Source organism: Macrobrachium nipponense, chromosome 28 (assembly GCF_015104395.2).
Source record: "Macrobrachium nipponense isolate FS-2020 chromosome 28, ASM1510439v2, whole genome shotgun sequence".
In the NCBI taxonomy this organism is placed as follows: Eukaryota; Metazoa; Arthropoda; class Malacostraca; order Decapoda; family Palaemonidae; genus Macrobrachium; species Macrobrachium nipponense.
The window spans coordinates 17387516-17518776 of record NC_087217.1 but is presented as its reverse complement, the minus strand read 5'-3'; the positions used below and the strand labels follow the sequence as shown (position 1 = coordinate 17518776).

General features: G+C 36.3%; 9 protein-coding genes and 1 pseudogene across 13 annotated transcripts in view; 3 read left to right on the top strand and 7 right to left on the bottom strand.

Annotated features, from left to right (window-relative positions):
• Nucleotides 1-2879: 2879 nt before the first annotated feature.
• Nucleotides 2880-5735, top strand: LOC135201522 (actin, muscle-like; annotated as a pseudogene).
• A 23483-nt stretch (nucleotides 5736-29218) lies between these two features.
• Nucleotides 29219-51509, top strand: LOC135201521 (actin-2, muscle-specific-like). The gene is made up of 2 exons (XM_064230513.1): nucleotides 29219-29366; nucleotides 49817-51509. The coding sequence occupies exon 2, from the start codon at nucleotides 49831-49833 to the stop codon at nucleotides 50959-50961; it is 1131 nt and encodes a 376-aa protein (XP_064086583.1). The 5' UTR covers nucleotides 29219-29366; nucleotides 49817-49830; the 3' UTR covers nucleotides 50962-51509.
• LOC135201520 (actin, larval muscle-like) lies at nucleotides 39405-44457 on the top strand. 2 transcript variants are annotated; one of them, XM_064230511.1, is made up of 2 exons: nucleotides 39405-39561; nucleotides 42776-44457. In XM_064230511.1, the coding sequence occupies exon 2, from the start codon at nucleotides 42790-42792 to the stop codon at nucleotides 43918-43920; it is 1131 nt and encodes a 376-aa protein (XP_064086581.1). In that variant the 5' UTR covers nucleotides 39405-39561; nucleotides 42776-42789; the 3' UTR covers nucleotides 43921-44457. The 2 variants fall into 2 exon arrangements, with proteins under 2 accessions (XP_064086581.1, XP_064086582.1); XM_064230512.1 differs by having other exon boundaries at nucleotides 39531-39678.
• A 22845-nt stretch (nucleotides 51510-74354) lies between the features above and the next one.
• Nucleotides 74355-77120, bottom strand: LOC135201519 (actin, muscle-like). The gene is made up of 2 exons (XM_064230510.1): nucleotides 76978-77120; nucleotides 74355-75537 (listed from the first exon to the last, which is right to left on the bottom strand). Exon 2 carries the CDS (start codon nucleotides 75522-75524, stop codon nucleotides 74394-74396), a length of 1131 nt encoding a protein of 376 aa, XP_064086580.1. The 5' UTR covers nucleotides 75525-75537; nucleotides 76978-77120; the 3' UTR covers nucleotides 74355-74393.
• An 11322-nt stretch (nucleotides 77121-88442) lies between these two features.
• Nucleotides 88443-90904, bottom strand: LOC135201518 (actin, muscle-like). The gene is made up of 2 exons (XM_064230509.1): nucleotides 90788-90904; nucleotides 88443-89630 (listed from the first exon to the last, which is right to left on the bottom strand). Exon 2 carries the CDS (start codon nucleotides 89615-89617, stop codon nucleotides 88487-88489), a length of 1131 nt encoding a protein of 376 aa, XP_064086579.1. The 5' UTR covers nucleotides 89618-89630; nucleotides 90788-90904; the 3' UTR covers nucleotides 88443-88486.
• A 5526-nt stretch (nucleotides 90905-96430) lies between these two features.
• LOC135201517 (actin, muscle-type A2-like) lies at nucleotides 96431-100235 on the bottom strand. Its single transcript, XM_064230508.1, has 2 exons — nucleotides 100087-100235; nucleotides 96431-97636 (listed from the first exon to the last, which is right to left on the bottom strand). Exon 2 carries the CDS (start codon nucleotides 97611-97613, stop codon nucleotides 96483-96485), a length of 1131 nt encoding a protein of 376 aa, XP_064086578.1. The 5' UTR covers nucleotides 97614-97636; nucleotides 100087-100235; the 3' UTR covers nucleotides 96431-96482.
• A 6799-nt stretch (nucleotides 100236-107034) lies between these two features.
• LOC135201515 (actin-like) lies at nucleotides 107035-109355 on the bottom strand. 2 transcript variants are annotated; one of them, XM_064230506.1, is made up of 2 exons: nucleotides 109275-109355; nucleotides 107035-108231 (listed from the first exon to the last, which is right to left on the bottom strand). In XM_064230506.1, the coding sequence occupies exon 2, from the start codon at nucleotides 108212-108214 to the stop codon at nucleotides 107081-107083; it is 1134 nt and encodes a 377-aa protein (XP_064086576.1). In that variant the 5' UTR covers nucleotides 108215-108231; nucleotides 109275-109355; the 3' UTR covers nucleotides 107035-107080. The 2 variants fall into 2 exon arrangements, with proteins under 2 accessions (XP_064086576.1, XP_064086577.1); XM_064230507.1 differs by having other exon boundaries at nucleotides 109269-109348.
• A 6363-nt stretch (nucleotides 109356-115718) lies between these two features.
• Nucleotides 115719-118883, bottom strand: LOC135201514 (actin-like). Of its 2 annotated transcripts, none has more exons than XM_064230504.1 (2): nucleotides 118849-118883; nucleotides 115719-116985 (listed from the first exon to the last, which is right to left on the bottom strand). In XM_064230504.1, the coding sequence occupies exon 2, from the start codon at nucleotides 116949-116951 to the stop codon at nucleotides 115818-115820; it is 1134 nt and encodes a 377-aa protein (XP_064086574.1). In that variant the 5' UTR covers nucleotides 116952-116985; nucleotides 118849-118883; the 3' UTR covers nucleotides 115719-115817. The 2 variants fall into 2 exon arrangements, with proteins under 2 accessions (XP_064086574.1, XP_064086575.1); XM_064230505.1 differs by lacking the exon at nucleotides 118849-118883 and adding an exon at nucleotides 118657-118796.
• A 5634-nt stretch (nucleotides 118884-124517) lies between these two features.
• Nucleotides 124518-127569, bottom strand: LOC135201513 (actin-like). The gene is made up of 2 exons (XM_064230503.1): nucleotides 127489-127569; nucleotides 124518-125899 (listed from the first exon to the last, which is right to left on the bottom strand). The coding sequence occupies exon 2, from the start codon at nucleotides 125859-125861 to the stop codon at nucleotides 124728-124730; it is 1134 nt and encodes a 377-aa protein (XP_064086573.1). The 5' UTR covers nucleotides 125862-125899; nucleotides 127489-127569; the 3' UTR covers nucleotides 124518-124727.
• A 2599-nt stretch (nucleotides 127570-130168) lies between these two features.
• LOC135201511 (actin-like) overlaps nucleotides 130169-131261 on the bottom strand; it is a 3267-nt gene continuing 2174 nt past the window's right edge. For both annotated transcript variants that reach the window (XM_064230500.1, XM_064230501.1), the window contains exon 2: nucleotides 130169-131261. This exon is cut by the window's right edge and continues 442 nt beyond it. In XM_064230500.1, coding sequence (XP_064086570.1) covers nucleotides 130538-131261 — 724 coding nt within the window. In that variant the 3' untranslated portion in view covers nucleotides 130169-130537.

Sequence of the window (131261 nt, the reverse complement as noted above, 5' to 3'; positions counted from 1 at the left end):
TTATCAATCTGATTAGGGCCTTTTAATTAGTGCAAGGAATATACTTATAGCATCCACGAAATTAACTCGTAAACCATAAAAATAACATGAACAGAATTTATTAAATATCTTGAAAAGGTACAATTAAGGGTCTAACTTGATTAATAGAACGTATGAACAATGGGAGACTAAAGGGAGAGTAGTATGATACCATTTGTATACCAGCAACACTTTACTTAGTGAAAATGACAGAACGAATGCGTGGATTTCCTTTCACATAATGTGTCTTTTCCGCCAGGTTACTTTGGAAATTCGTTGTCCTATATTCACACATCTATATTTTAACGAGGTTAACTAAACATATACAAAGTTCGCTAAAAGCAATTTCTTATAGTTAATGTAAAGCGATATATCGGTGCAGAGTAATATGCATTATGCGTATTACAGGGATTCGTTTCAAGTCAACTGCTTTCCCCAACTAAACGGAAAATATAAAGACGTGAAAGAACTGTGATTCTTGGGATATATATTTTCCTTTAAAACTGGCGTGAGAGCGACTTGGGTCGCATTAATCATTGTAACAAGAGTCATGTTTCCCTCAAACTTAGATAAATCTTCTTAGGAAAGGATCATTAGGTAGCACGGGTCAAGTAATATTTTCTTTTTCTCGCCTTTTCACACCTGGCTCCCTCTTTCTCTAAAGACTGGAATAAACTTTAAATGATTCCCTTTCTGTTAGTGATGTTTTTCTCCATGACTATTTTGCTATAATAGCTACAGTGACCTATTAAGTTTTTTTATTTCACATTTTTTTGGGTAGGTACGTTAATCGCTACTAAGGCTTAAGCCCGAAGTAAAGATGAAATTAAGAAACTAATATCTGCACGTTGAGTTAGAGTACAGGTTCATTTAAAGTATTCGGCAACGAAGAAGGATGTAAGTTTGATCTTGCTTAGGTTTTGTATAATAGCTACATGTCTGTCGAATTCAGATGCATTTGCTAGAGCTGGAATTTACCCATTTTAGCATAGTGTTTTACTTTATTTCGTTTTATTGGCTGATACACACACACACACACACACACACACACACACACACATATATATATATTAATATATATAATTATATATATATATTAATATAGAGTACACGACACACAGTTATGGTATTATATATTGCATTTATAATATTATATATATACTATATGTGTATGTATATATATGTACGTGTGCGTGTATATATATATATATATATATATATATATATATATATATATATATATATATATATATATATATAGATATATATATATAGTGAAGAGAGAGAGAGAGAGAGATGTATGATAATATGCTCATCGGGCCCTAAATCACTTGATGGCCGATTGGTTGTCATTATCATTCCTGATCAAGCGCTTCAGCGGCGTGGTTGATATGGTATTAGCGTTCCACCTCGGTGGTCGCGGTTTCGATTCTCGGCCATTCCATTGTGGAGTGAGAGATTTGTATTTCTGGTGATAGAAGTTCACTCTCTATGTGGTTCGGAAGTCACGTAAAGCCGTTGGTCCCGTTGCTGAATAACCACTGGTTCCATGCAACGTAAAAGCACCATACAAACAAACAACATTCCTGATCAAACATACATGACTTGGGCTCGAAATTTGAAAGCCAGGGTAGGTGCGCTCATCATAAATGCAGTAATTCCTTTTAGGTGAAAGTCATTCCTAGGTAGCGCATTTTAAAATCATATGTGAATTACTGCTAAAACTATAATAGATTCCAATTTGTTTCAAGCGCATCACTTACCTACCACGGAGATGGGTTAGTTTAAATTTTAAGCACAAAAAAAGTAAATCTGCAAGAATAAGTATAGCAGAGTCGAACTCACTAACTTATATATAGTATATATATTACACATACATACATAAATCTTGATGGCCGAAAAATTAAATCATTGTCACTTCTGTATCAACCCAAAGGCATACGAGCGAATCCTGGCTATGTCAGATGCAAAGTGAAATCGAAATTAAATGGTATTCATTGCTTTATAAGTGAACGTATATATACTAACGAGTTACGTGTGAATTATGTACAACCTTTCACAACAAAAGCCTTAGGTTTGTATCTGGAAAAGGTTAAATTAAATTGAGTTATCAAATATTACATTTTGGCGTAGTTCCTGATATAAAGTGAATTCGCTAATAAGCAGCATTTGTGGCTTAGTATACTGTACAAATGCGTGAGTTGGTGACATAAGTATAAAAAAGTAGCCTCTTGGTACAAATTCAACACCTAGCAATAATGTTCTAAGAACAGAACGTTGTGAGTTTTATTTTAAGGCATCTTCTCTGAATTTATACCTTTTGAATACTAGTTAACAGACAAAGAAATAAGGCACGGATTAGATAGTTGAGTTTTCTACCTAAGTCCCTTCTCGTCATTAATTAACCCTCGATATTTATAACCCGTACACCTTGAGGCTAAATATTGCAGGAGACTCATGAATTACAGTTAATGACACGCAATAAATGGTTATTAATAAACATGGATACACATTCCTGCTCATGCTCTTAGAAAAATGCTAAATGACATGATGATCTAAAGACATCCACTTAGTTTCATCCCTTTATAACAGGTTTCATTAGCCACCCCCACACCCCCCCACCCCCGCACACCACCCCCAACTCCCCACGCCCTGCATCCCACACCACTTTTAACACAGATGGCAGTACGTTATGCGAGGAACCCCCCAACTTCTTTTAAGGAGTGACTAAAATGAAGAGGGTGACCTCCTCTTGCCCTGCCCCTCTGTCGGTTCCCCACTCTTAAAAAAAAAAGAAGAAGATTGGAGTGTGTCATAGGGAAACGGTATAAAAGATGTTGAGGTTCGAGGGTTACATTCAGTTGCCACCAAGGACCCTTAGAAGTGAGTACTCGAAAAAAGGAATAAGCTCTTGTGATTATGCTTAGGGTGTACGTATATACTATGTGAGAGAGAGAGAGAGAGAGAGAGAGAGAGAGAGAGAGAATCATTTCCGCTTCCTTAGTTTATGTTTGTTCCGTGAACTGAGGTGAAAGACCACAGTTTTCCCTGTAGCCTATGCATAAAGTAATCTACATGGATAGGTGCTGTAGTTTGCACCTGTGTATGTATGCATGAGCGATATTGTCTGAGTGTAAATAATACGGAATATTGACAGGCATCCATCTTTCCGGACAGTACACTTTTTGGTGTTTTAGTAGGGCAAACGAAGCTAGCAAGCATATAGTAATTGGCCATAGGAAAGTAAAGTGGAGTGTCTGTTTTAGCAAAGTAAGTGACAATACTTATCGCTGATGCTGTTTAGTTTGACAGTTTCATGTGAAAATCATGGTTTTACCGATCAGTACATTGGAGCCATTAAAAACAATTCGTTAAATGGTTTTACATTAACCTGAACAGTAACTTAGGTACTCTAACATATCCGTGAATTTAGATTAGTTTGAGTTGAAACATAACTTTTTATATATCTATACAACCAATATATTTAAGATTCCAAGTACAGTTTTCTATTGAGGCTACAGCACCTCGAGAAAATTTAATCTTGTTTTAGAACTGCTGAATGCTTGCCGTCTCATCTCCAAATATGGAAAAAATGTTCCCGCTCCCCTTTTACAAACAGCAACTACAACAAGTAATTACATCACCCTCTCCACCTCATCTTGGCTCCGCCCACATTTCCCCTCACGAGAAACCAAGCTGTATCTTATTTCTACACCTTCCCCCTTTGTTGGGTCTATTTGTGTCGCTTCTCAACTTGTGTATCTGTGTGGCTGTTATGTTTTCAGCTCGCTTCTCATATGTAGGCTGTGCATAGGAGGTGTTTTAATATTTATTCAATACATGCAACACAGCTATACTAAGAAATATAACTAGGTAAGAACTTTACAAAGAATGTTTTATTCTTAATGTTTATTATAAGATTGTTTAGTTACACCATTCGAATAGGCTTATGTCATTAACTCTTCCACATTCTTCGTTATCCAGCGCTTCCGAATTTGTTCTCTCTCTCTCTCTCTCTCTCTCTCTCTCTCTCTATAGCAGTATATTCTTGTAGCATGTCATATCTACATTCCGCATAGTCCGCTGAATATGAGAATAGACTCGGTTGACAGCAGTATCTTTTGTTTGTTTGTGTGACTGAGTTTGTTCAGTTGAATATTTTAGCGTGTATGTAGGTCCATATGAGCATAATACTCTAATCATTAACGCTGGGGACTTGATGGATGAAATCAGAATGACAAATAATTTTGTTGTAAGTCACGAGTATTACTCAATGGACATGCGAAGTGATATTTCGATAGATATCTATGACTTGACGAGTAGTCCAGAGCTGTTGGCTCCTCAACAGTTACTATTAGTAGTTTAAAGGTAAATATTAATTAAAAATTCATGTGCCGGTCTAACACCGCAGCCAATTAACGTTTATGATGATCTTTGCAGCTGATAACTACTGACCCCCCTCGACACAGAAAATGTGTGACGACGACGCTTGCGCATTGGTCATTGACAATGGGTCAGGTATGGTCAAAGCTGGCTTTGCAGGTGATGATGCCCCTCGAGCTGTCTTTCCCTCCATCGTTGGTCGACCGCGTCACCAGGGTGTGATGGTCGGTATGGGTCAGAAGGACGCTTATGTTGGTGACGAGGCCCAAAGTAAGAGAGGTATACTTACGCTCAAATACCCCATCGAGCACGGTATTATCACCAACTGGGATGACATGGAAAAGATCTGGCACCATTCTTTCTACAATGAACTCCGTGTTGCACCCGAGGAGTCCCCAGTTCTACTTACGGAGGCCCCTCTTAACCCAAAGGCCAATCGTGAGAAGATGACCCAGATTATGTTCGAAACCTTCTGCGCCCCAGCCATGTATGTTGCTATCCAGGCAGTGCTGTCTCTTTATGCCTCAGGACGTACTACAGGCATTGTGTTGGATTCTGGTGATGGCGTCTCCCACACAGTTCCCATCTATGAAGGTTATGCTCTTCCTCACGCCATCCTACGTCTTGATCTTGCTGGGCGTGACCTAACAGCTTACTTGATGAAGATCATGACAGAGAGGGGCTACTCATTTACCACCACAGCTGAACGAGAAATTGTTCGTGACATCAAGGAAAAGCTCTGCTACGTTGCCCTTGATTTTGAAAGTGAAATGAGCGTTGCATCTGCCTCTTCCTCTTTAGAGAAATCATATGAACTCCCTGATGGTCAAGTTATTACCATTGGCAATGAAAGATTCCGAGCTCCTGAATCTTTGTTTCAACCTTCTTTCTTGGGTATGGAATCTGTTGGTATCCACGAGACGGTCTATAACTCCATTATGAGGTGTGACATTGATATCAGAAAAGATCTTTTCGCAAATAATGTCATGTCTGGGGGCACCACAATGTATCCTGGTATTGCTGACAGGATGCAGAAAGAAATCACTACATTGGCTCCATCTACCATCAAGATCAAGATCATCGCTCCCCCTGAGAGGAAGTACTCCGTCTGGATCGGTGGTTCAATTCTTTCATCGTTATCTACTTTCCAGGCGATGTGGATCACCAAAGGAGGAATACGATGAGTCTGGCCCTGGTATTGTCCATCGTAAGTGCTTCTAAAGAAACACTTCCATGTTACGCATCCCTGGTCCCAAAACGATTTTATGTATTTTTTACTTTTCACTTCTGTTGTAAACATAAAAAAAAGAAGAAAAATATAATTCACTTTTATAGGTGTAGCTTTTATATCCTCACACGTCTATCCATTATATTTTCTTTCATATTGAACTATATGTTAGCTAATGAAAAAATAATTTTATGGATGATGCCAATGTGCTATACATTTCAGCCATACCCTCGTAACGGAGTCGGATTCTGCTTTTTGGAAAATACAGTAATTTACTGATTGCAATGTAACTTTGGTTCCGAAACTTTAAAGTTTGTCATGTTATCACAACGCAAAGAGCACCGAAATGCATTTTTTTCCATATGTGGAAAAATCTGAATGCATGCATTACAATATGGCTTTTCACCACATTTAAATAGGGTGAGATTTGTGATGAATTTAAAAAATGGAATGTTTAATGTTCACGATTTGTATTTTTTAGAAATTTTGTATATAAATCTCCTTAAGGGCAAGAGAGAGAGAGAGAGAGTGGCCCAGATTTGAATCGCCTATGAAATTGTTAATATAGGGAAGTTCGCATTTAGACATATATAATATGATTAAGAAAAGTAAGTATTTATATAATGTCATTTTAAATTTTTTTGATAATCAACAAGTATTTTTTACATACTATTGCAAATACTTATCTTTCTCAATCAAAATATAAGGGTCCCAATGCTAACTTTCATCTATTAAAGATTTTCTGGCCAAATTCGGCCCCAATCATTTCTTACCGAGCGAAAACAGACAAGTGGCCCAAGGAGCGGTGGTGATTGCGTCAAACTACGGTACTCTATGGACGGTGCTACCTCGAAATTGCTGTGTAGTAAGTTGCCATGAATTGTCACAGTAGTAAGCGTTACTAAGTGGACATTGCTGTCACAAGAAGTGTTAGCGGCAGGTGATCTTATACACAGTGCCTCAAGGTAGATGAGCGTCTTATTTAACGTTTGGGAATACTAGGTGGAAGGAAATGACCCTTAATGACATATAAGCAACTAAATCCAAGGCCAACTGAAACCACAGTTATAAGTCATTTTATTTAACTGTTGTTGCTGGGATAATAAGAAGTGCTACCGTATCGTTGTCACCCTAGAAAGCGCCAATGGTTTAGCATACTCAAGTAGTGTTCCAAGCAGAAATTAACATTTGGGACAACAGTGGACTTACTGATGGGAGAAAATAAGTCCTCAATGAATCATGAACCTTTTTCGTTAATCAGCGGTATCACAGTTTTGCCCCTGTAGGGAGCTGAATCATACAATTACAGCTTTCTCATCACTGTATGACGTGGAAATCACCGATTGACTGAAGGCATGAGATTTGTAGCTCACTACCCTGTGGCCATAATGCAAAATGTAATAATACATTAGACACTGAAGCCTGATTCAGAATTAATTTTTTCTTAATCTGGGTTTCTGTTTGCATTAGGTTGTCCTTTCTTCATTGTCAAGGGTGCTAGTAAGGATTTTTACATAAGAATAGATAAAGTTTCTTGAATCCTGTGCCAGTTAATAATGTTTGATACCTAATAGATGACAATTTTGCTGTCATCCATTGTATTCAACTTTACTTCTTATATGAGCAACTGGCATTGGTTGAAATAAACAAACGAAACAATGATTATTTAGATACGACAATTTCATTGTAAATATATTGATTGATGGGTCTCATGAGAGGTAAATAGCTAATCTGGACATTGTTAGCAACCAAAGAATGCACATTCTTTCAACAACGATATTTACAGCTCAATATTATTATCGCTCAGATGAAATATTTTACCCAGATTGTATGTGATACATGATCCCTTGTTTGCATAAACGCCGCAAAATCCTCATATTTTTTAAACGTACTATATACCCCTTACTGTGACCTAAAAGCCACAAACATTCAAGCAATGCAAGGAATCCACCGTGGGCCTTTACCAGCTCTTAAAGAATAACTTGGTTTCTGGCTCAACATGGGAGGACCTTAACTTCCATTTTCTATGGTGATACAGTATATTAATATTTGAGATGAACGATGCGGCATAACTTTCGAAGAGGGAGGACTCAAGTATTCTTAAGGCCTTCCAGTTTTGGACTGAATTCATTCTAGTTTATATTGAAATGGAGTATTGATGGAAATATTTACAATTCTAATTTTAGCTAAATTTAAATATTATCTATGTACAGTGAATTCCGCTGTTGAACAGTTTAGCTTCGACATCAGAGCGTTTCTTACCATAGGCAAAGAACAACGAATGATTTATTAATTAGCTTTGTACTTCGATTTATCACTTAGGGATTAGCTAAATGTACTTTCGCAAAAATACTCAAGACATATGGAGTAGAAATTTAATGATGTTCTGAAAATTATTATATGGCGGCTCTGGCATCTGTCAAGAATGCCCGTATTAGTTGACATTTTCATCAGAAATAATACTACTAATTTTTGTTTTAAAGTATACTACATGAAACAAACAAATAATTTGTCATATATTTATTTTTATTCAAACCATGCTAAACAAATTAAGATATAAACATTTACTAGTATGTATCTTAGAGCACTTAGGATTTGTAGACTTGGATTCCTTGACGATTGAGTTTAAACTTAAAGACAGAATAGGAGATTCATTATGTTAAACTTTATATTTTTTGGAATTGTGTAAGAATAAGGCAGGGAAGATGTATTACAATGCAACCAGAGTTAATGCAGAACTTAAGAATACTCTCTGCTTAGGTACCTTTTCACCGGAATTTCATTGATATTGATATTATTTTAGTATTTAAATATTACAATACTTTAAGAAATATGTTAATTAAGAATAGTCTTTCCAGTTAAAACAATATTGTATACATTATCCCTTGTAAAGATTTGTAATAATATCTATATTGGCCAGATATCAAAAGGATTAAAAAAACAGATGTTCCCAACACAAATATGCTCTTTCAAAAGACCTAACTAACAATGGCATTTCAGATCATTGGCTTAAGACAACCCATCCCATTAATTTGGATAAGTCATATATAAAATGCAAGGCCAACGACTATCAGAAAGAAATCTGCACCAGGAATTTTAACCTCTGGTCTGGATTATCTCTTGATCCTCTTTCGCTGTCCTTTCTGTTTGGAGAACATGTTGCCCGAATGAAGAAACTGTAATCCGCCCACCATTACTTATTCTTGTATATAAAGCTCTGTAAACTATGTTTTTACTTAGTGTGAACTTGAAAATGTAGAATATACTACGAAAGTACTTGTTCCAAGTCCCGTTTATCACTTAATTTCTTACGTGGATTTTATATTCTCAAGCACGTTGACTTTCGTGCTACATTGAAAAAATATATATGTAAATATATATAAATGCATACACACACACACACACACACACACACATATATATATATATATATATATATATATACTATATATATATATATATATATACTATATATATATATATATATATATATATATATATATATATATATATATATATATATATATATGTGTGTGTGTGTATATATATATACTATATATATATATATATATATATATATATATATATATATATATATATATATATATAGAATGTGTTCATAATAACAGGCATTTTAAAAAATTGGCGGCAACGTATCATTTGTACAAAAGTTCGCATAATCCTTCATTTAGTGTATGGGGATCATGGCGTTTTTATATATTTTGAAATCAATAACATTAAAAAAATGTATATATTAGTTTTCTGTCCATCTTGTCTTTTTCATGAATTAATTTTAGAAATGATATAAAAAACGAGATCTAAAGGTACAGCAACATAGCAATAATAAAATAATAGATTGTGTTTCCTATCTCTGTGTCCCTCTTTATCCTTTTTGGAGTTTTGTATAATATTGTATGCACATGTAGGTTGGTGGTTGGTATATATATATATATATATACATACATATACATACATACATACATACATACATACATACATACACACACACACAAATATATGTACCTATTGATTAAATTGTGTCTATGCCCATTGTTAGATGGAATAATTATTTTGATTATGCTACATATAGGATAAATACTTCTGGATATTTCTCATAATTAATCTGATGCAATTCTTAGTCCCTGTTAGCTAGGAGCAAATGTACTGTTTCCATTTCAGGTTTTGCACCGGTTTTTATTAGCCACTGCAGAAGATTGATATATGCGACGACCATCAAATACTTATCATCGAAATTATTAGAAATTCTCTACTAAATGTTTTTTCGCATTTGATATTTTCGCATATAACTTTTTGTGTATCTACCTCTATCTATCTGTCTACTTATCTATCTATCTATCTATCTATCTAATCTATCTATCTATCTATAATATATAAGATATATATATATATATATTTATATATATATATATATATATATATATATATATATATATATATATATATATATATATCTACATCCACACACGCACAAACATTAGATTCATGTTTAGCTAACCTGTCATGTTTTATGAGAGTAAAATTTAACGATATTTATGATAGGGGATCTGTTTTCTCATGTTGTAAATACCGGTTCCTCTTTATCCACTGTGAAATTATTTGATAAAAAAATCCTGTTGCTGCTTACCAACCATATTTCCCTTACCAAGGAATAAACAAAATCGACAAGAAATATAAACTCCCAAAGTGCTCCACTTTTTCTATCTTGTTTTTCTTGTTAGTATGTTTGCTATGTTTCTTTAATGAGACTAATCATCTATGATGAAATTCCCTATGAAAACATGAGATCTGTTTCGCATTACTTCAGTTTTTTTTCACTTTCTCTCTGTTTTTACAAGCTAATGACTTCTTTTTAATCGTCATGGTTTTTTTTCTTCATCCTTCATTTCCTAGAGGCAAATGAACCAAAAGTAAGTTACTTCCTTTTGCGCTGTGTTCAGTGAGAGTTGCCCTTCTTCTTGTAAAGGCTTATCGCTATTATCAGAAAATGTATTTTCCTAACCTAGGAATGATAAGAGAAAAAGGTCAAAGAGTACACGATAATGTTAACCAAAAGGATTTTTTATTTAGTCGATAATAATTTCGTCCTCTCGTGGATTCGAACTAGCGCATAGAGGAGAAATCGGGATTTCAGTGACGTCTTCATCGACTCTGCCAACAAGTGTTGTTGGCCACTGAAGTCCTGATTTCTCCTCTGTGCGCTGGCTCGAATCCACGAAAGGGTGATTTTATTATTAACAAAAAAAAATTCCCCTTCGGTTAACATATATGTAAATATATTAATTCCGAGGTAAAAAGAATTGGATATTAAAGGACATTTGTAGCTTAATGCATATATATGAATCATGGTAATATGATAAAAATTCATATATAGTGTATTGTATAATAATAGCTATAGGCCATATTGAAAATGTCTTAAAATAATAATGAATCACAATGTGAATAAATACTAAACATGACCTCATAAATAAGAAAATAATTATCATAACTAAGAGGAAGAATATGAATGTTATATTGTGAAAGTAATTAATGTGACATCGTAAACAACGAAGTAACTTAAACCGGGAATGTTGACACCGGCAGTGAGCATTTACCTTCAGTTCTTCACCTGTCTCTTTATGAAACCGAAAAGTAGCTAGTATTCATTCACTATCATAATTAACATTATTGTTATAATTAAAATTCTCTTTTCTCTTTATATGACCGGCACTGTTTGTGAGGTTCTGGTGTTGTCTGAATGGTGGTAAATGTTGATCTGTTTAGATGTCATGTTTGAAACTTTGTAAGATATGTGTTAGGTAAGTTTGTAGTGACTTCTTAATTGCTGCAAAGTTTGACATTATAATTTTACTGTGCTTCGTATTACCACCGTGAAAATTTATGCTTATCTCGAAGATGTCTGTTTTCATCTTGTGAATACCCCCTACGCACTCTCTCTCTCTCTCTCTCTCTCTCTCTCTCTCTCTCTCTCTCTCTCTCTCTCTCTCTCTCTCTTTTCTAACGGACATTTATATATAGATATATCTATGTTTGTGCGTATGCACCCACATAGATGTATAGTATACGCAGATATGTGTGTCTTTTATAAAAGAGAGAGACAGACACTGAGAGTGATAGTAGGGTACAAAAGCGTTGATATATTTGTGGGCAATAATACCCTAATTTGCTGCGACTCATTCACTTGTGTTGTGAACTTGCCAGGTGCATTGTTCATTTTCTTCTAACTCAAGGTCTCAGGACTGTCGACCATGGCACTTTCAACAAGGAAGGGTATTAAATTTTGTTCAGAGGGAAACTCCGCTTTTAATTTGTGATATTAATGAGTGTTTATGACTTTTCCGATTAAAATAAATGATACTAAAGATTTTGTCTTCTTTCAAGTTCAAGCCAAACGTTTGCTGACTACAGATAGGTTGTTTTATGTTTGCGTGGTTGCTCTAATGCTGTCCAAGGCGAAACGCTGTAAACATCGGATATTAAATTCGTTATATCGAAAAGTTGCTGATTTCTCACTTCCACTGAATATAAAAAAATTCTAAATATTACACAATTACCAGGGGAAGATATTCTATGCATATTGCTTCTTATGTATTTAAGTGCGCACATCACTTTTATGCGTGCTTATGTGCATATTTTGTTATTTATGCGATGCATATATATAAATATATATATATATATATATGTATATATATATATTATGTATATAACTATATATATATATATATATATAATAATAATAATAATAATGTGGATAAGGAGGCCATATTTGGAGCTTAACTCTTAGTTAATATACTGTAAAATAAGGGCGTATGTCAAAACGTTCACGAAACCATTTGTCTTTTCGGTTTAATGAAAGTTTGTTAATCGTAAGTGTCATTGCCGACCTCAGGGAAATTTGGCCCACTATTTTAGTGTGGAATCAAAGTTGACAGCAGAACACTGAGATTTAAGGACACCATCTGGAGTAGCGATGTCAAAAGTGCCAACTCTTGGTATCACAAGAGGTGCTTTAATATTACGAGTCACGTCAAAAAAAAAAAAAAATGTGAAAATGATGTCTTCTCGCCGCTTCTACATATTTTATTCTGATTATTCTGATGTTATAACAGATTTGCTTGCCAATAAATCGTTATTTCGGAAATTATTTTGTTCTAAGACTCAAACATGTTTATGCGTTAAGGAGTGGTGTCAGTTTGCAGCATGTGCGGGACGTGCTGCGTAAGACATCAACTTTCTGATGCAATTTATCATTATCTGCACGTTGGCTTACTTGTTATCCAAAGCCTTGTTATAAGTGAAGAGATGGATCAGCTTGTTATGAGGAAATTTAGTCAGGGAAATGGACGAAAAGGATGTATATTTCGGAAAATGAAAGAGGGAGAGGAGGTTAGGAAGCTTGTGAAAGGGCTGGATAGGTTGTGTTGGAAAAATGTTGAATCAGGAGGGCACTAACATCCATGAATCATTGAAATATGTGAAAGATGCAGTAAGTAATGCACTGGGAGAAGGAATAGAACGATGTTTTTATTTATGAACTATTTGTTTTTGATTTATATTATACTTAGGCCAGGGGTACTTCGTGAGCTACTCTGTGGCAGGGATGTGGCTTTCCATAGGTATCCATAGATTATAAGCTATGTTGAGCACTAGAGCGTTTGTGGCAAGCGACTATGGCGAGCTATCGCTGATCCCCGCCACACACCGACGCCACTCGGTGGCGCCACAGAGTGGCTCGTGTACTCCTGGCCTAATGCTTCTTTGATGAATAAATTATATATATATATATATATATATATATATATATATATATATATATATTATATATATATATATATATATATATATATATATATATATATATATATATATATATATACATACATACATACATACATACATACATACATACACACACGCATACATACACACATACACTTTCGTTGAGTCGGGAGTGATGGACATGTGGATTCTGTAGCTCTGTTAATGCTTCGAAATTTCCATTACTTCTTATTTTCAAGGCTGTCTTGAAAGGATAAACAGAATCTGTTACTATGTTGCACCGTTTATTCATTTATAAGCCGACAGCTGTTTCAGCCATAAATCCTAGGCATTCATGGCTCCACTTGACCCGCAGTGAATCTACTCATATATATATATATATATATATATATATATATATATATATATATATATATATATATATATATATATATATATATATATAAATGAGGGTACAGCCAAAAATGTATCGGAAAACGAAGAATCCAGGATGAACATTCAACACAAATCTCCCAAATCATAAAATAACGAAATTCCCTGGACAAAATGATTGTCCATGAATCCTCCTGCTCCAGAGATGGTCTCACAAACACTCAGTCACTCTGTGTCCAATACAGTTTATAGTGAGAGGCTTTCACGCCTCCATATTAAAGACCAAAAAACCACACTGATACCTGTAATGAGGAGAATTTTTCTACTTGGGAGATCCAAAGTTTTGGAGTCCAGCGTTGTTTGAAAATTTAGATTCCGAGGTGTGAAAGATTTCAAGTCTGACGTGCGAGTTTCTCAATATTAACTATGATGGAGGCAGAGTGGCTGCGATTTGCTGGGACTCCCACTGGACCCAGAGATTCATGTAGAAGCAGCCTGGTCTGAAATACGTTGAACTTTATTTTTCTGAACAGTGAGATTTGTGTTAATTTGGCGTCTTGCCTTAATCAATTTTCTGGCTGTTCTTTCCTATATAGGATTGTAAAACCATTATAGCTCTAGTGTACCCATGAAGAAGGCCATGGGTTAATGCATGAAAAAGCTGTCGGCCTGGGAATGAATAAACAGATACTCAGCAGCAGTATTTTTCATCCCTTAAAAACGTCAGCCTTGAACATAAAAATATTTGAATCTTGAGAGCGTTGCCAAAGAAATATAAATTGTACAAAAAAGAAGTATATATATATATATATATATATATATATATATGTATATATATATGTATATATATACACATATATATACATATATATACATATATATATATATACATATATATATATATATATAGATATATATATAATGTAATATATTTTAACGGCTTTGTCAGTCCGTACGCACTTTTTTTCTGTCCGCACTTTTTCTGTTCGCCCTCAGAGCTTAAAAACTACTCAGGCTAGAGGGCTGCTAATAGGTATGTTGATCATCCACCCTCCAATCATCAAAACATACTAAATTGTAGCCCTCTAGCCTCAGTAGGTTTAATCTTGTTTAAGGTTTAAGTTAGTCATAATCGTGCGTCTGGCAACGATATAGGCCAGGCCTATACAGCATACAGAAAGTGTATATAGAAGTTTTCAGAAGTACTTTAGACAACAAACCAAGATACCAAATTAAAACACTGGCCAGGGGATTTTAGTAACTCATACTTAGTGTCCCTTTGATATAGGATTAGTGGTTGCAGAACGAGAGCAAAAGTACATAATGTATTGCATTCGTGTTTATCAGCTTTACAAATGCATTCAAAATCATATGTAACTTTAAAAAAAAAGTGGAAGTTTGTAGTATTTATTTTTTTGTGCAACTTGTATTTGTGGAGGACGCTTGTGCATACAAATGTATTTTACATTCACACACCCTCTGTATGAACATGTTTGCTCTGAGTGCGTACGTATAAAAAGAAATTAGTAAAACTAGAAAAAATAATCCAGCTATCTGTGCCTATTAAAAGAACATGAGGCGCGCAAGAAACTACCTTCATTAGGCTTATGACGTTAAAAACACCAACACTCACATTATCCTCCTTATCACGAGTGTAAACAGGAAGGAAAGATGACTCCTGATCGACAAGCACAGCCCCTCCCCCTCCTTATTTTTTTTTTCTTCTGCAGAAGGAGGTTAATAATCCTCGAGCGTGGTGGAAGTCAAGAGTTACAAGGAGAGAGTATATTAAGTGGGAGTAACTCGAACGTCAACATGGCGAGGCACCTGTACCGAATCCTTCAAATGCAACCCAAGACTTTTCTCCGCCTCAGGAAAGACTTAATTGCTGCCAGACTGTTTTAACTTGCCTAGCTCAAATAAGACCTTTTTCTTATTCCCCCCTTTTTATTGGCGCGGTAGAATGAGGCCTGTCTTATAAATATCTTTTTTTCGTATAGTTGTTCTCATTGAGGGCAGGATTTTCTTGGTATTTTTAGCATCTTATCATGTGGCATTATCATCATCTTCATCATCATTACCATCATTTTTGTTGGAACAGACTTGCCGCGATACCAAATTACTTGCAGCAAAAAATAAATAAATAAATAAATAAACAAATAGATAAAAATGAAATGAAAAAATAAATAATAGATTGCACCCCATTTTCATTTGCAGTCTCCCAGTCCCTCCTTGCCCATTACACCCTCCATTTATCCACTGTATTTACTAACATTTACATTTTAATGTTGCAAAATGTGTCTTACTGTTTTTTCTACGTTTATGACGGTTTACGGCTTCGTTTTTGGTTAAATTTAAATGTATCTTTTTTTTATTTATTCCCTCACTTGCCATACCTTCGTTGTTTCCTTATTATTTTCCTTACTTGTTTTTTCTCAGGTGTAGAAACTTGTCATTTTTCCTTAAAGTTTACATTCCTTTTTATGAGTATAATGTTCGGAATGATCTTGGCAGTAATGTTATATATATGGATTTCCTCTTGCGCAAACTTGTTCTACTTAATTTATACTTATGATTACGGGATTGTTAGTCTGTTTATTATGTTTTATTGGTATTATTAAAAACCCAATAACAACAGTAACTAGGTAAATATTTTGATTGTGGTTGTAATTGTCATCATTATTACATGTCAAAATGCTAGGTTTGCCATTATGATAACAATCATCATCTTTCTTTTGATCATCTGCCTGTCAGAGAATGACTGGATTTACAGCAAAAAAAAATTATTTAAGTTTTTTTTTTTTTTTATGTTGCTAATTTTCCCAGCAACCATAGTAACTTGGCTCTTAAACTGGCTGGACGCTATCTGCATCTCATGTCTGTTGGGTGCTTGAGGAGAGAAGACTATCACAATTTTCATAATTTATTAGATTTCGGGTAGGGCTTTGTTTATTCCTCTAGGTTTTAAACATGGGTAATGGAGGATTTCGAACCTGTCCTGTATATATCGTCTGTATTTGGAGAGAGGACCCATAAAGTAGTTTTGATAGAATATAAATATTTATAAATTTTTTTTCTATGACATAATGTGTAAATAGTGTTTCCAATATTTAAGAAACAGAGGAAATGAGAAATATCGGTATGAGAAACAAATTGTCTTAGCAAATATAGATAATTAACGATCCGTTATATCTATGTATATATATCTCTCTCTCCCTCTATAATAACTATATATATATATTATATATATATATATATATATATATATATACAATATATCTATATATATATATATATATATATATATATATATATATCATATATATATATATCAGATAAAAGAACCGTAACTTTTATTTTAAGGGGTCCACAATAAAAAAAAAAAATTTAAAGTTCGTGTATAATTTTTAAAAACTTTATAAAAGCTTTCGAACTTCTCTGGGCTGAAGATGAACCCAGAGAAGGGTTCGGAAGCTCTCATAAAGTGTTTATAAATTATGCATTTTTATTATTGTTGACCCCTTAGAACAATGTATAAACTCTCGTGATAGAGAGTCTTTCCCAACCGTACTCTTGCTGTTGGTGAACCCAATCCTACCCGTCTTATTTCTTAAATCTCTTGGGGTCCACTGAGCTCGTTTCTCGATGGACATAGCATCCAAAGCTAAGCATACTTCAGGGTGCTGTAAATTAGATTTAATGCGTACTGGATCTTATCCCGTGAAATTTTAAGCGCCGAGCGAAGATGTAGGGATTAGGAAGCTAGTGACTTCTCTCACATACGCATGCCATCTTATTAGGCACCTGACATTATTAGGTGTCACTGTTAAACGTACATATTTGTGTGATGTTTTAGTTTTCTACCGTATGGGTGCGTACATAAATAACACCGGGGAAAGAGAGAATTTGCTGTATAATTGCTCTTAGTTTGTTGAACTGATATTTAGCATGACCTTTAGCAGTTCACTACGTTTTTGATACTCGAAAATATAACTCTGCTTGAATAACACTTAAGTATTAGATATATTTTTTGGTAAATTACATCCCCCTTGTAGGTTGAATTGCCATAATGTTTAGAAAAGGTAAGTAAATAAATCTTTACACGTTGCGAGAAACGACTTTGGGCAGGATTTACAGGGCATACTGCCCTTCGGAAATGAAGGGAGGAGGCTAAATTTGCTTTCATTGAAATGGAATTTACGATGTTGGTCTAACGCCGTGATTGTAAGATTAACTTCTTTTGGGCTGATAAAGGCGATCTGTCAGATACATCCCTTTCACAAGCAGCTGGGAAATTATTACGGCTCGAATTGCTTTCTGGCACGGAAATGCGTCGAATATTTATGAAGGATTCTGCTTTTGGCATGGCTGATATAGGAAAGAGGAATGTGACAGCGTGAACCGAAGGAGTTTTACGAGAGGTTGGAATGTTGGATATTCAGAAGCCTTAAGTGACAGGAATTCGCCTAATGAAGTGGTGCCTGGTGGAAGGTGAAATATGCGCAGGTATTTATTTATTTGGTGTTTGGTATATATAGCTACAGTTATTCGTGGTGAAAATAGAATTATACAAGATTATTAATGACACGAACCAGCATCACAAGAACAACGTCATCGACACAGAAAGTGTACATATCGAATTATAGTATTTTTACAGAGCTAAGCCTATTTGGAATTGAATTTCAATAATTCAGGCGGCCTACATTTACGTATTTCCATTCAAAATACTTAAGTCTAGTTCGTAAAAGCTGGCAAGCTTCCAGTTGATATCGAAGGATATAAGATGGCATAAAGAATAAAGTGAAAATTGGCATTAAGAATAAAGTTACTTTCAATAAGCAATCATTTTGGATATTGTAAGAAAGAATAAATATGTCTTCTAGCAAACACTAGAACGTGTGAGTTGAGAAAGTAAGCTCAACAATTCTTGTCGTGACGGATGTAAGAAGTAAAGGACAGAAAGGTTAGAACAAAGTCATACAATATTTATTGTTTCTACATAATATGAATGAGGTAAATATGCGTATTCCATTGTTATTATACTGCATAAGAAGTTATTTATATGGAACGCTTGAACAAAAGTTATCATCTTGTTAAGAAATCGTCTCAAAATGCGCGGTGCCCAAATGTAAAAATGAGAAATATTGTGACGAGAAAAGAAGATAAGTAGAGAAAAATACAAATAAAGACTGCTGAAAAATTGTGATCGTATTAATTGGCAGATGTATATATACGTTATTTCATATATAAACATTACTTAATAAGCAGCTTTAAAGTTAAGGCATCAATGCATGGCGCTTAGAAATTGTGGCAATGATATTTCGCTGCCAGAGATTATTGTCCCATAGTCGTGCTATAAAAGGAAAAAAATAACCTTCGATACCAGCCTCGGGACGTCTGATGATCTCAAGGCTTGGAGCAAAGCTCCTTATGGTAATAATCTGAGCTGAAAGCATGATAAAGGTGGATGTGAATAAAATATTTAGAAGTATGACTCAACTCGTTATCGTGCAAAGAGAGCTCAGCGCCCTGATAAGACATATAATTTTAATCTCATTAACACTTTCTTAATAAATAACGAATTAAAATTATTATGGGCATGTCGTACATCTGACTAAGTGTCACTGATATTTAGATCCGTGTATAACTGTCTATGTTCGTCTGGATAAATATACATATACAGTATGTAGTATACAGGCACATTTACTTTGAAACTCTATCTGCACATGTACCTGGCATTTATATGAATTAATACTGCGTGCTAATATTAAGAGCGTATGTTTGTTTGAATAGTATTTCAAATAAGGTTTTAATGTACGCTTGGGCACTGAATTTGCCCCATGAAAATTCTCTTCTTTAAAACTAAACAGGGACCGTTAATAATTATCTGACGAATCTGTGATTGATCTTGGTGAAAGTTTGACCTTTTGTAAGTGAAATGTAATTCGCTTGTAGTCTTCACCTTCATCTGTTTCTAAGTCAGTCTTATCCGCAGCGGGGGGTTGCTGCTTGCAGTGTACCTTGCATTGCACACTAGACGACACTAAAAGCTCTTTGGAGCAAGCCTTCAGCCACACCTGCATTGCTCTGTGCCATGCAGTTTTTCATGCTTTCATTTTTGTCTCTTTTCATTTGTCTTATACGTATTTTCAATTCTCATTTGCAAACAAATTTCCCCAACCGAGCATGCTTGCCTGTCAGTGTGAGCGGGCTCCTTTAAATTGATTGATAATACTAATATTTTTTGTGTGGATATTTAAGATTGTTGTCTTGTGATTTTAATTTTTTTCGTCTGTGTTTCATCTGTTATTGATGTATATGGAATCTGTTGAACTGTGTCGGTTCAAAGGTTGAGTTACTGTAAAATGTACTGCTGAAAACGGGAACACCTTACTTTGAGGTCTTTGAAAATGTTTATTATTTAATATAACTTCTGTCATTTTTCCTTATTTCTCCAGTAAATTTTTTTCTTACTTTCATAATAAAAAAGGTCAGATTACCGAAAGACAATAAATATAGGAGTATCCGTAACATACTGGGTGCTTTACGTACACTGATATTTAGTAATATCTGCATTATCAGACCTTACAGACCTTACAGACCTTACATCTTGTTCGGGTTGCCCCAGGTCCCTCAGTGTGAGGCACCTCTAATGTCTACCAGAGAGTTGCTAGTACATCTTCCGGTATATTTTGCATCTTCCAATCTTGGATGGTCTGGGATGCAGTTTAGATATTTGTCGAGCTTATTCTTAAACACATCTACGCTCACTCCTGATATATTCCTCAGATGAGCTGGCAACGCATTGAATAGACGCTGCATTATCGATGCTGGTGCGTAGTGGATTAATGTCCTGTGTGCTTTCCTTATTTTTCCTGGTATAGTTTTGGGCACTATTAATCTACCTCTGCTTGCTCTTTCTGATATTTTTAGTTCCATGATATTTTCTGCTATTCCTTCTATCTGTTTCCATGCCTGAATTATCATGTAGCGTTCTCTTCTCCTTTCTAGACTATATAATTTTAAGAATTGTAGTCTTTCCCAGTAGTCAAGGTCTTTAACTTCTTCTATTCTAGCTGTAAAGGACCTTTGTACACTCTCTATTTGTGCAATATCCTTTTGATAGTGTGGGTACCATATCATATTGCAATATTCAAGTGGACTACGAACATATGTTTTATAAAGCATAATCATGTGTTCAGCTTTTCTTGTTTTGAAGTGCCGTAACAACATTCCCATTTTTGCTTTACATTTTGCCAACAGAGTTGCTATTTGATCATTGCATAACATGTTCCTATTCATTATCACACCAAGGTCTTTAACTGCTTCCTTATTTGTGATTGTCCTCATTATTAGGTCCCTTATATGCATATAGCTTTCTTTCTCTGTCTCCATAATTTATTGATTCAAATTTATCAGAGTTAAATACCATCCTATTTACCTCTGCCCAATCATATACTTTGTTAAGGTCTCTTTGTAGAGCGTTCCTATCTTCATCACAAGTAATTTCTCTACTTATTCTTGTGTCATCTGCGAAACTACTCACTACCGAATCCTTAACATTATTGTCTATGTCTTCAATCATAATAACAAACAGTATTGCAGCTAACACCGTACCTTGCGGCACACCGGATATTACCTTGGCTTCATCGATTTCTCGTCGTTTGCAATAACTATCTGTTTTCTGTTGTGTAAAAGAAAATACTTTTAACCATCTTCCTACTTTAGCCACGATAATTGTGTTTTCTAATTTTCTTCGCTAATATATTATGGTCTACTTTATCAAAAGCTTTTGCAAAGTCTAAATAAACCACATCTGTTTCATTTCCGCTTTTCATATTTTTGAATATGTTCTCACGGTGGACTAACAGTTGGGTTTGTGTACTTTTTCCGGGTACGAAACCATGTTTGTCCTTTATTAAACAAATTATTTTTTATTAAATGTTTCATAATATTTTTCTTCATTACCCTTCATACACTTTCATAATATGTGATGTTAGACTCACAGGGCCTTATAAGTTACTTGCCTCTAGTCTTGATCCACTTTTGAAAGTAGGGGTAATATATGCTAATTTGTGCTCATCATAAATCTTGCCTGCGAGAGAGAGAGAGAGAGAGAGAGAGAGAGAGAGAGAGAGAGAGAGAGAGAGAGAGAGAGAGAGAAAGCAAGCATGTGTGGGTGAGGTGATTAATACACACAGATGCCTTGCCAACGTTAAAGTTGTCCTCAAAAGATAACATCTTTGCGAATGTTTGAAGAAGGTCATTTGATTTAGGTTACACGTGTCTGGTCGACAATAATAGGATTTGAAGTTTTACATCATTAATTTTTGCAAGACACTTTTATTAAACAGGATAGGCATTGACTTCCCATAACAATGTTTTCACATTCCATGAGCTGTAATGGAATATTGTAATTTATGAAAGATGAAAGAGTGTATTATGTTCATTGAAGGTACCTTGCTATGTTTTTCATTTCTCTGTTTATATATATACTGACCTAACGATTTTTCTTATGTTTTTCCAATCTAGTGCCTGAACGACTGTTTGCTTGCGTCATAGTTCTGCCAGCCATGTCATTTTAGCTTATTACCCAAAGAACCAACGAAACCAAACGTGCGCGCTTATTTCTTTTAGTGTTGAAGAATTAAAGTTTTCGTTGAGTATCAGCTCCAGAGACCCTAACCTACTGATAAATAAGATATGTTTTGCCATCATTAGAATCGAAACACCTTTCAAATTAATGACTTGATAACCTCATTACTGAAGATGGTCAGTCTATGAGGAGACTGGCCATGGCCAGGAGCTTGTTTGTGTTCGTGGATATCCTTGATTTACTAGTAAACCCAAGCTAAGTTAAAATAAATTCAGCGGACATTGTTTTGTTCTGATTAGTTTTAGAGTGGGGGGATGCACGAAATCGTTTACCATGGGTATATGGGCCAATTCAAGTGCAATAAATGATAAGTGGTTTTTAGTACTAACGTAGTTGTGAGTAATGCAAAATGTAAGCATGACTCTATGTAATACCTATGTTGATAAGAAGATTTAACGATGTTGTAATATGTTTATACATCAACCTACTTTATTTCATGTCATATATCACTAGTTATTATGGATTTAACGATGTTGCAATATGTTTATATATCAACCTACTTTATTTCATGTCATATATCACTAGTTATTATGAATTAATCTTTAATTTAAATCCAGTAGTGTTTCATTTTCCAAATACCAATTTTCTGTCGTCAGAGTCAAAAGTATAGAAATAAATAAGTAAAATAAGTTGAAATACCTTATGTAGGTAGGTATATCAGGTTCATTTCCCTTTGTCTCTTCCACAACAATTATACACGGTAGCCACGTCAGTCAATTCGTTTACTTGTGAAGTTCCATTATGGTTTTGTCTCCAGTAAAAGGAATGACAGGCTGTGCGAAAATAGTTGCGAATGTTGATGATATGCCAAGACAGAGTAAATGTTCTGGTGTTTAAATTCACATTTGTCACAAATTGTATTTTACTCATTTGTTTCAAGAGCTACATTTCAGACATTATCTAGACAGTCACTACTTCTTGAGTTAAATTCATCTGTCTTAAAGGTCTTAAAGGTCAAATCCTTGTACGGAGCTAGTTTTTCTGCTTGCTTAGATAGTGGGAGTTGCCATTTTGAAATTGTCGGTTAATTATCATTGTGGGCAGAATACTGAATTATCGCAAGCTCATAAGGTTATCATATCCCTTTAATCGTTAGTTGTAACCACATCAACGTTTCAGAAAATTGCTGCCTTTGTACATTACATGTTTTTGCAATCTTTGAACTCGTAATATTCCTAATTTTGTTTTCGGTTTGCCTCCAGGTTTTTACAAAATATTTTCATTGAAATATCTCTGGAAATGGGGAATTAACTTGAATGTGTTATAATAAGAAAAAGTCATACTAAGGTAGAAGAAATGTAAAACTGAACAAAACAAACAATTCCAGTTATTCTGTTCACATGTAGTTGACTGACCGTCATGTGGATTTTGTAGATTCGCAATAGTATTTAATGTTTTTCATCAGTTAGCTGTAGTCTATGCATGCAGGAGATTGATTGCTTTGAATTCAGTTTTATGTAACGTGAAAAATCGAAAGTGATATATGAATTATAGTTTTTTTTTTTTTTTAATAAACGCCGCAATGTAACACTCAACTTACTAAGTTGGGTATGGTTGGCCAGAGTTGCCAGTTATTTATTATATGCTAACAAAATGCTTTGCATTATGAAAACATTGTGTATCGCAGTTTTTTATTTCAAGACCTAATTTTCTGTAATCAGCTGTGATGGTACACTCGAAAATTTTAAAGATTGTGAACATGTAAACTATGTCTCCTAAGAATTGTAACCACTTATTTATAAGCAACTGAGTAATTTTGCTTGACTGAAAAAAAATAATATCCGGTTGAAGGTCATAAATCATCAAATGTTTTATCAATATTTGCAATGTGAGTTGGTTTTTTTTAAGAATAACAAGTGTTCATTTTGTAAGTAGGGGATGTGGTTACTTTGCTGAAAATTACTTTGAACATTTATTGTTAAAGCTTCATTTTAGCTGGCATGTTTTGCGATTAATATGTTACCATATCACATTACCTTCCCAAACTATGTAGGAAATAATTATAAGTATAGCCCAGTCTATAATCTGCATCTTGCATTTGTTGCATAATATAAAGTCGGTGGTAAAACTACTAATGGACCATGGAAAATTGAATAAATTCTGTGTGCATAGGGTCTGAGAATTAAAAATAGGCAAATCAATTGTAAAACTTCGTATGTGGCAGTTGCCATCATTCTGTCTTCACATGACGAAGTTGAAGCTTCTTGAAATGTTTTCATTTGATTCTCTCTCTCTCTCTCTCTCTCTCTCTCTCTCTCTCTCTCTCTCTCTCTCTCTCAGGGTCGGCTGGTTCTGAATTGTTAGCCAAAATACCACCCCACCTGCATAAGTGTATTTTGCCAACCAGTAACTGTATTCACGTATCATTTGCAACGCACTTGTTCATCTCTCTCTCTCTCTCTCTCTCTCTCTCGTACTCAAATTAACCTGAGTGCGTGACTGCATACGTACAATAGAACACTTTCTTTAACCAGCTCAGAGGTGATCTGTGTATTTGCAGTGGGAGACACTCTCTCTCTCTCTCTCTCTCTCTCTCTCTCTCTCTCTCTCTCTTCAAAGAAAACCTTATTTTTTGGTGCCGTGAAACAATGTAATGTCAATATTTTCAGTATATTTGTATACAAAGGTTTCGATGCTCAGCACAATTTCAAGACAGTCGTTTTCCTTGTGATGTCACATTTGTTCGGTTTTGTTTTATTATGTTTCTAATCATTAGTTAAATTTATGTCAAAAGTGTAATTAATCCTCGTTTCAAATGTATTCCTATCCGTTTAATCTAATCAATCTGTTGCTTGTGCAATAATTTTTTTCGCAGTTGGCGGATGGCGCAGAACAGCAATTCTTTGCAAAAGTTTGCTTCAGAAACTATCCACTTTGTTTCTGCCTTTTTACTCATTTTAAATTGCCCATGTTTATTTTATTTTATAGGCGTTTGAAATAAAGACTTATTATACTAATACCGCTTTCATTATCTTGAGGCACGGACTAAAATGATCGTCGCTGACTTTGGAAATAACTCGTAAAATTTTAAAAGCTAAAGTTATAAACAGGGAGTGGTTTTTGTAAGAAGATAAACAGGCCAAGTAAACAAATGAATCATCGTACCTATGGAGTAACCTCATTTCAAACTTAAGTATATTCCTAGGCCAGGGTATGAGGAGTCGGTGTCCCTGTACGTCAGAAAACAAAACGAACAAAATTTGTGCGTGATTTGCATGGCACTGATTTTCAGGTATTTTTTTCGTTTATGATTTCCTAGAAATCCTTATCTTTATAACTTTTGACAGTTTTGGTGACATAATTAAACCGTAACTCTTCACCATGTGATGATTTTCTACCAAAATCTTAGTCGAATGGTCTGAAAGTGTGTATGAGATCAGCAGCATCCTTTTAGCTAAATCAAGTGGTGGAGTTTTCAGTGAAGCCTTAAACAAACTTTCAGATCTTTGTCAAAAAAACTCTCTTATATCAGATGTCTTATCAGCTATGCTAATTTCTTCATAAGTGCAGATGAATTGGACAAGTGAATAATTATAATAAAATAAATACCATAAATTGAAGAAGTGGGGATATGTTCGACACTCATGGTGTTGGTCTTTTGCTTTAATATCGCATTTTTCCTTCCTGCATGACTGGGGCGTTCATTCATTTTTTCTCCTTGAAAACTTCAGAAGATCTTGCTAACCGGTACGTTCTTCGACGTACATGTGTAACCTTTTATATTTATCCTAGGCAGGGAAGAATTTTTAAGTGTTTGCATTGTTCATTTCATATAAGATATGGTATATCTTTCAATAATGGCTTTCGGAAATGTGTGATAGATTGTGTTATATGCTTTGTCGTATACATTTCCTAATAATCTGGCCTGTGCTTTGGCCTAACGTACCATCCATCCATCTATTTTATGACTTTTAAAAACGTAATTTTCTGATGGTAAAGAAGTTTCGATCTTTTCCTAATCTGCCCCGAAGAAGGAGTAAACTTGCTCCTGTGAAATATTTGTCAGAATGGAATGTATAGCAGATTTTTCGTTTTTTTTTTATGTCGATTGTCAAACTGATTTAATGATTTTTTTTATGTGCACCTCGGAATTTAGGGCGTTGACGTACTTCCTTTTCATGGCTTGTTTTAAGAAACTCTGTACCTGGTTGACTTCGCTTCTTTCAAGATTTTGTCAATTTGCACATTCTAAACACTACTAATCAGTAGTGATTTATCTGCTGAATAGTATATATACATGTATGTATGTATACACACACACACACATATATATATATACATATACATATGTATATGTGTGTATATATATATATACATATGTATATGGTGTAATAATATTAAATAGTATATTATATATATATATATATATATATATATATATATATTATATATATATATATATATAGGTGAGTGCCCTTCTGCACCCAAAGGCGTAGACATAGGTATCTCCTACCATACGCCTTATTATCCTTTTAGATTGGGTTGGCCCCAGGAGGGTGTAGTCTTTTGGTTTATAAGAATCTCTTTAGGCGCAAGGTTGATAGCCTCGTGCTCTTTTTCTTGACCTTGGCAGATGCTGGTACCCATTCACAGCTGATTAGACCTGTAAATGTTAGGCTGGGATAAACTCTGTCCTAGCGATCGTGAGCGTAATGGGCGTTACTACTCATTTAAGGTCTGTGCTATCTCTATGTTTTAGCTCATACAGAGGTAAGACCATATCCCAATGGAACCTACCAAACCGGAGTGGGATGTACTCTTTTTTTACCAATCTCTCTCTCTCTCTCTCTCTCTCTCTCTCTCTCTCTCTCTCTCTCTCAAATCTCATAATATATATATATATATATATATATATATATATATATATATATATATATATATATATATATATATATATATATATATATATATATATATATATATTATAATAATAATAATAATGATTAGCTAAATGAAACATTAACTATGGTTCCTGTCTAATTGCAAGTCTTTCGTACATGTGTACATTCATATGTGCAAATGTTTTGTGTACGTTACACCTGGTGCTTTTCACAAACAAAACGGGAACATGACCACGGTTGTTAAGTTGTCATTTTGTAAATTTAAATCAGTCTATCAAAACTGACAAAAGATTATCTTTTTTATACCTAATGCAAGACTTGCCAAGACCAGCTGCAGAAAATTATAACTATATGATTGAGTAGTTTACCAAGTCTGGCGTGGCAATGGCTGGTAAAATTGTACCTAAGGTGTATAAGTAACTAGATCAAAATGATCAAAAGGAAATTATTGAGAAATGATTTTATTTCTCCTTGGGATCATAGTAATGTAAGAAAACCCAGTTAAAAGACAATTTTATCTAATCTTTGCACTAATGGACCACTGTGATAGTTGTAAGGAGACAACCCACAAGGATCGCACTAATTTCTAACGAGTCTGCCTTCTAACGAAAGGGATGCTTTTACATATTACCCAGAAAGGAGTGAAACATGATCCCTTGTATCTTTTTAGATGACGTTTGTACAATTTCTGGTAGCGTAACATCATTCCTTGTCAAGTCTTGTGTTTTTTTTTTTTTTTTTTTTGCGCTTGGTTAAGGGTCTGACAGATATTCTTAAGCCGCACAAATAATTGGATAAATCACTCTCTCTCTCTCTCTCTCTCTCTCTCTCTCTCTCTCTCCCTTTAGAAGCTTGCAACGGATAATTGCGCCGAGAGGAAAAATTCAGAAAAGTGTAATGCGTCTGTTGTTGAGTGAGAGGTTATGAATTAATTAAGACAGGGAACTAGCAAAATAAGATAACATTTATAGAGAAGAAAACAGAATTAGTCAGAATATATGAGAAAATGCTTATTTTTCACATGAGTTTCAGTACAAATTTGAGACAAAGCATAAACGTTAAGAAGGCTTTTTCCCATATTTTCCATCACAAGAGAGCTTGTACGAGAGCTTCGTAGCTCAGCGTTGAAAGGATCTGTCAGAAGACCTCGAATAAAAATGATCTGGCGAGGTGCACAGCATCGAAGGGGAACGTCATCTTTGCCTGGTAAAGGGAGATAATTTTTTATCGAATCTTACATAAATTCCTTTAGCCAGGTGCTAATGCCATTTTCATGTGGGTGGAGAAAGGGAAGAGCAGGAGGAGGGGAGGAGGAGGAAGGGGTGATGAAGATGGTAGTGGGGCGCTCCAAGAAGCTACAAGGTCACTTAAGTATGTGTTCATACATTTGCAGGTGCGATGCTACCAGTGAAATTGTAATAGTCTTAGCACACTATTTGAAAGAGCCTATTTCGATATTCTATGCTCTAGTATTGCGCAGATTTTTATCATGTAGGAAACTTATTTTCAATAAATTTTTTGTCTGCATAATAGCTTGGTTGGACCTCTCTCTCTCTCTCTCTCTCTCTCTCTCTCTCTCTCTCTCTCTCTCTCTCTCTCTCTCTCTCTCTCTCTCTCTCTTCGGCTGCGTTTAGAAATATGTTATATCTGCAATCTATCGTTAAATTAAAAACTGTAGGCGAACATTGCAGAGAGCTTGGTCCTTAAATGGTGTTAAATAAATCAGGTTACGTCCAATCGCAACCTACTGTAGATCAAAACGGTATTCGAGTAAAAAAAAAATCTCGTTACTCACACCTTGCTACATATCTATTTTAAGGATTTTTTATTCCACTTTTAAAAGTCGATCGCCATCGACGCCCCTCATCCATCAGGCAACCTAATAGATGACGCATGCCGCAGCAACTCCGAAGAAAACATACTTTACTACGTTGGCGTTTTAGAGGATTTTGGGCATCAGGGCCAGAGAGTCTTAAGGGGCCTCAGACTACGGCGGTTTCGTGAGCTATCAGTGAGAGCTCGGGTGTTGCGGAGTGAGACAGAGAGAGAAAGAAAGGCTTGCTTTTGAACGGTGAGTTGAGGGGAAGTGGAAACTTCTTCACGCTACTACGTGTGGTGGATAACGTGTTCGCTCCGAATTTCGGGAATTTTGCTCAGGTGAAATGATTTCCAACTCTTGTCGTTCACGCGCGTGATCTGCTTTTGAATTTCGGTCATCGGAAAAAGTTTTTCCTATAGGCGTTATTCCTGTTTTTTTTTTTTCTATTTATTTCTGGGAGATTTAGCCTGTCTTTGTCAATTTTTCATTAGTTTTAGTGTTGTGTTGATATAAGATAGATTTGGCATCTTTGAATATCCTTCGTGTTACATCGACGAATGTGTAGTGACAGATGTTTCTCTGTGATTTTAATAGTGGGCTATATTAAGTGTGACGTCATCTATAATGATACCAAAAGTTCATCTCGCTCTTTCTCTTTTAATGATTTGCTTTTGAATCTCGATCATCGGAAAAGGTTTTCTCTTATGGAATTTCTTGTTTTCTTCGAAATTAAATTTATGGCAGATTTAGGCTATTTTTGGTTCCATTAGCTTTTTGCCGTGTTTTAGTGATGATATACGGTATTCTTGCACTTCTCTTCTGAATTTCTTTCATGTTTCGTTGGTGAGTCTGCAGTGATTTTAACAGTCGAATAAATTGAATGTGATCCATTAATTATGTTTCCAAATTTTGCTCTCTCTCTCTCTCTCTCTCTCTCTCTCTCTCTCTCTCTCTCTCTCTCTCTCTCTCTCTCTCTCTCTCTCTCTCTCATCATTATTTTTTACCTCAAATCCGTATTAAATTTCTTTTAAAGTTGTCTAATCATAAGAATAAAAGCTATCTTGATTTAATCTGACTTTCTTTCTTTGAGCTTGGACGTACAAACCCAGTTCCGTACATCATTCCCTCTACCTTGAACTCTTGTGATTTGCGGGCACACAGCTTAGTGACAATGAAAACATAGCGATACCAGTTTCTACTCGGGTGAAGTTGGCACAGTGGCGTGAAGAGGAATTAGGAGTGGCACTAGCAAGATTTTCGGCACTTGTGTCTATTTTTCTATAGTCACCACGAGGAAACAGTTCTTGGTAGGACGATACCCAGATGTGTGTGTGTGGATGAGGGATATCTTCTAGATCTACGCGTTGCAACCTACCGCGGCTTTTATTATTGTAATTGTTTTAGGGTGGTTGAAGAGCAGCGCTCTCTCCTTTGAATGTATGTTTCATTAGGTATACTGTCACCTTTGCGCTGCATTCTTATTTTTTCTTGAGGCGAGGGGGCGAAAGAGAAGTTCTGATTTCATTTGGGGAGCTCCATGATTGGTACAATGGTCGCTGTCGCTAAACTGAAATGTTGAGTGAAAAGAGTTTAATTCTTCAGTTACATCAGCGGTGCTCTCTCTCTCTCTCTCTCTCTCTCTCTCTCTCTCTCTCTCTCTCTCTCTCTCTCTCTCTCATTAAACTCCAGTTAATGTTGTGAGTATAATATATATAAATTTATAAGATACATATATACACATATATATATATATATATATATATATATATATATATGTTATGTATATATATATATATATATATGTATATATATATATATATATATATATATATATATATATATATATATATATATATATAAACATACATACCTTTGAGAACTAGGTCCTTCAGAACTGCAAGTGGCCAAGACACAGGAGTCCTCGCCAGAAGAACGTTCTAGAACGTAGCATCGCCATGTATTCTCTAAATTTACCGCTATATTACATTTAATGGTGAAATAGTAATATCTTTAGCAACAAACTAAAGGCGTAGAAAACTTTCACATCCCAGAGCGTTTGTGCAGAATAACCTGTACTACGAAATAGAGATACTTGTCAAGGTAGCTGCGTTGGGCAAAAGGAAGAAATAGAGAAGACGAAGGTCAGAGTGAAGGTGGCGACATTGGTTGTGGCGAATACCTGGTGCTGAGCCACAGGTTGTTTGATCTTGCTAAGAGCGCAGGTAGTGGACCGTGATACCTCCACATCCCTGTTGTTCAGAGCCAACTTCACTTTTCTTCTATGTTTCGCTGTGCATAAACGATGTTTCATTACTTATCTGGTTGAATGACTTTATGATTTTGAAGTACTTGTGCTTGTATATCCTACATATGTCTTTAACTTCATTATCTGTTATTCTGGCATGAATTTTTTTTATTTATTTATTAAGTTTAAATTAGTTTTCCTTTTCATATGTAATTTCTAATCGGATTGTTAATTTACTCGTGTATTTTACTAATTATAATTGTCAACGTGCTTACTAGTTCATTGTTTTTTCAGTCGTCTGCACACATATTATTTTGTTAATATTTCTGTGGTCGTGGTAAGGTCGTTACCAAATTTTCTGTTATAGTTGTATATAGCATATACAGAGAAGGTTGGATGCTTTTGAGATGAAGCTGCTGGGGAAGATACTTGGCATTAAATGGGACGATTTTGTTAGAAATGAAGACATCAGGATGAGATTGGAGCAAATACCAGTCAGTATCAGGCTGAAGAGGGGAAGACTGAAATGGTTTGGACATGTTGAGAGGATGGATGGGAATAGAGACCCCAGGAGAGCACTGAGAGCGGTACAAATAGGAAGAACACCGCTGGGTAGGCCAAGAACGAGGTGGACAGACATAATTGTCAGAGATCTTGAAGATGAAATCCAGAACCTAGAGGAAGCGAGGGAAATGGCTCGGGATAGAGACAGATGGAGAGGAACTGTATCAGCATTATGCCACTGGCCAATGGCGGGAAGATAAAGTAAAGTAAAGTATAGCATATACAACCATTCTTGAAGTTATTTGATTAATAGTATAACAAACAACCCCTGACGTCAGTTATGTCGTCTGTAAGGAGTTACAAAGGAGCAAGCAGCAACGAGTTTTTCCACAGAAAATGTTTCTAGTATTGTCTTCTAAAGTTACTGGTAGCAACCAAAATCTATCCTAATAAGACATGTAGACTAATTGCATGGGTGTATCCACTTATGCAGACATATATACTAATTTGTTCTTGTAGTTAGTTATGTCTGTCAAATCGCTGGCTTTTTATATTCCTTGTGAATGTAAAACATAACAAAGATGTTTATTTCAAACTTTCCAGATATGCATTATTTACTGTTTTCTTGATTGCTTCGAAATTATTAATGCAAAGACGATTACAATGGCTCGTTTTGTTTATCTAATCTCTAAACGAGTTTAAATGAGTAGTTTTACTTTTATCTATCTTAACTCTAAGTAATATTATTGCGATATTCACATGTAATTTTCTACTTCACCATTGGTGCTCCACTGGGTGAAACTCTGAGTCATGTACCAAGTTTTGGCAAAGCTGTTTGTGTACTGTGTGCGTGTACTGTATGCACTATTCTCTATTAGCAAACACATTGATCCATCCTGTTACCAATGCTAACCTCTATCACTTCAGTTTACCTCCGTATTTCTCACCCTTGCAACTCACTTCTGCTCTGAGCCTACCATTATCATTTTTTATTACTTTCAAATACCTTATATTAATCAGTTATCCCCATTCTTCTGTAACCTAACTTGCTCTCATTTACTCCTACGTTTCTTCTTTTGCAAATACTTTCAAGCTCTTTTCACCTACTCTTGCAATTTTTTAAAACTATCCCCAATCAGTATTGGTCACCTGCAAATGTGAACAATTCCGCACTCCATTTATGACTCCTTTCCTTTTACCTTAGCTTTGCATCTACGTACTAGCCTGACACATATGAACCTTAAACCATCTACCTACATTTTCTAAAATACTTTGCTGAGATCACAAAGATTTTTGACCGTTCCCCACTGCTTTTCTATATCATACATCCTTACTACTCTCCATAATGCCATTTGCTACAGCACTTGATCTAAAAGCCCTGTTCCTTGATTAAATCAACACAGGTCTACAGGCATTGTGTTTCATACTCTCAATTGAGATCCTCAGATCCTTTAAAACGTCTTTCTTGGTATACTAAGTTATTGCAAGTCTAATTGTTTCAGTGGCCCATATCATATTTACCTTTATACAGTGGAACAATTATTCTTTGACAAATTCTGGTTAGCCACTCAAACTTACTGTCACCGCTGTACTCCAGCATTACATGTAGTCTGACCGACTCCTGGTGTCTTCATTCTTCAACCTCAGGCCTTTGGCAACCGCTTCCATAAGCATTCTCACTTACTCTATTCCCGTTTCCTCTTGCGTCATTCAAGCCTTGCCTCTCTCCATATGCTTCTCTATAGAACAACTTATTCTGCCTTAAATGTTATAAATACTACTAGTCTTTTTTTTTTCTCCCACTTTCTTGAAGACCCTATTTCTCCTCCCGTGTCCTATTAGTTATTGCTCAACAATTGCCTCTTTTTATTACTTGCCGTTTATCTTTTACTTTCTAATTACCCTGTATATCTTCCAGTATACCAGTAACTACATAGTCTTACAATCTTTTATGCAGTTGCACCTCTATTTTCTTTTTTCCTTTACTAAAATCCTATTTCCTCATCCCATCAGTTATTATTTTCATTCCTTCCTAACCACCTCCACACACAAACAAACACATATATATATATATATATATATATATATATATATATATATATATATGTATGTATATACATATGTATGTATGTAGATATGTATGTAGTATGTATGTATGTATGTATATAATCTCCCGTACATATTACCACTTCGACAGGGAGGCTCTAGATGATGTTAAGCCGTCTATTTTCGACAAGGTTTTTTTAAGATAAGCACCCAAGCACCTTTACGTATCTACCAACTTGAGACCTACTAATATCTATTAATTACCAGGCAGCTACTTCTATCAACTTTAGATAGGCGAATGTTCTTACTAAATCATATATACACACACACACACACACACACACGCACACACACACACACACATATATATATATATATATATATCAATATACAGAGAGAGATAGAGAGAGAGAGAGAGAAGAGACGAGAGAGAGAGAGAGAGAGAGAGAGAGAGAGAGACCCAATGCTACTCGTCATGCATGATAATCCCTACATGTGCGTATATGCTTTAATGTGTACATGATTTTATATTCCCTCAGAACATATTTAGCCTTTTTTATCTATAGTTGTTTTTACATTATTTATAACATCTACGCCAGGTCTCAGCTGTCGCTCGTGCGTCTTTACGAGTTGCTTCTCTGTCACCACTTTCATGGTTGTTAACTTTTCCTATTTTTGTGCAGATGGTTTGGTAAATATGCTTTATTCACAGCTTTGATTGCTTGTTTGTGTTTTTTGTCTCAAGACAAATATACCGTTGAATGTTGAGGAGAAAATTTCATGCTACGTTTTATTTGTTGATGGTCCCTGAGGCATGTTAATCTTCTGTATATTTCAATGTTTTTGTGCTGATATTTGCGCCTGAGTGGCATTCTCTTTTATACATAACAGGTGAGGGGCCATTTCCCAGGATACATTTTACGTCAAATCCAAAATAAAAAATGACTTAGTGTAGCCTTTAGCCAGAGTGTAACACTGAACAATGACTATTTCAGTTTTATTGATTATTTCATCATTCATCTCGTTCATTTTGAGCAACATTCTCATTTAGATTTGACCTGTCTCTTGAGCTTTTATTCCTCTAACCGTAACACATTAAAGATTTAAGGCTACAAGAAATAATTCTCCTATTGAGGGAGTGGGAAAGAAAGATCATTAAGATACCCATATTTTTATTTGTGAGGTGTGTCAAGAAATAGCATTCAGATATTAATCTTTAATTTTCTTAAGAGATTCAAGTCGCCTTCTCAGTGACTGATAGGGGCATGTGTATGCTCAGCGATGTTTAGCCCTTTGTATATAATGTATACTTTTTTATTTTGCTTTATCTGATGTACTACGTCTGATACATTTCTTGTTGCTTTACTGCATCTTACTCAATGTTGTTTCTGTTTTATTATTGTTGTGTTTGTTGTTTATTCAGTCATTGCTTTCGAATTTGTTGGCTATTTGCTACCGTGACCCAGTTGTGTGTGTTTATGTGTGTTTTTTTAATCCATGGTTATATGTGAGAGCGAATGGGAAAAGTATTTGAAGCCTTCTGCATCCTGTGACGTTATTTGTTTCTTTTTGGAGGCTGTTGTTAAACCAGATGTCTAGTATTTTTTATGAAACTTCTCAATGGGGATTTAAAGTCAATTATGTGGTTTTTTTGTCTTAAAAGAAATATTTACCTTGCAGTTTCACTGATGGGTGTCATGAGATATTAATGTTTCTTACATGGAAGTGTTTTATGTGAATAACGTTGTTTTGTATTTACGTGTAAACGTTAAGGGAATAAGTTTTCGGGGATGCTTTATATCGATAATGGATACTGGTCACTGCGTTACTCCATGTATCAAATCAACTATTCATGTATCTGTAGAAATGTATCATTTTTAATGCAGTAGTAGATTAATATACATGTATCCATAGACACACGCACGTTCATTTATAGGTGTATAAATACATATATATATTATACACACATATATATATATATATATATATATATATATATATATATATATATATATATATATATATATATATATATATATATATATATATATATATATATATATATATATATATATAGGTATATATATAATGTGTGTGCGAACTTCAGCCGTTTCCCTTATCATGGATGGTTCCAGTAGAAAAAAGCAGCACACAAGTTACTGCCACATTTCTATTTTTACCTTTGAATCATGAATGAACCGTAGTGCAGAAAACCGTTAGCTGAATATTAACTAATACAGACGGCTCAGCAGAAGTGCATCGAACCCACCATCACACTCGCACACACACACACAAACTTATATACTGCCCCAGTCATCTCTTATTTTGCTTATAATCAGGAGTTTCATGGATTTTGAGGCTTTTGCTTTTGAATACTTCTTTCACTGATCTCTTCAGAGGTTTGAAGGTTTTCCTCTGTTCTACCCTGTCAGCACTGTATTATACACTTTTCAACGTCATTCAGTCTTTCTGCATTCTTGGACCATTCAAAAAAATTCACCTACGTAAACATTTTTTTTACCGCGTCAACCTCAGTCTGCATTTGTCACTCTGTCAGTTCTTATTACGCTACATATACTAGACAAAGATTTCACCTCAACAGCTGCAGTGTTTTTCTTTTGTGCTCATTCAGCTTCCGTTGCTCACTACCATAATGAAGGGTGTATCATCTGTCCTCGCATATAGTATTCTCAGATCCATTCCCTGTCTTTTACCCCTCAGTGCTACCTTACTTGCTTCAGCTATTCTGTGGGTTACCTCTTCTCACATCTTCCCATCATCTGTTATAATGAACCGCTGCGATTTTCCGAAATTGCATGTTAACATTCAATGCTATGCGCCTTAGTGGCGTGGTCGGTTTGGGTTTGGCCTGCCACCTCGGTGGCCGCGAGTTCAGTTCTCGAGCATTCCACTGAAGGGTTAGAGATGTATATTTCTGGTGATAGAAGTTCACTCTCGACGTGGTTCGGAAGTCACGTAAAGCCGTTGGTCCCGTTGCTGAATATCCACTGGTTCCATGCAACGTAAAAACACCAAACAAACAAGCATTCCCTGCTCTATAAACTGGGTTTCTATTTATTCTCATAACATTACTCTTGTGTATTTTTTATTTTTTAGTTTTGCAAATGCCTTCACAATTTTCCACTTTTCTATAGTTATCTTCACTTTCATGTATGTGTGCATGTGTGTGTTTGCATGTCTCACGAATATTTATATATTTCTATCTTCGTTTGCTTCAGCTGTATGTATGAGAATACTGTGTACTCATCTGGTATACCCAACTGCCCTATTTATTAATGTGTTTATACCTTCGCCAGAATAACTTTGATGCTTCTATTTTCAAATCAGTTTCCTTCGTGCATACTGAGTCACCGTCTAGAGGTAGTGAAAGACTGAATGCGAATGATTTTATGCGAGATAAAAAAGAACATCTCTAAAAACTCCCGGTATAGTTTAATAGCCTCCTTTGTTCCGAGCAGAAGATATACAGAACAGAAAACATTGTTATTTTGAAATTATATACTGCAGCCCCTTATATGAAGACTTGATCCCAAAAATAGTGATGTGTATAAAGACAAAAAGGTTGCTTTTTAAGCGGCATAAAAGTTGTAAACAGCAATAAGACCATTCAAAACAGAAAAAAACGAGTTGCTCATAATACCTTTGAAGTAATAAGTAGTATACCTCAACCGTGATGCTCTCTGTATATTACCCCCAATGTGTTGGTTACAAAAGAAAAGCCTTTTCTCGCTGAGCCGTTTCTCACGTCAAGAACAGAATCCTTGCCAGTTTTTTGGTGGCCTTATCTACTATCCATCGGCTGGCGAGCAGCATATTTGGAGATGCTGTAATGCTTCCTTTTTTTCTTTTTTTTCCTGTGTCGGTGACTTTTTCTTGCCTTTGTCTGAGTTTTATTGAGCGAGTGAAAATTTTATGTTCGCTTGCTTGTTGGGTAGTTTTTTGCTGTGATCGGAAAGCTACTTAAGTGATGCAATGTATGAACTTTGAAGCATTTATTTGTCATATATATATATATATATATATATATATATATATATATATATATACAAAATCTGGTCACTCTTTATCGGATGCGTATGTAATTGTAATAACCACATGACCCTGTTAACATCTCGAATTCTTCAAGTGTGTTTATTACACACACACACATACACACACACACACACACACACATATATATATATATAGATAAGATATAGATATATATATATATATATATATAATATATATAATATATCATATATCTATACTATATATCTATATCTATCTCTCTATATATATATATATATATATATATATATATATATATATATATATATATATATATATATATATATATATATATGAGATCTAAGGTATGACCAGTAACATTCCACCATAGCAAGCGAGAAGGCCTAGGTTAGACTACTGGGCGAGAGCGGGCGGATTAATGCTCTGTTTAGACAATTGTGCCTCATGAACACGTGCAATGAATTAGGTACTTGGTAGTTACAGAACTGTGGCTGTCACATCCTGGCGCCACCCATTCAAAGGAAAGAAAGCGTATGTTGTGTAAAAGAGGGAAAGAGTGGGAGCCTTCTCTTTTGAAGTAGGTATTGTTTTACATTATTCCCGTTACTTGAGTTTCAGCGTAAAATCAGTTTCCCTGAACGTTCAACTCCTACCAGACAGGATCGTTTTCCGTTGGAGTTTTGTAACGCTGTAGAAAAGGTTGAGGAAAGTAAAGTTAGGCAGTGCCTGAGGGGAAAAAATGAAGAAGTATTATTTGAATACTGCTGTGGAGTAAAGGATTGTTCACTTTTTATGTGCTACTGATTTTTGATTATTATGGTTCTGATGAAGATTTAACTGCATTATACAGTTATACAGTTCTCTGTAATCTACGGCTATCGTAGTCTAAGCCTCTTTTATGTATTTACTTAATGTTCCTGTGCTTGTTCAAACGAAACCCAGCAAAGCAGGTGAAAATCATGCAGAGATGATGGGTCCATGAACGTCTCCAGATCGTTCACTCTTTGCCTCTTATTTTGATTCATGGTCAATATCCGAGTGCCAGTGCCAACAAACGACCTTGCGGAGGTGGTCGTAACTATTTGGTGAAGGTGGCGGAATGCTGCTGTGGGAAGACGAAACGTACCTGAGATTCAAGGTACCTCTTGCGGTACCACGGAGGTTCTCGGCTCGTGTTATTTTCAACATAATGAAGGCGATTTGGACGGTGTTAGGTTACCGGAGTCCGGGATCCCCTTTACTATCAAATTGCACTTTTGGTTAATCGTTTCCGGTTGGTTTCTTGTCGATTTCTGCTTGCGAATATTTATTGCTTCAGGATTTTTTGTAATGATTTGTAATTTTTGTATTTCCCTCGCCATGAGGTCTACGACCGACCTTGGGCCAAGGTGCTATAAATTTCCTTAGGTATGCTTCCTTACGGACAGCCGAAATCTCCCCGTGATTTGAGGCGGAACCAATTTTTACCTACAATCTTCATGGGCGTCGTGGCACTGCGGTCCCTGTGTGGGGTTGCCTTGGGAGAGGGTATAAAAGAAGCCAAAGCCGTGAGAAGCCCCTAGTCTGGTACAGGCTCAGGTTGCTATATCTCGGTGGCTGCAGGTATCCGCCGTCGCGCAGGTTAGTTTGTGTGGGGGTGTAGTTCGTAGTGCCAGTTTAGTGTGATTCAAGGTGCCAGAGGGCGTAGGTGGTGCCCGTCCCATTTCGATATCGATTTTTTGAAACGTTGAAAACCAGGTACGTACGTAACGGCACGGTGATATTCCCGGCGCAGTTTCCTTGAATGGAATTTCAACAACATGCCTGTTTTTGACATGTTAACGCGGTCGTGACGTGACTCCGTTTTTTTTTTTTTAAGTTTGTTTTTATTTTACTTTTCTTTAGTCTTTAGATGTAGTGATGATCTTTGAACAAATATTTTCAATGATAATCTGGCGTATCAAGCATTTGTTTTGCATTGTAGTGGATAACTTCTTGACTTCTTTATAAAGTGAATTATGTTCTCGTTCATAGTCTTTAGTGGAACAGCAGCGTTTTGAAATCTTTGGCGAAATATTGGCTCTTTTCGGAAATGTCAGTAAGCTTTGCAAATTTATGCTCATACACAGCTCTGCTTCTAAAACGTTAGGTTGGTGTTGGTTTTCTTTTCAGTTATTTCTCGCGTCTGAGACTTCTGAGATGGATTGCACTGTTATACCTTAATTTTTTCAAGCATAGTGCATATCCCCATCTACCATATTCAACTCGGACATAGTATATGGGTACATAATCCCATGCTTCTATTACAGGTTCCAAGTTTTAAGTCTTTATGAATGTCAGATTGGTTCTCCTTCGTGAATGTCTTCATTATAAGGACGTCTTGCTTCGACAATTTTATGAGCTTGCATTTTTTTACTCATTTACAGGATAATGGGTGTGTACATATGCTGCGAATTTTGAAGGATGAAAGATAATTATTTTATTCATGGATATATTTTATTATTTACGGTCAAAGGTCGGCAGGTATGCAAGGAAACAATAATAAACTATAGAATGTGAGCAGTCATTGGTTCATAGACGTATCTGATGCCTGTCTGTATTTTCACCTACTTTATGGTTAAAAAGCACACATTTACCAACTGAAACACGTAACCAAAAAGGTAGCAGCAGTCCACAGGTCTGTCTCTTTTTCCTAGTATAAATGTGTTGCATTTTCATCCAGCAGTGATTTTAGATAGCTGTAGTCATATATGAACGAATAGGAGTCATGTAAATGCATCGTTATTGATTTATTATATATTGATCTGTCTGGAATCTAGCTATCACTTATATTTCATCATTTCCCATTTTCGTTTACCTATTAAAACATGCAACACGCTCAAATTCTGTACCCAAATATTTCTAGGAAGCGTTTATGCTAGAAAAGCATAATGTACAATATATATATACATATATATATATATATACACACGTATATTATATATAGAGATAGAATAGCTATAATATAATTAATATATATATATATAATAATATATGTGTGTGTGTGCGTGTGTGTGTATATATATATATATATATATATATATATATATATATAATATATATATATATAAATTATATATATTTTTTCTTTTTCTTTTACAAGTATAAACACTTCCCAGATATATTTGGATACATGATTTGTGAGTCTATTGCGTGTTGTAATAGGTAAACGAAAATAAGACTTTATAGATATATAGAGCAATAAGGAAGGAGTGACATGACTAAAGAAAGTATTACAATTTTATTCATATATGACAGGTGTGTCTATATGTGTATTTGAGTATGTGTGCTTGTGAATATGCATTGTGTTTGTATCCGTAATTCTGATATAGTTTTTATGATTTGATGCGTACGTATGCTTCTAAATGCAGTCGTATTACATTTCATACATTCTGCCTCATTTCTTATAAATAATTACAGTACTTCAAAGTGTCCGTTAATATTTGTTAGGTGTCAAAAAATAAAATACAAAGGATTTATTACATTTACGAATGCAACACATATCAATATATATATATATGTATATATATATATATATATATATATATATATATATATATTATATATATATACATATATATATATATATGTATATATACTATATATAATATATATAATGATATGTGTGTTGCATTCGTAAATGTAATAAGTCCTTTGTATTTTATTTCTTGACACCTAACAAATATTAACGGACACTTTGTAGTACTGTAATTATTTACAAAAAATGAGGCAGAATGTATGAAATGTAATAAGGCTGCATTTAGAAGCATACGTACGCATCAAATCATAAAAAATATATCATGCACATTCGCTCTTGAACCTATACGACGAACCCACGCCCATCAAAAGCAATATGTGCACCAACAAACATGCCAACACACACACACACTCACACTATATATTATATGTATATATAGATATAGATTTATATTTGTGTATATAAATGTTAGATATAGTATGCTATATATGTGCATGTGCATAGATGTTAGTTTGGGTGATACCCAATTGTTAGTGGTTTATCCGTATAGGTATTTGGTAATGAATGCAAAAGATCATGGTGAAATGAAAGATGCATATCACTTGAATACTTAAAGCAAAAATGGTAGCAGAATGTCTACAAAAGATCTGGGGAAGAGTGGTATTGTGGATGCTGACGATGGCGAATATATAAAGCGATCGTCGAGCCAACTCTTCTTTATAAAAATTAGATGTAGTGGATGGTGAGTGCCAAGTGAACCAATCGTAAACGTCGATTCGGCGTGCGACTCTTGCAAACGCTTTCCGAATGCATTTCCGTGCCGTGTTTAGATGTAAGGTTTAAGGTTGTCGATGTTTAATGCTATGTTTTATTTTTATTTTATTTCCATCGCTCATCTTGCTTATTATATTATTTCCTAAGTTTGTAGCTTTAAATTTTTTCTTTCATATAATATTGCTGCTTTACTGAGATTATTTTAGTTGCTTCTTTGCAATTAAGATGTATAAAAATTTATTCAATTAATCTTAGTTAATCTTAGTTGTGTATATTAGCTAATGTGACATTGCATGATCAGATGATAACTATAGCTTGTAGAGTATTCTTTTCTTTTAGCATTTTGATTTAATACAAAATAAAGGACTCAGATTACTAAGTGAGATTTATTTTATTCTTTTAGAATTATTGCCTAATCCAAAGTAAAAGATTTATAGTACTAAATTAGAGTCATTAATATTTTCTCTTAATATCTCTGTTTCTCTTTACCCCCTCTGGGTATCGATTGCCAGTTAAGGCTGTAGGAAGAAGTCCCGTATTCTAAGAACAGTTTGACATTTCCAGGATAGCAGTCCACCATGTGTGACGAAGAGACATGTCCTTTGGTCGTTGACAATGGCTCCGGCATGGTCAAAGCTGGCTTTGCCGGAGACGACGCCCCCAGGTCTGTCTTCCCTTCCATTGTCGGCCGTCCTCGCCACCAAGGTGTAATGGTTGGCATGGGTCAGAAGGACGCCTATGTTGGTGATGAGGCTCAGAGCAAACGTGGTATTCTCAGCTTGAAATACCCCGTTGAGCACGGCATCATCACCAACTGGGACGACATGGAAAAGATCTGGCATCACACATTCTACAATGAGCTCCGAGTGGCCCCCGAAGAATCCCCTGTCCTTCTTACCGAGGCTCCCATGAACCCAAAGGTCAACAGAGAGAAGATGACCCAGATTATGTTTGAGACCTTTGGCGTCCCTACCACATACGTTGCTATCCAGGCTGTCCTGTCACTGTATGCTTCTGGTCGTACCACTGGTATTGTACTTGATTCCGGAGATGGCGTCACTCACTGTGTACCGATCTTTGAAGGTTATGCTCTCCCCCATGCCATCTTGCGACTGGACATTGCAGGACGCGACCTTACAAATTATCTCATGAAGATTCTTACTGAACGTGGCTACTCATTCACCACCAGCGCTGAGCGTGAAATCGTCCGCGACGTCAAAGAAAAACTTTGCTACGTTGCCTTGGACTTCGACAACGAAATGTCTTCATGTGCTGTCTCTTCGTCCTTAGATAAGTCCTATGAACTTCCTGACGGTCAGATTATTACCATCGGCAATGAGCGCTTCCGTGCTCCTGAGTCTCTGTTTGTTCCCTCTATGATTGGTATGGAGGCTTGTGGCATTCATGAATTCGTTTATCAGGCCATTATGCTTTGCGATATTGACATCAGAAAGGATCTCTACTCCAACGAGGTCTTGTCTGGTGGTACCACCATGTATCCAGGCATTGCTGACCGTATGCAGAAGGAACTGGGAAACCTTGCTCCTTCTTCCATCAAGATCAAGATCATCGCTCCCCCTGAGAGGAAGTACTCCGTCTGGATTGGCGGTTCCATCTTGGCTTCTCTTTCCACCTTCCAGTCTATGTGGATCACCAAGGAAGAATACGATGAGTCTGGCCCCGGCATTGTCCACCGCAAGTGCTTCTAATTTCCAGACTTTTTTTTATTTATTTGTATATCCTACGGGTTTCGCTGAGTCAATCATCCGCTTGGCGCAGCGCAACTCAAGGACCCTCACACATCAAGATTAGTTGGTGTATATTGACGGTTATTGTTTGAAATGCACAGAGCCCATACGTCAATCTCATGGAATACTGGCGCGGCCTTCATGTTGTTGCACTATGCCATCAGACTGACCTATGAGGCTGAATTTGGAAGAAACTGTAATCTCGTAAGCATTTGTTTGTTTTTTGAATTACAGTTTTGTTTGAGTACAGCGACTGGAGATAAATACCTTTATATATAAAAGAATCTGGAATACATGAGTAACTTTATAAATAACACTAAACAATAAAACGGGGATTGGGAAAAGAGGCCATTGATTTTGAGAGTCCTTAGATGTTTTTATTTTCTGTGATCCATTTATTATTTATGTAGTTCTTTAAGGTACAATCAAAGGGTAGCGCTCCCTGCATATTTCCTGCGGCTCTAGAGTTGACACAAATAAAACTTATTTTCTTGACAACATTGAGTATTTCTTCAAACCTTCATCTTTAAGCTTTTAGGTGCAGCCTAACTGTGCCATGAATCTGTTGCCAAATTTCAACATCATTTGGTGAGAACGGTTCTTATCTCTCTGCTGCCTCACATTATAATATTTTTCGGGTAGTGCTTGATGTATAATAGCAATAGTACAGTGAGTTTCAGAGGTGTAGAGACTTCATTTTAAAGCCTTTTCATGCTTCCTAACACTGCATTCTAAATACTGCTTTTATTTTTACATGGCCTTATGTTTAATTTCCAGAGCTTTGATAATATGAGCATTAATAATTCTAGGAGTGTTGTCACTTTCTCCAAGCCGTTGACCGGCGAAGCTTCAGGGAGGCAAAGTAGAACGTTAATGAGTGATGATAAAAAAATTTTTCTCTGATGAATTAGTTTAGTGGGCGTAGGCGGCAGGGTGTCTGATAAAAAATCTGCCAAGTCATTACTGGAATAATTTTGACAGCAACATCATTCTTATCAGCTGACAGTAATTTAAGATAATTGTAGGAATAAGAATTAATGATTTTTGCATTGTTTTCATACCGTAAAATTTTTAAAGTCAAAAGTGCAAAGCTAGTCACCCTAAAAGATTGTCGACAACGATAGATTTACTTTACGATCTTGATTGCTTTTGTCATGTGTTGTTACTACAGGTTTTTGTTGTTAGTACCGTAGCCAATGAGTCTGGAAAAACTTTACGCCCTTTCAGTGCGTATCTATGTTGTTGACAGAAAGGTCACCGTAGCTAAAATTTGACCGGGAAATGATTGAAAGAAACGCAGGACAATTATTTCTGATCGTTGTTTCCTGTGTTGGAATGATCAATGGAAATTATGTCTACGCCTCTGAATCTAGCCATCGCTCGTTCTCGTTACGTGAGGAGTATCAAATTATCTTTATGTTAGAAGGTTCAAACGTCTCTCATGAATGGAGGCTTCTGTGGAGAGCTTCAAAGTAAGTCATTTTCTCTCTCTCTCTCTCTCTCTCTCTCTCTCTCTCTCTCTCTCTCTCTCTCATACACACACACATATATATACGTGTATACATATACACATACAACACAAGGAACTACATAGGCATAATATACATTCTAATGTAACAAATGAACTTTTAAATTGGATAATGATTGATTAATTGAAGACCTAATAAACTTTTGAGAGAGCTTCGTTATCATACAATGATGAAACAAAAATTAGGAGCCTTTAAATACTGTTTCCATTTCCTTTTACCATGAGTAAACAGTACAATAAACTTTTTTGGGTACAAGAAACTTCAAAAAAGTAAAATGTAATTGGTGTATAAGCTACAAAGGTTAAACCACAGTCTTAATAACCCTTATATAAAAGGACCTCGATTTCATAAGTACCTCATCCTAACGTGTATTTTAGTTTTGCATTTAACGGAAACTAACATTTTCTTTAATTCATGATATAAAAATCACCCATGTAAGGAAAAATATATTTCGCGGAAAATGCTAATTAAAGCTATACATAATATATCTAGATATTCAGAATGAAAAGTGTCTCAAACTTAAAAATTCTCTAAAGGACTTTTTAAATGTCAGAATACTGAATATCTCTATTAATCATGCATAATGCGACATTCTTGTACGACTAAATGAAGTTAAGAAAATATTACTCACAAAAGTAGTCTTCTTACCTAATGTTCACTTTATTAAAAATTAAGAATCTTTTCATGATATTACCTTCCTAGATACAGAGAATATGTATTTAAACAATGATAGCCAAAGGAATCTGCTGGTTCACACAAAAAAACGTTATTTTATACACACACACACACACACACACACACATATATATATATATATATTATATATATATATATATATATATATATATATATATATATATGTGTGTGTGTTGTGTGTGTGTATGTATATAAATAAACATTAACCGTTGCGTTGCCCTGTGACTTAGTGTTCTCTAAGTTTAGCTAGAGTAATGATCGTAGTTTTGGCTACAAACTCGAGCTATCGAGGCAAGAAATAGATTACTTTATAGATTATAATCAGCTGTGGTGGTGCTTGACTTCACCTAAAGTGCTAAAACAGCCCCAGATATATGATGAGAAACAGTCTCAGTTCTACGTTGGAAGGTGAGCCCACCATCCAGTTGTAATGACAGAAATAACAAATGCGAGGGTATATGTTATAATTCTTCAGTTAGAACAATACTGTCTACAGTGAAGAGGAGACGAGACGTGTTGTCTCGAACTTGTGGTTTGAATGTAATTCTTAAAGGATTAGAAACTTATAAGGACTTGGAATCTTTTGCTATAAAAATAACCATATTGAGATATTGAGCACCTGACTAGACATTCAGTATTACAGTAATGATTGGTAGCATATTTACTCAGTCTTATATCGATATTATCACATCGGTTAGAATATGGTTTTGACATTTCAGTTAAAGGTCATCAACGATGAATATAAAAGAACGTTTAAGGATAAATGACATTTTCATATAAAAAAAAAATTCCCATAATCGGTATAAAAGCTTGTACAGTGAAGTATTAAAGTTCTGTTCATTGATGATATCCTATATTTTCTCATAAGGTCTAAATTGATTTCGATTTTACTAAGCTTTCCATATTATCATTCATTGGATTAGGAAAAAACGTGTCTAGTAAAAACGTTTTTCTATTATCGTTTCAAGTCTACCAGATTTATCGCGTTGTCCTCGCATTTTATTTCTCAGATGATTAAAGATGAACCAATTACAAATAATGGAAATATCTTCCTTACTGTTGAATTCTAGGAATATTTCTTATTCTTTGCTTATTTGTTTATTCAAGAAATAGAGAGAGAGAGAGAGAGAGAGAGAGAAAGCTTTTGAAATGTAACTGACTTGATAAAACTAAGGATTCGTGTATGTTTTAGTGCGCATTTCCTTTGCGATGAATTTTTCGTGATATACTAGATAATTACAATTATGGCTTAGAAAATACCCACCCCACTTATTTAGCTGAAAACTTGTGAATAGGAATGCAGATTTGAATTTTAACTCTGCAAATAAAATCAAAAGTTCTAAAATCCAAGATTAAAGACTCCATATTTTAAAGTTTATACCCAAGGGCTTTTATGTAAGACCCCAGATTTTGAGGTAATACCTAAGGGCTTCTATTTAAATATATAGTTAATTATGGCTGTTCTAAATGCTGTAGTCCAAGGCTAAGTAAATGTCTTGTCTAAAGGTGCGTTCACACGGTCGAACAATGTCCGACGGACAAACATTGTTACCATATCATAGGCGAAGCTGGATGACGTTATAAGCGTTGAAACGATGGAAGTAGATCTGGCAACAAACTGTGGTACCAGATGAGGTTGTATACCACTGTTTTTACGCTGCTCACTAGGCAAAGACCGGCAGACAATTGTTAATTGGTAATAATGTTTGTCCGTCGGACATTGTTCGACCGTGTGAACGCACCTTTAATTGAACTATACCTGTGTGTGTCAGGTATGAGTATGAAATAACAGTACTATAATCTGAGGACTTGGGTATTATGTGATTAAATGCCAAATGTATGAATATCTTTACGCAGGGCATAACAGTTGAAGCAATGAACCGTCTTTGGATAAAAATGAAAATTATACCAGTGTTTCAAGTCTAATGTCCAAATTTGGATTTACAGATATATCATTTTTATTTTATGATAAACTGAATGTCGCAGAGCAGGACTAAAGAACCGAATTTTTACATTTAAATATCAAGCTTTAATTTTTTTTATAAGAGAATATTTATTTTAGAATCTTGAGAATAAACTTACAAGTTACGCCGGATAAGAATGATGTTTGGGAATAAGTATTTTTCAATAATATTTTGTTAAGAATAGCTAGATGTCGAGTGGTTATTGTTATTTTTATTTAGTTGGGCAAATTTAGTTTGTAATATGGTAAAGTCAAGAATAACGATATATTTTTTTGTATGTAACCTTTTCACTCTGTTTTGCTGATTGCATTGCATGACATTTCTGACATTTCTTGGGAGAACATTTTTCAGTCGTAATGATTAAGGAGATGACAGGAATTGTTACACCAATCAAATGAAATAAAAGTAAAATTGGTAGTGAAGGTATGATGAAGGATAAAAATGCAGGTTTTCTTTGATTTCCCATACCCATATTATAGTCTTCCAAGTACTTTAAGTCTCAAATAAAAGAAGCTGTTAAAGATTTTCTTAGCCGACAATAATGCCCTGCTGAAAACTTTCTTAAGTGAATTTGCTGATGGACAGAAAGGCTTTATAAAAAATAACCCTTAAGAAAAATTATATAAGAATTAAGAATAGGATAGTTACTTATATCTTCAAGTTTAGAATAGTAGTGATGTTAGGTTTAATTAAATATGATTCAGAAATATGATAAGGCTAATTTCAAGCGGTTTTACAGGTTCTTTTTAAAAGACTGTAGTAATAGTATATGAAATATTTTTTTTAAAAATCATAACCCATAATTCAGTTTACCCCTTAAGTATAAGCTACTGACATTTTATTCTACTTTTCAATGTCCTCTTGTCTTTCAGGCTAAAGACGTCACAGGAAGAGATCGAAAACAAAAACTTAAGTCATACTGATATAGCATGTTTTGTTTGTGTTTACCTTCCCTGCATTCTCTCTCTCTCTCTCTCTCTCTCTCTCTCTCTCTCTCTCTCTCTCTCTCTCTCTCCATAATTTCGTCCGCCAGTTACAGTGCACCCTGCCTTTAACTTGATCAAGTTAAGTTTTTCCATGAATGCTTAATAATTAAGGTATTATACCCTGGTCATATTATTACGCCATTAATGGTTCTGTGTTCATGCTGTGCTATTCTTTATTCATTTGATCCAAGTCGATGCAACTTCCCTGCCATGCACATCCCCTATAGTTTGATATTTAAATGTAATGACATATCTAATATTCTGTGGTAATTTTAACGATGTATCTCAGTGGTAATGAAGATTAAGAATCATGATCAGAAATTCAAGTGCCATAAACCTAGCTGACCCTGTTTGTAAGTTACCGCTAGTACATCAGCTCCTTAAGCTAAGGCCTATTTTGGTTCCTCCGTAAGATCAGGCATGAATCATCAGTGATCGTCCGAATGTTTTCTGCTTAACACTAAGAAGGAAATCTGTAGATAACATTCACAAGGCCTTTAAGATGTTTTAACATTTTCCCAAAATTATCCATGTCTGTGATCCACGTAGACCCATCATATATCTTACATTGCTTGGCTGTTTCATATGACCCGTTTTCTCTCCCTTGGTATGCATCCTACCAATTTCATGATGATAGTCTTATGCATCCAGTCTCTTTTTAAATTTCCTTTGGTGATTTCAGGATAGCTGTCCGCCATGTGTGACGATGAACAAGTAGCGCTGGTCGTTGACAATGGCTCAGGCCAAGTCAAAGCCGGCTTTGCTGGCGACGACGCTCCACGATCTGTTTTCCCTTCCATCGTGGGTCGCCCTCGTCACCAGGGTGTGATGGTCGGTATGGGTCAGAAGGACGCCTATGTGGGTGATGAGGCTCAGAGTAAGAGAGGTATTCTAACCCTCAAGTATCCTATCGAGCACGGCATCATTACCAATTGGGACGACATGGAGAAGGTCTGGCATCATACATTTTACAATGAACTTCGCGTTGCACCCGAGGAGTCCCCTGTCCTTCTCACTGAAGCCCCGCTGAATCCAAAGGTCAACAGAGAAAAAATGACCCAGATCATGATCGAGACCTTTGGTGTCCCTACAACCTACGTAGCTATTCAAGCCGTGTTGTCCCTGTATGCCTCCGGTCGAACCACTGGCATTGTTCTTGACTCTGGTGATGGTGTGACCCACTGCGTACCCATCTGGGAGGGGTATGCACTCCCCCATGCCATCGGACGACTAGACCTCGCCGGTCGTGACATCACGATGTACCTGATGAAGATCTTGACAGAGCGCGGCTACTCATTCACAACTACAGCTGAGCGGGAAATCGTCAGGGACGTCAAAGAAAAACTCTGCTACGTTGCACTGGACTTCGAGAATGAAATGAACACGAGTGCGGCTTCGGCTGGCTTGGATAAATCCTACGAACTCCCTGACGGTCAGGTCATTACGATTGGCAACGAACGTTTCCGCGCACCTGAATCCATGTTCGTTCCTTCCATGATAGGAATGGAATCGAGCGGCATTCATGATTTCATTTACACGGCCATCATGAAATGCGACATTGATATTAGAAAAGATTTGTATTCCAACGAGGTTTTGTCTGGTGGCACCACTATGTACCCTGGTATTGCTGATCGCATTCAGAAAGAACTCACTACCCTAGCTCCCGCCACCATCAAAATCAAGGTCATTGCCCCCCCAGAGAGAAAATACTCTGTATGGATCGGGGGTTCCATTCTGGCTTCCTTGTCAACCTTCCAGTCCTTGTGGATCACCAAAGAAGAGTATGATGAATCTGGCCCTGGAATTGTTCATCGTAAATGCTTTTAAATGCTGCATGGTGTGATATGAAACACCGGCACCGCCACAAAATTAAAAAAAAAGAAGCATCACCAATAGTCACACCACATTTTGCAAGTAACCCGTAAGCAAAAGGGAAATGAAGAGAGTGATAAGTTCGATCCTCAAAGGGAAGAATAATGAAGTTCTCTCCAAGTAAACAAACAAGGACGACTGCAAATTCAGTTCATGAAGGTAAAGGTAAATGGAACAGGTCTTCCACGTCACTGATACATATTCCAAAGAGTGAAACCAATTATAAAGTATTGATATTGTACCTTACTAAGTGGTTGTGATTACCATTCGACGGTAAAACCGCAAGAATATTAAAAATATAAATTACCTGCAAGGTAACGTCATTCTGTTAATGTCTCGCCCACTTTCCTGAGTCCTTGAGTGTCATCTGTATATGAATTTCTGTGATTCATTCATTATTTCTACATTACTTTAAGGTTGAACTCCTTCAATAATTGGGGAAGCGCTCCCATTTATCTTCCTGTTGCTCTAGAGCCGATAAAAATAAAAGGTTATTTTCTTGACATTTGATAGATTTCTTTTACCTAGCTTCATTGCCATTTTATTTTCGAGATGCATGTTTTTGATAAAAAAAAATAAACATATATAAGTTTAAGCTGAGAAGTGTGCGCGCGCACGCGCGAACACACATGAATATACAAATGACTTCCCAGTGAAGAGGGAGTAGTCAATAAATTAAGGGTAACCAAAAAGTTGCTAATTGTCTCAGTTAACAACTAAAGGAACCATTAATAACTATACTCGTTTGAAGAGAATGAAAACTGCCAAAAACCATACTAAGTTTTAAGAAATATTTCACTTAAAGGTAAGATTTTTAAGTTAGAAGTCAACTATTCAACTACCCTTGTTTGGTTATGTTGAAAATTGCAGATAAAATCTTCGGGCATTTTCATACATATCAAGGTTGCTCCGTACCCTATGTGACAAATAGTAGCTTATCTTTAAAAATAATAGTCAAATATACAAAGCCCTCTTTCTAAACAGAAACATAACCCGTGACAAATAAAACCTTTATCACGCTCAGCTGGTGGCGGGTGCAGTTGGCGGTGTAAATTTGGTGGAATGACTTTGTTTTCCTTGGTACATGATACCTGCATTCGCCCAAGAGTTTGTTTTCATGAAAACACGAAGATACAAGTCAAGAAAGCAGCCACTAGTACGAGCTACATAAATCTAGTGATTATGGGAGTTAATGTCTCCTTTCTCCCACTCCCCTCCACCCACACTCATCTTGCAACACGTCTCTTACCAGCACTTCTAGAGCAAAAACAACTATCTTTACTGACACCCGTGCTCGGCTTTACCGCCCACGCATAACCTAAATACGCCCCCTTACGTATCCCCTATCTTCCCTAAAAGGGGTTAGTGGTGGTTGAGAGGGACGCTTTTGGCATCACTTTGGATGTGCCATCACAAGATTATTATGATCGCTCTGAGGATAGGGAACCGGGGGTAGTCGGGGGACAAGTGGGGGGGGGGAGGCTGGAGGGTGATCAGGTTGATTTTTAGGGGTACCCCTACCTACCATCTACCATAATTTGCTTTGGGCTAAAGCTGACTTATATGGCAGTTCATCTTAAAATATTTTGCTAAACCGGATTTGCCCCTAACTAGGTCGGATAAATTTCCCTGCCAAACAAATTATACTTTTATTGAGGCCATGGATATATTAGAGCTGTTATGATGGAAAAGATAATTATTTTATTGCAGCATATTGTAATTAGTTGAAGTCATGGTTGTCGTGTATTACTGTATGGTGTGATAAATTTTTTTTTGCCTTATTATGACTATGCTGAATGAATAAATAATTTTCCTATCATGCAAAATATCTTTTAAATTGCCTGTATGCATGGAGATTTGAAAATATCAACGTACGGGCCTTTGGAGGAGGTAATTAACCGTTCAGTTTTCGAAAGCTGAAGTCCACAGTCATATCTTATAAGGTACTACATTTTATAAAAATATGCAGTATAATATATTCTCCATAAGAAGTAGTTACGGTCTTCGAGTAAAGATTCCTGCCTTGATTCTCTGGTATTGCTTATCATATTTTTGTTAGATTTTCTCTGCAGTTTGTAACCAGATATTATTCTGAAAGTTTTCCTTGGTGTATAGTTGTATACGTACATTTGTCGCAGATGTTGAGCCTTTCTCAGGGGACAAATTGCTTCTTATAATGAAAATGCTCTGTATGAAAAGGAGCCGGCATATTATTAATTTTTAATAAATAAGAATTGCCAGCTTGTTAACTTTCTAATATATCTCTCACAACGATAGTCAACGTCACAAAACCATTAGTGTTAACCATAGAATAGCAATAGAGACTAATCTTGAGGAACAAATTTACTACATGGGATGAATTGCAACGTCATGTCACTCAAATCATGAGTTTTCTTAGGGATATTGAAAAGTTTTTATATATGACATTCTTTTTTAAACTTAAATAATGAAAATGGGAAATCATAAAAGTTTTTTGGTGGAAACATATCAAGTAACTTCACCGGAAAAAATCTTGTCTTAGTTGTAGAGCAAATCATCCATATAAAAGGCGGATTGCTTTTCCCGTGCTCAGTATCCCGAGGCATTCTCTAGTATTCAGGAATAATGTCTATTCACCGGACTATGTAAGTGGAAGTTTGACAAGTCGTCTGGAAAAATATTAATACTGTAGTTATTACTGAAGCTGTCAGTAAGGTCTCATGAATGACGAGGTGATGGTAACTATATTGTTTTCGCCGTAGTTGCATCATCGTCCCGTAACATTCCTCGGGCCTCCTTTGCAGTCTCACAAGCAGGTGATAAATGGCAGAGCTATCTGTGACACGTACACGTAATCGGATCCCTAATAAATCTTGGTCTTGGGGGGGAAATTTATATGGACAGTCCATGTGCGAAGTCCCAGACTGCGATTGCTTTCCGTAGATTTCTCCGTCTCTTTCAATGAAGATGTTATTTATGAGGTTATGCGAAGATTTATGACGCTCTTATCACTAGCCAGGTAGCTTTCTTAAGGCTATTAATCTCACCTCTGCATTCCTAAAGGGGCTACCGCCCTCGCGGTCGTCTTTTGAACAGTTTCGTGTGATTTGGGTTTCTCGTGTATTTTCAGGACATGCATCTGATTCCAGATTGATTTATGATTTGGTGTTTAGTCATAATTCTTTACCTGTTTATTCTCAAGTAAAAAGAGTGAAGTAATTTTAGAGGGGTAAATATAATACCTTATTGTTCACTGAGATAGGGAATCATCCATTGGTTTATTGTTCTTAAAAATTTGTATTGGTTCAGTTAAATAAAAAAGGAAACATGTAAAACTCACAATACCATCAAATGATCATACCAGAAGAAGTACCCTTCACCCACATTGAACGGCAATCCTGTGTCCTTATCTAACTAAAGCCATGGGAAATCAAAAGAAGTGAGAGAGGAAATCTCGTGGAAGGTAAGGAAGCCGTTAGCCATTTTCGCCGGTAAATCTTTAAATTGGAGACACGAAAAGATCATCCTTTCTTCTCATATTTACCTAAAATTGTCTGAAAAGTAGAACTTGCAAAATGGTAGATGGTCTCATCCAGAATTTCCCTTACTCATTTTACTGTCTTGGGGATTTGCGTGTTGTAACAATTTAGTGAGTCTCACTCAGCATTAGATATGACTGACAAGTGAATATGAACGGCATTCGGATTTAACCTAACATGACATTTGTTAATCGCTGTCATAAATACAAAATGACATTGCTAGAGAAATAACGTAAGCAAAAATTATAGGGAAACTCGTTCAGCCTTCATCTTCATGTCGCAATGAATTCGAAACAGATTGCCCAATCTTTTGTTGAAAATCTAAGATATTATTACAGGCAGAGCTATTAAATATGATAATTTACTAGAGACCAAATCAATGGTGTGAAATCAAGTAGTTGTTTTTACATTTACAATTGCGTTTAAAGTTGAGTGGGATATTCCGTTTAAAATGTAATCTTTCATAGCTTATGCTCCAAAGTATAATGGTTTGTTTACTTTGACATATGCGATGTTTACACCCTGAAGAGGCATCATGTGCTCTCGCGTCACATCGAATGTCAGTCGTGGCACGTGACGTTTGTAATGGGCATAACTGTCATTCGTTCACTGTCCTTTATGACACAGGAGTGTTTCTTAACAATGTTCGTGTTCTCGTCTATTGAGACAAATGCTTACGACTGTATCATTCCACGGATGCTACACGATATATGACTTCTGGGACTTTACGAGGAAATATTGTGTCCGATGCTTGTGATATTTTTCCAGTGAATTGTTAATGCCTCGTTTAAACATTTTGCTTATACAAGGCCAAATTATGGCGTTATTAGGACTGGCATGCTCATTTCGACGTTTTATGAGCCAATGAAACTTAAGGAATCACAGGCGTTCATGATATGTGTGTGGTCGGGTGGTAGTGAAAAAATTTCATGAAAAAATAAGTGGAACAAATGAGACTAGTATAGCCATACATACGTATAAGTACTGTGTATATTTTAGCATACATACATACATACGATCCCAAACATTACTGAGAGAGAGCAGTAGACAGATATATTGATAGACTTTTCGCAAGTTTTTAATTTGTTCACATTATATTCCTTGGTATTTGCTCCTATTGTAAAAACTACTTTTGGGTTCATTATGTCGACTATCCCAAACCACCCTTGACAGATTTTTTTTTCTTTTTTTTTTTTTACAAACCTGTACCCGTACACTATAACTGGTGTCGGTAATCTGAAACTTCAAAGCCTTAGATCTCTCCCCTTCTCTTTCTTTTTTTCATAGTCCAAAGATCTTATAAGTCAATATCGGTCACTATATATATGTGTATGTATATATAATAGATATATATTATATATATATATATCTTATATAATATATATAAATCTATGTAATATATATGTATGTATGTATATATGTGTATATATATATATATATATATATATAGTATATATTTATATATATATATATATAATTATAATATATATCTACACGTAAGTAAAATCTTGTTAGGCAATATTAGTAACGAAATTGGTAATTTTCAATGAGTTCAAGGAGCTATTAACCAAAGCTGAAAGTTTGCTGGAAATATGAGTATCTTTGACTAATTAGACATGAAATCATTAGTGTGTCGTATATTGCATGTAATTGTTTTGCACTTGCAAAATTGTGTGTACACTGTCTTTAAAATGTCATTATCTCAGCAATATCAATATTGTATATATATATATATATATATATATATATATATATATATATATATATAATAAGTGTGTGTGCGTGTGTGAGAGTGTGTGTGTGTGTGTGTGTGTGTATGTGCGCGTGTGTGTGTGCCAATACTCCCAGTTACAGTATGTGGTCACCTCTACTGAAAAAGGTGGCTTATTTTCATGATATTTTTCTGTAACCCCGAAGGTGTTTCAGTTTATGTGCGTTTGTTCAGTGTATGTGTGTAAATATTACGCCAGTGAGAACGAAAAGGAGCGAGTGAGTTTCAAGGAAACGTGAAGTGCCATGAACCCACATTCACTGAAGCTTTGCCAAAAACCCAGCTTCATGTTTTGGCATCGAAGACGCGATAATGACCACAGAGAAGCTCTTACTGTGTCCAGGTCCGACACTTCCCCTCCCATTTTGTTTTATATTTTCTACCGTTGTTTCGTATATCGTCACATTCCTTGGCGTGAACGGTTTTTAACGGTCGTGTTGTCCCTTCTGGACATTTATGTGCTCAATTGATTTTTTTCTTTAACGGTGGCCGGTTTGGGGCCGTTTTTTATGGTATTTTTTAGTCAGGTGAATTTACTATTAAAGTAATTGATTGAACCCATTTACTACGAAAAATTTGTATCTTTACATATAAATGTCCAAGAATAGGGCGCGAATGATTTTCTCAACTCTTCATAAATCACGTTTAAAGAAGTCTTTGAAGGAAATGTGAAAATTGCTCCTATTTCACTGATTAGGCACCATCAAGATGAATGTCGCAAGCTTATAAGCTCTTTGTCATCCCTTTTTCCTGGCACCGGGGTGCCTAGGCATCACCAAATATGCCGGAGGCTTTCTCTAAATTACTTTTTCCGCCGTCGTATTGCTGTAACCGTTACCTACATCAGAGCAAAGTTGCGTTTAAGGGAAGAGGAGGCTGCCAGATTCCGGAGGAACTGGCACGCCCATCTCATGCATTATGTCATCGAGGAACTTTCATCAGAACTTTCATCACATCAGCGTCAAGGAAAATTTACGGAACGAGAAATATTCCGCGGCGTCTCATTAGATCGTAAAAAAAAAAAAAAAAAAAAAAAAAAAAAAAAAAAAAAATTACGAACAGTCGAATCTGGTTTAACTTCCATTGAGCGAGAGACGCCGAGCCAACTCGTTAATGCCACGAAAAGTCTCCAGATTCTTCGGGCCATACTTTTTAAAGTTCTCGTCAAGAACATTAAATTAATATACCTCGTGTTGACGAAGACCGATGGGAATGAAATAGACGGGCGCACGGTGGGGTCGTGAAGAAAAATGGCAGCGAATTAATAATAAGTAAAACAAAAAATTCATGCAATAAATCAAAGCCATAGGTTGAAGGTAAACGCCTACGGCTTCTTAGGTGCCAGAGGAAGTAAGTTATTCGAAAGCAAGCTGAAAATTAGAAGTGAAAATCAGATTGTAAGTGTTAACGCCTTAGAGTTTATACTTGTCTTCCCGTTTTCTAATTTTATTTTCATTTATTTATTTGTTTATTTTTTGGCATCTGCCCACAACCAAACCGTGAAATTCTGAAGCGATCATCGATAAAAGCTGCGTGAGTATATTTCTGACAGACCTTGCCACCTTTTCCTTAAAAGGAGATACAGAATTAGCAGAAAATTATTTTGAGATTATATAAAACCATGGTATTAGGTACACCCAATCGCTTGGAGCAGAAAATAAAAGGAAAGTTTACTCACATATGTACAAGGAGACGCTTTGAAATCGGGAATGTTAATATAATCGAATGATTAGACTGCTTGCCCAAAATTATTAATGGGAATTCAGGTGAACCGTTAAATCAAGAGACTTCAAGAGGGATATTTTTGGTGTTTTATCTTCACCGGGTGCTATCTTGAGAGAGTGACGGGATTCTACGGCGTTTTTGTAAGTTTGTCTTCTATTCACGCACAGACAACAATCTTCATGAAAAACATTTACGGTACTCACCGTTTTCATCTACATTTGATAAAAACGTGCTAGAATCACACACACACAAACACTCACACACACACATCACAATATATATATATATATATATATATATATATATATATATATATATATATATATATATATATTATATATATACATATATATATATATTAAACTACAAATATCCTTTAATATCCAATTCGCTCTAACTCAGGAACTAATATATTTCGTATATGTTAAACGAAAGGGATTTTTTTAATTGAAAAAAAATTTCGTCCTCTCGTGGATTCAATCCTGCGCTGGTTCGAATCCACGAGAGGACTGAAATTATTATCAACTAAAAAAATCCCCTTCGGTTAGCATATATGAAAATATAATTGATAAAAATTCATACATATACATATACACATACACATACATAGGCTCCTGTCACTTAATACTGTTAGAGAAAATAAAAGAAAATTCACCGAGTGCTTTTGCGTTCTACTAACACTTTTCCTGATTCATTCATGCACGGTTCTTATATATCATATATATATATATATATATATATATATATATATATATATATATATATATATATATATACATAATATATAATATGTATATATATATATATATATATATATATATATATATCAATATATATGGATATATATAAATATAGATATATATATATAATAGTATATGTATATATATATATATATATATATATATATATATATATATATATATATATATATATATAAGCGAATCCCTCAGGAAAATGATAGTCAGAAATCCAAGCGCTTTCGTCTTTACTAAGACATTGTCAAGGAGCTAATGAAATACAATTGGAGAGAAAGGTCGCAGGTACACAACAAGATCAAGAATACCAGATACTTAATTGTCAAAAGGGTAAAAATTAAAAGAGATAATCCAGGATTATCGGATATCACACGGTCACAAACCTAAACAGATTTGACCCTAACCGAATTTAAAAGTATCTTTACAGTCCAAAAAGTGACTATGTAAGTAAAATAATGACATTGCTAAATGATACTGATACTTATACGAAACTGAGGTCTGACCCTACACAGACAGTGAACTCCCATTTTAATAAACAAATTAAATCCATTTTGAAGGCCTTGGACCATGTAATTAAACAGTTTACACCGCAATGCGCCTTCCTACCTTATATGTATGGTTTAGTCAAGACACATAAAATCAATAACCCTATCAGACCAATCATTAGTTCAGTGGGCTCAGTTACGTATAATTTATCTAAATGGCTTGTAAAAATTCTTACTCCTTTGGTAGGAAACATTGCTAACACGAATGTTAAAAATGATGTTGATTTTATAAATAATATTTGAATATTTTAAATTCGAATTTTGATATTGATATGGTTAGTTTTGATGTTGTCTCTTTACAAGAGTGCCTGTAGATGACTTACTTGAATATTTGGGGGATGAATTATAACGTCATGACATTCCCTTAAGTGTAGTAAACCTCATTAGTCTCATAAGGTCATGTATCAAAGATAGTAAATTTTGTTTTAACGGGTAATTAATCCCTTATCTCCTGTCCTTAGCAATATTTACATGGAATATTTTGAGACAAAACTCATACCAAAAATTTTGCCCCAAAAAGTAGTTTGGTTTAGGTAGGTGGATGATATTTTCTGTATTTGGCCAGTTCACGAAAATCTCCAGGAATTCCTTAATAATCTCAATAATTTAGTCCCTTCTATAAAATTTACTGTAGAGGAAGAAAGAAATTGTAATTTGAATTTTCTTGATTTAACTGTCCATAGAAATAATAGAAATTTCACCTTTTCAGTCTTTCGAAAATCAACTAACATTGCCTCTTTGGTTCATTACTACTCCAATCACAATCAAAATGTTAAATTCTCTGCTTTTTCTGGGATGTTCCTAAGGGCTTTTCGTGTCTGTAGCCCGCAGTTTATTAACGCTGAAATTAAAACTATTTATGATATTGCATTGAAACTTAAATACCCAAGGACTTTTGTAGATGTGGCATGGAAAAGAGATAGAAAAACATTTTATTCAACTAATGACAAACTTGAATTTAGTAAGCATAACATTCTAAAATTACCCTATGATGAAAGGTTTTTAGATATTCCTAGAATTTTAAAGCTTTTTAACATAAATGTTGTTTTCAGTAATATCAATTTCAAGAGTTTAGTAAAAAAAAATTCTCCTAAAGATCTTCCAGGCTGCATATATGAAATTCCTTGCAAAAATTGTGATAAAGTCTATTATAGACAGACCGGTAAATCTCTCTCACAACGTCTCAAACAGCATCAATATTCTGTGAGAACTGGGCAAATATCGAATGCATTATTCGTACATATGAGATATTTAGATCATCCTATTAACTGGAGTCAAGCAAGAGCCTTAATCCCATGTAATGACAGTTAAAGGAATATCATTGAATCTTGTTTCATCAAGTCAAATAATACAAATGTTCTAAATTTAAGTCTTGGTTTATTTAAACTTGATGCTTTCATAATGAAAAAAGTTGTAGTTGAACATAAGCAACAAAATTAATATATTCAGTTTTTACATGTTTTGGACTGTAAAGATGCTTTGTAATTTTGGTTTGGGTCAAATCTGTTTAGGTTTGTGACCGTGTGATATCCGATAATCCTGGATTATCTCCTTTAGTTTTTACCCTTTTGACAATTAAGCATCTGGTATTCTTGATCTTGTTGTGTACCTGAGACCTTTCTCTCCAATTGTATTTCATTAGCTCCTTGACAATGTCTTAGTAAAGACGAAAGCGCTTGGATTTCTGACTATCATTTTCATGTGGGATTTGCTTATTTATGAAGTCACGTTCATCTACTGTGATTTTTGCAAGGCATATATATAGATATATATATATATATATATATATATATATATAGATATATATATATATATATATACATACATACTATTATATATATAATATATATTATATATAGATATATGTATATATATATATATATATATATATATATATATAATAATATATTATATAGATATATGTATATAATATATATATATATATATATATATATATATATATATATATATATATATATTATATATATAGATATTATATGTATATAATATATATATATAGATATATATATATATATATATATATATAGATATATATATAATATATATAGTATATAGTATATATAGTCATTGTTGGAGGTCTCGAGGCCGGGTGCCCCCGGCCTTGGCCTTTATCCTCGGCCTCGGAACACGGTAACTGGTACTCGGTCGGATTCGGTCTCGTGCCTTTTTGCCTCGGCGATTTGGCCCGAGGCCAGCTCGAGACCGCTTTATGTGTATGTATTTTCAAGATGCCTTAATGTTGAGGAAGGAAAACTAAATGTACCGAGCAGGGCATGCGTGTGAAAGGTTTTCACTTGTCACAGCTTATGTCTCTCTATCTGTTACATGGAGGTGAAAGCATAATAGTGTCATTATCATAAAAGGCCATTGTGTTATTCATTTTTTAAACAGTAATGATAGTTATCTATAGCACAACTGTAATGTGTTTGTTAGGCAAGAACAACATTCTATTGATTTATGTATTAGTTTCCTGTATGTTGTCTTTGGTACCCTATATAAAATAGTACCTATTGTAACAGGTATCATTATGTATAGGGTACTAAAGACTGCACCATATAGTACCAAATAAGAGATGATTGCAAATGACATTTACCTCTAATATGTTTTTCTGCTTTGAGCTTCAGTCCATGTTTTCCCTCGGCCTTGTGTCTTGACATTAAACAGTTGGAATGTAACATTAATATCGCCTGAATAACAGATTATATAATTGAAAAGTAATAACTTAGAATTATTGCATCAAGGTGTATAGTATTTAGTAAGTCAACTCTCTCTCTCTCTCTCTCTCTCTCTCTCTCTCTCTCTCCTGAAGACGTTGAGGACCATTGTTATGTCAAGTCAAATTATCTCTCTCTCTCTCTCTCTCTCTCTCTCTGTCAAATTTTCTGTTAATCTTTCTGTCTGTTTCTCATACGCGGTCAACTATGAGTGAATAACGAAAAGAAATAAAGTTGATGATAAATGATAAAAATAGGTTAGTGAACGAATAAACGATGACAACATAATCACATACATTAGGCGAATTCAAACTCCGTTAAACGAATATTTGAACAAATCGCGTCTTTGATGTTTATTAGAAGAAAATAAAATTTCTTATGAAGGTACCGGTTAGGATACCTATACCTTGTTTCATTCTACATTCTACAGTGTGAGTTTATCCGTATTTATGTGTATATATAACATATATAATATATATATATATATACGTATATATGAAATATATACGTATGTGATATATATATATATATATATATATATATATATATATATATATATATATATATATATATATACATAAGGGCCGGAGCTGGAGCTCAAAGAAGATAAATCCCGAAGGAAGTAGTAGGGGAAGGCATCCTCATCTTTCAACAGTTTATTTTAATGCCGACGTTTCGCGACGAATTCCAGGTCGCATTTTCAAGGCTAAAAATATATATAAGTTTACGAACATTATAATTGATCTAATTTAGATCAGTTATTAATGTTCGTAAACTTATATATTTTTAGCCTTGAAAATGCGACCTGGAATTCGTCGCGAAACGTCGGCATTAAGATAAACTGTTGAAAGATGAGGATGCCTTTCCCTACTACTTCCTTCGATATATATATATATATATATATAAAAATATATATATTATATATATATATTATATATAATATATATATATATATATATATATATAACATATGTTTATTTCTCACTTAACTGAGTATGGTAATATATTCAGCTAAGCACACAGGAAACAGAAGAAAGAAGTACCAAGCGTTTTCGTGTTATTTCAACACATTTTCAAGGTGCAATGTTTACTTTTATCTTGCATTTTTCCTGTGTCCCTAGCTGTGTATATATATATATATATATATATATATATAATATATATATTTTTATATATATTATATATATATATATATATATATATAAAATATATTTACAACATATTTTCAAGGTACTATTTTAAAAATTTTAGCCTGAAATTGTGTTGGAAAATTTCCTGTGGCTGTAGCTGGATAAATTGTCATACGTTGTTAGTGATTTAAGCGTATATATTTTTACGAGTAAGGTGGACGGGGCAATTTTATTAGCTTACCTTATTGCTTATTGGCCTTGTGCAGAGGGCCTCCGTTACTTCGTGGACTGAAGAGGGAAGTGAAAATAATTACTGGATGGAAGCCTGAAGTAGACTACGGGAACAAATATGGATTTAATTGTAATCTAATTCAGCAGGCTCTTCCAGGACTCGTGCGATGGAAGTGTGCTATAGTAGTGTCAGTACAGCATTACAAACACCTCTCTGCAATATGGAGAGATTGCCGAGATTAATGCTAATGAACATGCACAAATTTAGAAATGCTTCAAGTGGCATATATTAGCTGAAGGCTAAGGGATGTACTCAGTACTTTGAGATAAACTTACGGCTGTTGGAATGTATCCAAATCAATCACAAACCTCACTTCAAGGAAGGGTTTTATAGAGATGCAGGCCGGACCGTTGAGATACAACGAACGAGATTACCGACCTGTAACCCCTACCGGTATTTTAGGAGCAGGACTTGTAAAACTGCGAAACTCGCCGACCTAGGTCTGGGCCTGAAAAGAAATATCTCGGTGGGATTACTTAACAAGCACCCAACTAATTGCTCGTTAGCTTTTGGTCTAGATCCAATATATGAGATACCAGATGAAACTAATATATAATATATCTGCAGACTCTACTGATTATAGAATGACCAGTGACAGACATTTTCAAGGGTGGGTTACCCCTGACAGACGCACTGAAAAGGGGTGGTTAATTGGATCTAGATCCACCTTAGGAGATACCGAGTAAAATTTACACTACAATAGCACTGCACATCCTAGAATACTGTGGTGGTAATGACAGACGTTATAGGGTGGTTACCCCCTGACAGACGCCCCCACAAACGAGTGGGGAGGGGGAGACAGGATCTGCATCCAACAATGGAGATACCAAGTAAAATTTGTACTACAATTGCACTGCACATCCTTGAATGCTGTGATGGTTATGCCAGACATTTTTAGTGGGTGGTTACCCCCTGACAGACACACCCCAACGACGTGGGGAGGGGGGGGAGGGGGAGGGGGGGGGGGGAGAAACAGGATCTGCATCTAAAAACATGGAGATACCAAGTAAAATCTAGTACTACAATGGTTCTGCACATCCTAGAGTACTGCGGTGGTAATGACACATTTTAGTGGGTAATTACCCCGTGACAGACACCCCACAACGAGTTGGGGGAAGGGGGAAAGGGAGGGGGAGACAGGATCTACATCCAACATTGGAGATACCAAGTAAAATTTGTACTACAAAAGCACTGCACTTTCTAGAGTACTGTGGTGGTAATGACAGATATTTTAGTGGTTGGTTTCCCCCTGACAGACACCCCACAACGAGTTGGGAGAAGAAAAGGGAGGGGGAGACAGGATCTGCATCTAACATTGGAGATACCAAGTAAAATTTCTACTACAATAGCACTGCACATCCTAAAATGCTGTGGTGGTAGTGACAGACATTTTGTGGGTGGTTACCCCCTGACAGACACCCTACAACGAGTGGGGAGGGGGAGGGGGAGACAGGATCTGCATCTAACATGGAGATACCAAGTAAAATCTGTACTACAATAGTTCTGCACATCCTAGAGTACTGCGGTGGTAATACCAGATATTTTAGTGGGTTACGTTACCCCTGACCCAGAACAACCCGCACCCCAACGAGCTGGGGGAAGGGGGAGAGGGAGGGGGAGACCGGATCTTCATCCAACATTGGAGGTACCAAGTAAAATTTGTACTACAATAGCACTGCACATCCTAGAATGCTGTGATGGTAATGCCAGACATTTTAGTGGGTGGTTACCCCTTCACAGACATTTACTACGATTGGAACGGAGAGATGGGACACCTTGAAATAATTCAAAATCTATCATAGGCAATATTAATATTAGAAATATGGTAAGTATCTGAAAATCGTGAGCCTGATAAAATTAAAAGGCAAAATATTTAAGAAATATTGTGATGTTTCAGGATGAGAATTACTGCCAGTTAATTTTTAAATTCCTATTGAAGTTTGGAATAATTTCACTTCATTAATTCCATCATATCTATATAAACCACCATGTGAGACTTACTAGGCTTGGTCTACTTTCTATAGTTTCACACACGCAAACACACACACACACACATACATATAGATATATATATATATATATATATATATATATATTATATATATATCTACATATATAATATATATATATATATATATATATATAATATATATATATATATTATATATATAAGATATATATATTTATATAATATTAGCACTATCCTTTTGGTTTGGAGTTATTACTTCACACCAAAGTATTTTATCTGAATGAAGGGGAGGGGGGGGTCACAAGTGGCAACAGCTGCAAGTATGTGTGCGAACCATTTTTAAATAATTAAACCAGTCATATGGTGCCACTCTCAATTCCTCTAAAGAAAGAAATGAAAGATAAGTATTCTCGTTTTAATAGCGTCTTTGGTCATTTTCTTTTCTTGCCTCAAGTTAAGACACTGCAGCCATGTCGAGGTTCGTAGCCCAACGTGTCTTACCGTAACTGAATTGTTCTTTAGTTGTGTTGGTTCGTGTGGATGATATGAAATTTCTATCGGATATGGGAATTCGATTGATATTAAGACCAAAGTCCCATCAAAAAGAGCCGTTTTAACACCGGCACAGTCACAAAGAGATGATGTATCACAACACAAATAATTACTGGAAACGGAAATGTGAATGAATTGTTCAGGAGAAGCTAACTATAAAGATTAAAACATTTTCCCCCATTTTATTCCCCCTCCCGAAGTTGACGATCATACAACTTGGAGCTCCTGACTCCCAAATTAAGTTGGCCTATAATATCATGTCAATTATCTAATAGTCCACTTATTTTCGGCTGCCTCACTCAAATTGATCTGTACACTATCACCAAGTATCAGGTACCATATATATTCAGGGAAGAAAATCTAAACTCAAATAAAAATGATACGCAGTTTGATGTTTAAAGCCAGCTGAGTGCGTTTGTCTCTTAACTTCCCGCCGGCACGCACCACAGGCAGCCTATGTAATGTTTCAATACATTCTATCGATTCTGGCTTTGACGACCATTATTCAGGCTAATTTTCTCCCTAGTAATATTTTTTTCTTTATTTGTTCATTATATCCAATAGACAGGCACTAACATCATATTATATCCTCACTTCTGTTCAATGTATTTACCATTGTTAATATGATTTATAATGCGGCTCCAACAGTCATAAAAATCGGACAACCGAATGTGCAAATATGTCAGCTGTGTGCAAGGCATAGGGCGTCAATCACTGGATTAGCGATCTCCCTGCCGAAAGTGACTTCGGAAGGACATATTGAAAGGTCTCGGTCCAGCTCTTAGTACTATATTTACATTACTATTACTTAATCCTTATTATTATTATATTATTATTATTATTATTATTATTATTATTATTATTTATTATTATTATTATTATTATTATTTCGACCTTTTTCACAGAGAAAAATTACCTTACGAAAACACACCTAAGCACTCCAACCATTGTGGTCAGGCCTAAGCATCTGCTCTTGGATCTAAGCAGTGTCAAGCATAAATGGTTCCTGTGTAAATACAGGACTTTCTTTGCATATGGTAGCGAAGCACTAACCAAACAGTAATGTAGTACAATCACTAAACACCAACACTCACAATGCACTTACTCAGTAAGCACTCACACTTGCATACATTCACTATACACACACACACGCACACACACACACTTAACATACACTCACACACACTCTCAATAACACAAAACACTCTGAATACCCAACACTCACTAGGCACTTAAAGCACTAAATTTACTAAATACTCATTATACCCCAAACACTCGGTAAACATTCACTAAACACTCACTTAATCATAAACATTAATTAAACACTAAACATTCACTAAACCCTAAGGACTCATTAAATACTAAATGCTTACAAACCCTAAATACTTATTAAATGCTAAACAGTGAATGAACATCCGCTCATTAGACACTTAATAAACACTTACATACTAAATATTTGCTAAACACTAACATTCATAAGATATTCACTAAACGCTCACTTAAAATTCGCAAAACTTTCACTAAAACCCTAAACACTCACTGAATACTTACACAATAAATATTCACTAAACACTACCATTCACAAGACATTCACTAAACGTTCAGTTAACATTCACAAAACATTAACTAAACCCGAAAGACTCTGTAAACATTCACTGAATACTGACACATTAAACAGTCTCTAAACCCTAAACATTCATCAAACATTTACTCAGAAACATTCACTAAACGCTTACTCACTAAACCCTAACAATTCGCTAAACACTGACTCATTAAACATTAACGATCGAAAAAATTGACAATCGCACTAATTTTTCATTTCTCTAGTTTTCTTTACATTAATGCTAGGTGATTATTTTTTTTGGTATAGTTTGCTCTCGTATTTATTCATAATCTTCTTGAGAGAATGGAAATGTTCGAAATAACTTGGTGTGTAGAGAGATTGTTTAAAAAACAGAGATCCTCTGCGCCCTTCCTCAGCCAGGTGTATTATATCTGACGAATTTTACACCAGCCGAAAAAAAAATCGACTATAGTAACAACAATATTCATTCATAAAACTGATAATACAAAAATGTATCCATGGTTTCATTAGAATGGAAGTCAGTTGAAACCAAAAGAAGGTAGTCCTGCTTCGATAAAACAAACCGAGTAGGCTATAGCGCAATTATTATGATCTGTACCCTGACTATAGCGTATAGTATATTACATATGTATTACTATCTATTTAATGGTGGGTAACTCTATTTAACAAATGTTATGTACATAGACATTTTACAGCAATAACTCTAATAATGATAAGAACTTATATGCTACTTTATAGTGCCAGTCTTCCAACCACCGCTACATTAATTTTCATGTCGTAAATAAAGCTAAAGCGAGTAGGGGAGACCGGGGCTAGTTGGCACACTTTTTACAATTTTGGTTATTGCGAATATAAGACAAACATTTTTGCAAAACTCTTACCCCCATTGAAAAATATTAACATTCGTCTTTATCATAGAGCAAAATAATTGTTGTTTGCTTTCAACGTAAGATAACAATAAGCTTTAGAAAAAAATAACTTTTCGTGCCAACTTGCCCACGGGGTAAGTTGGCACACATTATGGGGTAAGTTGGCACATTGATAATTAAAAGAAAATTAATACATTGCATTTAAATCAAATAGCAAAAATACCCTCTGAATTTCCAAAATACAAAATATAAGGCATTAGTATTACTTCAGATCATCATCAAGTTGTAATTGTGGCACGTGTGAAATAAATCCTCGTCATAGTCTTCATGCTCCCACATGTTACATGCCCTGCACTGGACCCACACTTCTCCTGGCTTACCAAACACGGGCTCTCTTCAGCTGAGCTTTCTTCTGGATCAAAAGGAGCAGTTCTTAAACTCTGTATCACGCTGATGACTGATCTGAAGCCCATTTGTCTTTTCGGACATCTCAATCTGTTACATAACCACCCGTAAAATCAAAATCTTGAAATAGTCTGTAATTCAAAGTTGAAATTCCATCAATCCTAAACAATTGAAAACATCGGATAAGTGACAGCTAGAGGTAAAGCCGAGGAAACTTTACCAGGAATGTCACAGATGGGCATACTTGATCCTGGATTACCAGTCATCCACGAATCACATGCCCTGTTAACACATTTCTTCAGATGTCAATAAACACTAAAATCCAGGGTCTGCAACTTGTGAAAACAATGTGGAGGAAATGATAGGACACTAATCTCATTATCCTTCCAAAAATCCAGAAACAAAATGTAAATTATACAAATAACGTGTGCCAACTTGCCCCATTTATTTTGAGCCAACTTGTCCCATCCCTAACATTTGGTACAAAAACGCTTACCAGTCCACACCAAGAAGCCTTGAATTAATCATTCTAATGGTATAGAATCTTTAAACCATAAGGAAAACTATGCTATAATTGAAAAATAAACCTTATGAATGCATAGATGTTATAGCAAATAACAGAAAGATTAAAATATTTACTAACTACCATCAAAATAAAAAATTGTCTCAAATTCGAGTTCCTACGTTCTATCTCTATAGAATTTTGCTGGTAATTAAGGAACCACGTGGCAATTACACAGTATATGTATTAGAGTCATCTATTGGTAAACTTTAAAGTCATTTTGAGTGTGCCAACTTACCCCTGTAGCCAACTAGCCCGGGCTCCCCTACTATAATTGAAGTCAGTTGCTTGCTTGACAAAATAATAATATGACTGAACTATTATGGGCCTACATATGACTGTTATTTATATAAAACAAATAAATAATTTTTGTGTTAGATCAGCCATCGTCAACCGGGGTTCCGCGGAACCTTAGGGTTACGTGAACGATCACCAGGTGTTCCATAAGAATTCATTTTTTGTTTAATTATTTGTTATTTATAAGTATATATTTTTCGTTAAACATGGCATGAGAAATCGTAGTCCTATAATTTATTTTATCGTGTGTGTGTGTATTGGGGTTCCTTTGGATGAGGAAAATTGTCTCAGGGGTTCCTCAAAGTGCCAAAGGTTGGGAAACACTGTGTTAGATAAATACAAAGGATATAGAAAGGATAAGAATATTTATTAAATGTATCACGATAATGTATAATACGGGTCAATAGTAGCCCATTATACTAATCTAGACATTCATTATCAGGGCTTGCCCTTCCCCCTGCCCACCTGTTAGGGTGTGTCTGTCAGGGGGAAACCACCCACTAAAATGTCTGTCATTACCATCACAGCATTCTCGGATATGAAGTGCTATTGTAGTACAAATTTTACTTGGTATCTCCAATGTTGGATGCAGTTCCTGTCTCCCCCTTCCCCTCCCCACTCATTGTGGAGTGTCTGTCAGGGGGTAACCACCCACTAAAATGACTGGTATTACCATCACAGCATTCTAGGATGTGCAGAACCATTGTAGTACAGATTTTACTTGGTATCTCCATGTTAGATGCAGATCCTGTCTCTCCCTCCCCCTCCCCACTCGTTGTGGGGTGTCTGTCAGGGGGTAACCACCCACTAAAATGTCTGGCATTACCATCACAGCATTCTAGGATGTGCAGTGCAATTGTAGTACAAATTTTACTTGGTATCTCCAATGTTGGATGCAGATCCTGTCTCCCCCTCCCCACTCGTTGTGGGGCGTCTGTCAGGGGGTAACCACCCACTATAACGTCTGTCATTACCACCACAGTATTCTAGGATGTGCAGTGCTATTGTAGTGTAAATTTTACTCGGTATCTCCTAAGTTGGATCTAGATCCAATTAACCACCCCTTTTCAGTGCGTCTGTCAGGGGTAACCAACCCTCCAAAATGTCTGTCACTGGTCATTTTATAATCAGTAGAGTCTGCAGATATATATATTAGTTTCATCTGGTATCTCATATATTGGATCTAGACCCAAAAGCTAACGAGCAATTAGTGGTGCTTGTTAAGTAAGCCACCGATATATTTTCGGCAGACGGTCAGTTTCGCAGTTTACAAGTCTACTCCTAAATACCGGTAGGGGTTACAGTCGGTATCTCGTTCGTTGTATCTCAATGGTCCGGGCTGCGGGACTATTACGTTACTCAAGAATTAACCAATGATGAGAAGTTGATGCTGGAAAAGATCACTTGTTCAAGGGGATTGAATCAAGATTCAAGAGCAAGGGAGCTTGGAGGGAGAGAACGTGGGCAAGCAAAGTGGAGTAAGGATCTGGAAGCATGGAGGCCGAATCTGGTTCAGGGAACCTTACCGTGTTAATTGATTCCAGCACCAAACTAGGGACGAAGCTGCAGACTCTGATGATGTGGTATAAAGAGATTGTCGTCCTCCAGCGGTTCCAAAATCTCTTCTTTTGTCACGGGTGTGAATCCAGCATGTCCCCTTCGTGTCCAGAGATGAGTAGAGAGCCAGAGGGGAATACGTCTGCTTAGCTGGAAGCTTAGGGTGCTAAGGTCGATTCGGGCATCACCTTAGATGCACCGGCCTGTCCGATCTCACCTGGGCGGTAGTTGCCAGCTAGAGTTTATCTGAAAGAATTCGTCCTCCGCAGTAAACGTGGAAAGATATGGGTAAATTTGGGATCGGAAATTAACTATCTGGGTACCCTTCAGGTAACAAACGCCAAACGCAATAAATGTCTGGTTCTTTCGTAAAGCAGGAAAGGCCTACGTATTAAGACAATTAGGCCGAGATATTATGACAATTATATATATATAATATATATATATATATATATATATATATATATATATATATATATATCAGTTATAAGTCCCTTGGTTGTAAGATGTTCCCGAGGTATAGTGAAATTCTATGTTAAACAATGATATTTGTGGCTTAATATTTGAGAATATAAAAAATGCCATGGTGTAGTATTTAACAACACTTCATACAACCTTATCAATGGGTTATCATGGTGGGGATGGGTTGATTTCGATTCGAAGTACAAAACCTGAATTCGACAGATATACATACGGCAGACTCAGTATCATCTTACACATTTCTTCATGGCTCATTGGTCACTAGTCACTGTACACCGTTGTTTCTAAACCAGACAAGTTCAAGTCCCAATGATGACAAAGAACTTATTACCGATTATAATTCCCTTATTAACGATTATAATTCCTCGGATGTAAGTTATTCCAAAGGGGTTTTAAATTGAATGTTAAACGATATTTTTGGCTTAATAACTGTGGATATGAAGCGATGTTGTATATTTAAATCAGAGGGTGCAAACTAAGCAATGTTGTCTTTACACTAAGAGCATAGTTTAATTGTTAGATGAATTGTTTTAAGAGATATTTTTGTGCCTCGAAACCTTCGAAATGATTGTGAATAATTTTAAATTACAAGGTTGTTACAGTAACTGACTTTCTTGTATTTCAATGACTAATGTTTATTTAACTGCAAATTTTATTTCTCTGTTCGTGCGTTAATTAATAAACAGCTCTCGATAAGGCCAGTGGATGCCGAAACTGTTAACCTAAAAGGAGTTTCTGCTTTTCTTTTTCCCTGTTGACTATAACCTCATACAGCTATCTTCATGAAAAAGGAAGACTAAACTTCATATATATATATATATATATATATATATATATATATATATATATATATATATATATATATATATATAGATAGATAGATAGATAGATAAGCAGATGATAATAGGAGTATGTGTATGTATGTGTATATGTACACACATACATAAATAAATGTGTTTTGTGTCCAACTTTTCCTCAAAAACGGCTGCACCCAGCAAGGTACAAATTGCCTCACTTATCCAGCTTTTCCTGAGTAATCTGCCGATAGTGATTAAAAATGTGTAAGTTTATCACGTTCTTAGCCGAACTTAAAGTTTGAATAAATTCCCAACGATAGGCTGGGTTTATACAAAATAGGGCCATGACTGCAGAATTTCATTTCCCTGCATGAAAACTCATATACCACCATGCACCTTGTTGAAGAGTGTAAAGACTTTTCCAGATTTCTTGCAAAAGATGTTGTCCATAATTCGAGTTATATAAAGACAAGGAAGTAAGTTATGGGATAAGGTCTTTTATGAAACTTGAGAGTATGGGGAAAGATTTGTATGTGGTATCCAAGGACCTAAATAGGATTGCGTGGGAGTTTATTGAGAGGCGGTTGAGTGATACTGAAGATGTATGGTATAGATGATAAGTTAAGAAAGAGTAGAAGTTTTTATGATAGAAAAAAAAATTGTGTTAGAAGCGACTGGTGTAAGAATAGGCTGACTGTTGGGTGTAAGAATAGGCTGACTCAAGGGTGACGAGAGGTCGTAGATAGGGGGTAGATGAAGGTGTAAAGTTTTGTGATATAGAAACGGTTCATGAGTCGGGTTTGGAATGCCTGACATTGGCTGGTTGGGTGTAGTGAAGAGATCCTGAATAAATAAGGAGAGAACAATGCATACTGGAGGAATAAGTGCAGAGAATATGGAAGTAAGCATAATGGAAATTGGTGCCATGACAGAGGCGAATCACAGAAAAGGTGAAGCAAGGAAGATAACAGACTCTGAGCAAATACTGGGAAGAGGTTCGCAGTGTCAATGGAAGCGAAAGTGGGAATTTTTACAGAAGGGTTGAGCCACTGTCCTTTACCAGTGCTGAATGCCAGGGGAAGAAAACAAGTTGAAGCTCTCGAAGTGAACTGAAGATACTTAAAACAGAAAAAGGCAGGCATACGTAAAAGAATGGATGGGAGTCACACGAGAGAGTTTGACCATGTGGAAAACTAAATGTTGTTGAAAAATGAACATATAATTCGTCAATGTCATGAAGTGTTAGGAGAGGAAGACATAGAGTGTTTAACAGATGGTTTGAAAGAGGCATTGAAAAGGAGGGACCTTGATAACTAGGAAGTTTGATTGACATAGTACGTAAGGGGTTTGAAAGACTGCCGATGAGCCATCTGTTCAGGTATATGACGTAGCGATATTTGTGGGAATATTTTTGCAAATTGGGTTTCATCCAATATTCAGCAGGGAAAATATGAATGTAGTAATCGCTATATTACTTTTCTATGGAACCATCTCAGGTTCTTGGAACGTTTTACCTTTGTGAAATATTGTATATTTCCAATAGTAACCCGTAGTGTTAATATTTATCATCCTTGAAGAGATAGCAAAAAGCTGGAAAATGACAGTATATTGTAGCAGAGTATTGTATGAAATATCATGGATTGAGTAACCCTTTAGCTGAAATATGTAACTTTCTATTTATGGGTTATTTAAAATAAGTTGGATTGGTTTTTCAGTGTTGAAGTGTATCAGATCTGCACGAGAAGGGGTTCGCTTTAATACCTTATTTCTAAACCCTTTTTAAGTGAGGTGAAAAAGACTAGAGTATAAGTTATCTTTTATTTGGAGAAAGAAAATAAAATATTTAGAAACATTTACGATGGACAATTCCTGGGCCAGACTCATCATACTCCTCCTTAGAAATCCACATGGTCTGGAAAGTAGACAGAGAAGCTAGAATAGAACCACCGATCCAGACGGAGTACTTCCTCTCAGGAGGAGCGATGATTTTGATCTTGATGGTAGAGGGAGCCAAGTTAGTGATTTCCTTTTGCATCCTGTCAGCAATACCAGGGTACATGGTGGTACCTCCAGACATGACAGTGTTGGCATAAAGATCCTTCCTGATGTCGACATCACACTTCATGATGGACTGATAGACAGTTTCATGGATTCCAGCTGATTCCATACCAAGGAAGGAAGGCTGATACATGGCCTCAGGAGCTCGGAAACGTTCATTGCCGATGGTAATGACCTGGCCGTCGGGAAGCTCATAAGACTTATCTAATGAAGTTGAGGCTGCAGCTTGTGCCATTTCATTTTCATAATCCAGAGCAACGTAGCATAGCTTTTCCTTAATGTCGCGGATGATCTCACGTTCTGCTGTAGTCGTGAAGGAGTAGCCTCTTTCAGTCATGATTTTCATCAGATAATTTGTCAAATCACGTCCAGCTAAGTCCAGACGGTTGATAGCATGGGGGAGAGCAAAGCCTTCATAGATGGGGACGGTATGGGATACTCCATCTCCAGAATCAAGGACGATGCCTGTGGTACGACCAGAGGCGTAGAGTGAAAGAACGGCCTGGATTGCGACGTACATCGCTGGTGCACTGAAAGTCTCGAACATGATCTGAGTCATCTTCTCACGATTGGCCTTTGGATTAAGTGGTGCCTCGGTAAGAAGAATTGGTGATTCCTCAGGAGCAACTCGCAATTCATTGTAGAAGGTGTGATGCCAGATCTTCTCCATGTCGTCCCAGTTGGTGATGATGCCATGCTCGATTGGGTACTTGAGTGTGAGAATACCCCTTTTGCTTTGAGCCTCGTCACCCACATAGGCATCCTTTTGACCCATGCCGACCATCACACCCTGGTGACGAGGGCGACCGACGATTGAGGGGAAGACTGAACGAGGAGCATCGTCACCGGCGAAGCCAGCCTTGACCATGCCTGACCCATTGTCGCACACCAGGGGAGTAACATCGTCGTCGCACATGATTGTTGGTTAACTGTGCAGAGAAAGGAAACGTAAAATTATTTTTAACACTGTTCCTCTTCATATATTCTACTGTACCCGAAACGAAAGTAAAATTAAAATTTTATAACAAACCCAAAGAAAAATTTTAATGTCATACGCATGATGATCGTTTTGCTGACAAGTCGATCCAACCAATTCTCGTAATGTTATTTGTGTGTAACATTTATAAATACGAATATGACAAAAAAGTATTCGTGAAATCCTATTTAATTATGGGAATGGCTCACTGGTAACTAAGAGTTATGCATAGAATCAGATGCGAAGTTTTGTTTCACTGGCAGCTTTGAAGATTTCTATTTTAGAATTGTTGTGCCATATGTGAGTGACAGATGGATCTTCTTAAATGCCAGAGGTAATCAAAAAGATATGGTTTCACCTGGTCTGGTTATGTTGCATGAAGTACACAAAGGTAAACGCAACTAAAAGAACGTCTGGCATTTGTGTGATTTGGCATGTATTTTTTTTTTCTGTGATTATTCCGATTAATGATTTCTCTAAGATAACTTGTCTGAATGATAGAATGAGTTCGTGCATCTCATAGTCAAAGAAATATAAAGATTTATGCTGATTTGCTCTTATAAAGGGTTCAGGGAATTCATTTTGTGTTATTGATGAAATAATCATTGGACAAGTATAGTTGCGATAAACGGTTAAATAATCAAAGTTCGGACACTTGGTCAACGCAATATTCGAAGAAAGCACGGGAAATGGGTGTAAGTTCAGAGATATTCAATGAATTAAAATGATACGAATGGTGACTAAAGAGAATTGACATTTAGGCAGAAAAAATTACTTATCAGCGATGAATATTCAACGATAGGGAATTACTTGGAAACCATTTAAATCACGATAGTATTGTGGAAATTTGAAATTAGCTAATGTAATATCCTTAGAAAGAAGAGCGAGTGTAACTGTGGAAAGATATTGAGCAGCAAACACATCAACTAAAAACTAAAGTATGAATAGTTATTTCGGGGATGTATTTTTCTCCACGCCTTCCTATTTCCGGTCTTGATGCTTCCCCATAAAATTGGAAAATTCTGGGGATTCACGAAGACTATTGTTATCATTTTACTTAGGAACAGTTTACAAGTTCTTAGAGCGTCGCAAAAGGTTTTAGTATTATCAGAAGCACTCTTCTTCCAGTAAATGTAATAATGGCTCACAGATGCAGCTAACTGAGTGTATGCGTAATACTGTTAGTCCCCAATAACATATTCTCGTTTGTCTTCAGCCACGATCTAGAATTTATAATTCCTCTCTGTGACAATCGAATCACTTGATGCTTTTGGAATTTCGACTGATTTCTTTTTAAAACAATACAAGAGTTCAAACATTTCAATAACACTTTCGCGAGCAAGACACCGAGATCACTATGCATCACTCTCCAGTACAATTCCCAGTAAGTCACCTGCTGTAAGGCTGCTGTAACACGGGTGGTGGCTAGGACATAAGTGAGACGTTGAAGGGTGACCACCCTTATATATAGGCTGTCTTGTAACAAGACCCTGAGGGCAGGTATGTTTATGACTGCTATGACATTTGAGAAAGAGAGAAGGAGAAAGAGAGACGGACAGCGTTTGTTGTCTGATATGAGTATTGTTAAAGACGGACAGGAGGACCCATAAATTTGACAAGGTATGTAGCTTCAGATGTTTATGGTATTCTGAAGATATAATGAGAATGTGCCAAGAAATGGACGAACTATTTTAGGCAAAGGTGGCCTAAAATGACGGGGGACCCGAGCTGGTAATTCCGGTATGTGTATTATTAGAAGGTATTATCTTACTTAAAATAAGAGGCGTGAAACTATATATTCGAATATGATAGATGATTAAGTTTTAAAGTGATAGAGCGGATGTTTATGTATAAGACATTCAGAACTTTCTTTATGCCATTTGGGGACATTTTCTTTCTCATACTAAAGAAACTAAATTTTGCTCTTGGGTCTTATTGTTTTTGGTTTCCCCATTTTGATGGCTATCGAGCAATCAGTCCTCTCTTTATGAACCCTTTTTATCTGGACAAAAAAGTTACCACTGATAAACTTCATTTGCTCTCTTTCTCTTCCTTTTGCCCCGTTGTTCAAGTCACCGAGTCAAGCATCATCCCATAGAGAAGCTCATTCAGCCACTAAACTTTAATGTATGCCCATCAAGACCATCTTGAAGGGGCCACCATACTGGCCAAAGATGGAAATTTTTTTTAATGTCTGGTAAGATAACTCTCTCTCTCTCTCTCTCTCTCTCTCTCTCTCTCTCTCTCTCCTCTCTCTCTCTCGTGAAACATGCATATGTGTACCTGTATCGCATGGCGTATTTTTACTTTGAATGGATGGCTCAAGAAGTTGTTTCCCTTTGGTTTTCATCAACCGTTTTGTGATTATGGTAATAGTCCCTCGCCCTGCTAAACTGAAGTTGTATGTAGGGACTTATTTGCCGACGGCGTCTGGCATTACTGGGGGTTATCCATCAAGATATCGAGCAAATAAAACTTTCCTTAACTTTGCTGATTAAGACAAATGAAGTGACGATGTTTAACGCTAATGAATGAAGAGGGTTATAGATTTTAGGCATAAATGCCAATCATTGGAGCAACTATGGCCATTAGATAAATTTGTAAACTGATAAAAAGTTAAATTCTGAAATAAGAGTTAGTTTTATTCCAAAAGAACATTAGTGTACTGATATCACAATCATTATCAAGTGCCTTACTTAGGGACCTGCCATAGAGTGAAGTAGCCAACGGCCATACCACGTTGATAGCACCACTTCTCGTCATAGAGTGAAGTAACTCTCTCCTTTCTTGGGTAAAATGTGGGCAGTCAGTTAATATATGCAGAATGGGGCCTGTCTCCCTTCTCCACTTTGCTTTAAGTATCTGTGCGTAGCATGCGTATGTCCTATACGCCGCCTTGCTAAAATAATGCTAGTCCTCCGATCCGGGTGATCTGACGACTGGATGGCCGAGTTGTCTAAGACTTCATATTACCCAATTATGTTTTCCCAACCGATTTGCCTCTTATTATTGTATAGATATGAATAATTTGCATAAAATCAGAGTATAGGAGGTTTACGAGTGATTGATTATGTAATCTTTATATATTTAACTGCCTTATCGGCTCTTTCATTCCCATCTATACCGATATGACCAGGTATCCAAAAAAGCTAACTCAGATATGCTTGCGGAAGTACTGGAGGGCCAGCAGCCATTCCTGTATTTCTTGTACTAGGTGGTGGAAGGGAATCAACTGTTTCAGTGACGATGAAAAACCACTCGAGTCAGAATATATGATAAAACTTTCATCGTTCTTTCCTTTATTAAAAACATATTATACAACTGCAAGAGCGGCATATAATTCCGCCGTGAATATCGAACAGGAAGGGGGCCATTTCTTCTTGATCTCATAATTTCCTACTAACTACTGTACAGCCAACCCCATCCTCCGACTTTGAGTCATCAGTAAATATGCTTATCCCTGTGAGTTTGGGAGAATGCTGAACAAATTCCATTCTAACTTCTTTGATTAGAAATATGTTTCTTCTGCCAACAAGTGAGCATAAATCAATAGGTGAATTGCACTAAGCTGGAGGTATAGGGTATGCAACCTTTGCTATAAGTGTTTCAATATGCTAACATCTCGACTTTCTCTTTCAAGTCTTACCTCCAGAGGTTTGGGTCGTCGGTGTCTATTTGCTGCCCGATCTTCTGGGGCCTCACATACTTATAGCTTGGATTGCTGTTAGAGGTTAAGGATTTGGATATGTACCTTATGCTTAGTTCTTCCCCGCGGAGTGAAAGAGGAGGTACACCCGAGTATTACATTTATACTAGCTACAGGGGAAGTGTGGTATGCCCTTGTACATATCCGTAGTCCCAAGTTATGCATAGATTTAACAGATATTTCCATCTTGCTTAAGCATATGAATACATAAAGCTCAAGCTTGACTTTTCCGGTCTGCCCCCCAAACAGAATGTGATATCACCTTCAGTATGTTGAGTGATTGTTTAATTCCGTTGGCGAGGTCATTTATAGGAGGACCAAAGGTACGTTTCTTATCAAATATCACTTCAAGAAGCTTAACTTCATCTTCATATGGTAAGATTTTGTCTTTCAAGAAGAGGGTTGGTATCTCCTCTTGCTTTGTAGATCTTGTGAATCTGATGGCTTTAGTTTTTATGAGGTGAAAGTGAAGCTTTCGAGATTAAGTGTTTGTATAACAGAAACGGCATAAGAAGAACTGATAGGGTGAGAAATCAACAGCAAAATTGGTAGGAAAAGTTAGCTTTGGTGAAAGGATGGATCTGATGATTTTGAGATGGTTTGCTCATGTAGAAACAGTGGACGATGATAGTTTGATGAAAAGATTGTTTAATTCAGAAGAGGGGAAGACGAAGAGATAGAGAGCGTTTGATAGATGGCGTGAAAGAAAGCGCAAGAACGAATGCAATGTATTGTTGGATGAAATGATTGATTTCTCGAAGTCTTACTGCACAGGGCTTTACCAATTATTCAGCACTTACAGTATGTGACGCCATGTTCAAGAAACGACCGAAAATTAAATTAATGTATATATATATATATATATATATATATAGTATACGATAAATATACGTATATGATATACATATGTATTTATAACTTGATATATATGTAATAAATAATATATATTTATATATATATATATATATATATATATATATAATATATATATATGTGTGTGTGTGTGTGTATTATATATATATATATATATATATATATATATATATATATATATATATATATATATATATATATACATATACATATATACATATATATATAATATATATATATGTCTAGCACGAAAGTAAGTTTCATAACCTTTTCGTTTTATGGTCCCAGTGTAGATGTAACGATTATTTTTATTTCCAAAAGGTTTATGTGTATACACAGTCACCTTGCAATAAACAGTATGCAGGCTATAGTATTTCTTGATAGTTATCTGAATCGCGGGGTACATACGCAGTTCTTAGAAGGCAATCGTCGACGTAGTGTAACTGTCTCTTTGACATCTGCTTTAGTGTCAAGAAACAGATGGCATGAAGAATGCGCTAGTTGGGTCGTGCGTTCTTTCCTTAGCACCCAGATGAAAATAATACTCTCCCATTTTACCATGATACAATGTTGCCTGCTCCAATCTCACACCAGATAAGAATAATGTTTAACGTAGATTTAATCCCCTTACCATGCACAATATCATGCATTGATGATTTAATTCACGCAATGCTGTCTTTTCGAATCTCACTCACTGTCTCATACTGCTTAGGTCTGGTCTGAAGATTCTTAAGAAGTCAGTTTTCGAATCAGGTTATCAGGCCCTTGCCCATGCTTTTCTCTCTCTCTCTCTCTCTCTCTCTCTCTCTCTCTCTCTCTCTCTCTCTCTCTCTTTTCGAATTTTACTCTCTTTCTCTGTCTCATGCCGCTTAGGTATGAGACAGACTTCTTAAGATTCTTAAGAAGTCAGTTTTCGAATCAGGTTATCAGGCCCTTGCCCATGCTTCCAAGCATCAGATCCAAGATACAGCTCAAGAGATAAGAACTGTATTTATGATGCAAGAGGATATTGCAGATACGGAGAAAATTGCAGATTCAGACACAAAATGAATAATTATGATGAAGGATGATCAAATATTATGGAAAAGTTGGATTTTTTAATGTCAGAATTCTGGAAATGAAGAAAAGAACAATATACCAGAACAGGTAAAGACATGGAAAATCCTCCTTATTATTTACCCATATTAAATGAACGGAGAAAGCTCGCAAACCATCATAGTGATGAATGCGCAGGGTTTAGTTACGAGTAACTCAAAAAGAAAAATAGAGTACTTAGAAGAACTAACCCAAATTGAAAAGAAAATAGATATAATGAATATAAGTGAAACCTGGTATTCCCAAGAGACTGGGAATGACGATCAAATAAAAGGGTTCCACTATACAGCTTAACAACAGTGACACTTGTAATTACTTTTGAATACATTTCTTAAGAATATTCACATTTTTCGTTGTTAATTCTCTAACATTAGAGAATAGATTGTAAGTCCTTTAGGTATTTTGGAATTTATAAAAACTGATAAGAGGAAAAGGCAGACTAGTTTATGGTGGATAGGAGTATGTTAAACAAGACGAATTAGCAAATGGTGGAGTTTCATTTGAGTGTGAAGAACGCAGAAATAAATCCACCTGCAAAGCTAAGTTAAAGTGCATTTCCAGCGAAATGAATTTGTGGGTAGACTTCAGGATCAGACCCATACGCAAGATAAAAAAGAAAAGAGAGAGAGAGAGAGAGAGAGAGAGAGAGAGAGAAAGGAGGAAAATTAAAGCCGCTTAACTATCCACAAGATAAAAATGCAGCTATAAATACAGAAGAAACTATGCCGAAAATAATCTGAGGCCCGTGTTCTCATCGATGAAGAAACGTGAGCAAATTTGCCTCCAATGCACCACTGAAAACGTAACATTTTAGTAGACGTCAGCGATGATGTTCGTCTCACTTAACGGCCTTTACCTCTCAACGCTAAAGAATTGGTTTTAACGGACGAGCGTACAGGAACACAAGATGGTCAAAATTTTTTGCTGTACGACTCTGGACCTGTTAAAAAGAAAGAAAGAAAAAAAAAAGTTCTGATTTGTGGACCTGTTGGGAAAAAAAGAGTCTGATTTTTGGAACACATGCAAACCTGGATTATTTATGATGAGGAACGGCACTGGTCTCTTGATAGAACATTCAATACGGTTCACTGGATATTTGCACAATTATACACAATTCATGGACTGCTAAAAAATCGATCAGCAATATTAATTTACGCAGTTTTATCCTATAAAAGCCAACCAATTTAAACTAATTTTCTAGAGCAGCTAAGATTATTGAAAGAAGATTTAGCGCCAAACGCTATCGTGGTAGATTTTTAAAAGTTATCCTTATTTGCAAACAGCATATAATAACGGGGTTAATTGTCTTGTGGGGGTAATTGTGCGTGGGGTTTGGGGGTATTTGTCTTCGGGGGTAATTGTCCATAAGGTCTGGGGTAATCGTCCTCGGGGGTAATTGTCCTAGACTTGTGTGTGCTGATGTGTGTATGAATTTCTGTCACATACGCCGTGATATGTTTTATATTAGCAAAATATTAAGCCATTAATATAGTTTGATATCCAGATCACCATACCCAGGGCAAAGAAGGAAGGGTGGGGATCATAATTGACAAGTGCTTCGTCGCCAGCCTGATTCGAACCGCTGCAGGCAACCTTCGGCAACTTGTTACAAGTAGCTACAGGGTATTATGAGGCCCGGAAGCTAGTGCAATAAGAACACGATAAAAAACTAAGTGTAATCGATAATAAAAGGCAAAAGACCTTGCTCAATCTGTAAGTGATTGACAGTCATTTAATAATGTCTTCAAAGCTCATTTTGGCGGGTAATCACAATATCTAAATAGACCGTGTCGAAATAATTCTCATCGTAGGGATTGTTTAAGTTTTAACGTCTTATCTCAAAATTTTTGCACGAATTTAACTTCCAAGGGTCAAACAAATAATTTCAGCAGCATTACGTGCCCAGATGAAACTTAAGATAGTTTACGGGTTAGACCAAGTGTCTCTCCCTCTATGTATATTCTTTCAGTCAGATTAAAGACACTGACGTACTATATCTTAAAACATGTATGTTTATCAGTGCCACCGGTTATGATGAGGGCTCCAAACTTTACAAAGCAACATATTAGCCAATTATGAGAAATCATCAACTACGTCTAAAATCATTGCCTTAAAATATAAGATTATTTAGCCCTATTAACCTCAACAACCCAAGATAAGATTATTTAGCCCTATTAACCTCAACAACCCAAGATATAAGATTATTTAGCCCTATTAACCTCAACAACCCAAGATATAAGATTATTTAGCCCTATTAACCTCAACAACCCAAGATATACGATTATTTAGCCCTCTTAACCTCAACAACCCAAGATATACGATTATTTAGTCCTTCTTACCTAAGATATACGATTAATTTAGCCTCTTAACCTCAACAACCCAAGATATACGATTATTATGCCCTATTAACCTCAACACCCAAGATATACGATTATTTAGCCCTATTAACCTCAGCAACCCAAGATATAAGATTATTTAGCCCTATTAACCTCAACAACCCAAGATACACGCTTATTTAGCCCTATTAACCTCAACAACCCAAGATATACGATTATTTAGCCCTATTAACCTCAACAACCCACTGCCTTGAAACAATCACTGGAGGAGTGGAATGGCTTAGTCGATAGCCAGTTTTATTTAGCACTTTTTACTTTAGGTACCATTTAACTCCAACTCGGTCACGATCTCCTAACATTTTTTGTGGTTACTTAAGGCTCAATAATGCAAACTTCTGTGTTGGTTAACCTCCCTGCTGTAACAAGACTCTAGATAACGGTTAAAAATGTCCATTACAGTAATATGAAAATTTCCTAATTATTACCATCAGCATTTTTTTAGCAGAAAAGATACAACTATTGCTAACCATTCAGTAAATTCACCCTAACTTCTGTAACCTCTAAGCCAAAATTTCCGTAGTTAACATAAGCTGTACCAGTGCTTCATAAGCAGTTACCTACAAGGTCATCTGTTGGTAACATAACCCTTTTCATGTCATACTGAACAAAATCTCATTCTGCACATATCCAAATGAACTTTGACCAGTTGTTGAAAACCAGACAGCTTCACAACAACCTGCAAACATTATATAAATCTATCATTCATAATGTTGCAAGCTTCTCATACTTTACGTGGTTAAACTGGAAGAAAATTAGGTTATTTTGCAATATCTGGAATAAATTTATATTTTGAGCTAGGTCTGTTTTATCAGCGGCAGAAACAAGATTTTAGTAAATTTTACTTACGCGCATTTACGTTTCCAATTCAGTAACACTAATAACTATCTTTGCATTATTGAACAAAGTATCCACAAACTGCTCTGTATCTGTAAAGCCCCTTGCTGTAACAAGACCTATCTAGATCGTTAACGGTTAAAAAAGTCCATTTCAGTAATATAATATTAAACTCACTTCTGTGCCATTCATGTCAAAGATGAATAGAATAGAAAAAAATGTAGTCTTAAATTCCCTCGGCATCTTTTAAGCAAAAAGGATAATCATTGCTTACAGATTCATTCAATTTACCCTGACAGTTTTTGTAACCTCTTCGCCAATAGTTTACGTAGTTCATATAAATCTGAACCATTGCTTGATAAGCACTAGCCTTCAAGGTCATCCGGTAGTAAAAAGAAAAATAACCCTTTCTATGTAACCAACAAATCCCATTCTGCACACAACTAAAATGGACTTGAACCGGGGTTTGAAAACTAGACAGCTTCACAGCAACCTTCAAACATCAAATATTCTGTTAACCATAATGTTTCTCGCTTCTCATGATTTACACGGTTAACCAATAAAAAAAATTAACACTTAAAGTGAACCAATATTTTAAAATCTATGAATACTGGTAATTTAATATAATATTTGTATAACAATATACAAGAGGCTGTGCTTAAATTCCTTTTCTTCAGATGCTGGGCATTACTACGGTGATCCGAACCCGGTACACTCCGAAATTTCAGGCTCTGTGTACCCATAGTTGGGTAGTTTGGATATTCTTCGGCGTTAAACCATCTCCATAACCCATTTAGTCCTGGAACGTTTCTTACCACGTCTCCTGCAAAGAAAATTTAATGATTACAGCTAATTTTCCGTACATTTTCTTAGGGTACCCTACGTTATTAAAAGACTACTTGGTGGGTGGGATGTGTCAGCTGACAGTAAGCAATAACGTTACCTCAAAATCAATTACATTGTAACAGCTCTGTGATCAAAATAGTTATTTATAAAATTTGAGTGAGAATTTATTCTAATCCAAATCTCTGGATTTTAAAAGAGCCACATTTACTTTTAACACCTATGCAAAAAGCATTGCTAAAAGTGCAAAATTTAAAAGATATAAACTTAATCCTCCTCTTAGAATTTTAAAAGAGCAAGAAATAGAAAAAAATTTAGTTGAACAGCCAGAAGTATCCAATAAAGCAAAACGCCCTCTTAATGTAGAGGTCCTATCTACTTCATATTTAACAGCAAACTTATAACAGAAATCGCTTCATTTGGCAAAAATCAAATTATGCAAAGCTTACCTTCGGAGCCAGACATCCGAAGCCAAAGAACCGCTATACTGCGGCTGGAAAAATGCAAACACCAACACAACGATGACCACTCCACACAGTCCGAAAGATCTACAACCCGCGGGACACAGGAACTGTTAAAAGTTGTTAATGTCCTAACGAAAAGTGACTTTCCAGCCAAGGACGATGAACACCGTACACATTCCTTTTCAGTCTTTTGGTTAGGTAGTCCTTAAATGCAGATCTTCTTGTTGGTTAGTGCTTAACCTTTGATAACTAGTTTCCCCAGAATAAGCCTTGATGACGAGTAAAAATCGATAATGAATTTCGTCGGTTATGAAACTAGGTAATTATATCTCGAGTGGCTGTGTTTTATATTCTCACTAATGAAGTATTCGTTCTCAGATATTAGCTTTGTAAAGATGAGACTGAAAGATTTTTTTTTAAATATTAAATGCTAAATAGGGATTTACCATTAATTATGTATATCCACAAAAAACAAGCGCATTGTTTACTTCTTAAAGAAATGAAACACAAAATTAGATTTTTAAACACTACGACGCATTTCATTCGTTTTAAGTCCTCGTGTTTTTGGAAAAACTTTTTAAGGAATAGTTGGATCAGTATGAGATTTTGGAATAGGCTTATTCACAACCTGCCGTAATTTTTGTTAGCATAGTGCAGTACTAAAAGTAATCAGTCAAGTCTGTCTGTTCTTGAAAATGAAGAGAAATTCCAACTTCGACGATAGCAATTCGGACAAAATTCCTTGTGGCGCAACAGCGATGTTACTATAGGATCACCCACCCACCCACTCTCTCTCTCACGGAAAAAATGGCCACTCGAGCTTAATTTATACGTAAAAAATTGATGTGTATGCTGTATTGTATATTTTTTTAGAGTAACAGACAGATGACGTGAAAGTCTAGTAAGGCAATTGGTGATATGAAGAGGCGTTTTGCAGCATAGTAGCTCGGGGATTTTTCGGTGTTTCCCGTTTTCTTAGTTTGGCGACATGGGACGATGGCAGCAGCCACCCGGCCTGCAGGTAGGTGTATTTGATCCGGGCAATTATGGCGAGTATTTTAAGTAATTGCCCATGGATCTGTAGGAATGCAGTTGCATTGAAACTTTTCACCCTTTATAACAAGGAGAAAACCGCCAATTGTCTACGGATCACTTTGAATATGTGACTGAAAATTACAGTGGCGCAGCAACTACTTCAGTCACTAGCATCAAATATGGAGAGGAAAGTAGCCAATTAAAAAAAAAATGGCCAGATTAAAATTAACTCTGACAGCACCTGAGGTGCGAGGTCCCCGAGGGTATCTCGAGGACTCGATTTATACTTAAAAAATTGATGGGTATGTTTTAATGTATATTTTCTTTTGACAGTACTAACAAAGTATAGGAGGACAACTGGTTATATGAGGAGGAATTTTTTTGCAGCCTAGTAGTTTAGTGGTTTTTCGAGGTTTCCCGTTTTCTTCGTTTGGCAACGTGGGACGATGGCAAGTCACCTGTTTTTGACCAGAGTAATTATGACGAGTATGCTTCGTAATTGTCCATGGGGCTGTAGGAATGCAGTTGCACTGAAACTTTTCACCCTATATAACAAGGAGAAAGTTCCCAATTGTCTACAGATAACTTTGAATAGGTGACTGAAAGTTACAGTGGCTCAGGAATTGCTTCAATCACTGACATCAAATATGGAGAGGAAAATAGACAATTAAATAAAAGTGCGATGTCCCCGAGGGTATCATTGTCCTCCCCTAACCTTTCCATCTATGTTGAAGGGTTTGAAAACTGGGTGGAAATTCAAGAAGGGGGAAAAATGAGATGAGTGGGTAGGGCTTAATGGTGACGTTTTCGTGACGTCGAAGTCACTCGCTCGGAGATTGGTATGATCGTCGTTGGAATTTCTCAACATTTTCAGGTTGTGAATCAGGTTCTGCCAAAATTTCATACTAATCCGACTACTCTTTAAGAAGTTATTCTAAAAGAACGATGACTCAAGGCGAGTGAAATTCATAGTTACTGTTCTCAATTTTGTCCAGTAGCCCCTAACACATTTTTTAGATCATCTCTCTTTTGAGTCCTGAGAGGATAAACTTTTAGGTTTTAAATAAATATCTCCCAAATCGGACATGAAAAAGTCGATATATAGGATAGCAAAAAGATTATATTTGCTTTGAACTGTCTTACCAATAGTGTTTTGAGATGATACAGAAGTATGGAGTTAAGATTCGTATTCAAATTGTACTATTCTCCCTTCATGCAAGACTTTAAATATTTCGAGTGGTATTTAATAATTCATAATAACTATATATCTTTCCATTAAATCTGATCCTTCTTTTTGACCGGAATGCACAAAAACCACGCAAATTGTAGCGAATGGTGAATAATATCTGAATGGTTATGTTGGAAAGTACCCTTCATCCTGGAGCAAATATTTCCTTTACATTCTCGTAATAGTTCTCATAATAGTATTCATTTCTTATTGGGGTTGGGTTTGGAAGGGTCTAAGATTATAGAATTCGGTGCTATATCTTGTTACCATAGTCAGTCAACAAAAGTTTTATGATTTTTTTGGCTGGTTTCTGGTGCTATAACCTCTTGTTATAGTTTACCTCTTCAAGAAAAAGTCCTCGCTAGTAGGAAAATCAAAATGCAATTAAATTACTCGGCATTCTTTTATTGATAGGGTATAGAGTGTAATTAGAAACATTTGCGATGGACAATGCCTGGTCCAGACTCATCATACTCATCCTTAGAAATCCACATGGTCTGGAAGGTGGACAGTGAAGCCAGAATAGAGCCTCCAATCCAGACGGAGTACTTTCGCTCAGGAGGAGCGATGATCTTGATCTTGATAGTAGAGGGAGCCAAGGTAGTAATCTCCTTCTGCATCCTGTCAGCAATACCAGGGTACATGGTGGTACCTCCAGACATGACAGTGTTGGCATAAAGATCCTTCCTGATGTCGACATCACACTTCATGATGGACTGGAAGACAGTTTCATGGATTCCAGCAGATTCCATACCAAGGAAGGAAGGCTGATACATGGCCTCAGGAGCTCGGAAACGTTCATTGCCGATGGTAATGACCTGGCCATCGGGAAGCTCATAAGATTTATCCAGGGATGTTGAGGCTGCGGCTTGTGCCATTTCATTTTCGAAGTCCAGAGCAACGTAGCAGAGTTTTTCCTTAATGTCACGGATGATCTCACGTTCTGCTGTAGTCGTGAAGGAATACCCTCTTTCAGTCATGATCTTCATAAGGTAATCAGTCAGGTCACGACCTGCCAGGTCTAGTCGATTGATAGCATGGGGGAGAGCAAAGCCTTCATAGATGGGAACTGTATGGGACACTCCATCTCCGGAATCAAGCACAATGCCTGTCGTGCGGCCGGAAGCATAAAGGGAAAGTACGGCTTGAATGGCTACGTACATAGCAGGTAAGCTGAAAGTCTCGAACATGATCTGTGTCATCTTTTCACGATTGGCCTTTGGGTTAAGAGGAGCCTCGGTGAGAAGCACTGGCGACTCCTCGGGAGCAACTCGCAATTCATTGTAGAAGGTGTGATGCCAAACCTTCTCCATGTCATCCCAGTTGGTGATGATGCCATGACAGATCGGGTACTTGAGAGTAAGAATACCCCTTTTGCTTTGAGCCTCGTCACCCACATAGGCATCCTTTTGACCCATGCCGACCATCACACCCTGGTGACGAGGGCGACCCACGATCGAGGGAAAGACGGCGCGTGGGGCATCATCACCAGCGAAGCCAGCCTTGACCATTCCAGAGCCATTGTCACAAACAAGAGCAGCAGCGTCGTCGTCACACATGGTTGGGAGTTACCTGGGGAGAATAATATCTTGTTATATAATACTCTATAGAAAATTAGTAACAAGATCGCCTTAATATTAAGGGATAGGATTGTTTATGAAGGAATTTAAATCGAGAAAGTGCTGCTCCAGCTTTAATTAGGCCTCCTTATTTTTTATACCATTTCAAAACTCAAAACCAATATTATTCCTAGTAATCATGATGGTTTATTATTGAAGCGTTTTCAGAATATTGGATGGATATCTATTGCGCCTCACTTGCCTATTAATTTTTTCTGTTTTTTAGACTAAATCCACCGGGAACTATTCACGGGAAACTGTGCTTGTGGGCACTAATATCTGATTAGTCCTCACAAGCATTAATTTTCACAGACGGTAGCATTATCGTTATTTGAATGACTAGAATATATTCAGACAAAGGGCACTACTTTATCATTAAGGAAATATGCCATGTTTAGCGCTTGGGAAGAACTCTATCAGCAGCATAGCACTATTATGTATACTTTTGCCTTATAACGACGTTACGGATATTGCTTTGCGTACCAGAACCTAATATTTTACAACTTTCAGATTTAAGTACAGATTTACTACAGCACAATATAAACTACGGTATTTACAAAGTATTTCTGGTATTGACATATCACGAAAAAATTATACATTTTTTCTAAGACTGAATTGACAATTCTGTTTATACAGGATAGGGCATATTCCACTACCCGAAGTAACATAATTGTGATCAGTACTTGCCACGGAGTACAGTAGACTGCGGATGTTATACCATAGTAGTATACTTTTAAATTTCAATTCCCGCAGGCACAGAAGCTCTTCGATTTATCGGGAAACTGTACAGACAAGCCGAGGGTTACATAATGTTATTCACCGAGTTTCCAAGTGAAAAACCATTTCGTGTAAAACGGCTTTTTAACGTATTATATACCAAACAAAATTGTTGTCGTTCAAGTGTCATCTTAGTTGTAACACATATGCTAGTTTCATATGCAATGATTCCCTGAACAAACCCAGATGATTCTCGTAAATTTGACTTTTTGAAATATCATATTACATTTTAATATTTCGTCATAACACTCAAACACCGCAATCGCGTTTCCTTTTTAACAGAAGATCGATGTCACTCTTATGATGCAGTTCACAGTAAACCTGAGTACTCACCTTTATTTCCTTTAAGGCTCCTCCAGCTTCCGTGATGGTTCCGGCACAAGTGAGATGACCCTAGAAAAGCTTCATTATATATAACCCGTCTCAGACATGTGAGAATAGATATGACAGACGTTGGTACGGAAGGGAGAACAATAGGGAGTTTAGGGAGGTTGTTGAAGCTGTTGGAGGGGGGAAGAGGGAGAAGTAACAGAGACGGAATGTAATGGGAGAAGAAAGAAAAAAAAAAAAGGTAAAGAAATGGGGGGAATTCGTTCCTGTTATATGCAACTGGCGTCAGACATGGGTTGATCAGGAGGGTGACGAAAGGTTAAAATATCCTTACAATTTTCTGGGTGTGAGTGATGTTGATTACCTGACATGACAAACGCACGTTGCTGTAGCAACAACCGTCATGGACCGGTTCGTACGTATGTAGAAAAACATAAGAAGAATGACTTTAGATTAAATAAAAATTGCTTCGATTTCCATTTAGGAGGTTACTTTGAATAAAAAACAAAGTGCATATTGGACATAAATGTTTATCGATGCACTTATTAATATCAGCGTTGACAATGATAAATGCTAGATTTGTGGGAGCTCCCTTACTTCTAGAGGCTGGATTATTTTTTCCTTTCGTGCCTCATTCTTTTTCCTTTTGTTATAATTCATGATATCTCTAAGGATCTGGTACTGATGAAAACGTAGGGTTGTTCATTATAAAAATGTAAGATGTTAAACAGAAAGTACCATTCCATCCCTATCCTGGCTTCCAGAATTAAAAGATCTAATTATTTGTTTTAAAGGGGGAATATGGCTGGAGAGCGATCAGGAGACCTTGTCTAACATAAAATCATTACTTCTGAAAGCAGTCTGTCATCTTCACTGCATGAGACTTTCTGTCAGTGGTAAAGCCGGCGCAGTGATCTCAAGGAATTTCACAACCAGTCTTCCCGACGAGAGCTGCCTAGTTTCTCCTCCTCATAGTGCCGTCAGTCCACCTCTCGCGCGGTGCACTGTAGGCATTACTTACGGTTCTTTGCACCGTCCCTTCGGCCACTAGTTGCAACCCCTTTCAATCCTTTGACTGTGCATCCTTTCATATTCTTTCCTCCATCTTACTTTTCACCCTCTTCCAACATTTGTGTCATCGTGCAACTGCGAGGTTTTCCTCCTGTTACACCTTTGTAACCTTTTACTCTCAATTTTCCTTTCAGCGCTGAATGACCTCATCGGTCCCAGTGCTTGCACTTCGGCCTATATTCTATTGCATGTTATAATGTAATCTTACAATTCAATGGGAAAAGTTTTTACGGGCGAAAATAGCTATTGTAAATTATGGTATTCCTTTGTACTGTACTGTCATAAGTTCTCATTGCTCCCAGTGATATTTTATGTACAGGCATACAACAAAATATTCATTGTAATCAATTAAGTTTCAAGTAAAATGTAACCTTACTAATTGACGGTATACGTTTATCCTTTTTCGACTCTTACAACATTGTAGTAGAAAGAGCACAAACATTAAAAAGTAGGCAGAGTAGGTTAAACGCTCGCTGTAGTCAGTGTCATTTCCAAAACTCACTGCCCTGTACCTGTTTGGCTCTTTATACTATTATATATGGTGCCCAAATTGTTTAATTTGTAAAGGAAAGCCGATGTTAAAGCGGAATGGTTAAAAATAGCGGTCAATCTCTCTTCAGAATTAGCCATGTGTTACAACCTTACCAGTCATCAATCATGTCAGAAACAGGTTCGACTGGCTCCGTATAGCAGAGTCGATATCAACTTGTATCTGTCTAGATAACCGGGTGGTCAGTGTCACTGTCCAACGATGTTTCTAAAGCAGGTCATAATTCGAAACCTGGCCGGTGCAGGTGCACTTATCAGTTAAATTCCCCTTGGGTGCAAGTTACTCCCAAGGTATGGTGAATTCGATATTAAAGGACATTTTTGGCTTGAAGTTTGTGTATATATATATATATATATATATATATATATATATATAATATACATATATTAATATTATATATATATTATATATAATATCTATAGAGAGGAGAGAGAGAGACCGAGACGGAGACGAGAGAGAGAGAGAGAGAGATTGTAATGTTATTGTCCAGACATTGCTAGTTAGTAGGTGAAGGGAAGTTAAACTTTAACTTTAACAAGACTCCGAATTTCTTGTTTCTCGAGATGAATGTGGTTCAGTAAGTAATTTATTCTACCTCAAACTTTCGGAATTTTCTGTCTCTGAAAATGTTGCAAAATGGTTTCTAGGTTTCTGTTTTGATACCGAGGCTTTTGTAGTACAGTTGTTTTTGTTATGCCTCATTACCAGCAATGACATTAGGTTATGGCGGCTGACCATCACGAATGACACACTGTTGTCAGGCGTAGAAGGAGTTATCCATCAACTTACTCTTCTTTTAAATATCTTTATTTTCTCCTCCTTAATATATAATGTATTCCATTATATGCATATTACACTAACGTTTTCTCGGAATCCTCTTTAATTGTTTCAACTTCTCTAATTTTCTATGGATACGCTTTCATATCATGTAAGAATTCATTTTAACGTATATGGTAGTATTAATGATGGCGATGTTTAAAAATTAAAGAGGAGATATTCTAATTCATTAAGGTGTCGTACACTATTGGCATAATTTTCTGACTTGATTTCAACATTTCATGAAATATGAATTGTTTGTTCAAGTAACGTATCATTTAAGATTTCTTCTATCTGGTTTCTCTTTTTTTTTTTTCTATAGTGCTTCTTTTCTGTAGAAGGTTGCTTAGCAAGTGAGTGGCCTTGCAGGTGAGTGCCATATGGCTCTTCATTTTCTATACTGATAGTAATAATTAATAATACCAAAAATAATAATAATCTTACTATAATGGGCGTAATGTCTATCCGTCAGTCTGTCATTCAATCAAGGCCAACGGCTGATCCGATGGGCATGAAACCTAGCAGGGTTATAGTGGGGACACCTAAGATGGTTTATTATGGGGTTTCATCCTACCTCCCATCCCCCTCCGAAATGGGTGGGGTGAGAATAATCCCCTGAAACGGAGCTGGACCTGCCCGCGAAACTAGGCTGGTTACGCCCGTAGACTTAGTTACTTTACGAATTTATCATACGTAATTTCTGTATACATATGTTTGCCGTGGGAGATGTAAATATTACCTAGTGGCGTGCCCATGGGGCCTTTATCCCCATCCCTACACGCACACACATGCACACTATATATATATATATATATATATATATATATATATATATAGATGAGTTACGAAGTTTGCGCGTACGATAAGGAATTACGATTCACCACTCTCTTGTTATGCAAAATGAGTATATATATATATATATATATATATATATATATATATATATATATGAACCTATCACGGAATTATTTCATAAGTTTAAGAACGACAATAATTTCCAGGAAAGAAAAGGGAATGCTAGAATTTTAATCATTTACGGTCTTGTTCAATGACTTTGAGAGTACTTAGTAAATTGCTTTAAGTTACAGCTGCTGTACTGTAGCCTGTATTTTATAATATTTAAGTAAGTAATGTTGAAGGAGGTACAGATGTTGACATAATGTTTAGTAACTGAACGCGAAGTTTTAATACTGTCTTACAATATCAAGTACTCATTTTGCATAAGAAGAGAGTGGTGAATCGTAATTCCTTATCGTACGCGAAACTTCGTAACTTGTTACGCTTGTTTTTACAGGCCTCTTGAGAAAATTCAGGACTATTTGAACTTCACTCAGTCATGAAGGAAGAAATAAACTAATACGCATATATTTTGCAACAGTATCCAAAAAATGTTAGATAAATGTGTGTAGATTTTCAGTGGCACTCTTTGCCGTATAAGCGTATGATCCACATGTGTGATTTTAGTAACGATCGTATAAACATATTCAGCCATTGTTTACATTTTTAGTAAAGCTTACAAATATTAAAGATTAATACAACCATACCATAAAAAATGGTCGGGCAAAGGCACCTTCATTCTGCATAGCCTACGTCTCTTGGCGCCAGTGGTGAGATAAGCAAGCCTTGACCACCCTGTGGACGTTGATTACTGTCCTGAGTCACAGACGAACGCACCTTTGTCTTCTTACGAGTTTGAAGGCGCGTACTAGCTGCGCTGGAACCCGGCGCTGCCTGTCATGTGTCACCTTCCTAACCCACACCCACCGAGGGCGGACAAACAGATTTTCAGTAGAAGTGTGGATGTGTCATCTCTTATCCTCCCGATCCCCTACCTAACCTTCGGACAAACAAGAAAGATCCACTCGGTTTTTATTATTATTGTTAGATAATTATATTTAGGCTATCAAGAGGCTAGTGGTTCTGTTGATGTTAGACAGAGTTACACAGCATCAAAATACTCGGGTACAATTTGCGTTTAAAGTAGGATTCTCTTGATGAGTCTTTGCTGATGTCTTTCTTTGTAGTATTACATCAAAGAATACAGGAGAAAACGACCCTCGTGAAGCTATAAAATGTATTGCGTTACAACATGCCTAAACAATCTACACATATTTGCCCTGCAGTTTTATTCTATACTAACTCTAATAAGAATCTTCCGTTTGTAGTCTGCATAATATACTATACGGAATTTCTCTCCTATATGAAATGTATTATGTTACCATAAACCAAAAAGGGAGCGCACGCTTTCTGTCACTTACCTAGTCTGCAACTTTAGATTAGGACGAATTCCTCCTCCGTGCCAAATCATCTCTCGTTCCCTACGCAAAGTCAGACACAAAGTGAAAAACGACCACCCTCGTTATTATCATTACAGTCTCCGTCATTCTTTGGCACAGGTGAAGCCCAGGTGGATGGGCATGTGCTCTGAGGTTTATAAAAGGAGGCCTCAATTCTCTGCTTGGTATGATGAGGGGCAGACACCAGTCATTCAAGACGACAATTGCTATAGGGGGGTGGTTTAGGTGGACTACATAGTACTTACACTGCTGTGGAATTGCGGTATATTCTTCTTTCATTTTAAATTTAATTCAGCGGAGTTTTTATTTAGTTTTATTTACCTGAAGAATCTTTATTATATTCAGAAGGCTATGTTTTTTTATTTGTGCATTAAGTAGACTTCAAAATTTTATCATTTTTTCAAAAGGCCTCTTCAAAAAATAAATCAATCAAATCTGTATAATCGTCTTTTATCATTAGACTTCGACAGTGGTACGATAAAGTGACCAGAGTAGATTATAATGATAGACATTAATAATGTAATTCAATGAGTAAAAAATTGCAAAATTAATTTGCTGTACATACCTCTTAATAACTTGGATAGGAATTTGACATATTCTTCTGTATCAGGTGAAGATTTAATTCTTTTAATTTAGTATTACTTCATGAGATGTGCAGTCTTAATCCCCTTGATTTACTGTATATTAGGTCTATTTAAACATCATATTTAAATCCTGTTCATTTTTTGAGCTTGTCCTTAAAAAGGATGAAGTAGTTTTTCTTCTATATCACTATTTGATTAACACCCACTACTTCTTGATAAGAGATTGTGTATATTCCCAACTTCTTTCCGATAGGAAAGTAAAGAGAAAAATTAGAAAGTAAATCTTTATTTTAAAAAAGTACATAGAAAATTTAGGTTTAAGTTTCGTTTTATAGCCTATAAAAGATAAATGACTCGTTTTATATTAGAATGGAATAGATTTAGAAGCATTTGCGATGAACGATTGCTGGCCCAGATTCGTCGTACTCCTCCTTCGTCACCCACATCTGCTGGAAGGTTGACAAAGAGGCGAGAATAGAGCCCCCGATCCAGACGGAATACTTGCGCTCAGGAGGGGCGATGATTTTAATCTTGATCGTAGACGGGGCCAGATTTGTGATCTCCTTTTGCATTCGATCGGCGATGCCGGGGTACATGGTGGTGCCTCCCGAGAGAACAGTATTGGCGTAAAGGTCTTTCCTGATGTCGACGTCACACTTCATGATGGAATTGTAGACGGTTTCGTGGATGCCACAAGCCTCCATGCCCAGGAAGGAAGGCTGGAAGAGAGACTCGGGAGCTCGGAAGCGTTCGTTACCGATGGTGATGACTTGGCCATCGGGAAGCTCGTAGGACTTGTCCAAGGATGAAGAAGCCGAAGCCACTGACATTTCACCTTCGAAGTCAAGAGCAACGTAACATAGTTTCTCTTTCACGTCGCGGACGATCTCTCTCTCGGCCGTGGTAGTAAAGGAGTAGCCTCTCTCTGTCATAATTTTCATAAGGTAGTCGGTCAAATCACGGCCCGCTAAATCGAGACGGAGGATGGCATGTGGAAGGGCGTACCCTTCATAAATGGGCACGGTGTGCGAGACTCCGTCCCCCGAGTCGAGCACGATGCCGGTGGTGCGGCCGGAGGCGTAGAGAGACAGCACAGCCTGAATGGCGACGTACATGGCCGGGCAGCAGAAAGTCTCGAACATGATCTGAGTCATTTTCTCTCGGTTTGCTTTCGGGTTTAATGGGGCCTCCGTCAAGAGGACGGGCGACTCTTCGGGAGCGATTCGAAGCTCGTTGTAGAAGGTGTGATGCCAGATCTTCTCCATGTCGTCCCAGTTGGTGATGATGCCGTGCTCGATGGGATACTTGAGAGTTAGGATGCCCCTTTTGCTCTGAGCCTCATCGCCCACGTAGGCGTCCTTCTGGCCCATGCCGACCATCACGCCCTGGTGGCGGGCCCGTCCGACGATGGAGGGGAAGACAGCGCGAGGAGCATCGTCCCCTGCAAAGCCAGCCTTCACCATCCCCGAGCCATTGTCACACACGAGAGCGCAAGATTCCTCGTCATACATCTTGGCACAGTGCCCAGCGAAGGCTGTAAAGAGAAGAATATTCTGTTAGCGTCTAGTGTTCTGTTGTTATAATAAAAAAAAATGATAGCAATGGAAGATGATAGTAGTAAATGCTTAAAGTGACTGAAATTAATTGTACCAGTGCATATGTTCCAAATTAACACCAATTTTTATCATACTATCAAGTAATTACTGTAATAGCTTTAATTGCACGTATAGTCGTTATTATTGTTGACAAAAATATTCAGCATCCTGATATAGATCTGCCGTTCACTTCTCCTTCAGTCAGTGAACTCAGCGATAAGTAACGGAGCCAAAGGTATTTGTAAATCCTTGTTGTTGGGGGAAAAGGGGTGGGGGCCTGTGGGGGGAGGCGTAGGGAAGATACTGGGGGAAACAACAGTCTCGACTTCCCGTTTCCCATAGAGTATACTACACACGTGGTGTCTGGGCACGTGGTTCCGTACTTTTATCTGACTTACATATGATAAATTAACTTGAAAATTTCATTTTTTTTTATTTTTAATGCTCAGGGATTATCTGTGCGTGTATGTGGGGGTCGGGGAGGGGTGGGGCAGAGAAAATCTCGTTTGAATGAATATTATCTTTAAAGATAAATCTAATGGAAACTTACTAATTTTTGTCTTTCACTTCCACTCGTTTAAAACCCACGGTTTATGATTAATTAGTTACTAGATTTACCGGGAAATTTATTGTTATATTTTCTCGTGCACACAGTAATTCGTTATGCGTTCGTACCGATTTATGTGTGTTATCGTGTTAATAGGTTGCATTTTGCTTATTAATTAAGGCAAGTATCCCATCCTCTGTGACGATCTGGCTAAACATTAAACGAAGATCGTTGTAATGGATCAGTATGTGAAGATATTCAATATTTTTTGCGAAAGATATTAAGAAAAGAAACTCGTTAATCAAATTAAGATATGCAAATAGTATTGTATTTATTGATGGAATAAACTGCCATACCAAAAGTTAAACAGAAAGCTTGACATTATATACGTACGAAAAAAGTTTATGATATAATGAAGAATATTTTTTTTAGACGTGTTTGTGTTTTGTGGTTTTCTAGCTACCAACAAAAATCCTGTAATATGCAACTCTTAATGGAATTACGGGGTACGCATATTTTACAGTGAGCGAGGTGTTATTTTTTTTGTTTTTGGTGCCTGTTGAGGTAACTTTTTTCATTTACTGCTTGGTGTGACCCCTCTAAAATTTATTGTTTTAATGGATATGCTTGACCGAACTGTTCTGGAAACCTGTAAAATGCTAACTGCATCGGAGATGATTATTGCAAAGTCGCTTTTGGGGAATGCTCGCATTGCAGTTAATGCTGTAAGAATTGCATAACATTTTGCAGTAAAATTTATGTATTATCAGATAGTCTCTAAATCCAACGCTTACGATAGATTTAGAGCCACCATTGAACTCTAAAATTAATTTCTTATGGAATTCTCAGTACTCTAAAAGTTGGAATGAATAACCACATTGGATAGCTCACATTTTGATCCTGAAATACTACTAATGGACATTTCCGTGGCGGTAACACAGAACATTTTACAAGTAATACGACAACCTAAGGATTCCAAGTTCTTCTATAACCGATAACTTTGAACCCGTATGCCTAAGGTAATCCGGGAGAATTATTGACAGGAAAACAATTTCTTCAGTAAAGAAAACTCAGTTTTAGCGAGTCAGGAGTTTTCTGAATTCTATGCCTTGAACGAACCCAAAATCTGTCAGTTCCGTACGGAAACGTATTAATAGCATGAGAGAAAGCAGTAGTGTTTAAAAGCACAGTTGACGCGATTTAAAAATCTTGAAAATAAGAACAAGATAATTATCCTCGTGGGAGATAATCTGAAATTACCTTAAACTTCACGGTAGATGCTAAGACTGTATTAAGTGTGTATTGTTTTTTTTTGTACATGGAACGAAGTATATCTTACAGGTATCCATGTTCACACATTTCACACACCTTACCAGAATTGAATGCCTTTAACGTTGTGAAAGATTTAAATGTAATCACACATGCACATACATACACACACACCTGTATATATATATTATGTATATATATATATAATATCTATACACGTGTGTATGTATATATATATATATATATATATATATATATATATATATAATATATATATATATATATATATATACACGCACGTGTGTGTGTGTGTGTGTTAAAAATGATAGAGTAGCGAAAATGAGAGAGAGAAATCTTAGATACCATATCGCATATAGGCCTATAGGTGAGATGTAACATATGAAAGGAAAATCTGTAAGCTCAAGGGGCACCTACTCGTATGAGGTTCTATTACTTTTCACAGGAAAAAATACTTCAGATTGTGTGGTGTACATTAAAAAAAATCTGCAAACCCGTATTAACCTGGCCATATACCGCATTACATCATTCTCGCAACCCACATTTTATACGCACCTCCACAGAAAGATGAACCGCCGAGTAATTTCCGTAAACAAACAAAACTTGTTTCGTCAGCTGCGAATTCAACCGATGTGGTAACCGTGTATTGTCTTCTCCAGCGAACGTCAGGTGAAGACAGGCCAAGGGTGGCACCGGCGTGAGTGTCAACGTGAAACTGGTAACCTTAAGAGAAGTCTATACCCTATATAGTGCCAAACTGGTCTCCTTAGACATTCGAGGAACCCATCCCCTAGCATACCGAAGTCCCAGGAAAATTCTTACCGGATTTAACGACACCGGGTGACTGCCTCCCTAAGCAAGTGAGCGTGCGCCTGCGTATACCAAATTTAGACATGGGTACATACACCGTGTGGTTCTTTTCTGTTTCCTTATTAGGAAATAAGTGATTTGTCTTCTTCAATAGAAAGTACTAGCACCGGCCGTCTTCGGTTGCATTTTTTAGAACCATTTCATTTAACAACAAAGGTTATGTAAATGTGAAGTTGTTAGTGTAGACAATACATACCAGACAAGGAATCATTAGGTAATTTTTGAAATGAAGGGATTTTTCCTCTGCGATCACGATCAAAGAAAGTTGTTACCAAGACCGAATGGAATCTCATGTTGAATATATGAACTGAGGAACATTTTGGGGGAAATGTCATAATTTGATTCACCTGAGGAATTGACAGATTGCTTTTATTAGCACATTTAGCAGTGTTTTTACTTGCATTAAAGTTCATTGTAATGTCCCATTTTACGCTTCAGTGTTCTGCGGTTAAATCCCAAAGGAGAAGGATACTTTTCACATAAGTATACCTTTATGTATGTAGTATGTATGTTTATTTATGGCCTGATGACCTTGAATCTAGCTTTAACGCCCATAGAGGAGTCAGATTCAGTGTTAATACATTACATATATATATATATATATATATATATATATATATATATATACACATTATATTTATATATATATATATATATATATATATATATATATATATATATATATATATATATGTAATGTATTAACACTGAATCTGACTCCTCTATGGGCGTTAAAGCTAGATTCAAGGTCATCAGGCCATAAATAAACATACATACTACATACATAAAGGTATACTTATGTGAAAAGTATCCTTCTCCTTTGGGATTTAACCGCAGAACACTGAAGCGTAAAATGGGACATTACAATGAACTTTAATGCAAGTAAAAACACTGCTAAATGTGCTAATAAAAGCAATATGTCAATTCCTCAGGTGAATCAAATTATGACATTTCCCCCAAATGTTCCTCAGTTCATATATTCAACATGAGATTCCATTCGGTCTTGGTAACAACTTTCTTTGATCGTGATCGCAGAGGAAAAATCCCTTCATTTCAAAAATTACCTAATGATTCCTTGTCTGGTATGTATTCTCTACACTAACAACTTAACATTTACATAACCTTTGTTGTTAAAGGAAATGGTTCTAAAAAAAGGCACACACACACACACACACACACACACACACATATATATATATATATATATATATATATATATATATATATATATATATATATATATATACACATAGTGAATGTCTTTTACTATAATCCAACAGTATAATATGAAGATAAAAGCCCCATAAAGAACGTATAAATAGTGCTTTTATTGGCCTTTTATTTTCATATATAGTATATATATAGTATATATAATATATATATAGTATATATATATATATATATATATATATATATATATACATATATATGTATGTGTGTGCGCGTGTGTCTGTGTGTTTGTGTGTGTTTTAAAAAAATGCTTTCATATTTTCAAGTTGATGCGGATATACGCAAGGAAACGTAACTTTCGTTTTAGATGTAAGTTAATTCCGGGATCAGATAAATGGAATATTTACATTTTAAGTAGAAATTAGTTTATGCGCTATGAAATAACATATGCCAAAAAAAAAATACAATGATTTGATTAGTTAGTGTCTTGAATGTATTTGTAATTTTTCTAATATTAGGAGATCACTGTATTTTAAAAGAGATGATTTCACTATTTCCGTCTTTTTTACGTCTTTTTTTTTTTACGTGAATGTGTGTTTTCGCAGAATAGAATGCCCATAAGAGACATGCTTTTGGGTTGGAGGGCCCGCCGAAAAGGGAGAGAGCCAAAATACCCCACCCTTCCACCGTGTGAAAGATTCTTGCCAACCAAGCAGACAAGAGATGGCTGAAGAATATATAGAAGGAAAGAATTATTTATCGCCATATTATTATGCAGAAACTATGCTGATCTTTTTTTAGCATCCTAAAGTGAATTATGCGTTCTGTCCTGATATTTCTTCCTTGGTCATCCTGTTATGGGATCTCATTTTAATTTTTCTAGCTATTGATTTATGAATCTTGAGTTTATGCGTTTAATTCCCATTTTCTGAATTTGTCACGCAGTCCGTTTTCTGTATATCTGAATTGTCACTGTCAACCAGATTGATGGGTCACGATGAGACCACGTGGGTGGTTGTCATAACTAGTGTGCCGTCTGTCGTCGCTTCTTTACGCGCCCCAAACAGAAGAAAAAGTACTGTACTAATAAATATGGAATTGAAATGCGTTAGCTTATAAGGTTGTGTAAATTGCGAAATCATGACTTTCTATCACCATAATATTGAATTAGAGAATAAGAGCCAGACAGGAGCTGGGATGGCACTATATTTGAGACAACTTCGAGGTTTAATTTCTCGATGTGGGGAGGGCAAACATCCCCCTCCCACTGTTTAATTTGAGCATAAACGACTAGGGAGCTATTATTTGCAATTCCTGAGTTTATTTCATCCTCTAGTAAAGTATGCATGCGTGATATGTAGTCAGTTTTGTCAAGAACCACCAAACTATTGGATTTATCAGCCTTGGTAATGTGTAAGCTATTATCATTCTTCAATTCTTTTAAACTTTTTCAAACTTATATAGAGATGTCGCTCAGCTTTATCAATAGCGACATCTCTATATAAGTTTGAAAAATACTGTGACCTACCACAAAATCATTTAGACATTATCAAAGGCATGACATATAGTGCTACGCATGCCTACCATGAAGATAACTTCCCCGCTCGCTACAGAAAAAGTTTAAAAGAATTGAAGAATGATAATAGCTTACACATTACCAAGGCTGATAAATCCAATAGTTTAGTGGTTCTTGACAAAACTGACTACATATCACGCATGCATACTTTACTAGAGGATGAAATAACCTACAAAAAACTCGCAAAAAATCCGTTGGACCAAGTAATAAAAAACTTTAATATCAATATCAAACAAATTCTTAAAGATAAAAAAGAACTTTTGTGTCAGTTAACTGTAAAGTGTCCCTCATTACCTTAATTATATGGCCTAGTCAAAACTCATAAGGAAAACAAACCTATGCGCCCAATTATTAGTACTGTAGGATCAATTGCTTATAAACTATCTAAATATCTTACTAAACTGTTATCCCCGCTACTAGGAACTGTATCTAATTCACACATCCGGAATTCTCTTGATCTTGTGGAAAAATTAAATAACAATGTACTAAACCCTAGCGATATTTTTGTCAGTTTTGATGTATGTTCTTTGTTTACAAAAGTCCCTATTGACTCTTTGCTAGAATATTTAAGTAATGAACTTGTACTGCATGAATTGCCTATGTCCGTTAGTCACATAATTTCCTTAATTAAGTTATGTATTTGTGTTTGCAGATTTATTTTTAATGGAGAATATTACCAACAAATATTTAGTATGGCCATGGGTAACCCTTTATCACCTCTCCTTTCAAACTTATATATGGAATTTTTTGAGAGACAACTCCTCCCGAATATCACACTTATCCCCTTAAAATGGTACCGATATGTCGATGATATCTTAGTAGTCTTACCTGGTGGTATCGATGTAAATGATTTACTGTCTAAATTGAATAATTTAGTGCCATCCATAAAATTCACTGTTGAAATTGAAAATAACAATGTCATCCCTTTCCCAGATGTATTAATACATAGAGAATCTTTCCAATGCAAATTCAGTATTTATAGAAAACCCACAAATAATTTAACATATGTACATTTTTATTCTGGCCACCATCTTAATATTAAAATTTAAATTTTTTCTTCTATGTTCCTACGCGCTTTGCGTATCACGAGTCCGCAATACCTGGACCATGAAATAGAATACATAAAAAAGATAGGAAACGATCTCTGCTACCCACCTCATATAATTGATTTATGTTATCAAAAAGCTCATCAAAAGTTTTATAATGTTGCTAAAAATGAAAAAGAAATGCCTAAAAATGTACTTAGCTTACCTTATTTTCGTGGATTTGAAACCATAACATCAATATTTAAATCGTTTAATGTTAATGTAGTGTTCTCTTATAACAATACCATTAAAGATATGCTAATTAAGAATAGTCCCGTAACAAATAACAACATCATTTACAAAATTCCTTGTAAGGATTGCCCATCGTTTTACGTTGGTCAGTCTAGTAAAAATTTATGTGTTCGGATTAAGCAGCATATGTATTCAGTTAGAACAGCCCAGACTTCAAATGCACTGCTTATCCATCTGAGTGAAAAATCTCATTGTATTAATTGGGGTGATACCTCAGTAATTGCTAGATCTAATGATTATGTTTCAAGAAATTTACTGGAATCGGCAATTATACAAATCACTAATAAAAACAACCTAAATCTTAGTCTGGGAATGTACCATTTGGACCCATATATTTGTAAGATGTTTATGAAGGACCTCAAAATAAATGAACAACTAATAAATTAGTCCCACATGTATAGTTATTATTTCTTTCTCTCTCTCTCTCTCTCTCTCTCTCTCTCTCTCTCTCTCTCTCTCTCTCTCTCTGGTTCGATATTCTCTCTCCCTCTCTCTCTTGCTCGATATATATATATTTATATTTTCTTTCGTCTTTTCATTAATAATAATTTTTGTTGGGAAAATTTGTGTAAAAATTCATGATATTAAATTGTATATGCTCCCGTGTTGTTTTCAAAATGAACTGTTTTCTGGAAGAATCACTTGTTTACTGCGGGTATCCTTCAAGGTGTGGCTAATCTAGTAGTGTCAGTTTGTATATTAAGCCTTCTTTTGACTATGTTGTTTTTTTGTAAAATCAGTTTACCTCAGTAAAGGGTCCGAATAGGACCGAAAGTACTCGGCTATCTCGTTTTTTCATTTTTTCCTTCGTGGCAAAAAAACCTTTATATATATATATATATATCATATTATATAGTATATATATAGATATATATATATATATATATAATATATATATATATATATATAATTTTGCATGCATATATATAATCTTTACTTCGTTAGTATATATATTCGAATCTATTATCGTTATCATTATGAATAATGATAACGATAATGATGAATGTAGCAGTAACCTTTTTTTATTCTCTCTTGGCACTTTATTTTAGAGGAAACGGCTTTTTAATTAAAAATCTTTTAAAATGTCAATCGGATTCTGTCCTGCAAAATTGACATTTATCCTCTATTTTTTGAAGAGTTGTGAAACAGAACGAAGGAACTTGACTAAAAATTTGATGAACTGAAGCAAAGGCATGGTAAAGGAAGAACAGCATGTTGATATGAAATGTATGAGTATTTGTTAATCCAGGCAACTATAAAAGATAGAGCACTTCTTGAGAAAATTGTGCATTAGCGAGGGAGATAGAAATTTCTCAAGGTTCAACAACGCTAAATTATTCATGGAAGGTATATCTCAGATTGATTATCACAACAAAAGAAAATGACATGATACGACTTTTTCTGTATAGGGAAAACCTTTTGAATACTTTTTTTATCACTATTCCATTTTTATTAATTTTTCTTGTCAAGATTCAAGACTGATTTCTAAGAATAGTTGCATAATGAATAAACTGCTTGCTTGTTAACAATAATAAAAACTGTAGTAAACAACGCACCATTTAATCTGTTCTTGCTCAAGGCATAAAATCTAAGGTGGCTACTGCTAAAAATGTATTTGAAGATCATCTTTAAATACACACACACACACACACACACACACACACATAGCTGCAACTCAGAAAATGCTTGTTTACGGCAGTGGTGAAACGTCGACGATTTGAAAAATACAGATATTTTGACTGCCCGTAAGGTTGATTAATTAGTGCGCAACTTCGGCCAGTTTATGTGTTTCCCAATGCCTGATTTACGGCACAACCGTTTAACTTGGCTTGCAAAAGTAAATATCCTTGTTGATGGCCATGGTTTTGACGTTCTCATATTTACGTTTAGATTTCTTATATATACACATTTTAGGACTGGAATGTTTTATCCTCAGTTGATGATTGCTCGGTATGTAAGAATGCTTTTTATAATTTGTTATTTAAGTTTATATTTACAGTTCCAAATTAGTACCTTATAAGCAAATGTTTAAGGTTTGTTTATTTTTCCAGGGGTCTTGCAGTATTTTTAATTACTTCCATCAACTTATGCTACTTCGTAAGCGCATTTTTCAAGAAGTTAAAATCAGACGATATTTTTATAATTCATAGCTTCTTAACCCTAACCCACAGCTTTAAAAATTCAATCGTTTTCATTAACTTTGGCTTATGCTTGTATTGTGCTTCTAGATTTAAATATACAATTCTCATTATATAAAAATTTTTGTTTCCTTTCATCTTAACCAAGCGTGAGTGATGCACAGTTGATTACAAATATACATTTAGTTTGCTTTTGGAACGCATCGTATTATTGCTTAATCTATGAGCATGCGATGTAATGAGCACATACGCATTTTACCGTTAACAATAAGATTTTAAGACCTGAAAAAATATTCTTTTTTATATCACTTCAGGCTTGTCTAGCGGCATATTTATAAATGTTAATATTCCTCTTGAGTGTACAGTTAAACTAATGTGCGTAAAAGGCAAGAGCTTAATGAATACTTTCAAGTAAATTTCATTATCTTTATTTGGTGCAATCATTAATTTATTTGGCGTTAGAAACATTTTCTGTGAACAATTGTCGGCCCGGATTCCAAGTATTCTTCTTTGGTTATCCATAAGTTCTGGAAAGTGGATAAAGAGCCAAGGATAGAGCCTCCGATCCACACGGAATATTTCCTCTCTGGAGGGGCAATGATTTTAATCTTGATTGAAGATGGGGCCAAGTTGGTCATCTCTTTTTGCATGCGATCAGCAATACCGGGATACATGGTTGTACCTCCTGATAGTACCGTGTTAGCAAAAAGGTCTTTTCGTAGGTCAATATCACACTTCATTATGGAAGTATGGACGGTTTCGTGGACTCCTACGGATTCCATGCCTAGGAAAGACGGGTGGAAGAGCGCCTCTGGAGCCCGGAAACGTTCATTACCAATGGTAATGACCTGACCATCAGGAAGTTCGTAAGACTTTTCTAGTGAAGTGGATGCACCTGCGACGTTCATCTCACCTTCGAAGTCTAGTGCTATGTAACACAGTTTTTCTTTGATATCTCGAACAATCTCGCGCTCAGCGGTCGTAGTGAAAGAATACCCACGTTCAGTCATGATCTTCATCAGGTAGTTTGTGATATCGCGACCAGCCAAGTCCAGGCGGAGGATGGCGTGGGGAAGGGCGAAACCTTCATAGACAGGCACCATGTGAGAGACACCGTCACCTGAATCACAAACCAAGCCGGTGGTGCGGCCTGAGGAGTAGAGGGAGAGGACAGCCTGGATGCAGACGTACATGGAGGGCATGTTGAAGGACTCGAACATGATCTGAGTCATCTTCTCGCGATTGGCCTTCGGGTTGAGTGGTGCCTCGGTAAGCATTGTTGGACACTCCTCAGGGGCAACACGGAGTTCGTTGTAGAAGGTGTGGTACCAGACCTTCTCCATGTCGTCCCAGTTAGTGATGATGCCATGCTCGATGGGGTACTTGAGGGTCAGGATACCTCTCTTGCTTTGGGCTTCGTCACCAACATAGGCATCCTTCTGACCCATACCCACCATTACACCTTGGTGTCGTGCACGACCAACGATGGAAGGGAAAACGGCTCGAGGGGCATCATCTCCTGCAAAACCAGCTTTGACCATCCCAGAGCCATTATCACAAATGAGGGTCGCCGAGTCTTCTTCGTCGCACATCCTTACTTTTTATTGATCTGAAAGAAGAGCACAAGGAAATCATTGATAGTTTTTACTCATATTTATCTTGCTGAAAATTTTACTGTCCCATTTTCATAATATGTAAAAATGATCTCACTGAGAAATAGATGTGGAAGTTTTGAGTGTTTCCATTATTTTTTGTAAATGCTAATAGGTGTCCGATTCAGATATTTCTTCATTGTATTCGAATTATAAATAGATTTCTTATAATGTGTGTCCTACAGCAATGATATATTTTTTGTTTGTAGCTGATAATACCATTCCTCTTTATAAGTTGAAAATCGTCTGTAAACACGAAAGCTTCACAGTAGTTCTAGATAAATTTCTCTGACCCGACCTGCTATAAGAGGAAGGAATAGTTTAAAGTGCTTTTGACAAATTTTTGACAAAATGAAACATTTTCCTAAAGATATGATCAAAATGGATGTGTAAATAAAAATGGAAATGCAATTGTTGAATTTATACATTACGAATATCAGTTTTGTATTGTGGATCTAGTTAGTTAGTCTCGTAACTAGTTAGTCGATAAAACTAGGATGGGAATACATAGAAAGAGATTGATGTGAGAGATAAAGAGATACGCTATAAAAAAAGATTTTTAACGAAACTAGAGAATACGTGTATGACAGGGATGCATAACGCACTGCTAATGAAGACATTTTTAGTTGCTGATGACGCATAATATTATGGAAGGCTTGCTACGCATGAAATTCATCCACGAATAAGTCGTTAAAATGAGAATGGAGCGGGGACCGTGTATCAAGGCGATATTTCTAATTTATTTCATTTGTATTGGATGTGGTGCAATAAAAATCCGGGATATCCAGTTGTCAATAATGTCGCTGAATTTTTCGTCAGTATCACAGCTTGTACATTGACGTCTTTAAATCTAGTTTCTCTTATCTTTAATATTTTCCTTTCAGGACAGTGGTTTTTGAGATCATTTAGCACGTATATGTGACACTTATTGATATTTATCATTTTGTATAATGTAACGCTTACTGATACGTATCCTTTTATATAAATTGCTTACACTCACTGAAACTGGTTTTGTCAGCCTTCAACCGCTGTCACCAACTTCAACCACTCTACTCCTGGCCGTGAGTCTTACCATCTGACTAAAGGAGATTCAGCACTTTACCTTCTTTTTATAGTTTACTCAAAATTCTTAACGACTGGAATGTTTACCTGCGCCAAAGATGGGCTATCTGAAGTAATCCATTTTAAATGTACGCCCTTAGTTAAAGGTACTGCAGTTGCAAATGTTCTCATGCAACCTCCTCAGATAGCGTCTGAGGTAATTAAGAGCTATAGACGAAATGGAATGCTAATTCGAAATAATAGAGAAATGTTAGATTACTGGGTATTTTCTTTTTTATGGAAGTATATAACTTTCTCAAGTACTAGCTGCGGAAGCCTTTGCCTGTTTATTAGGATTTAATGCTTAACATGATAAAGGAACTAGATATTTAGCAGAAGTAAAAGCTCTGGATTCTTCTCAAGTCACTGAGCTGTCGCTCTGATTTTCTCTCAGGCACAGTGCAGTCTGAGGCAGAGGCACTTACGTTTGAGTTAATCTGTACACTTTAAGTGATAGCTTGCTACATTTTCGTTTCCTTAATGTACTGATGTGAATGCCTAATAATCTAGACTGCTGCCACATACTAGGATTATTATCAGGCCCCGAAGTTTGAAGGGTATGCGTTCACCCTCGGTACCTCTCAAGAACGGGTTAGCTAATTTTGATTAATTTTTTTTTTTCATTTAAAATCATGAAGTAGTTTCCTTGATTATATAAGGGTTATTGAAAAAATCCATGAATATCAGACGCATGCTCATGATGATCATAAACTTGTGTGAGCTGTAGAAACGCGCAAAAACTATTTTGAGTTATCGTCATAGTTTATAGCTTACAGAAAAAAGTGTTGATCGTATATCCACGGAACTATAGGAAATGGATCTTCAGTCATTGCAGAATTTTTGAAGTAAGCATAACCTGAAGAAACTGATTTGATTTTCCTTTATATACAGTTGTTATAGCGTGGGACGATTAGTCTGCAGTAGTATCAAGAGTTCTAAATGAGACGAATAAAATTCAGTGATAATGTTGTGATGTCTGGAACTGACTGACTTACTGCCCGTAGTTTCTTTCTATATGTATTTTTTATATACTGTGATATTCTCTCAAAAATTTTCGGCACGATCTTTTTGCCTTTCTGGAAGCTTTTTACCTTTATACCTGAACTTGATGGCTATAAAGATGGCTATTTTTTTTAAATGGTTTGTTTCAATGGTATTTGACAGAAGCCGTTCGCATATTGGTTCGACAGTAAACGCACTACAGTCAAAACGCCTATCGTTCTCTGAGGAATATTCGCCGTCACCAACATGCGTATCAAAACAATCACTAACTAACCAATGAGAGTCGAACTGGGTATTGACAGTGACAGATTTATTTACACCTCACTACAACAACGGAAAACCATCAGACGGAAAGTAAGTAGTTCGTCCTGAGAAGGTACTCGCCAAGGTATTCTGGGCACAGAGTAATGGCAATACATTAGCTATAAGCGAGGTCTACATCGCGAATGAGATGTGGGTATAAATAGAAAGGGGAACGACGTGGAAGAACGTAGACGCTGCACCTGCTTCTCCCGCCGGGAGTTCCTTTCAGGTGAATCGAGTTCTCAGTGGCATTCCGTCGTCGTTCTTGTGGCATTCCTCCCTTTTATACATTAATCGAATTACAGGGCTTATATAAACTGACACGTAATCTGTCAGATGCGATCTCTCTCTCTCTCTCCTCCTTCTCCTAAACTGCTCTCCTCTCGCTCTCTCTCTCTCTCTCTCTCTCTCTCTCTCTTATATGATATAGATATATATATATATATGTATTATATGTATATATATATATATATACTATATATAATAGATATATATATATCTATACAATATATATCTATACTATAATATATATATAGTAATATATTATATATATATATATATTGTGTGTGAGTGTCTGTATATTATGTATGTATGTATGCGTGTGTGTATATATATATATATATATATATATATATATATATATATATATATATATATATATATATATATATATATATATATATATATATTATAAAGTTTGTTGGTAAGAATCACATTGAACGTTTGTTCATTGCTTTATAGAAAAATTTGTATAATTTCCCGAGGATGAAGTTATTGCAACTTGATGACTTTTTGTTGTGATGTCTGGAACTGACTGACTTACTGTCCGTAGTTTCTTTCTATATATATTTTTTATATAAGACGCGAACTTCTGGTTTTGAACGGTATTTTATTATCCCTTAATGACCCTTTTAGCTCTAGTTCCTTTATAAATTTAGAATCCATTTGGTTTCTGGTTTTCCCTGTGTTATTGTCTTAAAAGCAAGACGACGTAAAATCTCAATTTTCTTTTCTTTTTGCCAATGTAATGAAGTATTTGCCGACGAGGAGTTGCTCGTAAAATATTTAAGACTAATTATATTTGAATTTGTTTAGAATGTTTATTTCTGGGTTTATTTTAGCATCTACGACCTTGGTCATGATACAACGTCCCATGGTAATGTTTATCTTTATCAAGATGCGGATTTTATAGCAATTTCCTGACATTTGCCAATGAACATCTCATAATTCGATGTCCCTTATCCTCATATTTTGGAAACTGATATACTTAGTATTCGACTTTTCTTGATCTTATTGGTGTAAGTTTGATGTGAGTCGCGAACGTTTATTTATTCTTAAAAGGTAAAAATGTGTGAGACAGAAAGTTGCGCGAACAGTCCGTAGACTACTTCCGTTTTCTTCTTATTCGTTTTCTATTCAGTGGTCCAAATTCCGAGATGACAAATGCCTCTCTCTCTCTCTCTCTCTCTCTCTCTCTCTCCTCTCTCTCTCTCTCTCTCTCTGAAGCAGTTATTAACCATATTTACAAATTAGGGTTAGGCCAAATAATCTGTCATCCAGGGAGACAGACTTCAGAACATTAACTGGAAATATATTGTTAATCATACTTTTGAAAGAGAGAGAGAGAGAGAGAGAGAGAGAACACCATAACCTGAATATTCCACCCAGTGGTTGGAGGAATAACCAAGGTATCTAGCACACAACTTCCTTACTTATGCAGATAAATAAATAACACAATATCAGGCATCGTTACCAGGGTTGCTCCAGCGGGTAATTACAAGTATCTTAACGAGTCATTTTCAGTCTCTTTGTTTAACCAATCATGTCGCCCAAACGGTTTGAAATCACTTCAAGTGTTTTAACATCATCACATTCAGTCCGTTGTAAACAAATAGATGACATATGAATTTATTTTAGACTTTTTCCCTCTTTTTATGCCTATTAACGTTACTTGGATAGGTTCATTCATTAAAGGCTATCATAGCGAAATGACTTTCGGATATTTGATATGAAAATGTGCATAAAATGGTGAAATAATAGAATATCTCAAGTACAGTGGAGTTAATTGGTATATGCGAATCCTAGGCTTCTCCAAGTTTTTTAGTTTCTGTAAATGAAAACTATTGTGCCGACTTTGTCTGTCCGTCCGCACTTTTTCTGTCCACCCTCATTTCTTAAAGACTTCTGAGGCTAGCGGGCTGCAAAGTGGTATGTTGATCATCCACCCTCCAATTATCAAGCATACCAAATTGCAACCATCTAGCCTTAGCAGTTTTCATTCTTTCAGGTTAAAGTTTGCCAAAATCGTTCTCCTGGCAACAATGTAGGATAGGCCATCCCCGGGCCGTGGTTAAAGGTTCATGGGCCGCGGCTCTTATAGCATTATACCGTGACCACAGAGAGATAGGTCTATTTCCGGTGGCCTTGATTATACGCTGTAGCGGCTGTACAGAAAACTTGATTGCACCGAAGAAACTTCGGCGCATTTTTTTACTTATTTGTTTTGCAAAGTAGTCGAAAGGCTTAGTTGCCTGATAAAGACACGTAAATTTTTGCCAGGTTCTGTTACGTTCTTCAGCATAAAACAGAAGAAAAAGAACAAGCATTTTACTACTGTTAATAGAATATTAGCAGAATGCATCTCGTCTCTTGATTTGAATTTGAAGTGCCTTGTCTATACTCCGTTTTTTTCCATCTGTCCATCCGCCTGTGGTGTTTGCATATGGTAACACTGCGTCTCGGGCTTTAGATAGTTACATTCAGCTTACATTCAATAATTATAATAATATCCTATTTCGAATATTAACTGTAATTCGCATACAGTAGATTATTAAAACACTTTTCAGTTGCAAATGTACACCCTGATATCCTTTTATTTACCTAACACTTACACATAGCGTAACTATCTAAAGCCCGGGACGCAGTGTTACCATACGCAAACACTACCGGTGGGTGGACAGATGGAAAAAAACCGAATAGTGTCAGTAAGCTCACGTTGATGCTCACAGGAAGGGTGAGATGTTTCGGAGTTTCGTTGAGCTTGATCGGTCCGCTAAACCCTTTTGGAGCAACCAGAGGGACACCGATCATTCGCCTGATCGATGGCTTAGTCACCGTCGGCTAAGTAACATTTTGTTGAAGGAAAAAAAACCATGTTATTTTTAACCCCAGATATCCTACCCCGTAGGAGGGTAGTGCCGTCAGTGCACCTCATGCGGTGCACTGTAGGCATTACTTCAGGTTCTTTGCATCGTCCCTTCGGCCCCTAGCTGCAAGCCCTTTCATTCCTCTTACTGTACATCCATTCATAACCCTTTTCTTCCATCTTGCTATCCACCCTCTCCTAACAACTGTTTCATTGTGCAACTGATTTGAGGTTTTCCTCCCTGTTACCACTTTCTATTCTCAGTTTCTTTTTCAGCGCTGAATGATCTTATAGGTCCCAGTGCTGGGCCTATGGCCTAAATTCCATATTCCATTCCATTCCTAGATTTTCTGTATATTATACTTTTTCGTAATTTTCAACTGGTTCACCCTGTGTCCCTGATTGGATGGGTGGGAACTGAGAGAGGTTTAGTGCATAGAAGGTACCTTTGAAGAGAAGGAAATAAAGGTTCATTTTAGTGTCTCTCTGGTCCTCAGTAGCATTTCTCTGTTCGATTTGCTTTTCTCTCAGTCCATATCTTCTCGTCTCACTTAGCAGTCTAAATTTACCTTTTTCACGCTTCTTCTAAGAGTGCATTCTTCCCGTGATCCATCTCAAACCGCAGAAATCAAACCCTTTGGTCTCGTGTTATTTAGTGAAATGATAAGACAGCGAAGTTATAGAGATATAATCATCAGAGTCTTTGAAAGACCTCGGGTGCTGCGTTTACGATCGCTAAAGAATTTCTTTGAGCCTTTGCATTCATCTTGGAAAACGAAAGGAAAGAAGAAGAAGAAGAAGAAGAAGAAGAGAGAGAGAGAGAGAAGAGAGAGAGAGAGAGAGAGAGAGAAGAGAGAGAGAGAGAGATAAGATATTTTCAGGACTACAAATACGGTATACGTGATTGGTGAAAGAGTTGGAGGAAATTACATTAATTTATGTTTTCACACCATAAGGTGAATAAAGATTAAACAAAAGGACTGTTTTTGCATGATTTTGTGCGAACGCAGCATTTGCCCCCAGAGTTTATATGTTCAGTTCTCGCAACATAATTTTGTTTACAAATAGTGGACCTCACAATCATTATAAAAAATGTCCTTGCACCTTCTGTTAATAACAACGTGATTTTTTGTAAATTTCCTTGATAAGAATATAGACAATGCTTTTTGGGAATTCCAATTCTGACGAGCGTTTATTTTTTTCAGTCCTATAGATACTGGCTTTGAAGTTACTTGAGTATCCATCCGTTGATCAATGGCAGGGAATGTTTGTTTCATGTGTGAGCAAGGTAGCGCAGTCTTTGGTTGGTGAGACTGCAGATTACTGATTAATTTATCCGTAATTCCCCGTAAATAGAAGTAATATGGAGGGAATTAGAAACATTCATTTGCCATAAATGTTACGCTACAACCTCTCTGAGTGTATTGAAATTATTCGTCTGTAGAGATCTCAGATATTTGATTAAAAACTGAGATTCATGTTACTGATTTTGTAAAGAAATATGGAAAGGGCGTTTTCAAGATTCAGTTTATCAGCCATCTTGAAGTCATTTGAATATAAGTTTTATCCACATATTTACTGAAGGTACGGTGTAAATTTGTTCCCACATTAAAAAAAAAAAAACTTGTCTTCATAATTCATTAAAAGAGGTAGATTTTTTTTTTTTTTTTTATTGATGTTGAGTAGAAAACGTTTTGGTAATGTGGAAGGAGCGTTTATTAAATTTGCTTTCACACAAATACTATATTAGAAATATTTAATCAATAATTTTTTGTAAGCGATGCAACATTGTTTTTTTTTTGCAATTTGACTTTAAATGTACTATGCTGATATTCGATATAATTTTAAGTTTCATATTTGTAACGAAAATAAGTTGGGAAGAAAATGGAAAAGTGATGATAAGAAACGAGTTTATTTAGACTTGAAACATCATTGTGGTGGCAACATTACTACAAGAATATATGACAGGAAGTACTTAACGGCTCATATTTTTTAGAAGCACTTTCTGTGAACAATACCAGGACCAGATTCTTCATATTCCTCCTTGGTGACCCACAAGGCCTGGAAAGTGGAGAGAGAACCAAGGATGGAACCACCGATCCAGACGGAGTACTTCCTCTCAGGGGGAGCAATGATCTTGACCTTAATAGTGGATGGAGAGAGACCAGTGATTTCCTTCTGCATCCTGTCAGCAATACCAGCGTACATGGTGGTACCACCAGACATGACAATGTTGGCCAACAAATCCTTCCTGATGTCAATGTCGCACCTCATGATGGAATTGTGCACAATCTCGTGAACACCAGCAGATTCCATACCTAGGAAAGAGGGCTGGAACAGAGATTCTGGAGCACGGAAACGCTCATTGCCAATGGTGATGACTTGACCGTCAGGAAGCTCATAAGACTTGTCAAGAGTTGAAGAGGCAGCTGCAGTGTTCAACTCAGCCTCGAAGTCCAGAGCAATGTAGCAGAGTTTCTCCTTGATGTCACGGACGATCTCACGCTCAGCAGTGGTAGTGAAGGAGTAACCCCGCTCAGTCATGATTTTCCCAAGGTAATTTGTAATATCACGTCCTGCTAAGTCAAGACGAAGGATTGCGTGGGGAAGGGCAAAGCCTTCATAGACAGGCACCATGTGAGAGACACCATCACCAGAGTCGCAGACCTGACCAGTGGTACGGCCAGAGGCGTAGAGGGACAGGACAGCCTGGATGCAGACGTACATGGCGGGCATGTTGAAGGACTCGAACATGATCTGAGTCATCTTCTCACGGTTGGCCTTGGGGTTAAGGGGAGCCTCTGTTAGCATGGTGGGGCACTCCTCAGGGGCAACGCGGAGCTCATTGTAGAAGGTGTGGTACCAGACCTTCTCCATGTCGTCCCAGTTGGTGATGATACCATGTTCGATGGGATATTTTAGAGTAAGAATACCCCTCTTGCTCTGGGCCTCATCACCGACGTAAGCATCCTTCTGACCCATACCCACCATCACACCCTGATGGCGAGCACGGCCGATGATGGAAGGGAAGACAGCGCGGGGGGCATCGTCGCCGGCAAAGCCAGCTTTGACAAGGCCGGAGCCGTTGTCACAGATGAGAGTCGCCGCATCCTCTTCATCACACATGGCTGGAGTTTGTTTAGAAGTGTTTCTTGTCTACCTGGAAAAATGAGTGAAAATTGGTTATGTTCAGTGCTTTTTATTTTTGTTTATTTGGAGATAAATATCTCTTAAATTTATTATTGTCAAAAGACTTGTTACTCCTATTTTATCAAAGATTCAAATTTACATGTTTGTATGAAACTTTTTTCCCCTTATAATTAGGAATTTTTATATTTATTTATCTGTGGAAGTCGCTAAATTACCTTTTTTCCCCTTTTAGTTAACAGGATGGAAACAATTTATAAAATGTTAAAGAATGTACTAAAATTTTCATATAATTTTCAACACTTCGCTGACAGTGCAAAATGTATAAGCGCATTATCGAATGTATCGTTGCTTCTAGTCTTATGCAGTTTATTCATATGTCCCGTGTATGATTACATTTGAAGCTTACATCTGATCTATGTTATGTATAAGAAAACCGTTATAAATCTCAATCCGTTTTCCCGTTAGTATGGAATTTAAAAAACTAGCTTAGTACGAATTAAACTTCTTCTTACTTGGATTTTATTGTTGCATTTAAAATTCCTACTATTGAACGCTTGCTCTTAAACCAGTTAATTAAAGATGCATAGATACACCTTTGTCCTTAAATATATACCCGGCTTATTTTTTATACAGCGTCATTAGTATCTATGATAAAATTGTATGTAAAGAAAAGCAATCTATAAATTGTTAGAAAATTAAAATAACTCTCATAAGAATTTAAAATCAGGGCATACTAATGCATTATAGAAAGGAAATTCAGGCCTATGATTGTTTCAGAGGCAAAATTTATCACTAACTAACAATGCTTGAAAATGACTAGGCTGTGGGCACTCAAAACTTCACTTGAGAGCCTGTTACAAGAGACAACTTCTGAAAGCTTAAGATCAAGTTTCTCCATTAGTTGTTTTATCCCAAAGCGTTGGCACTTGAGAAGTCTTTTCACTCAATAAGCTAATGTTAAATTTGAGCGGAAAACAGGCAATAAAAAAGAAGTTATTAATCTTGCATTGTGTTCGGAGTTAGCTAAGAAGATTTCACAATATTCGTTCACTTAAAGACGAATCTCTTCATAAGCCGTAAAAAGGAGATTGTCGAATGGTTCCGTCGATTTTAGTTTGTTTAATGAAGATATTTAATTTGGTAAAAAAAAAAAACAATCTTTGAGAAACGACGGAAATAGCAGAATTTCAGAAAACGCATTTTGTTTTCTATAAAAAGAGAAAGAACGCGTTTTGTTTTCTATAAAAAGAAAGAGAACGCGTTTTGTTTTCTATAAAAAGAACAGTGAGATGCAACTAAGATACTTAAGAAAGATAAATAAATTTGTTAGCTGAAGAAATGACAAGTTTTTTGGGGGCGAGAATTTGATTTACGTAGCCACTGAGACCGGCGCAATATCGTGGGAGGGCCGGAGAATTCAATATTACGTGGCATTTGTTTAGGTTGAATTAATATTTTGTATTCTACAACAGGAACAGTTAAGCCAACGCTATAAAGTAGTGAATAAATTATGGAAGAATTAAACTGAGTAGCCCTCTATCTTTTGTGTGTTCAATATGAATTAAGTAAACAGAGGCTTCTGGGATCGTTAATCCTTTCACTTATTGACCTTATAACTCGAACAATTTCACTTCGTTTAAAATCAAACACCAGAAAAGTAGCTGAAACTCCAGAAGCATACGGTAGCAATCCACAAGTATGTCCTCAGATACCACTGCTTGCGTAAAAGCTCACTGCAGACGGACTGACTGCCGTATCTCCTCTTTGCAAGCGCACAATCTGAGGCCCAAGATCCGGCTAAGGACAGCCAATTGACACACATTTCCCACTCCGAGTGGCCTGGTTTGAACCACCGGCTGTCGAAGGAACTTACCACCACCGGTCTCCTGAGTCGCGAAGTGACTAAGGTGGGGCGGGGAAACCTGCTCTTTATATACATCCACCTGCATGATTCTTCCCAAGAACGAATTCCGAAGAGGAGCCAAAAAGGCCTAAAGTAGGAACTGGGAATCAGCTGTCCCATGGTCTTGGGGAGACAGATTCCTCTAAATTAAAGGAGACGACGATCCGTCAAGGGGGCCATCTTTCAAGATAAAAGCCTGCGTCTGTACACGGCCGTAGAAGCGACCTTTTAATGGATATTTGCGTTTTTTTCACCGCGTGGACATGGTTTGTTTTTATTTGTTTCTTATTTTTACGCGAGGTATAATTTGTTTGAATAATCCCAGAGATGTATTACTACGCTTATTCAAAAAGTTATCAGTTTTTAAACAAATTCTCTCTCTCTCTCTCTCTCTCTCTCTCTCTCTCTCTCTCTCTCTCTCTCTCTCTCTCTCTCTCTCTCTATCGTTTTTAATTTATTGTTTTGAGATCCTAATGTTGAATACGTGATATATTATATATATATATATATATATATATATATATATATATATATATATATATATATATATATATAGATAGAGAGAGAGAGTAGAGAGAGAGAGAGAGAGAGAGAGAGAGAGAGAGGATATACGTTTTAGTGTATCAATAAGAAAAAAATATTCTTTGTCAGAGTCTTGGGAGCCCATACCAAAGTGAAATTCAATCTGGCTTCCATGAGTATTAACGACTGGCTATCATATGGAACTTTCTCTCATTAATTTATTTGGAATACATATGATGATTCATTAACAAATGCACCAATCATATTATTTTAATTTGTACTCAGTACTAAATTATGAATATGTTGACAATAATTTTGGTTCCTAATTATAGACCATTGTCAAGCTTCCCATTATAGACGTTATTTGTTTGTCAATTCTGTGGTAGCTTCATGGGAAATCTTCTATGGTAACTATTCACTTTTATTTATTTCTTCCAAATTGTTAATCGCAAAGTTTTTTTTTTTTTTTTTTTTTTTTTTTTTTTTTTTTTTTTACGGCCTTGCATCCTCTAATCTGCTCCCTCCTTAAAATTAGCCGCACCGTATTTTAGGGTGAGGTTTCACGTTGGTTAACCCCCAGTCATTTAACTGACCCCGGGCTGTTGATGTCGGTGCCAACTAAAGCTAATCTATTTACATTACAGTGCCACTTTGGGCACGTAGGTGAGGCTATCCTCTTGATTCACCGACGGCGATTTACGATTCAATCTATGGTTGGTTTTGGGGGGACGGATGCCGCTTGGATACGGTTTTTTTTTTTCGGGAAGGGGGGGCCGGGGGTTGCTGAACTGCGGTTTGCTTAGTATTTAAAACTAAATAGTTAGGACGTTTTCGTAAGCTTTGTTTGTAGAGGCTTCACCGAAGCATTGCGTTTCTACTGAACAAAACGTATTAGTTTTTTTAATAACTTACTTTTAGTCGTTAAGTCCTAAATACTGGTAGTTTGGCGTTTTGTAATGGGTAATTCTTTAAACATATCATTGTAGTATTTACTTTTGCATTTAGAAAATCGTAAGAATTTTGGACTAATCACATTTACATTTCATGTTGGAATCAGTGTTCTCTAGTCCTTTTTGTAAGATTAATGTTCTAAAAGCTTCATTGAATCATTTAACTTTACTGTGGACATTGCATAATCTTTCCTTCTTGCTGCCTTAAAGTGCAAAACCCTGGGATGGCTTAAGGCCAGCATGATATAACAGCAAAAGTTCGGTGAACGCATTTAAAAACACGTTCAGTTTAGGGGTTTTGCTATAATTGAATAAAGAGTTCACCAGTCATTACAACCATCAATTGTATTTAAATGTATGTAACATTATACTTTCATGGGATATGCAGAAGACAACGCTTCCAATGGCTTTAAGAATTAGCCAGGAAAGTATTATTAATCCACAGACATCCTCGTGTATTCATAGGCAGTGTCTTCAACAAGGACATTCCTCGCCTCTTATAATAACCCAAGTGAATGGCAACAATTAAGTTCTCTGGCCGTCTAACGAGGTGAAAGGAAAGAATTCTATAAATTTGCAATAGACAATTTTTATCAGAAATAAAATGAATGTGAATAGCAATAAATGTGAAACAAGATTACCCATTTGATGACGTGCGTTTATGAAAGAATAAACTAAATTTAGACTGTCTGTGACATTAGAATAGATCAGTCCGTAGCAGATTATTCACAGATCATCTGGGAACGATGTCCTGTATCTGAACTCTCACTAAAACCATTTTCGTTATTGTTTTCTTCAAGGCACTATGATAGGTGTCCACCTCATTCAGTCTCCGTGAGAAAGTTCGCCTGCGGAAACAGTATCATTCTTATTATTTCTGTAAACGAACTTTTCTGCTTTGGATAAGGATAAAAGCTTTGACTTTTTAACAGTAATTTCTTTTAGAGTATCAATCTGATGTTTATTGCGAACCAGTTTATCTAGTCTTTCTAGGACAGATTTTAAACGGAGAAACCATAAATGTAATGGATGTGATTATCTTATACCATATACTATATGCATACACAAACCTATATATAAGTTTAGGTTTAGTATATATATACATATACATACATACATATATATATATATATATATATATATATATATATATATATATATATATATATATGAATAACTTGATCACGACGTATATAAAACGTGATGCTATGTATAAATAAAGATTTTTTGCCACGAAGGAAAAAATGGAAAAGCGAGATAGCCGAGTACTTTCGGCAAAAACCTTTATATATATATATATATATATATATATATATATATATATATATATATATATATATAATATTGCATGTCTAATCCTACAAATATTAACTTTTCCATAACTTTCATCCTTTTCCCTGATTGCTTTCAAGTCCCGTTACGGTAATGGTTTCCAATCTTTTCTAATTCTGCGCCCCCTTCATTGAATGGCAATTCTCTGTGCCCGTCTCCCTCTTTTAAATACTGTAATTTACTGGCATAGTCGGCACATGTCAATAATTCACAATATTATGATATTATATATATATATATATATATATATATATATATATATATATATATATATATATATATATATCATAATATTGTGAATTATTGACATGTGCCGACTATGCCAGTAAATTACAGTATTTAAAAGAGGGAGGCGATATATATGTATGTATGTATATATATATATTAATTCCTTAATATAGAATTTAAAATTGTTTATATGTTTAGACAACTAAATTTCATATTTATATCTGAAATATTTTCTCAGTATTTTGAAATTCTGAGTTCCATCATAATTAATAGTTTTCAGATATAACTGTCCCCTTCATCAGGCATTGGCAGCCCTTCGAGGCCCCCCGCCCCCTAGGGGAGCGCGCCCCACAGGTTGGAAACCACTGCGTTGCAGTGAGATGATTGCTTTCTTTATCCATTTTATCCATATATCTATATTAGCTTCCCTAATCAGTACTTTTACAGCACATGTAACCAGAACTTACAACATCTGTAATCAGAACTTTTGAGTTTGTGATCACAGACAAATGAACAAAAGTGAAAAGTTACGTCACCCTAGATCTCCGATGTAGGTTAACGTATATAAGAGAGACAAAATTCAAGGAACCCGTTATTGTAGGGACTTGTAACTCACGTAGTAAAGAAAACGTTGGCCAGTTTTCTGCACCCATGGATGCTCGGGGAATCTACAGAGTCTAAAGTTGGGTCTTTCTTTATTTTACAGTCGTTTCAAGTTTCCTATTTTTTACCGGTCAGTTATATATTACAGCAGCGTGGAAACAAACCTACCGAGTTCAAAGTATACACTTTTTGTATAATTTTTGTTCGGGTTGGGTTTAAGTAATGAGTACGGATTTTTTATTTATTTATTTTTTTCTTTTTGTGATACTGCACGTGATCTTGAGCCCTGAAAAGAAAAATCCACATCATTTCCTAAAGACATGCATTTGTCAGATAATTAAACACCTATATTTTTTCGTCTTCCAAGTTTGCTCAAGCTTTTACCAATTTTCTGAATGTTAACAATCTGGCTCTTTTCATTTATGGCACGTTCCTATTTTATGTAAGCGCAAATTTCAGGAACTGATAAATAAATGTGGAATTAACGGCAAAGATTTCTGTGAAAGTTCTAGGATTAATTTACAGAGATTTTATGGAGGTGTATTTGTTAGAGAGACAGACAGACAGACGTGTAAAAGGAAATACTTATGATTAATTACTTAGTCTGTACTTGAGCTATGGACTAGCAGTATTACAATTTTAAATTATGGTTGTCTTTATTTTCTTTGAATAGTTCTTTCATAATTAGAACAATAAAGTAATATCTAGTATTTGACCAGTGTCAAACAGAGCTTTAAAAGGAAAAGGGTTACAGGCGTTTAGGTTTCCCAAACCTTCGAACTTTAAAGACCTAATAATACAATAAACTCCGATTTCTTGACGATCTGATAATTTTGAAGGATTTATAACTGTCTCGTTGGATAAGATGAATAAATCTACCCCGGTAAATATTCGTTGAGAGGCATGCTTGATTGGGACGCCTGAAAATGTTTTTAGGATTAGAATGGTTGAATGTGATTTGAGTGAATATGGATTTATAGAATTTTCTGTAGGCTTGGAATGCTCGAGAAAGCTATGGGAAGAGCTATATGACTGCTTTTGGTGTTAAATTGTATCATCCGTATTATACAGTTAAAGATAGAAGCAGTTTTGTTTGCTGCTCTTTGAATACTTCTACTAAGCGCGAATATCTTTTAGAGGCGTTTCTCTCCGTTGCCAACGAAACAAATTGTGAACACCGTAAACGGAATCAGGTATCCTATAGTAGATTCACATCACCCGTGCATCTGATGTCTAGGCCCGTTCCTTACGACGCTCCTGATTGGCTGTTGATAAGTCAAACACTAGGATGGAAACTCGGTCTCTCGAGAGAGTTCACATAGGCAGGATGTATGTTCCACCTCTCCTGATGGATACTTTTGAAAAACGTATTCCTTAGGAGAGGTGGAACATACAACTTGCCTATGTGAACTTCTCGAGAGACTGAAAATATCCTGCCCTTTGATTGGCTTATCAACAGCCAATCAGGATGCACAGGTGATGTGAATCTACTAATGTGAATTGTTATTAGTTCCTCTCATTGATTTACTGGCAGAAGTAAATATTCACGAACCACTAAGTTTCGCTTGATGGATGAGACTGACGGCAATCAAAGTTTGACGAGAACACGTCGTCAGTTGCTCATTCACTAGGCAAGTTCTCAGTTTTAGATTAAGATTAAGTTTATAATAAATGTACCTATTACTTTGATAAACTAATCGAAATTGTAATACATTTATTATTCAGTTAATCGTTGAAATCATAATCAGTATTATTGTGATAATACACATCGTAGTAGGAACTGAATTAATTATACGAAGTTACCTGGAACCCTCTTGGGAACCTCCAAAAATCACTGCATCAGAAGAATGAATATTTATCAAATTTTTATTTCAGTCAATATCAGTTCTCTAGCAATACAGTAAGTATTAGTCTGATTTGATTATGCTTTATTTCCGAAAAAAAGCTCCCGAAATTGCTGTACTCTCGGTTGGTCAATAATAAAGGAAAGGCAAATATTACAACTATGTTTGTATTGTTTATTATGGTTATAGGCACAGTGGTTTTACATGCTTGAGTGAGGAGCATACGGCTCAGGTGGAATAAACAAAATAGTCCCAAATTAGCGGTCTTTATTCATACTTTTGGTCATAAAAAATAGTTTCTTCAGAATCGTCACTGTTAAATCAGTACTAATATAGGTGGATGCTTTCATTCTAGTTTCCCCTCAGTGATTTAAAAGCACTTCCTGTGAACGATTCCTGGTCCAGATTCTTCATACTCTTCCTTGGTGACCCACAAGGCCTGGAAGGTCGACAGAGACCCAAGGATGGAACCACCGATCCAGACTGAGTACTTTCTCTCAGGGGGAGCGATAATCTTTACTTTAATTGTGGATGGCGCCAAAGAAGTAATTTCCTTTTGCATTCTATCAGCAATGCCAGCATACATGGTGGTGCCACCAGACATGACAACGTTGGCTAAAAGATCTTTCCTAATGTCAATGTCACACCTCATAATGGATGTATGAACGACCTCATGAATTCCAGCAGCTTCCATACCAAGGAATGAAGGCTGGAAAAGAGACTCTGGGGCACGGAAACGCTCATTTCCAATAGTGATGACCTGGCCATCAGGAAGTTCATAGGACTTGTCGACGGTGGAAGAAGCAGCTGCTGTGTTCATCTCGCCCTCAAAGTCCAGAGCAATGTAGCAGAGCTTCTCTTTTATGTCACGAACAATCTCACGCTCGGCAGTGGTGGTGAAGGAATAGCCGCGTTCGGTCATGATTTTACCAAGGTAATTTGTGATATCACGTCCTGCTAAGTCAAGACGAAGGATTGCATGGGGTAAGGCGAATCCTTCATAAACAGGCACCATGTGAGAAACACCATCACCAGAGTCGCAGACCTCACCAGTGGTACGACCAGAGGCGTAGAGGGAGAGGACAGCCTGGATGCAGACGTACATAGCGGGCATTGAAAAAGACTCGAACATAATCTGAGTCATCTTCTCACGGTTGGCCTTGGGGTTAAGGGGAGCCTCAGTAAGCATGGTGGGGCACTCCTCTGGTGCAATACGGAGTTCGTTGTAAAAGGTGTGGTACCAGACCTTCTCCATGTCGTCCCAGTTGGTGATGATACCATGCTCGATAGGGTATTTGAGGGTGAGGATACCTCTCTTGCTCTGGGCCTCATCACCAATGTAGGCGTCCTTCTGACCCATACCGACCATCACACCCTGGTGACGAGCACGGCCTATGATGGAGGGGAAGACAGCACGTGGGGCATCGTCGCCGGCAAAGCCAGCCTTGACAAGACCGGAGCCGTTGTCGCAGATGAGGGTCGCCGCATCCTCTTCGTCGCACATGGTTGAGGTCTATGGATGTGCTTGCTATTTACCTGGAACTTTGAGAATAGAAGACTCATTTTGATGCTAAGAGCAAATTAGTTATTATTAATGTTGTTAGTGTTTTGGGTAATTTTAATTAAATTTCAGGTTAAATGAAGTTTAATTCAATTGGATTATTCCTAGTTGTAGAATTTCTTTTTAAATTTATAATTTTATAAAATCATTGATTTTGCCAAATAGATTACCTCAAACCCACATCACTCTCATTTCAATAGAAGAATGAAAATATTTTTTATACAAAAGCTAAATCGGATTGCAGTGGAATTTATTCTTACAAACCGGATTGCAGTGGAATTAATTCTTACAAACCCAATTAGCAGATTTTAACAAATGTTAAAAGGTTAATAAAAAACAACGCCGTCGTTAATGTCAGTTGCTTCTATAAAACATGGTGGTGGACGTATGCAGATTAGAATAGTAAATTGCTTTTACTTTTACAGCACATTTCTGTTCACGAGAAGTAAATGTTTAGCCATCTTATACTATGAAAATCCACCGTTCTTCAGTATACCTGGTTTAACGTATTTCATTTTGTTCACAATGAAATCTAATTTCATGGTATCCCGTGAAATATTTCTCTTGTTCCTGGAGAACGAAAGGGACACAATTGGATCTTACAGGCTCAAGAAACAATCTTCTAAGAGACAGTAGGAAATAATAAGGAACCAGTTCAATTAATCATGTTACTGGAAAAGTCCTTTGCTTAAATTGTTTTTTCACAGATTTCACAAAACATTTTTTCTGAAACTCAAATTTCCCTTTTTCATGAATATTATTTGAATACTAAATAAACTTCAAGGTTTGAAAGTCAGTTAGATCTTTTCTTGGTCTTCGTGGTTTACAAAAAATATTCACTTTTATGAATATAAATTCATTTAGTATTAGGGACACCTGGAAATAGAGCACAGTAAACTGAATATGAACACCGTTAAGAGACAATATCCCTCTTATTGCCTGGAAATAAAGATCTGTTGTTAAAATTCACTTAGATACTGAATTATTGTATTGTAATACTGATCACTGTTTTGAGATTCGTACTCTGTCGCAAATTCTGTATATAACCAACATCGTGAGCACAAACAATCCTTTACTTGGTCTCATTGTTATGTTCTACTTTAAAGATTGTTTACAAGGAATAGGAATAGTTTCTTTTGGTTTCTCTTTGCTAGCGGAACGATTTTCGCTTTGTTATAAGTATAAAGTTGAAATAAATGATAGGAATACGACAGTTCATCAGCAACTGTTCTTTCATTGTCATCAGGTAAGATTTGAACTACACGTGAATATCAGTTTGCATACTCTTGGGGTTGCATCTTTTCAGCGACTAAACAATTTTATTTTACCCTGTATATGGGCAAGAACCATAGCACCGGATTATTTGAAGTACAGGAGTTTTTAACATTATTATTATGTATAAGATGGGTCAGCGGTTTCAATTGTCAATATTTAGCGTGTCAACTCAGGGGCAAGGAACACCACAACAAGTCCCGCAAAGCCGCTCGACAATTGTTTCTTTGGTTAACCAGAAACTTCCCGTAGCAACTCCAGCGGGCGGATTGATACACTTGTCGTCCAAGGGACTTACCACGAGCTTCTTGAGTCTCGGAGTGACTAAGGGGTGTCTGGTGAACCTGCTCTTTATATACACAAACACCTTCATTATTCTCTTCAGGGAAGAATTCCGAAGAGGAGCCAAGGAGGCCTATACCGGGAACATAGGAATCGGCTAACCTCTGATCTAAGTCACGGATGCCCTTAAATTAGCAAGACAAAGATCTCGCGAGGGCCCATCTTTCAAGATGAAAGTCTGCATTTTCTTTACGGCCGCGGACGCAATAGTTCAATAGAATTTTCTCCGCTTGCGTCCCGCTGCCGACCGATTCTTAGTGTGTTTCGTAAATCAGCACCGTCGCATTTCCATTTTCTTTAATACGGTCCAACAGTTAATCTGCCAAAATGATCAAAGGGTGTCTCTCCTCGTTCATCACAGGAGCACTCTCTCTCTCTCTCTCTCTCTCTCTCTCTCTCTCTCTCTCTCTCTCTCTCTCTCTCTCTCTCTCTCTCTCTCTCTCTTAGGGTTTTTGAGTTTCTTCTTTTAATGTCCAGTTTATTCATGAATATCAGGACATTTGTGTTCCATTCTACATGCTATTATGTTACTTTGCCAAATATATTTAGATTTGATTATGTTAATGAATCCCTGATTAATATACAGACAAATCCAAACACTTGCGTGCTTATCGAATTCATCAGTATTCTCTATATCCAACCCGGGCATAAAGTCGGATTCTCGTAAAATATTTTCCTTTCACGCCAGTGTTTTCCTATTCCTGGACCATAGCACTCACCGTTACAGCTTTTTTTCCGATCTAACACAATTTCATTCTTTCAGGTGTACAAAGAAGCTTTCTCAATACTACAACAACTACCGCGTACGTAGCTCTATACTTTTTTTGCTACCGTTGACAAGCACCCTTTGTCTTTCTGAATCCTGTGCTCTCGCACACAATGTTCATTCACCTTTTGTCTCGTTAAGTGCCAGAGCATCTAGTTTTCTCTCCAACAAATCAGCTATTATATATATTTCCTCTCTCCTTCAACAATTCCACGTATTTTGAACTCCTCCTCCTCTTCCGCCCACCCGCTATGTGTCTCTCTTTCTCTCTTTCTTCTACAGTATCAGTATGACACTATGCTGACGGAAAGGATGGTATTATTTTCGTTAACAGGACTCTCCCCCTTACCGAAAAAGCCCACAGCTTTTCACAGGGCGCTCTCCTGCATTGGACGTACCTTATAATTGTGACTCAAGTTTTTGGTACTTCCTATGGCAGCAGTGATCAGGTTGCTATAAAATTACCTATTGATATTGCAGTAAACAGCGCCCAAATATTAAAAGATTTGAGTTATCATGACGAATGTTATATTGAAATAGGATAACGAGTGTATCATTATTTTCACGATGGTTGAAGTGAAACCCTTTTAATTGTTACTTATATTTCTATTTATATGTTTTAATGTTACACTGTATTTTCCCAGTTACAATTATTAACTTGGCACTCTTTCCATCTTGACCTGATTGCTATCATTGTTGCTCCGTTTCGTGTCAGGATTTAGCAATTTCGGGTTTATGAAATCGGTCAGGAAAAAGTTAGCTAATGAAGATGAGCATATACATCCGCTGACTTACTTAACAATCGTATTTCACCACTGAATCTTCTGGCCAAATTTAAAGCTCTTAAATTTAGAGCAATAAAAACAATACCGAATCGGTGCCAGGGAAGCTTAGAATTTGTTATTTTTATCTTGTTATACATAGTTGCATAATTTGGTAAAGTAAGTGTTAACGATATTTTAGCAGTCAGCTACTGAATTTTTTTCCACTTTAGCACTACAACTACTGAAATAAATTGTCCCCTTCTTTCCTCGTAAGAGTTTTGCCTTCGGTGTGGTGTGAATTTATTCAAAGATGACAAGGAATTCAGGAAGGCAGCACGAAATGAGAAATATGATGCGATAAGAGTTAGACGTAATGCAGTGAATTAACCTCAGTTTTTTTTTTCGCAGAAACAAATCCTGGTGGGTTGATGCTTAGTTAAATTTTCGCGCTGCATTGTTGCCTGTCATTTTGTTTCTCTTAATAAATCTTCGTATTGCATCATTGTGTCATTTTCTTGCTCATACTGAAACCCATTCTGGAAAGAGAGGGACCGAAGTATCTTTCTATATATTTAACATGCATGATAAGTTCACCGTGTATCTAAGCCTAAGCACTTAATTAGGCACCTGGAAGTTTGTTCGAGTGTGATTTGTCGAAGCCAGAGTTTAGCATAAAATGTGTCCAGTACTCTCATATTTCTAAATATAATAATAAATTTACCGCATTGTTTAAAGGTAATAAGTGCGGCTTGTTACAGGACATAAAACATGAGTCATTTGTGTGCCCCCAATTATTAGTTTACGGATATCCTACGGTTCCAGTTTTCTCTGTAGCGTTTCTTGTAATCTTATTTGTTTTAATAGTGTTCATTTTCAACGAAAACATTGGCAGTGCACAATATTTGAGATGGGTGAATGGAATGCCAAGTTGCTCACTAATTCACACAGGTGACAAGTATGTGCATAGTTACATATATACTTGAGAGCGTATGATTAGCGTGCGAAACACGAAAGTAGTACGTAAATTTTTAGACATTTACATAAAGAGTAATTTCTTGTTAGGGTGGCTAATCTTTCTTACCTTGGGATTATCAAAACGAGTGAAGGTGAGGGTTTTAGATATATTTTAAGTAAAAGCGTGGACATTTATGGGATGTTAAATGTTTTCTCGTATGTTTGTGTTTTACAATTTTTATGAAACCTTGAAGACATGAATTTTGAAGTATAGGATAGTAACGAAAGCATGGCGTAATATTACTATTTGGAGAGTGGAGTGGTTTACATCTATTATAATGCTGGGAAAAGTAGTCAGTATTTACTGAAAATAACATTTACAATATTCGTAATCCATTACTGCGTAATCGTTTACTGACAATAAAAGAGAAATCTTTATTTGAATTGAACTGAACAAGTCCAAAGCTACTACAAGAAATTTTGAAAATATACAATATAAAAATACAACAAATCAAACAATGTTAGAAGCATTTTCGATGAACAATTCCAGGACCAGATTCTTCATATTCCTCTTTCGTAATCCACATAGCCTGGAAGGTGGAGAGAGAACCGAGAATGGACCCACCAATCCAGACAGAATATTTCCTTTCAGGAGGAGCTATGATCTTCACTTTGACTGTGGATGGAGCGAGAGCTGTAATCTCCTTCTGCATCCTGTCAGCAATTCCAGCATACATTGTGGTACCACCAGACATGACAATGTTGGCCAGCAAATCCTTCCTGATGTCAATGTCGCACTTCATGATGGAGGTATGAACAACTTCATGAACTCCAGAAGATTCCATGCCCAAGAAAGAGGGTTGGAAGAGAGATTCAGGAGCTCGGAAACGCTCATTACCGATGGTGATGACTTGTCCATCAGGAAGTTCATAGGACTTGTCAATAGAAGAGGAAGCAGCAGCAGTGTTCATCTCACCATCAAAGTCCAGGGCAATGTAGCAGAGCTTCTCCTTGATGTCTCGGACGATCTCACGCTCAGCAGTGGTGGTGAAGGAGTAGCCACGCTCAGTCATGATTTTCATCAAGTAGTTGGTGATGTCACGACCAGCCAAGTCCAGACGGAGGATGGCATGGGGAAGGGCAAAACCTTCATAGACAGGCACCATGTGAGAGACACCATCACCAGAGTCACAAACCTGACCAGTGGTACGGCCAGAGGCGTAGAGGGAAAGGACAGCCTGGATG

Excerpts from the sequence above, each read along its gene's own strand:
- LOC135201520 (XM_064230511.1), top strand. The coding sequence starts at position 42,790 with ATGTGTGACGAAGAGACATGTCCTTTGGTCGTTGACAATGGCTCCGGC.
- LOC135201521 (XM_064230513.1), top strand. The coding sequence starts at position 49,831 with ATGTGTGACGATGAACAAGTAGCGCTGGTCGTTGACAATGGCTCAGGC.
- LOC135201519 (XM_064230510.1), bottom strand. The coding sequence starts at position 75,524 with ATGTGCGACGACGATGTTACTCCCCTGGTGTGCGACAATGGGTCAGGC.
- LOC135201518 (XM_064230509.1), bottom strand. The coding sequence starts at position 89,617 with ATGTGTGACGACGACGCTGCTGCTCTTGTTTGTGACAATGGCTCTGGA.
- LOC135201517 (XM_064230508.1), bottom strand. The coding sequence starts at position 97,613 with ATGTATGACGAGGAATCTTGCGCTCTCGTGTGTGACAATGGCTCGGGG.
- LOC135201515 (XM_064230506.1), bottom strand. The coding sequence starts at position 108,214 with ATGTGCGACGAAGAAGACTCGGCGACCCTCATTTGTGATAATGGCTCT.
- LOC135201514 (XM_064230504.1), bottom strand. The coding sequence starts at position 116,951 with ATGTGTGATGAAGAGGATGCGGCGACTCTCATCTGTGACAACGGCTCC.
- LOC135201513 (XM_064230503.1), bottom strand. The coding sequence starts at position 125,861 with ATGTGCGACGAAGAGGATGCGGCGACCCTCATCTGCGACAACGGCTCC.